At 45.3% G+C, this 144179-nt stretch overlaps 1 protein-coding gene across 1 annotated transcript; it reads right to left on the reverse strand.

Annotated features, from left to right (window-relative positions):
- Positions 1-2083: 2083 nt before the first annotated feature.
- Positions 2084-48036, reverse strand: LOC147718778 (SH3 domain-binding glutamic acid-rich-like protein 3). The gene is made up of 3 exons (XM_086966780.1): positions 47974-48036; positions 47286-47453; positions 2084-2173 (listed from the first exon to the last, which is right to left on the reverse strand). Exons 1-3 carry the CDS (start codon positions 48034-48036, stop codon positions 2084-2086), a joined length of 321 nt encoding a protein of 106 aa, XP_086822906.1.
- Between the last annotated feature and the right edge of the window lie 96143 nt (positions 48037-144179).

Raw genomic sequence — 144179 nt, forward strand, 5'->3', positions numbered from 1 at the left:
TCAAGGTTGATCTGCATCTGAGTGAGTAGAATAGTTTGAAAAGATAGTGCAGGGGCACTTCAGGAGATGGGTTGTAAGCCACCTGAGGTGTCTAATGGTGCTACCTACCAGTGCATGGAAGCAACGGCATAGTCAAACTTGAGGAGGCCCCCCTTCATAGTACATGTAGGCCCCCCCCCACATTACAGGCCCAGTCTGAAGTTCTCAGTCCAGGGGTCTGCCGCTCTCAGTCCAGGAGTCTGCCAGTGCCAGAGGGGCCCCCAGAGCTCAGATCCCACCATGCATCGAAGGGGTGCCGGGGCTTTTGTTATGCCACTGATCCAGTCTAGTGCCTGTAGATATATTTAGAACGTGAAGAGTCTGTGGTTGTGTAGAGTATCCACCAGAAAGAAGGAAAGTTAAATAACGTGTTCTTGACTACATAGAATAGCGCTCTTCTTTGACATGTTTGGGGCAGTTTTTAATCTACAACCAATCAGGCCACAATCGTTTTTCTGGCACAACATTAAGAAATATATATTGCAGCCCACATGTTAACTTCCATGCCACTGGCACATTTCATGTGACATATTGCATTTTTACTGGAAAGTTAAATAAGCAGATTGGGTGTAACAAGATTTTTACGTTATGTTTACAGTGACAGAGCACACACACTATGACACTGAATGGCAGTGTCCCTCTTCAAAGTAGTAATGCTAACAAAACCTAATCCGAAAAGTGTGGAGAGTAGTCAAAAATATATAATTCACTGGTGTAATTAACGTTGTTGTTAATTTCAACTAGTTCAGTAGATCGGTTTTAACTTCACTATGAGACAAGATATAAAAATCACCCCTCGTTCTCTGTTTTTTCTTATCGCCTGCCAGTGCTTACGACAAGCTTATCCAGAAGAACTAGTTTTGGAGCCTTCATTACATTCTAATATCTAGCTTTAAAAGCAGTTCACATCTAGAGATTAACCCTATAAAGGTAACAGCGAACTCTGAATCTAATCTTGAACGTAGATAGCCACTGGTTACGCACCACTATATAGGCAGTCTAAATACCTGGGCCATTGGGGTCACACGCATGGGTGGGCACTATTCTGACATCATTTTCCAGATCACAACTCTTTTAATCTCTAATAAAATCTTTACTTTCTCACTTTTTTACTCTCTTCCCTTTATCCTTGGGTCAATGGGATCATTAAGAATATTAACTAGTATGTATGATGTATAAACTCGAGTAGGACTGACATCATGTAACCCTGACATTTCTCAACCCCCCTTTTTTCAGGTTTCATATCTATCGTACATGGCTACCTGATGAAGGCGTAAAGCTGAAACGCGTGTAGGAGCCCATTCCTAGCCATGGCATATATGAATGCCCCTGTTTATCCTATTTTTTTCAGATATAAAAGAGTAAAGCAATGTTGTGATCAAATTATAGTGTGTGTACAGAGAAAAGAACTGATAAAAGTTATATTTAACACACTGAGCTAATTGTTGTGATCTAACAGATTGATCATGCTTCATTTCTAACAATGTATATATTAAAGAACCACAATCTTTTGATGAAATTAGCGATGTTAGACCGACAAGTATGAGTGCACAAGTATGTCTGACATACATAGATTAGTATCTGTATAAAACACACAAGGTGATGGATATATCAATGAAGGTCTAATTCTGATTTTTTTAGAAATCAACTTGACCCTTTTATTATCTACCGTACATCAAAAGATGACATAAGAATAATCTATATATTTAACTATTAAAAATAATAATAAAAAGTGATTTTTTGATATAAAATATTGTTCGGGTGATTGCATTTGCTTTATTATTAAATTACCCGTCCACTAGTCAGTATGCTTCCTAAGTCTTTTTTCACAAATATTAACGTTGTTGTTTCATTCACTAAAACACAGAGCACAACACATAATATTTGGACTCAACTAAACAAACAACTTAAAGAAATGTGTAAAAATACAAATATTTTTATATGTTTACTTTAAAAAATACATACATTTGTTTCAAATATTTTCCAGAGTTTTCTGGAACCATACGCTTTTTTCTTTTTATTTACCAAATGTGAGATTGACTTGTTAAATGATTTGGTTTTTTATTCTTTCTGGCAACTTCAAGAACTTCAGAAACGTACAATTTTCATTTGCATAATGCATCATCTGATAGTCCTAAAAAATAGAACAAGAAAGAAAACGGACACGTTAAACTACTTTATCGCTCTTGGACTAACAACACATAAAACAAATTTGATCTGAAAATCTTTTGCTGATCATGTGCAGGACTGGGGTTAGTTCACCGCATTTTGCTAGGCGGAACTCTGCGAAGTGAAAAAAAACTCTGCGGAGTTTCGCATGTGCCTGAGTGCCACGTGAGTTACATTTCTGGTTGTCTCTAACACACTAGTTGAAGATATATGGATGTTCCAGTACACTTTTTCTAATAGATTGCATGTGAACTTCACTTTGCTATGTTAGTAACTTCTGTCAATGCTGCCTAAAATGTTGGTAATTGAGGCCTGCTCAAAGTTTCAATTGACTAACTTTTGAAGGTGCAGAATACAAAAAACTAGCTTGTGGTGAGTCAAATGAGAAGAGGGTGATATTGTGTTGAATTAGTTTGCTTTCTACCTAACAGGTGGAAACTTTTTATAGTTTTCTTTCTAGTCACTAAAAGGCTTTTAATAGAATTTGGGGGTGATTCTTGAGGGATGTGTTGGAAGGATGGGTATTCCCTTAAAATTTGTCACTGCACTTGGAAGTCTTTATGATGAACCTACGACCTCTGTTAATATGCACGGTAGAGAATTGGTGGAGCAAAATCGCCTTTTCTGCATGGTCATCCCTGATTTTTGCCTCTTTCTTGACCCTCTTTTTTTGGTATTAGATCTCTATTCCCAGTGTCACACCAAATAGTGCCACTGCGTGTGCTATGGTTATAAGATGGTAGTGATAAAATGGATGTCACCCAATTAGTCTATATAACTGTCCCATCAGACCATTGTAGAAGGTGCAGAAAATGTACTTATGGTGCACTGTATTACATTGTAAATGTATTTATATAGCGTTTACTGTCTCTGACTAGGCATTAAAGTACTTTCTGGTGAGCAGCATGCCTCTCAAAATCCTACGGTTAATGGCAAATCTAGTGGTTATTGATTAATGTTGACTATTAGCATTTCTGCTATGCTCTCAAAGAAATAGTTTCATGTGTTTGCTCCAGTTTGTATGTATTAGGTTAGAATTGTAGAAGTTTGGTGTGATCATTAGTGCAGTATAAGCGACTTAGTTATTGCAAATGGTTGTTATCATGAATAGAAAGGCTAGCAGAAACTAGTGGAAGTTAAAAGTCATATACAGGGAGCTGTGTGCATTCACAATACTGACATGTATGGCAGAAATACATGTCTGCCCGAAGCAAACTATGCTCTGGTTGCACTGCACTTCAGATGCACTACACTGATACATGCTTGGCTGGAAAAGTTACCAACTCATAGACAATAGCTTGCCTCTGAACAAATGTATGTGTACTGGTAATTACTTACCAGAGATTACATTTCTAGAAGTGGAAAGAAAAGCTGGCAGAAAAATGGGTAGCTTTAGCACTACCTCTTTTGAGTGCCGATGCTATGTACACCTTTTCTCATTCATCCTATTGACGGCTAGGCTCCAGTAATAGTATCGGTGGAAGAGACTCAGTTTTTTCTGTGTTAGGTTGAAGGAGAGCTCATCTTAATATATGCTAATGGATGCTAATAGGTGAGTGACTAAGGAGCAGAAGTCAAGCCTGACTGGTGGCAGCTCCATTCTGCCATCCTGAAACCAAGATCCTGGATAATTTTACAGTAAAGCAAAGAGGAGGTGAGGAGAGTGTGAGAAAATAGTGGGTTTTCATTGGCAAAATGTCTCTAATCACTGGACACACAGGATAAATCTGAGACCTCAACCATCCCCAGAACATTATTGAACCTAAGAACACTCCATCTGAAGAAATTCCTGCTGGAAGAAAACAACTCACTCCATTAGAGAGAGGAACACCAGTACATGAAATGATAATAAAACCGGGTTTGACAAGTCTTGGGGGTGGGTCCAGGGGATGATACTGCTGGTGGGGAGTGGTGGGCACTCCCTTCACGGCACATGGGGTGTTTGGCTAGCTGTCTCAGGCCGGCCGAACCCTTCATGTGCCGTGAAGCTCTCTCCGGCCTCAGCTGCATTACTGGGCTGCAGAGAGCAGGCAGAGAGCAGGCACATGCTTCCAATCTTCCTGGAAGCGCACGTTGCCAATTCCTAGGCCTATCCTGAAGCTGCACTCATGCAACAGCAGCTTCAGGTTTGCTGCAGGGCAGGATGGGAGCCTGTGCCCAGCCCAAAAGCAAGAAGCAGGAAAAGCCGATGCACTGGAGGTAGCGGCAGCAGCGTTAAGGTAAATATATTTGTACACAAAGCAAGCCTTCCTGCTGCGCTGCTGTGCGGCAAAATGATAGGGTAAGAATGTGCTGTATGTACAAGATGCGGCGCATCCCTGTTCTTCTACCCAACGTAGGCGCACTAATAGCAGCTGTGTAGCAGCACAGACACCTGGGCGTCATTTTGCCTGAGGTGAGGGGACTATTGTTTTTGTGCAGGAAAGGACACCTTCCTGCACAAAAACAGTCATTAAAGGCATTTTCATCTTTTTATGCCTGCTGCAGATTGCAGCATACATAGAAAGAGGAAAAAACGAGGAGAAATACAAGTATTTCTCCTCTTTGCACCTCCTTATGCCTCCCCTGGGGAGGCTGGAATTCTGACCCATTCCCAGGTTTACAAAATGTTGTAAACCTGGGAATGCCCCCTCACGCAGAGTTATACGTGAATATTTACAAGGCCATGAAAAGTCACACAGGGTGAATTTAAATCGCATTGTAAACATGGGGAATGTGCATCAATAAAAGTGATGCACCGGCGGCCCAATGGGCTTGTAAATACGCCCCTTAATTTATTGAGGCATCCTCCATACAGGTGCTACAACTGGCTGGACCTGTGCACATCTTCTACTGGTCAGGGCAACTGCTTTCCTCACAGGGTAGTCTAACTCCTCTTCTACCACAGGCCACAACACACCAAACTTCAGGAATTAAGGCTGGTCTCCAACCTAATGGACAAAGAGACACTAATCAGTGGTTCTGTCTCTTGCAATGTGTCTGCTTATGGTTGATATACAGACTTCTGGTCAGCGTGCCTGCTCCCCAGGTGCTGCGGAATCGCTCATAGGCAACTTGGACGCTGCCCAAAGTCCTCCAAGTGTATAGTAACTTTTTTTGTTTTACCCCTATTGTATTGTGTTTGTCTTTAACTTTTTTGTTCTGTTTTTGTATTGCTTTTTGCTGCCATTGTATTATTTCTGTTGCGGATGAATTCTCCTATTTTGCGCCGCTCCCACCGTTCTCTCCCGCTTTCCACCTCCTGCCATGCCCTTCCACCTCCCAGGACTACTTATGGAGGCTGCTGCACGGAGCCAGTGACCAGCTCCTCAACCTCTTGTCAGAGAATGTGCTCCCCTGCTGCGGCGAGAAATGCTCATTGGCAACTTGGACTCTGTCCAAAGTCCTCCAAGTGTCTCATAACATTTTTGTTTCACCCCTATTGTATTGTAATTTTCTGTAACTTAGTTATTCTGCTGGTATTGTTTTTTGCTGCCTCTGTATCGTTTATATTGCTGTTGGATAACCCTGGTTTGCTCTGCTCCAGCATTTTTTTTCTCATAGAGCCAATGGACTGCCATCCTCAACATCTCCTGCCCTCACACCTCAACCAACCAAGAATAGGCAGTCAAGAACTTCACCACCTGGATCACAGACTGTGCCAACAGAGTCACACCCAGCAAAACCACCGAGCTCAAGAGGTCCCCCAAGCAAGTTGGTATACTACAGAACTAAGAACCATGGAGCACATCTGCAAATGACTCAAAAGGAAATGGCCCACCAGCACGGAGCTCACAGACCAAGCAACATTCAAAACTGTCCTCACCCAAAACCACCAACGCCTGAAAAAAATGAAAGGAAGGGCCCTTGTTTAGTGCATTGAAGCAAGCTCCAACCACAGCAAGGAATTCTCCATCATCCTCAGAGAGTTCTCCCGCCCCATAGCTACTCAAAACATCAGCAGCACTTCACAGGAACACTGCAAACTCTCTAGTGGGCTTCTTCCACGACAAGTTCTCCTCCATCTATGAAACTTCGAACATCAACCCACTTTTATCCTTAGCCATTTCGCCCCCACAAATGAGGACCATCCACTCAGGAGAACCCACTGACCCCTGCTGCCACCACATCTTCATCTTCTGAAGTAAGACGATTAGCAGTGAGCTCACCACCATCTTCAATGCATCCATTTCCACTACCACCTTCTCTGAAGTAAAAAAGCACACCAAGGTCAAGCCCCTAATCAAGAACCCATCTACTGGCTCAACAAACTTAAGAACTATGGCCTCATTTCCCTGCTCCCCTTTCCTGCCAAAGTTCTTAAGAATGCCACCAACCACCAACCCACAGAACACCTGGAGTGCAACAGTCTTCTGTAGACACTCCCTAGTCTGGATTCTGTACCAACCACAGCAAAGAAATAGCACTGATTTCAGCCACAGACGACATCAGATACCTCCTTGACCAAGGAAAAGTGTCAGCCCTGATCCTCCTCGACCTGTCAGCAGCTGTCGACATTGTATCACATCACACTCAGCTCAAAAGACTTTACAACATAGAAATCCAAGGAGACGCCCTGAAGTGGATTGCCTCCTTCTTCACCGAAAGAACCCAGAGAATCCTCCTTCCTCCCTTCACCTCAGAAGCCAAGAACAACGTCTGCGGCATCCCTCAAGGTTGGTCTCTCAGCCCTACCCTGTTCAACACCAACACGACTTCCTTGGCCAACGTTGTCAGATCTCATGGACTGGACATCATATCCTATGCTGACAATACCCAGCTCATCCTCTCACTCTCAAAAGACCCCTTTGGCACCCTAACCACCTTCCACAGGTGCATGATGAGCATCACTGACTGGATGAAAGACAACTGCCTACAACTCAGCACAGACAGGACAGAAGTGCTTATCTTCAGGAATAACACCTTCCCATGGAACGACACCTGGAGGCCCCCTGAACTAGGACCTTCACCCACCCCGAACGACCATGCCCGCAATCTTGGTATCATTCTGGACAGTAAGCTCACCATGAAAAGACAGATCAACACAATCTCGCCCACCTGCTTCCTCACCCTTTGCATGCTCCTCATCTTCAAGTGGCTCCCCATTGACACTAGATGTACCATCACAAAAACCCCGCTCACCAGCTGACTGGACTACAGCAATACACTCTAAGCAGGAATAACCTTGCACCTTCTCATGAGAATGCAAACAATACTGAACACAGTGCCCAGACACATCACAGACCTTCCTAAATGGACCCACATCACCCCCCAACTCAAGAAGCTTGACTGGCTCCCCATTCAAAAGAGATGCCTATTCAAGATGTTAATCCACACCTTCAAAGCACTCCACAACCAGGGAGAAGCATACATCAAACACCGACTGATCTTCGACCTTCCCTCCAGACACCTGAACTATGCCTCCCTCTGCCTTGCCCATACACACCTCACATCCACCACAGCAACAGTGGAGGACGCTCCTTCTCCTACCTTGCAGCTAAATGATGGAACAACCTCCCACTTAACATACAGACCTTATCATCTCGGCTGGAAATACAGAAAAGGACTCAAGACCTGTCTGTTCAACTGAGTCCCCTGCAGAAGTACTCTCAGTGACTGAATAGCCTCACTGGTGATTAGCCGCACTATACAAATCCAGTTTGATTGATTGAGTGTATCTAAAAGATACACAATTTCCTCCTATGAGGGCCAGTAACTAATATTCTGTGGTGATCAGAATACAAAGCCTTTGCCAATCAAAGACCAGCTATGTTTAAGATTCAAAGTCTTCTCCCAATCAGGAAGAAGTGCATCTTCTTTCTTTGTGCATGATTTTTGTGGGCTTCAGGAGTAGGTTGTTCAAATTCTGACCAGGGTGGACTGGTCAAGGTGCTGACAGATGGAATGCTCCCCTGCTATCTTATAGCCATCAATATAGCAAGAGAGATTTGAAGCAGGTTTTAATCTAGGAGGGGAGACCTACAATGTACCAAGTCAGGGGATTAGAGACCCCTTCCCCACCCAACAGGATTTGGGTTTTGATGAGGCTTTCTGACCAAACACAACCTGCAAGGATAGATAGGTGTTTGATAAATAGAAAGCTAGGGTAAGGGTCTCTCTGTGAGATGCAGGGGACATGTCTACAAAGGGCCTAATATTGTACGTGTTGCTTGTGTGGATTAAGGTGAACATAGAGTATGTCTGATGTGCTTTACGTTTTGGAACAGTAACCCATTTCAGAGCTTTAGTGTGTGGATGGTGCTCAAGATAAAGGATGGCCTGAGCAGAGACATAATTTATTGGGAACATGTTTGGGTCCTTTGAAGGTCGAGGTCCCTAGGAAAGGAAGGGGAGAGAAAAGGGCATCTTGGAAGAGTAGGACCTGTTTCTAGCCCCTTCCAGCTAAATATTTCTGCAGAAGTGTTGTTGCAGACATTTGTTTAACAATTGAGTGGGAAAACATTTCCTTTTTTGTTTTGCCATTGTCCCATATTGCTAAAGGGAACAACCACATTTAAACCTTTTTTTTCTGTGTAACTTTCAGTGCGAGGCTTTACCCTGACCATTGTGTGTCTAATAAACAAATGTCAGGAGCTATTTAAATCAGCTCCACAGATGGAGTTTTCAAATCTGCAAAACTAGATTAAACACTGAGTAGAAACCCTGGGGCATATTACCAACAACTAGCGTTAATTTTTGTCTCTAACTTGTTTAGAGACAAAAATTATCGCCGCACATCGGCGATTTTTATCGCAGATAAACCTTGCTATTAGCAAGGTTTATCGCAAATGCGATAAAAAACGGCCGCAATGCATGAATATCGCTGAAAAGTCAGCGATATTCATGCATTATCGAGCAAATGCTCTTAGCCATGTTATCCACCTCCCATTGGATAACATGGCTAAGAACTGCTCAGGGCAGGTGTTAGCTTTTGGAGATATTCGCGCTTAGCGCGAATATCTCCAAAAGTTGGTAATAGGAGATAGCGATGTTAGCAACTGTTTCCAGTCACTAACATCTTGGCACGCCCACTTTGCATGTCATTAGTGATAAATATCACTGACATGCAAAGCGGGGCCCAAGATGGTCGCTATCTCCTATTAGCTGTCGCTAACTGGTGTTAGCGACAGCTTGGTAATAGGGAGATAATTTTATCTCCGCTTTCTTGGCTTTTAAAGCCAAAAAAGCCGAGATAAACCCCCTTGATAATATGCCCCCCTGTTTCTCAATGTCCAGTAAGCAAACCAACACAGAAGCGTGGAAGGGAATTATTTGTGTCCAGAACCATGATCTGTGATTGACAGTTGGGAATAAGATGATTGCTCATCTGCATTCCTCAGAAGAGCACTGCCTTGTAGGGTCTTCCGCCCAACTGCCCAGTGACTAAGGAGATGTGCTTGGGTTTTTGGCAGATCCCGCCCTTCCATCAGAAGGAGGCCTGATGTAGGAGCTGGATATGCCTACAGGAAAGAGGACAGTTTTCTGTAGAAAGGGTCCTGGAAGTATACCATTGGGAATATACTATCTAGAAAAGGAGAGCACAGCTGTGCAGGAAGGACAAAGAACTGTGACCAACAAGCATAGCACTCAGGATGGCCCAAGGTATTTGGTATTGGTGGCTGAAACCCATCACCAGAAATAACACTGGGAATGAGGTATAGGTGTTTACCACATGTGGTCTAACTCTTGTAAAATCCCTAGTTTGGTTGACCATGCCAGAGGGTACTGGGTCCAAAGGGCTGCTAGGCAACCATGGTAGACAAGGTGGGAGTGCGGACGAGCTGTGGCTCTCATGGTGGAACATTGGGTATAACTAGAGTTTTGCCTCGCTTTTGAGTGACAGTACATAGCAGTAGCATGCATTTGCTCAGCACTGTTCAGGTCTCCAGGTGAAAACCTCATGTTAATGGTTTTACACTGTTTAGGTCTACATGAACCTGTTTGTGGTTTGTTTGTGCAAACACTTGAAGTAAATGACAAAGTCAGTAGACCTTGTTTTAACAAATGTGAATGCATTGTCAAAGACAGTAGGTATTTCTTAGAGATTGTAATTACCATTACAAAGTCAATTGGCCTAACTGGATTGATCATGACGTTTGTATATTGCAGTAGGGCTAATTAAAGGAATTGCAAGCTGTATACCTTGGGGTGTGTGGTTATGCAGATTGTCTCTAGAGACTTGAAAGATAATGTCTGCACGCTTTATTTATCAGGTTAGTTTGCCCATGTGATACATTTTCAGAGTTGATACTTTGCACCATGCCTATTCTGTGAGCGGCCCTATTGGAGGGGCTGTGAATTAGTACTCCAGCTGAGAACTTCTTGAATATTTGCTTTACTGTTTGCCAATTGCATACTTGTTATACATTTATCAGGTTATATATAGCACTGTGCATTAAAGTACTATTCCTTTGCAAAAATAAAAGCACTAACTGGACAATGTTTTATTCAGTGCTATTATGTGCCATATTCGGTTATAATTTTCCAACCCACATCACCTTCATGAAGGAGTCACTTCATACTCTGAGAAGAAGGAGCAGTATCCACCCTCACTCATGATCGGTGTTCACCTTTGGTGGTGCCCTGTTTGGAAGTCAAAGCCCGGTTGAGTAAGAAATGTGGACAACTGTCATGGGCTTGCAGATTGTCAGGGTCCCTGGAGGACCCTGACAAACAAGACGACGTTTCTGACCACCAGAAACAAACAAGGCTGGACAGCACAACCTTTCCAAAACATGAAGAGGATGTTTGTTACAATTACAATAGCAAATATTTAAATTGGGAAGGGGCTTGTTTTATGTAATACCTGTTTTCACAGTGGTCTAAGGCAGCAAAACCATGGAGAATATGACATGGCAATTACAGGCGATCAATGGGTAGCTCATTTTAAACATCTGTATTGTAGATCGACTCCCAACGAAGGTGGAATTATTCCCATAGACGAGGCAATCAGTCCCTTGGCAGGCAAACAGCCCACCCCTTTACCATTATTGATAACCTTCAGTTATGAGGAAGTTATTAAAGGTATAAAGGATAGCTCGTCGGGCAAGGCACCGGACCCGGATGGTGTCCCTATAGATGCCTACAAGGCAGAAATAGCCTTATGGGCCCCAATGATAACTAACGTTTTAAACAAAGCGAATCAACAAGGTTTCATAACAACTTGGTCGATGCTATAGTCATACCCATCTACAAAAAGGGTAGGAGGAACGACCCGACCTGCTACCGGCCAATCTCTTTGTTGGACGCCCTGGCAAAGGTTGCAGGCCGTATCATCCTAAATAGAATACAAACCTGGGGGGAGGAAAAACAAATGTTCTCTAATTTACAGTATGGCTTTAGCTCAGGAAAAGGGACAACGGAACAATGCCTAAATTTGGCCCTTCTCATTGCTAAATACACTCATTCTAAGAGCGGGAACCTTTTTATTTCATTTATAGATTTAAGTTCTGCCTTTGACTGTGTAGATCACGAATTCCTATGGCTGACACCCAGCGACATGGGGATCGACAGTCATATTTTATTATACATTAAGGAACTTTACAGAGAGGCAGGTGCAAGGGTTAGGTATGGCCCCAGGGGGGAATGCTCAGATAAATTCCCCATAGAAAGGGGTGTTAGGCAGGGGTGCATTCTGGCACCCCTGTTATTCACCCTATATGTTAATTCAATCGGAGAATATCTCAGGAACTTTCAACACGACTATCCCACTATTAAAGGAACCCCCATCCCATTACTATTATACGCCGATGATGCGGCATTAATGTCACGGACCAGACTCGGGCTTCAAAGAACTGTAGACAAATGTAATACCTATATGAAGCTTCGCGGCCTGAGAATAAATACATCTAAAACCTTTACAATGGTCTGTGAAAAGGGTAGAAAAAGGGCACCCTGCCCAATTTTCCTGGACAACAAGAGAAATGAAAATACAGATACTTTCTCTTATTTAGGGGTACATTTTCATAGAGGGAGCTCTTGGCAAACAGCAGTTAATGCTAGGAAACTGGCATTTTTGCGCTCTATCGGTGCCTTGAGAAATGTTTCCACTAAATTTGGGGGGGGGACCCAGTTAAAGACTTAATTTATATTTACAAAAGCCAAGTGCGTTTCAACTGCTACCTACGGTGCTGCCATCTGGGGCATCGAACACGCACTGGGAATACAAAGTTGTGAAAACCAGTTCCTAGCCCATTTATTGGGGGGTATCTAAAACTACATCCTCGTACATGCTGCACATAGAAGCGGGCCTTTCCCATATAACAGACTCGATAAGGATTTCCCTGATTCTTCTTTGGCACAAGGTCTGGGTTACCCCAGAAACGTCACTAAATAGGGACTTAATATCTGACTGCCTATCGCTTGACGGGGTGTCCAAAATCAAATGGTTATGCTATGTAAGAAACATGTTTAGGGAGTTAGGCTATCCGGAATATTTTGCAAAACAAGTACGATGGAGAAGGTATCAAGAAGTCTAATCAAAAGGATGGCTCTGCACCACCTTGCTACTTCTAGGTGGAATGTAGAAAAAGAAAAACAAACCATCATTAGATATCTGCAAATCACCTCCCATGATGGGCTACAAAAATATCTAATACTAGTGAACAGTCCTTATGCCCGCTCGCTGCTTACTCGTTTTAGGCTAGGCTTCTTCTTTCGACTTGTTACATTCCCCCAACGTAACACCTGGTCCATGTCAATCTTGAATGTCCCTGCGATGATACTTCGTATCAATCTGATATTCACTGTGTCCTATTTTGTAAATTTTATCAGGCACCACGCAGGGCGTACCTATTACCCATTTTAAGGACATGGGGGATCCGAACCTGTAAGTTAGCTTTTTTAAAATTGCAACGGCTGGAAGAAGATAATGTTATACATGCACTGAACTGCTTCCTAAAACTTGCAGTAAAATTCCGTAATTCAATGAATTGATCCAAACATTTTTTTAACGTATTTTTTCTGGGTAATATTTATCATCTTGTTTTGGATATGCTTATTATATGTACGACGCTTTGTATTAATTGTTTTTAACCTGCGTGCTTTTATGATCTGTATTATTAAATCGAATAAAGCAAGTTTGAATCAAATCAACAGTGATCCTTTCATTGTCAAATGCAGGAAAGTGAATAACCATCCAGCTCTCTCTATGGGAAAGAGAATCATTATTGGACTAGATACAAAAGACTAGAAAGCCATTCTATTCTGTATCTGAAGCTGTTTGGCTTGACCTTTTTCACTCTTTATCTCGACTTTAGGAAGAGGTAATGTGAATGAAAGCATAGTAAGAGGTGATAATCAGAAAGGGAAATAAAGGATTTATGTAGAATGTAAAATTGCAGTATTGAATTATGAAAGCCAAGGGTTTTGTTCACAACGATTTTATGCGAAGTATGCAAGTCTAAACTCCTGGACCTTTAGGAGTAGGTCAGACTTGTTCACACCTATTCTCAGAAAAAAAATGTGAATCTGGCCCTACATGTGCGTTATGCTGTTCTTTAGGCATTGTACATATTACAGATATCTATTTATTCATTGCTCTCTGTCTTTTTCTTTTATTTGTGATACGTTAATGCTGCTGGTGGAATACTGGGCTTTGGGGAAGGTTCTGTGAGGTAATGACATTTAAAATGTGAAGGGGTGGTTGAGCCTTAGGGTTGTTCCCCCCCCAAACATTTGACCTTTACCCTCTACTTTTTGCTGGTATTCGTTTTTATTGGCTCTGGGACTCTGTACACTTTATCACTGCTAACCAGTGCTAATGTGTTTTTGCTCTCCCTTTAAACATTGTAAAATTGAGCTAACACCTGATTGGCATATTTAATTTAATTATTTTGTAGAGTGTTATACCATATACCTAGGCCTGTAAATAAATACTACTAGTGAGCTTGCATCACTTATTGTGCCACATAAATTAGCATCCCCTATCACATGTCCCAGGTCTGCCATTGCAACCTGAATGCAGTTTTAAAATGCCAATTCAACTTGACAATATTACCCTCTTGCAATGCCTTAAACGCCCATTTTATTACATATAAGTCACCCCTAAGGTAGGCCATAGGGTAGTAATTAAAAGGTTGGACATGTACTTTTAGGTTTGACATGTTCTGGTAGTGAAAAACTCTTAATTAGTTTCTCACTACTGTGAGGTTTGTCTCTCCCACGGGATAGCGTCGGGTTGCCTTATTACATTTAACACGAGTTAACTGTTGATTGTGAAGACGTAAGCATTTCACTTTAAGTTACAACTTTGAAAATGCCACTTTTAGAAAGTTGACCTTTTACTGCCCTATTTGGGGTTGGCAGCCTACTACTTGGTCACATGACTGGGTGTAGTTGACAGATGGACAAGTTTATTCCTACCAGACCGTGACACAATGGAGGGATTAAGCTGTGCTTTTATTTCACCAAAAAGACTTGTCAACCCTGCATTGTCCATTCAGATAGCCTGGAGCCAGGGCAAGGGAAGCATGAGATTTCAAGCTCTTGAAAGGGAATTCTCCAGAAACTTCTCAGCCTTCTAAGAAGGCAACATCTACTCTAAAACAACTATCTATACAAATAGACAAACACAGAAACATAATCACACAATTAGCTATTTAGGTAACATAATAGAGCTGAACAGGGAGAGTAAAATATGGATATGGCTACTAACCCCCATATAAGCAGTAAAATCATATCTTGGAATCTTAAGGGAATAGGAAATCGAAGGAAACAGCAGAGGGTTTGTGATTTTTTAAAGAAGTTTGAAGCTAGTATATACTTACTTCAGGAATTCCACATTGAGGAAAATGAGTGTAAGAAGGTCTTTGAGAAAAGGCATTGGGGAAAGGACATTTTATGCTCTAGGCAAAAGGGAACAAATAAAGGAGTAGCAATAATCATTAGAACAAACAGGAATATTAAAGTACAGAGGTGGGATACAGACCAGACAGGGAGATGGTTGGCAGCTGAGCTCTCAGTAGCAGGTACACTTTACAATGTTGCAGTCTAATATGGCCCTAATGAGGATAATGAAACTTTCTTGGTTAAACTCGAGAGGGTTTTAATTTCCAGTAGGGCACCTCTGATTTTAGGGGGAGACTTCAATCTTGTCTTAGACACTCAATTAGATCGTACCTCAAGAGCGAAATATACCTTGCCGAAGAAATCCCTCACTGCTCTTAAAAATATAATGAAAGAACATAATTTGTTGGATGCATGGAGAACCAAAAACGGTGATCTCAGAGAATACTCTTTCTATAGTAAAAAATACAAGCAATTTTCGAGAATTGATTTATTCTTGGTAGATCACCTTTTGGAACCAGTCCTGACCTCGGTTACTCACATCCCAGTAGGCCTTTCTGATCACTCAGTAGTACAACTCAACATTAACCTTTCAAATGCTACCATTGAACGCAGATGGACCCTGGATAGAACAATTCTCTTAGATGTCAATATTAAAGCTAAAATCAGAAATAGCATAAGGGATTATTTCTTATTTAACGTGGGCTCAGCACTAGAACAGACAGTTTGGGAATCATTTAAGGCTTTCCTTAGAGGTGTGTTGGGATCCCACATGAGATTAAAAAGAAAAGAGATTAAAGATACAGAAATTAAAGATCTTGATTCTATTAAAAAGAAAGAGCTGGAGCTTCAACACGCAGCTTTGGATGAAAGGGAGAGGATTCCATAACTAGAAAAAGAACTTTTTGAGCTACAGCTGAGTCTTAAAGCCAGAGCTGACAAACAGATTCACGACAGATGGGCAGTTAGCAAACTAAAAAACTTCGAATACGGAGAAAGATGTGGGGAACTTCTGGCGTGGAAAGCAAGAGCAGACAGGACCAGAAATAACATTGACACCTTGATCCAAAGGGCCTCTAGAAACCAGTTATTTAAGGAAGAAGAAATTAGGGAGGAAGCCAGAGGATTTATGGAAGAGCTATATCAAGAAAACATCAAGGTCGGCATAGAAGACTTAGAGAAGTGGTGGAACCAATGGGCATTACCCCAATTGAACGAAGAAGACAAGAGGTCCCTGTCAAAAGATATCACTGAGGGGGAAATAAGAGCTCAATTAAAGAAAATGAGGAGGAATAAGGCCCCAGGCCCTGATGGTCTGCCAACAGAGATCTATAAAGATTATGAGGATGAGATCACTCCACATTTATTGACTCTTTTTAATAACATCTATCAGCTAAAAGGGGATATCCCACCTTCCTGGTTTGAGGCCACCATCACCCTAATCGCAAAACCAAACAAAGATCCAAAGAATATAGAATCATATAGACCCATATCTCTTTTAAACTCGGACCTTAAAATATTTTCTGGAATTTTGGCCGAAAGACTATCTAAAGTTATTGAAACTGTTATTCACCCTGACCAAAGGGGCTTCATTCCAGGACGACAACTTAATGAGCTGACCTTTCAGGTTATAGGCGCAATAGACTATGCTGTAATTAAGGGATTGCCACTCACCATCGTGGCAATTGATGCCGCGAAGGCTTTTGACCAACTCAACTGGGTATTTCTGTGGGATACCCTAACAAGGTTTGGTTTTCCACCACCTTTTACTCAGGCTGTTAAAAACCTTTACGGACATCCACGAGCGAAGGTTTTAGTTAACGGGGCCTTGTCAGACTGGTTCAAGATATCGAGAGGGACGAGGCAGAGCCTTTTGTTACGGTGATTAGATCTGACCCAACAATTTCTCCTTTTAATATGGGTGGGCTGGAACTTAAAACTGCGTTATACGCTGATGACCTGTTGTTATATACTACCAACCCATTAGAAGCGATCCCAAAGTTATTCACTCTTGCAGAAGAATATGGAGCAGTCTCAGGATACGGCATCAACAAAAATAAAACAGACATAATGAACTGGAATAGTCCTATCCCCATTCCTGATGTTAAGATTAAGATTAGATACTTAGGTATACATATTACTCGAGATCTACTAGACATACCTAAAGTGTCTTGGCAGGTCGTGGTGAAAGATATAACTAAACTCCTTCAAAGATGGTCTAATCTTCCTCTTAGTATTTATGGAAGAGTTAATTTAATTAAAATGGTAGTATTACCAAAAGTGACATTCTTATTTAACAGTATTCCGCTAACATTCCACAATAAAGATATTTCAAACCTTCAGGGGAAAATAAGTTCATTTATTTGGGCATCTAAGTCTCCAAGAATTGCATGGAAGAAGTTAAGGAGAGGGCTAAAAATAGGAGGATTGGCTCTCCCTGATTTGCTTACTTACTGTTATGCTTTTCACTTAAAAAAATTTAGACTCCTGGCCAATAAACTAGACACATCATCTCATGGTCGTTTGTTTCAAGCTCTATTATCTGACTTACCTCAGGGCTTCGAATTTTTCTTGTTTAAATTCGGCGCCCAAAAATTTTACAAAAAAGTCTGCCTCAAAATTTTACTAACAGCCCTAAAAGTTTGGCAAACAGCATGTAAAATATGGAAGATTCCATATTATAATTTTTCGGCACCAATCTGGGACTCCCCCGGAACACCAGAATGTTTATTAGATAGACTCTCATCCCCCCTGAGGGAGGCGGGTTTAAATCGCTGGGGAGATCTCCGGGTGAATCAAGAACTAATAGACTGGGCATCCTTATCCAATATAACAGGAGGATCTCTAGCTAGGTTTAAATACTATCAGTTATCATCATGGTGGGGGAGCCAAAACTGGATGTCAGAAACTGAAGGCTGTGACTTTTTAGACCTAGCAAACAGACAAGTAGGTTGGAAGGGTGAGGTCTCAGCGTGGTATAATGCACTAATTAGGGCAAATGATAGTCAAGAGGCAGAGATTTCGAAACTCTGGGGAGACATATTAGGAGAAGATCCGGAGAAACAATTGGAGGTATGGTTAGATTCATTTGCAATCTCTCAAAAAACAATAAAACCCGCTAATCTTAGACGAAACCATCTTTTCACGGCACACAGGGTATACTGGACCCCCTCCAAGCTCTCAAAAATATCTGGAGCACTACATGTATGCCCCAGATGTAAACATGCAGAGGCAGATGATATACATATTTTTGTAGAATGTAGTGAGATTAAAAACTACTGGTTATCGGTCTGCACTTTCTTGGGGGAGGTACTGGTTAGAACAATTACGGGTAGCCCTAGATTGATTTTTATGGGCCTGTTAGAAGAATATGATTTGACAGATAATATCACTCAGTTTATATTTTATGTGATTGTCATCACCAGAAGAGAGATATGCAAAGAATGGAAATCCCCAACCCCTCCTAGGTTTGCAGACTGTTTAAAGAACATCATGGCTATCAGTAAAACAGATCTCCAATGTGGTGGAGAGGAGGCGGAAAAGATCTGGGCACCGTTGCTTAAATGGTCGGACAGTTAGACACTAAACGTCCAATGATTAAGCCAGGGGTTTGTGGTCTGGTCCTCCCCAGGACAAGGTATAGGAACATCGAACAGGGGAGTTGGACTAGTAGAAAACCCACCTCTGGGAGACTTCTCGAAGGCCATACAAATAACAAAATATTCCAGGGCGCATAGTAAGGTTTTTGTGTTGGCAGAGTTGAGAGTTTCCATCTGGAGTCATTCTATCTGGTGGCAAATATGAGGACAAAAAAAAAAAAGAAAAAAAAAAAAAGAAGGCAACATGTATAAAAACAAGCAGTGGTAAACGCATTAGGTTTCGCCTATGTGATTAATTATAAGCTTTTTTATTGTTGTAAGTTGTAGCTTGGTGAGCAGTAGTCCAATATAAGTTACTGAACTTCTGTTAAAGTGTTATGATTTGCTTATTAAGAAAGGCAATACGTTGTGCTGGACACAATGAGTCTGGAATGGCCAACATGTTGGCAGGGGCAGCTACCACATGGTGATCTGCTGTCCTCAGCAGGCCACCAACTCTGTGATTGTAGCCCATTCCCAATGAGTTGCAATTTCCGCCCTGCCTCATGAATATTGATGAGGCAGGTCATTAGCAACCCTATTGGAAATCTCTAAATGTGTCTGAGATACATTAGGACATTCCACTTTGCGAGTCGCAAATTGCAAGTCGCAAAAAATCACAATCTGTGAACTGCAAAACAGAATGGTCATGCATCTGGCTCCTGATGTAGAAATGGAAATCAGCACTGATCCGTTTACATAGAAATAATTCTGCTTAACTGCCATGTTACGTCCCTGCCGACCCATAACACCACCTACCCCAGACCATTTTTAGCCTTGCTGGGACTCCATGAGGAGGCTATTGAGTCCTACGGCACAGTGAGCTATAGAACCCATGGCTGGTAATGGCAGCAACATGGCTGCATCCAGTCCATCCAGGCAGGAGCACTTCTCTAAGGTGCTTTGACAATCTGTCAGTAGAGAAGGATAGCCAATGCAGAGAAAACCGAACCAAGGTTCAGAGCCCTGAAAATGTTTGCTATGTAAATCATGCAACACATTTCAGGCAAAATAACATAAATTTGCTTAAAATTTAGGAAGTGTGTATTTTTATAACATGTGAAGCTTTGACATTAGAATGTCACATTATAGCACTGCGACATACTTACGAAAAGTAATACTTTTTGAAGAATTAGTGCACTAAAAGTCAAGGCAGTTGTCAACTTACTGTTAACCCTGCAGTTCCTGCTTATTATAAACTAACATTATGTCTATTAATTTAAGCACAAAAGATTTTTGTACACCAAGTATTCTGAACTCGCATATTTGAAAGTGCTTTCATGAATAATGAATTCAAAATTATGGAAATTATGCTACACGAAGTAAAATACTAGCTTTCATAATATGGCCTAACAAAGAGTATTTAAACTGCTGTACTCAAGGGCAGGTGGGCAGTGTCTAAGCATTCCTCTGTGGTAGTTTTGAAATCTCTTTTTCTGCCAATAACACGGGGTAGACAACAGATGCCATGTCATGCCAGATATAAAATGGGAAATTCGCTTTTGATACTGGATCGAAAATATACGTTTTTTTTACTGTTTGTAAAATAGAGGGTCCCCAACTTCCTTATAACATTATATGCGTGGTGTATACAGTTGGTTGTGAGCACACATGACACATATATGACTTGCTTTCATATTGCGGTCAGGAGACCCTGCACACAGAATTGCCTCTACCTCGGAAGCCGACAGACAATGGAATAGGTCAAATTAATTAAATAAATAACACCTATTCCGTCGTCTGTGGACATCCCCTTCTCCCCCATCGCCTCACAGCAACCTGAACTGGCTCTCGCTGAAAACAAATACTGATAAGTGATGCCAGTTGGCCACTTGGCCTGGGGGTGGCCCTGAAGTCAAGTTGTTTGTGAGGCCTGTGCCCCACACTCACTCCTGTGACACTTCCTCAGATGTTTGGTGGCAGCCCATTAAACAGCTGCTGCCTAAGGCTGCAGGCAATGGGAAAGTGCCAGAACCTTCTAGAACTCAGCACACTCTGCCCGTCCTGCAGCACCCCTGTGCAAAAGCTGAAGCAAACCCAGTGTATGATCAGGCGCGCAAAGCCCATTGGGCTGAAAGGGCTTCAGCCCCCGCACCCCCCTCCACTTTGTGTGGCAGCCCGGGCTGGGGCTGCTTCCTGAGCACAAACACAGTCGCACCTGAGTACTTCACAGGTCTTTAAAAGACCGTTTACTTGCTAATGAGGCTTTGTTGTTTTTTCACCCCTTCTTGAGCCCCTGAATCTCCACTCTGGCTATCACTGGAAGAATTAATTCTTCACAATAATACTTCAATTGCAATTGGTAACTAAGCACATAATACAGTGGTGTCCAGGGGGAGACCAAACCATATATTAAGAAAATGGAATCTGAACTGTAGCCAAAGTCCAGACTTGGATTAGGAGACTCAGAGGAGCTGAAGACACAAGGAATGACCCAAAGTAAGTACCCAGGAACTCCATGGAGGCTACGTGCAGAGTGAAAACAGTTGCTTGCTTAATAAAAGTCAACAGAAAAAGTTGCATTGCTGTTTTTTAAAAAAAAGGTCCCTTCCCAGTGGACCCTGAAGAAACCCCATGGAATACAGAAAGTTGGAGAGTCACCCCACCTGAGGATATCCGAGGAACCAGAATACCTACACAAGGGTAGAAGGATGCATAGGTGTGAAGTGAATTCAAAAACTGCCTTAGGCCACAATGGAGGACTTCATGAAAGATGCCGCTGGAGAAGACTGTGCAAGAGTCTGGGGGAATCCAAGGGTGGAGTCTTGAAGTGAAGAACCTGCGCGGCACCGGAAAGGATTGATTGCCTTGCCTGCACTTTACTCGTAAGGTCAGCCACAGCCAGGCCGGTGAAGGATGGCACTATTACCTTTTAAACTGCACCATATTTTGTACCATATTTTAGTCAAACAGATTTTAAACTGCACCGTCTCTTGTTGAATCTGAATTGTTGAACAGTTAAAATCTGCACAGTTGTACCATATTTTAGTTAAACAGATTTTAAATTGCACCATCTCTTGTTGAATCTGAATTGTTGAACAGTTAAAATCTGCACCGTTGTACCATTTTTAGTTAAACAGATTTTAAACTGCACCATCTGTTGTTGAATCTGAATTGTTGAACAGTTAAAATCTGCATCTTTATTATTGTCACTACTTGCATAAACAGTTTAAAAGCACCATATATCTTGTCATAATTTGCTAAAAGTTACCAAAAACGGACAAAATTGTAATCACTTACCCGAAGGGCGAGGAAACAGGACACTAACAAGCACTAACTGAGATAGAGGGACCTCTCACTTGCCTTAAATGCAAATGGATAAGCGATGATGTTCAGCCAACTCCAACTAAGACAGCAACCAAGCGCAAACCTAATAACTAAGCCCTAACTCATATCTATTTTAACTCCATATCACTCCCAAAACACAGTATTGAGGTATGGGTAACCCTAAAGGGGCTAAACCCAGATTTGGCATTCGTTACGGAAACATGGCTCGATGACAACAACACGCCTGACATTGTCACTGCCCTACCACCACATTACAAAATTCTAAAACAGAATAGGAAAGGTAAGAAAGGTGGAAGCACAGCTATTTTATATAAAAAAGACCTCTTCTGCATTACCAACACCACCACTCAAGTAGATACGCTTGAAATCCTAGACTTCTCAGTATTTGACAGGGAACATCAGTACAAACCTAATTTCTCAACTTCTCCCCCTTAGCCTAAAACAGAATCATTTTTTAATCATTGGAGACTTAAATCTACATTACGAAAACATCTCAAACCCTGGGGTCAAACATCTGAATGACAATTTGGCAATATTACAACACACCCAGTTAATCTCTGAACCAACTCATATATCCGGACACACCCTGGACCTATTGTTCACTAACATAAAAGACACTAAAATTATTGAGATAAAACCATTGACCTGGACAGATCATGCTTTGATCTCCTTTTCAATCAGCCTCCCAAACAAGCACTCAAGAATTGAACCACCATATCAGACATGTAAAAGAGCCTGGAATTTAGTCACTCAGGAGTCATTTTCCAACCATTTTACTCATTATGAACACCTTACACAGCACCATAAATCCATATTGCACCTACAACAAGAAATAGAAAAATCATTAAGTCAATGCGCCCACCAAAGGTGTTGGCAACACAGCTAATAAATGCAGCTCAGAAAAATGGCACACACCAGACCTAAAGTCACAAAAAAAGAAATGCAGATCTCTCGAGCATAATTGGAGGCTTTCCAAAAATAGCAATGATAGATAAAACTATCTAGCAATCTAAGAACTTACCATGCAGCAGCAGCACTGAAAAAGGCAAAAACGAACTATTACACAAAAAGAATCGAAGATAATTGCAGTTCCACTAAAGAATTATCCAAGGTCGTACAAGAACTCTCCAATCCCACTAACCGGATGCAAACTATGGAATCCACGACAGAGAACTGTGAATTGATCAATAAATTCTTTACAGATAAAGTGTCAAAAATGTACACGTCCTTCGACAACGCATCTGACTAAATCGACATTGTTTGGTAAAATCTAGCACCCAACCCCCTGGCCCAAGCCCAACAAGACGCTCTAACTCCATTCACAGAAGAAGAGGTAGCTAAAGCAATGTCTGAGGTCAAAGCAGGATCACCATTGGATCCCTGCCCACACTATATATTTTCACAACTAGGGTCTTTTTTATGCCCTTATGTCACCAAAATTTTTAACGAATCCCTAGAATCAGCCTGTTTCCCAGACTTATGGAAGAAAACAGTGGTTTTCCCATTATTAAAAAAATCAGGCCTAAAAATTTATGACCCAGCGAACTACAGTTCCATATCCCAGTTGCCATACCTTTCCAAGGTTTTGGAACGCTTAGTAAACAAACAATTGACTACCTTCCTAGAGACTGATGACTTACTTGACCCTTCACAGATGGGTTTCAGGACTAATACCAGTACTAAAGCCACCCTATTAGCCATATCCGACAACATCAGATCACTTATTGATGAGGGAAAAGCCATAGCTATGATTCTATTAGATCTCAGTGCAGCCTTCGACACTGTCTCCCACTTTCATCTACTTCGAATTCTGCACAAAAAAGGGATCTGTCATAAAGCCCTAGCTTGGTTTACATCATTCTTAAAAGACCAAACACAAAAAATACAAATGGAATCTTGCTCTTCAAATCCAAAAGACGTTAAGTATGAGGTTCCCCACGGAGCCACACTTAGCCCCACCCTCTTTAATGCTTATGTCTCATCTCTTGCAGACATCAGCAGGAAATGGGGATTTGAAATCTCCTCATATGCTGACGACACACAATTGGTGATTCTCCTCACAAAAATCGGCCGACAAATACCAATACTAAGAATAACCTTATAAACTGCCTATCAGAACTCGCAGGTTGGATGTCTAAACACTGCCTAAAATTAAACGCTGATAAATCGGAGGTCTTGATCTTTGGGGGAGTCCGTACAGTCTGGGACAACAGCTGGTAGCCCCAGGCCTTGGGCACCACCCCTGTACCTAAGCAGTTTGAAAGAAATCATGGCATCATCTTCGACGATGCCCTATCCATGCAAAAACAAGTCCACACGTTCTGCAGAAAAGGTTTCGCATCCATAAAACTTCTCAGAAGACTTTTTCCTTGGATTCCCTTAAAATACAGACTTTGGTGACTCAAGCTCTGTTTTTAAGCAGGCTGGACTACGGAAATGCTCTTTATGTGGGCATGGCCGATTATTTGTTCACCCGCCTTCAAATGGTTCAGAACGCCACTGCTGAGTTAATTTGCAATAAAAAGAAATTCAGCTCAGCTACCAGCTGCCTAAAAGAGCTTCACTGGCTACCAGTAAGACAGAGAACTAATTTCAAGATCCTCTGTTTTGCACACAAAACATTGCATAAAACAGGCCCTTACATTCTACGACATAGGCTAGAATTCCATGCTCCTTCACAGAACTTAAGATCAAGCTATCAGGCCCCAGTCAACCGTACATACAAGGCTAGAATGGGTGACATATCTTTCTGTAAAGCAGTAGCGGCCCTATGGAACAATCTCCTACTCGATCTACGCCTTACAGAGGACCACGTAATCTTTAGGAAGAAACTGAAAACCATTCTCTTTCCTAGATACTGATGCTATCAATCAAACTATAGGTCAAGAGTAAGCCGCTCAGCACATGCATTCTTTCCTAGCGCTGTGATGTCCCTCGGGATGATTGATGCGCTTTACAAGTACCATAAATACAAATAAATACAAAGGGCCCCATTAAGATGGTGGGCAGGTTTTGCCCGCCCGCCATCCTATCGGAAATCGGGACCGCCCGCCCTAAGGGCGGGGGTCCTGCACGCACCATTAGGATGTGCCCGCCACTGTGGCGGGCACATCCTGTATTTTTTAGTATTGTGGTGGGCGGAGCTCTGTGCTCCGCCCACCACAATACTAAAAATGTTTTGCAGCCTTTACATAATCAAAGCGGCAGGCACCGCGCGGTGCCTACCGCTTTGATTATGTAAATGTAGGGGGGTACCACAGGTACCCCCCGTGTGCCACCCCCCTTTGGCCTTCACTCTGGGGGCCCACAGGGGGCCCCCAGAGTGAACACCGCATGCCTTTCCGTGGCGGCCACGGAAAGGCATTGAAAAATGCCTATTGTAATATTGCGGGCGGTGTCTGACAGACACCGCCTGCATGTTACTCGTTTTCCGCCCGGCCGCAAGGCGAGTGGGGCGGAAAAGTGGCGGGCGGTGTTGTGCTCTGCCGTGGTCCCCCCCCGCCATTCTAATATGGCGGGGGGGGAATACAGGGAAGGATGGCGGGCGGATTGCCCCCGCCAGGCTGGCGTTGGCTACCGCCAGCCTGGCGGGGGCAATCCGCCCGCCATCCTAATGGGCCCCATAGTGACTATGTCACTTGGAGGTGACTGAGAGGCACGGAAAAGCAATGCCCACCGATGACGGATGGTTCAGAAGAGTTGATGGTGACCTTGATGCTGCAGCTGTGAGGACCAGACAATGCTCCAGAAGACCAGGATCCATGCACTAGCTGTCCTACGTTGAAAAACCAGGGGGTTGGTGTCCAGTGGGAGCACAAACAAGCCACGGCAGCTGCAACAGGCGTAGAAAGCAAAGAAGAAGCAATATTGGGACCAACAAAGTCCAAGGAACTCACCACAAGCCGGAGAGTCAGAGCATGCCCTGAGCAACCAGGGGAGCCCACTGATGCAGGAGAAGACCCTCAAGAGGACCCACAGGCCGAAGGCCAGAAAGTCAGAAGAGGACCTATAGCAGCTCACCAAAAAGGAAGGCACATAGTGTAGAAGATGCAGTGAAGACGCTATACTTGGTAGGAAGAAATACTAGAGGTTGGAGCTTCTTGTAGCCTGAAGATCTGAGGAGTGTAGAGCCAAGAAGCCTTGGCAACGGCAAGTGGATGCAGTGCACAGGAGTTTGGTCCTAGTGGTTCAGAGGAGGCATACTGGCCTCAAAATTGCAGAAAGAACAGGTCATGCCTTGACAGTTGCAGAATAAACACAAGTCCATGGGGTGTCATGAGCAGCAGATCGGTCACCTTTGTTGTGGTGCCTAGAGATGCAGGGGAGTGACTCCTTCACTCCAAGGGAGATTACTTTGGGTGGCCTTGATGCCCACAGGTCTGTTGATGATCGTGGAAGAAGCATAGACAACAAAGAAGACTTGCAGAACAGCGAGGCCAGGAGCAGCAGTTTTCCTTGATGCAATCTCTGTTCCAGGGGAAGTCCAGAGAAGTCCAATAGTTCAGACGGTCAAAGAGTTATGTGGTTTCAGGCTTGAGTCTTGTCTCAAAACAAATCTGAAGAGCTACCCACAGGTAAGCCCTTAAGTACCCTAGGGAAAGGTTTGGAATAAGTCAGGGGTCCCTTCGAGAAGAATAGATGTCCTTTGTCCAGTTTCACGCCACAGCGGGAGCCAAGGACTCCCATAATTGGTCCCAACTGGAGTATGCAAGGAGGGCACCAAATATGCCCTTCAAAGGAGTCTAGTGGTGCTGGCAAGTGACCCCACCCTTGCCCAATACATTAAGTCCAGTCTGGTAGGTGGTCACACCTCCCTGCGAAAGGCAACCAATTGTACTACCTTCCCCTGCTCGAGCTTGTCTCATCCGCAGGAGGTCGTATCTGTGGCCAGCAGCAGCACTGCTTGCTGTCAACCCTGAAAGTCTTTAACTAGGAGTACAGGGGGGTACCCTAAGGGAGCCCCCCCAACACTGGAATTGGTGTTGGGGTATGATTCAAACATATTTGATACCATGCATCTTGACTGGATTCGATGCAGCCACTTTGCAGTTAGACAGTTAGACATCTCGTAATGACTGATGTCCACTATATATATATATATTAAAATGGCAGACCATACTTATAAAGCCTGGGCAATCAACTCAGGGTTTGTAGGGGTGTCCTGCTCATGTAGGGACACCCTCACACTTATAATCAAGACCCTGCCATCAGGACTGAAAGGCCTGCCAGAGGGGTGACTTATAGGTTTTAAGTGCAGTGATCTCAGATATGAGAAAACGTATATCTGTTGTGAGGGGTGCTATCACCATCTCACACCGGCAGTAATGGCAGGCCTGTAGTCGTAGTTTGAGTGGTCTCTCATGGGTGGGACAAATACATGCCGAAGCCCATGGGAGGCCCCTGGTGTACTCATGCCCTTGGCACCTTAGTACCATATACTAGGGACTTACAAGAGTACACCAGTAGTCAAATGTGGATGTACAAAAGTACTTACTATGGTCAATTTAGGGAGGAAGCACATTGACTGGCAGGCTCCCAGTCAGTCAAAAAACCATACTGACACCAGCACAAAGTGGAGGTAACCATACTAGAAGGATCCTACCTTTATATCCTGAAATGCTTCAAGAGAAAATGTGTCTTTTTAAAAAGCTTTATACATAACCAGTTGCATACAAACTTTGCAGGGTGCTAATACCTTTCAGAACAGAGCTCACAAATGACCGAGACAATTTGTGTGAGCAGGAATTTATAAAGCCAATAGAGAGTTCTGATTGTTTTGCCCAAATTGTTTTAGCCTGCAAAGCCAATGGCTCTTTGTGTATGTGTGTGGATTTGCATGATTTAAATTCACAAATTTGGATAGGCAGGCACCCCCTTTCCCATATTACAGAATGTTTGACCACTTTGAAAGAGGGAAAGATTTTCATTCTATTGGACGTAACCCTCGGCTAATCAACAAATTAATCTACATAATGAATCAAGACTTTTAACATCTTTGATCACACCTGATAGGGCTTATCATTTTAAGTGTATGTCTTTTGGCTTAGCTTAAGCCTCATCTGTGTTTCAGAAGGCCGTTGGGAGTATCTTCAAACATATTGCAGGGGTTAATGACTTCCAGGATGATGTGATGATTCATGTGTGTAATTAACATCAACATGATAATTATTGTGCTTGTAAAGTGCACTACCACCCCTATAGGAGCAACCTGACGCTGAGTGGTGACAAGAATGACTTCATAACACAGAAGTGACCAGAAAGGAACTAAATCAGAGAATTACTGAGTAACACTGAGAATTTGGGAAAGCAAAAAGCCAAGTCTTCAACTGCTATCTAAAAGTGACTGGGAAGTTGATCCGAAGCCATAGTGCCCAGAGCAGCAAAGGATTTACCTCTTAAAGTTTTAAGTTTGAAAGTAGGTGGCTTAAGAAGTTTGGCAAAAGAAGACCTTAGAGTTCATTTGGCAGTGTGGTGATTGAATCTGGAAATGAGATATTTTGGACCCATCGATCTATTGACTCTGAAAGTGCATAAGAGAATTTTAAAAAGGACCCTTTTATGCACTGTGCATCATATGCGGTATATTTTGAGGCAAAGGGAGTGATGCTAAGTGTTGAAAAATGCAATTTTGGTACTTCAAGTATTGATTATCTGGGATGAAAATTGTCAGCCATTGGTGACAAGCCCAAATGTAGTCTTGTTAAGGCCATTAAAGATTTTGCTCTTCGGCAGAACAAAGACCAACTAAGATCCTATATGAGGGTGTTAGAAGTTTACACCAGGTTTTTCTTTTAGTCGTGGGGAAAAAAAACTTGAGAAGATGTCTGAAACAAATTAGAGATTTTTGTGGAGTGACACCTGTAGTCTGGAATTTGACTTGGTGAAAAAACCTTTTGATCCCCACGATGAGAGAACTGTCTTGACGAATGCCAGTCAGAGAAGTTTGAGGGTAGTGTTGTTTCAGAAGCGTAATGGAAGAGAGGACGTTGTTGCTCTTTCTTCCAGGAGTCAGATAGGAACTGAACCATCTTATTCTGTAGTGGAACAGGAAGTTTTAGCTTGTTGGTTTGGCATCTCTCACTTCAAGCCGGACTCATGGGGCATATGTTTTACTGTTCGGATAGATCGTAAACCTCTTATAAACATTTTCACCACTAAGGGAGGAAGCAGGGCCACTCTGAGGATTTCCAGGTGGCAATATAGATTACTTGGGTAGAATTATAGAGTGGAATATGTTCCTGAAGCCAAATATTTGTTGGCTGATTTTCTTTTTCGTCTTCCTGGGGACTAACTCCAACAGGTTGGTGAAACCTTACTTAGTGTCTGTGTGTACAGTGGAATATCATACCGAGGGTGCCATGTCACAGGATGAATAGTTGACTACAATTAATCAGGATAAGGATTTGGTGGAGGTTAGGGATTATATTCTTCAAGAAGGCCTTGCTAGGAGCTGTGTGATGGGTCAGATAACAAGTACAAGCATGTGTTTGAAGAAATGTCTACTATTAATAATCTCCTTTTTCCTTCAGATGTGTGTTTTGTGCCTCTTTGGATAAAAGACTAATTTTTGCTTTTGGCTCACGAGGGGCCATAGGGATGTGTGATATGAGAAGAAGGATAAGGGAACATTTTTGGTGGCGAGGTTTGGACAAAAGTATTGAGTATTTTGTGCGTGATTGCATGTCTTGTGCCAAAAGATACAAGTATCAACGTACTGTTCCTAGTCCTGTTGAGGCTATTGCTGTTCCCAAGTTGTTTATTTGGCTCACTAGGGGCCATAGGGATGTGTGCTATGAAAAGAAGGATCAGGGAAAATTTTTGGTGGCCAGGTTTGGACAAAAGTATTGAGTATTTTGTGCGTGATTGTATGTCTTGTGCTAAAAGATACAAGTATCAACTTACTGTTAACTTACTGTTAGCGCTACCACACACCGCTTACCCAAGCTGTACAACATCATGGCCATGACGACTTGACTACCCTCAAGTGCTAATTCGAGGATAACTACATCGGTGATCCGCCCCGGACCCACGAAAGTCCCTCCAATCCGGGACCCAGGACCTAAGCTTGAACCAAACAGGATCTGAAAGCAAATCTCAAGATAGAGATGAGCCCCGGAATGGAACCTCCAGTGCCTGACCATAAGATGGCTGTCCTTGGCCCTGAACCCTCGGGGTGACCAAACAGCATAGATAAGCCACCACCATTCCAAAGAGGGGCAAATGTGCCGCCGCTATTCCTCCGGCTCGACCTTCCAATCGCAGCCAGGTAGTGATGTGGGCCCTGGCAACACAGTGATTGCTGCTCCTACAAGCTCTAGGACCCCATGGCCCGACCCCTAGATGGCAGCAAAAAAGCTAACCCCCAGAATTTAAACCGGGGAGCAGCATTTGACCCACGAGTGCCCCAATAATCCAAGGACCCGGGACAGGACCAAACTATTTAATAAGCAAGCACTGGGAAAGCATTTAAAGCTAACAGCGAGCCACCAACGAGCTCCGCAGCGCACCCCATTCCAAAGCTGTGTGCCCCCTTGGCCTTGATGGCTGCCAAGATCTAACCCCCGGAAACTGCACCAGAGAACTACATTTGACTGGCATGAGTACTGACAACCGTAGACCTTACTTAATCTAACAGAAACCACAAGAACTATAAATAAGCTATCACATTACTACTGACAAGCTCTACAGCGTAACCTCCAATGGCTGCCCAGGGCTAACCTCCGACCTACTTCACTGGCCACCCAGACCCGCCGCTCACTAATTGGGAGCCAGCCCCCATCCAATATAGACAATATGCCTTCTGTCATGCCAAACCACCAAATCCTGACCACTTCAAACTACCTAAAACTGCATGGCCCAAACACCTACGCGATCAGCTTCCCGCCAACCTCTCACCCAAAGCGCCAGAAAACCTCAAACACAAACTGATTAGACAGCACCCAGAATCACTATTCGCGGACATATATCACTGCTCCTCCAAAGTCCAGATTAAAATGGATCTAATTTTTCACACTGAAAGACCCGAAGAGTGGAACTCTATCATCTGATCACAACTACACATTTCCAAAACGAAGAATACACCTCATAGCTGTAAACTAACGATCTCTACCCCCAACCGCTAGAGGAAGAGGGGGAATACTTTTGTGACCATCTGCCCCATCGGCACAGTCTTAATCCAAGCTAACAACGACAACCTAGACTCTGCAGCAGAGCACCCCAACCACTCACACGCCCCCCCATTAAGAACACTAGCCTTCCGGCACGTGACATCACCCTCACAGCTGCCACCAAGAACACGGCTCCCCCCCAACCGACCGTCTCCTCGACCATCCCCACCTACTACCCCCTCAAAGTACTATGATAGACAGCAACATACAGTCCACAACTCCCATCTACTTCCCTAAACCCACACTCATAAGAAGGCGGCAGCCACACCTTGACCCTCAACGCGCTGCCCCCTTAGCCCCGCTAAAGGACCACACGGACAACACAATATCAACTAGGCGTCAAGACAGCAGAGTCAGGACACCCCCCACTCAGGAGGACCCCATTCAGCACCACCCTGCCACCACCCCATAAGAGACGGGTCAGCATCTCACCCTGCTTGAAAGCCAGCTAGCTATTGTAATCTAGGACTTCAACAAAATCCTAACCAACCTCGCCTTGATTCGTAAACCACACCAAAATCCCCACAACACGCCCATCGTCAACAACCCCACTCACCAATCGCTCCCCATCGTAGGGGGCTCCCAACCCCCCTCTCCAATCAAAATCGGAATCTAGAACATACCCGCAGTACTAGAATAGCTTTGTCGCGAGTCAAGCAACAGATCTTGCCTCCTCATACGACACCCCATCAACCGCGACCCCTCTATCCAAAATCCAGGTGATCACCGGACTCCCGTCCTAAACACCCTAGACCCCCAACCTCCCTTACCAACATCCTCAGGGCCCCCTTAAGAAGAACCCCAACAAAGAGGCACAAACCACCAACTGCATGTTCATAAACTGCAGATCAGCCACTAAACATGCAACAGAGCTAGCAGAATCCATCCTCAACCATGACATAGACATAGCCTTCATCACTGAGATGTGGCTAAACGAATGCTCGACACCAATCAAGGACACTCTTGTGCCACCAGGCTTTGTAAACATCAACAAAGATCGACCAGACCAAAAAGGTAGAGGTATAGAAATCATTCACAAGAACACTATATCTGGGACAGAAATTGACACCTTTAACTATAACACCTGTGAATGCCTTTCTGCCAACATCAACACAAGCGACAACAAGACATTCCAGTGGAATCTCCTATACCATCCTCCAGGAAACACCACCGCATTCACAGAACATTTGTCCCACCTCATTGCTCATTGCTCACTCCGAGATGCCAACAACCTAATTCTGGGAGACCTGAACCTACACTGGAATGAAAACAACAACTCGGTAATCCAGAACCTAAATGAGCTGCTACATAGCAACAACCTTACGCAGCACTGTTCAGAAGTTGCCCATAGCAAAGGAGCGATCCCTGCCAGCATCTCCCAACGGGACACTGTCACAGTCAATTATATCCTACTTGTTGACTGGTCTGACCACCACCTTATCCTATTCTACATCACTCAACCAATCACATATGAACCCCCACCCAAGACCCCCCAAATGGATGAGAAATCTTAGACAGATCTCCATGGCTGACTTTGAAAAAAGGGTATTCTCACTCCTGCCTACAGCCACTGATGATCTCTTTACAACCGCACTCACCACTCACTATAACTTTACTATGACTTCCATCATAGATCAATTAGCCCCCGGAAACTAAAAAAAACTAGGAACATTCCATCCAGATCCTGGTTCAACTCAGACATCAACGCTGAAAGAAGACAACTAAGAGCTGCAGAACGACTATGGAGGAACGACCCCTCTACAAGCCTCCACGAGCAGCTCAAAGCAACCCAAAGGAAATACAAAAAATACCTTAACAACGAAAAAACCACCTTCTTCTGCACCACCCTGGCCAACGCGAAAATCAGACCCAAAGAACTATTCAACATCATCAGACAACAAACATCCTAGCCCTCCGTTAACCCAGGTAAGGCAACCAAATACCTGTGCGACAACTTCGCCAAATTCTTTAAAGACAAAGTCACCAAGATTGAGCTCTTTCCAGACATCAACCCCAACCCCTCATGCACAAGCCCACCCCCAGAAACCGAAGCCAGCACACGCAAGCACCCCATGAAAGCCTGGAAATCCTTCAACCCCATAACCGAAACTAAGATTCTCTAAACCTGCATCTCACGCACTAGATCCTATACCCACCATATTGACAAAAAAGCTGAAACTCTTCATAGCTCCATTCTGGTGCAAGATCATAAACAGTTCCTTGAGAACCAGCGTCATATCTAACTGCCTCAAAGTTGGCCATGTTACACCACTCCCGAAAAAAACAGGTATGCCACCAATAATCTGAACAATTTTAGACCCGTCTACAATCTCCCCCTCCTTGCCAAAATCCTTGAAAAGTGCATTCTTCTACAACTGACTCAGCACATGGCCATTATCAACCTTCTAGATCCCAACCCCCCGGGATTCAGAAAAGGCTGTAGCACCGAGACCGCAATCCTTAACATTGTCTCTAGATACTGACAAATGCTGCCTACTCATCCTCCTGGACTTATCGGCAGCCTTTGACACGGTGGATCACAATCTACTCATCAAGGCTTTTCAAAACAGGGTAGGTGTAGACGAGGTGGTCATACAATGGTTCTCCTCCTTCTTACACAACCGCTCCAAAAGGATAAAAATCAAAACCTTCATGTCTGACTCACACCCCGTCAACAGAGGCGTCCCCCAAGGATCAGTGATCTCCCCTCAACTGTTCAACATTTATATGGAACCCCTCACCTCCCCACTCAAAAAAGCTTACATCACCTCCCACCTCTTTGCAGATGACATCCAGATCTATCTGGAAACCTTCTCCTTTGAAGATATTCAGAGACTAAATACCACTCTCAAAGTAGTCCAACATTGGTTATCAATGAACCACCTCAAACTCAACCAAGACGAAACTAAAATCCTCCTCATCTCCAACTAAAAAGAAAACCCCCAATGCATGGAATGACTTAGAGCAATCGATGCTCTCAATGGTAATCTCACTCCGGCCAACTCCATAAAATCATTAGGAATCACCCTAGACCCCAAACTTGCCATAGGCAGACACAGCAAGAACTCCGTGAAGAGTGCCTTCCTCAATCTGAAGTTTCTTCACAAAATAAAACCCTTCATCCAGCCCAAAGACCTCAAACAAGCCACCCAATCCCTGGTGATATGTAAACTCGACTATGGAAATGCTATCCTCACCGGTATAGCAAAATCCCACCTAGCCCCCCTCAAAACAACTCTAAATGCAGCAGCCAGAATGGTCACCTGAGTCAGGAAATTTGAGCACATTGCACCCGCACTCAAAGAACTAAAATGGCTCCCATTAGAGCTGCCTGTCAGCTTCAGAACTGCCTGCCTCACGCACAAAACCCTCCACACAGGGAAACCTGACTACCTGGCCTCCAAACTCAAAAAGGTCGGCCAGACAAGGAACCTCAGGAGCTCTACCTCCCAACTGCTCATCCCGATGAAAACATGCAAACAAAAAAACACTGCACGATCCTTCGCTGGAAACGCACCCAAAATCTGGAACCTCATCCCAGCAGATATTAGGACCATCCCATTGTTTATAAAATTTTAAAAACTCCTAAAAGACCTCTTCCTCAACCGTGCATTCCCGAACAGTTAACCATTGCTAACTGGCACATGCCTGCATTCTGCAGCACCATGACACTGTGTCACCAAAATCTGCTTCCTCCAAGCGCCCCAACGCTCCTCCCCGCTCGCACCCTCCCGGAAAATGATTCCGCCCTAGACAACGCGCACTCTGCGAGGTTCTCAGGATTTCAATGTCTCAATGTTGCACTTCACACGGGGACTTCTGACCCAACATATATACCTATGCCTTAGTTTGGGATTCCTGCATTATAACTGTTTTAAAGTGCGCCGACACCCTCAGGTCTGGCCAGTGCTATATAAAACTCCTAAATAAATAAATAAATAAATAAGTAAATAAATAAATACTGTTGAGGTTATTGCTGTTCCCAATAAAGCTTCGAATAAGTGGGCCATGGACATTATTAAGCCTATTGTGGTATGTTGAAATATTTAAGAGTATGGTATTATAGTCATGGATTTTTTCAGTCGATGGCCAGAAGTTAAATTGTACAAACAGCTACTAGTTTAAAATATTTGTATTTTTCGAGTCAAGAAAAGACAACACACTTTATTCGGCATTTTGTGCCATCAAAGTTCATGCAATAAAATATCCCATACAAATTGCAGTAGTTAAAAATAACATAAAAATATATAAATTCATTAAGACATAACTATATTATTAAAATCATTAAAAAAATAAGTCTCCACCATGAATCTAATTAGTTCCATCTTTGGCAACACTAGGTAATACATTCCTTTTAAATTATTTTGCCTGACCCTCCACATGGTCAATAAGAATCATGAAACCGCAAAGACTACACAGTGGGAAGTGCCACTGTTTAAATTCCTCTGAGCCTCTCTATACATTCTGATTCCAGGATTGCGACATGATGGACAAATGTACTCTCTCCTAGCACCTTGGTACGCTGAACAAAAGAATCGAGCATGCTCTAGTGTTTCATTTGCATCTAAACAAGAAAGACATAACTGAGAATGGGTCCTTGCCTTACATCCCCCCACCGTTCCCCCAATCTGCTTGTGAAAGTGGAGAGAGAGGGCCCATATCTAAACTGCAGGAATAATTTCCTTGCATTTGCCAGCTCAACTCTGTCCAAAACAATCCCTCACTTGTAGCTATCTTTCTGTTGGATAAATGTCAAGGTGATGGATCCAACATTGGTCTGGCTATGCTGTAAACACATGTTGTGTAGCAGGTAAGCATTCTTAACTTGAGCCTTGGAGATTTCACAGGCCTCTAAGGGAGGATCCCAAAGCTGACCTAAACCAATATTACATACTTCAGCCATGAAACATCATCTGCACCTACCCTAAGTATTATCTCCAATAACCCTGCCTGGTAAGCTGCTAACTAGGGAGTAGACCATAGTCTCTTCCAATATAGTAAAAACCTTAGCCCAATATCAATTGTTATTTTTTTTTGCCTCATATCTTGCTTTAATGTGAGCAATGGTGTACTTATAGGAAGGCCAGTTAACACTTGCATAAAATGATTTTCCATCAACCCTAGGATAGACACGTTCATATGTCTCTAAAGCTGATTCGAATGCTTGAAGATTATAGATTTGAATAGCAGAAGAAATAGGGTGAAAGGGTGAGCCCTTATGTAACTTTAAAATGCCCCCTGATGTTTACTCTAACCTTAACCCTCTCCTTATTATATGGGCTTGCCAATTAAAGTGTTCAGTAAAGGTAACTCCCAAGTACCCAAAAGTACAAACGCGTTCCAAGGGAGACCCTATAAGGGTGTTGTTGGGGCGTGAAGTTTTACAAGGGTTGAGAACCATATATTTGGTTTTAGCAACATTAATGTCCAACCTCAAAAGCTACAAAAGGTGTCCAATCTATCCAGGATCTTTTGGAGTTCAATGGGTGAGTTCGAGATAAGGAGTGTGTCATCTGCAAACATCAGGGCCGAAGTCATGATGTTTGCAAGAGTCAGAGCATCAGGTCCATCATGATCTACAAACGTTGCTAAATCATTAATGAAGATTGAGAAAAGGGTTGGCGCAAGGACACATCCTTGTTTAACCCTCTCTTGGCAGGGTAGGACTTAGTTAATTCTCCCATCTAGCTACATCTTACTTGGGTGAAGTTACCTTTGTGCTGTTGCCTAATTATAATAATTTTGTGTGGCATCCCCAGATCATCAAAAACCTGCCATAACTTAGAGCGGGAAATCACATCAAAAGCTGGTCTGAGATCAACGAACACCACATATAACCGTCCCCACCCAAATAAGAAATGTTTCCAATAATGAAGCTGAAACTGAAGGACTTGGTGTCAAGGGATCACTGAAAGAATATAGATGACACAAATATAGGCTTACCTAAATATCGAGTAAAAAATATAGAATGCAAAAATATCGACTCCCTATTTCCAAATAGGTAAGTACAAAAATATTGAATCAAAAATATCGTTGTAAAAATGTAGTTAGTCAAAATATCGAATTTTTTAAATGTCTTAAAAGTAATTGTAAATTAATGAAATAATAAATATAATTAACTTAAACATACTTAAAATACTTAAATAACCTTAAAATTAATAAATAATTAATGTAACTTAAATTTCTTTTTTATTTTTTAATATATATATATATATATATATATATATATATATATATATATATATATATATATATATATCTAAACAACTCCTTCCGCCCGTGAAGAAGCAGAGGCCACAGCGGGGAAACCAGAGGAAACACTTTATTCAAGCTGAATTGGGGCACAATGCATTTCGGCCTGACATAGGCCTTCCTCAGATGCCTTCAGTAATGTTCTGGCGACTTTGCTGCTCGTTTAAATGATTCCTGCCACTGTCCCATTGGTTAAGGGGCGCCACACCTTCAAGTGGAGTGAAGTCACACTGCCTGCTGTTCGTTGGAACTGCAGGCCCCACAATGCATCAGCCAGGTAGGTGCTGCTGTCGGTGTCTCCGAGTGGAAATGCGCGTTGTGTGGCAGAGTGTTGCGAGGAGCAAACAGTCAATGTCCAGTAATACGTTTTTCAGAGTGCTCCCTCCGGACCCCAAATGTTCCAGCCCCCTGGTACCGATGACAAACAGACAGGGACAGAAAAGCCAGTGCTTATTTCCGTCCTCCGTGAAGTCACGGTTCGCTGCTGCAGCCGCCCAGGGATTCATCAGTATTCAGAGGCGAACTCGGGGATGTAGCAATACCTTGCTCCCAAAAAAGACTGCCGAAACCGGATCCAGATGAACCCGGAGCCTCTTAGTGGAACGGCGACCTCTGAAGCGCGTTATCTGGAAATGCGCAAAATATCCAAACAACTCCTTCCGCCTGTGAAGAAGCAGAGGCCACAGCGGGGAAACCAGAGGAAACACTTTATTCCAGCTGAATTGGGGCATAATGCATTTCGGCCTGACATAGGCCTTCCTCAGATGCCTTCAGTAATGTTCTGGCGACTTTGCTGCTCGTTTAAATGATTCCTGCCACTGTCCCATTGGTTAAGGGGCGCCACACCTTCAAGTGGAGTGAAGTCACACTGCCTGCTGTTCTTTGGAACTGCAGGCCCCACAATGCATCAGCCAGGTAGGTGCTGCTGTCGGTGTCTCCGAGTGGAAATGCGCGTTGTGTGGCAGAGTGTTGCGAGGAGCAAACAGTCAATGTCCAGTAATAAGTTTTTCAGAGTGCTCCCTCCGGACCCCAAACGTTCCACCCCCTGGTACCGATGTCAAACAGACAGGGACAGAAAAGCCAGTGCTTATTTCCGTCCTCCGTGAAGTCACGGTCCGCTGCTGCAGCCGCCCAGGGATTCATCAGTATTCAGAGGCGAACTCCGGGATGTAGCAATACCTTGCTCCCAAAAAAGACTGCCGAAACAGGATCCAGATGAACCCGGAGCCTCTTAGTGGAACGGCGACCTCTGAAGCGCGTGATCTGGAAACGCGCAAAATATTCAAACAACTCCTTCCGCCTGTGAAGAAGCAGAGGCCACAGCGGGGAAACCAGAGGAAACACTTTATTCAAGCTGAATTGGGGCATAATGCATTTCGGCCTGACATAGGCCTTCCTCAGATGCCTTCAGTAATGTTCTGGCGACTTTGCTGCTCGTTTAAATGATTCCTGCCACTGTCCCATTGGTTAAGGGGCGCCACACCTTCAAGTGGAGTGAAGTCACACTGCCTGCTGTTCGTTGGAACTGTAGGCCCCACAATGCATCAGCCAGGTAGGTGCTGCTGTCGGTGTCTCCGAGTGGAAATGCGCGTTGTGTGGCAGAGTATTGCGAGGAGCAAACAGTCAATGTCCAGTAATACGTTTTTCAGAGTGCTCCCTCCGGACCCCAAACGTTCCAGCCCCCTGGTACCGATGTCAAACAGACAGGGACAGAAAAGCCAGTGCTTATTTCCGTCCTCCGTGAAGTCACGGTCCACTGCTGCAGCCGCCCAGGGATTCATCAGTATTCAGAGGCGAACTCCGGGATGTAGCAATACCTTGCTCCCAAAAAAGACTGCCGAAACAGGATCCAGATGAACCCGGAGCCTCTTAGTGGAACGGCGACCTCTGAAGCGCGTTATCTGGAAACGCGCAAAATATCCAAACAACTCCTTCCGCCTGTGAAGAAGCAGAGGCCACAGCGGGGAAACCAGAGGAAACACTTTTTTTAAGCTGAATTGGGGCATAATGCATTTCGGCCTGACATAGGCCTTCCTCAGATGCCTTCAGTAATGTTCTGGCGACTTTGCTGCTCGTTTAAATGATTCCTGCCACTGTCCCATTGGTTAAGGGGCGCCACACCTTCAAGTGGAGTGAAGTAACATAGTTATCAATTAATCAATTAATTAAAATAAATTACCAATTATATTTTATTTAATTACCGATGAATTTTTTTTATATCAATTAATTCAAAATAAATACCAATAAATCAATTAAAAAATGTAATTAATTATAATTAAATTACTTCCCACTCTATTCCCATATAAACCCACAACCCACTACAGAAAAGAAATTAATAAAATGAACATAATTATCAATTAATCAATTAATTAAAATTAATTACCAATTATATTTTAATTAATTACCAATTAATAATTGATTAGCAATTAATTCAATATAAGTACCAATAAATAAATTAACATATTTAATTAATTATAATTTAATTACTTCCCACCCTATTGCCCTATAAACCCACAACCCGCTACAGAATTATATAATGCAAAAATTAAATACCATAAAATTAATTAATTAAAATAAATTATAAAATAAATCAACACTTTTCATACATATACTAACATAAAAAACACTTTAAAAAATTGGATTTTATTAAAAATTTTATAATAACTTACCTCAAATTCGATATTGTTGTTGTCTATATTCTGTCCATTCAATATTTTTGTTGTCTATATTCTGTCCATTCGATATTTTGCCCATTCTATATTTTGAATTCAATATTACTGCTATTCTATTCGATATTTTTGTAGTATATATTCTGTCCATTCGATATTGTGTCCATTCTATATTTTTAATTCGATATTAATGTAAATCGATATTAAAAACTCGATATTTTGAGTGTAATGTAAATTGATACTTGTACTTGTATAGCGCACCACTCACCCGCAAGGGTCTCAAAGCGCTTGTACGAATACCGCTGCGGAACCCATCCTGGCTTTCCCTGTGAGGCGTCCTCTCCTGGGCACCCCCAAGGTGGAGGCCAGGCATCCTTAGCGTTGTGGGGGCTGTTGTGGATATTAAGCAAGCTATTGCCCAGAGTTGCAGAGTGGGACTCCATGATTGGCATAGGCACTGAGGCGAAAATTATCAGGTCCATGGAATTTTGAGCCCTAGACCCGCCGAGGCGGGGAATTGAACCCTGGTCCCGGGCTAGACCTCTGCATCAGGGTCTGCCGCTCAAATCATTGAGCCACACTTCTCCAGTGTATACCGTGTGAAGTACTTGTACAGTATGTAAATCCTGCCTGCAGCGGGGGGGGGGGGGGGAGAATCTGTGTAGGTGATACCACTCTTGAAGCCTATTCAGGACGTATCTTGCAAAGAATTTTTGGATACAATCAATTAAACATATATGCCTGTAATTGGCTGGGAAGTCCCGAGCTCCCTTCTTAAAAATAGGAATAATCTAACCCGCAGCCCTCATTATAGCAATAAAGACGAGGGAAAAGTAGGGACCTCACACCACAGGCAAAGGTCTCCTGGGACCTTGGCAATCCTAGGGCCTTATGAGGAACAATCTTACTGATTGCTAGTAAAACTTCCTTGGTAGTGACAACTTGGTAATCAGGAGGGTCACTTAGAATAACATGTGGAATTGTCTCAGTGCTAGTCTCTATAGTGGTTCTGCTATCAAATATAGACGAATCAATGTCAGGGGATACTCTGGGTTCATAAGGAGAATACAAAGTGGAAAAATGCACAGCCCAATCATTCATCGGTACATGGTTTTCAATCGGGGGCACCCCTCCGAGCTACCAGTAGCAACTGTATTCCAAAATGAATAGGAGTCACTTCTTTTTACAGATACCAGCAGGGTTTCCACTTTTAGTTTACCAGTCTCTATAAGCCTCTCACATACTAGATTTGCGTACCTTTCGAGCCTCCTGAACCTTCAATTGTTCTTGCTGCTTGATGGCATATGACAACGCTAACCTAGCTGTTCTGCACAGCTGACGATACCAAGTAGGAGGATTCTGCCTCTTGCCCTAGCGACAAGATTCTACATAAAAGAACTCCTGATAGGAAAACAGCTGCTAATGGGCATTCACAAGTATAGCCCAGTCACACAGCACATGAAGGGACTGCTCTAACAATAGCAGAATGTCATCTATTCCTCCGACAACACAGTTATATATGCTACCAATTAATTCTTCAGACAGGAAAAAAGCACTCCATTTAACCCCACACCTGTTAGTAGATAGGCCAACCTTCTATTGAAGAGATCATCATGGTCGGGTCAAACTACAGGCATTATTGATTTCAGCTCTAGCAATTACGGATTATGGTTGCTATCAGTGCAAGATAACACTGTCATGTCTATAAGGGCAGGCCAGAGCCGGACATCCAGAAGGAAGTAGTCCAAAAGACTAGGGAGCATATTATCAAGGACAGGCGATACATTATCGCCGCTTTTATCGGCAGGAAACTGCTGATAAAGCGGCGATAATGGCCTTGATAATATGCTCTATGAATTCAAATCGAAGCCCATGTTCGATGTGAACACATCTAACATGGGCTTCGATTGGAATTCATAGATCATATTATCAAGGCCATTATCGCCGCTTTATCGGCAGTTTCCTGCCGATAAAAGCAGTGATAATGTATCGCCTGTCCTTGATAATATGCCTCTAGATCCCTGGAGCTGGTTAAATGTTTGGCATCCCTCCCTATCTGAAGCGGTCTTACCGTTACATGCCCTGAGGCTTAAATTTAAGGTGAAAGAATTTAACTAGACTGCCAGGAGGGACCATCTAACTGCTGTAGTGATTGTCAATCGGGGTATGGACCATGCTTGGTCCTCTTAGAAATAATGCATATTAAGATGTGCGTCCAACAGTCCAAACTGACAATTAAAGTCTCCACCTACTATTTTTGTTAATTGAGAGGGAAGTGCAGCTATGTGTGCAGCTAAAAAACTAACCACACTGACTCCGGTTTACCAGTCTTCAGTCTACAATAGATATTATAAACATGACAGGATATGCAATCAAAAGATATTAAGCTGATGTCTACTTTATCTGGAGAAGCCAACTTAACTTTATTAGGAGCATGGAGAGTGTTTTTAACTCATATTGTGACACCCCCTGAGGGTCTGCCTCTTCCTGAAGAAACACCCATCTAGCTATGATATGCGAACCCTAGACGATAAAGCGAAGTGGTGAAGCAGGTCTTTTGGAACAGACATATATCATAAGAGTCAATGAAATTACACCACTCTGGATTAGAAATTTGGATTGCAGACCAGCAATGTTCTAAGAGATCAGTTTAACGGAAGAGGCAAAGGGATCGAAAGTCCAATTCGCAGAATCCTGTACAACTGCAGATCCTAAGCTCTCCTCCCCTGTATCTTCGTGTCAGTCTATATCAACTAGCACATCATAGCGATTATGTACTGGAATGCCAAATGGTGAAAGAGGTGGAGGGTTAAAGACAGCAGCAGGATCACTTTAAAAAACCAAGGTGTGGGCAAATTTAGGGGCATATTATCAAGCAGGGCGTTAAAAATTATTGCTGTTTTAGCGGCAGAAAACTGCTGCTAAAGCGGCGATAATGGGCTTGATAATATGGCATTGTGAATTCCAATAGAAACCCATGTTCTGGTGTGAACATGGGCTTCTATTGGAATTCTCCAGGGCATATTATCAAGCCTATTATTGCCACTTTAGCGGCAGTTTTCTGCCACTAAAACGGCGATAATTTTAACGCCCTGCTTGATAATATTCCCCTTCGTTCATAAAAACGCCCAGGGGAAGTGGAAGAATATTGTTGGCAACCAAACATCTTCCTACTTGCCCAAAAATTAGATACTTAACCAAACGGGGGGTTTGAAATTTACAACCATACAGTCACCTTGCTGATCCACGGCCCGGAGCCAATCAACCCCACTGTTCTAGTCAAAAGAATATTACTTTTCAAGTTAAGGGGGAAGTTTCTATTCCGGATCAACCAGTGCAGAGTCTTATTGAGTAAATTCTCATGAGTCTCCCGCTGCTTCCTTCGTAATTGAGGAACTCCTAATAAAAACTACCACCTAGGAGCAAGCATGTGGAGGAAGATTAATCACAGGCTGCTCGATTGTTTGGACTGGGCTCTCCATAGGTCCTTTCCCCCGCTTGTGGTGGATCTGAAACGCTACTTTTGACATTGTCTACTTAAGTTATAAGTACAACCATCACTCATTATTTGAGAGTCTACAGAATTATTGGTAAGATATGGGACCTTGGCTGTTAAACAAAGTGGTATTAGTGGAAATGAGCAGGGGGCATTATCAACCATCCTTGTGCCCACCACCTTGATGGATTTAAGAGCCGGTACTACAGTAGAGTTCAAGTTATCAAGCACCTCTAAACCACTGGGTGCCAGAAGAATATGTTCTATAGTGTCCAACACTGCAATAACTGGTGAAAATGCCACCTGAATTAAAATTCCTTGATCTTCATTAGGCTGTCCTCCAATGAAAACACCCCCACAGGTAATTTATTCAACAAGTCAATTGAGCCCCCTTCTGCATCGGGGAGATAGGGGTGGTCAGAATAAAAAATTGGTGCATGGATTGGCAGAGGGGATGAAATTCCCTTTCATCCAGTTTTGGCCAACTGTTTGAGGACTGACGTGGAACTTAAGGCAGGCTTCTTCCTAACCACAGGTAGTGTTTGGGCCATGGAATCTAATGGCCCTGCAGCAAGTGGACCCGGGGCTGGAACTCCAGGTGAGTGGCCTGGTGGTGACTCCATATTGATTAAACTAAGGGAGAGCCTTCTCTCCATCAGGTCAATTTTATTGCTGATAACCTTTACCGCCCTCTGTAACATTCTATCAAATGATGTTGAAGTTGGAGAAGGGGTAGGTAGATTCAAAGGACCTCCTACCTTTTTTCCCTATTACATTATAAGGACAAGTGGAAGGGTATCAAAGACAAAAGTGGCTGGGGGCTAGTACAAACCTAGTTACCCCCTCCTCCTCCGCTGTAACCAAAGTCCTGGTTACGAATGAAATGCACAGCAACACAAGAGCAGAAGAGGGTCCATGTCATAAATCACCCCAAAGACTTGTCAGAGGGAAAATTGTAACTACCCAAGGCCCATAGTCCTCACACCGCAGCAGGATGAGTCTGCGGCAGAGCTTCAAAATGCTCAATGCTGCGGGCCTCTCAGACAGAAGCCGGGGCCTGAGATTGTGCCTCCCATGGCCCCAGCCCAGTACCAGTCCCCTTGCTCACCAGGGAAGCAGTGTCGCTGCAAAATGGCCCCGCACACACAGGGGGGCAGGGATGCACACAGTCTCAGACAGTGAGCCACAAGCATGGGTGTCTCACCTCAGGCATGACCATCTCCAACGCCCGGCAACTCAAGCTCCTCCCTTCCACACACCAGTTGGGCGATGTAGCTCTCCGCCAAGGGCTCTCCCGGAATCAGCATACCTCTTGATCCGGGACATTCATCGGGCCCCAGAGATGCGTCACCTCAATCTTCAGTCTCCCGGAAATCTCCACAGACAGTCCACGCATTCTGTCGCAGCATTGGCATGTGGCTCAATCATCATGGGGGAAAATCTCCTGTTAAGTGCGATGTCCTGCTCCTCCTCGATGGTCTTCTCTGCTCGAGGCAGGCAGGCAGGCCAATTTTTGCTGGAGAGAGAAGTCCAGATGCAATTTTCACTGACAATGGTAGTCAGTTCACGTCCTCGCAGTTTACTTTTTTTTAACCATTTAGGTTTGAAGCATTCCAAAAACCTCGTTATACCATCCTAGGAGTAATGGTCTAGTTGAACGGTTTATTAGAGTCCTCAAATACAAACTGCAACTTACTAAGACCAATGGGTTAGGTTGTGTTCTGGAGCTAATACAACTTCTTAGGGCTATAAAAACTACTCCCAAGTATTAACTTTGCGTCACTTAGAGGTAGGGTTCCTTCTTCCAAATTGTTTAGAGCTTGGACAGGAGACTTTTCCGTTCCAAAAACTAACCCGATAAAATGTGGCTGATTCGTGATTGCATGCTCAAGGCAAGTATTATGTTGGCAAAAACAGAAGTGTTAAGGTTTTTGTTGGTGATTACGCGAGGGTAAAAATATCCATCCATCCATTATACCTTTATTTCGGCCACTAGGGCCATGAAAGTGCAAGCATTAATAAAAAAGATAGTAAACACTTGTGACTAAAAAATTTGAGTTGGCTCAATTTCATCTTTTTGTACAGAGACCATCCACTGAGCACACAGGAAATACGAATCACAGCAGGGATATACAAACATAATTAATACTGTCTTAAACCTGTTAAAAAACGAATAAAAGCAGCCCACTAGCGATAGGCTGTGCTCTAAAATATTTTTACACCAAGGGAAAATAAGAATAAAGCCAAGTATGTTGGCAAAAACAGAAGTGTTACGGTGTCTGTTGGTGATTGCTTGAGGTTAAAAGTATCACAAGTTCTACCAAAGGGTAAGTCCAAATTTTCTTCTCTCAAAAGAATGATGGAGGTGAGAAATAAAAGGTCAACTTGGATGATGAGAAATGGAGCAATTATACCATTTCTATTGTTCATGGGATTACTGGTGCGAACAGAGGGGGTCATTAGGATGACGGGAGGTCTTAGTCCGCCCGCCATCCTATCGGAATTCGGGACCGCCCGCCATAATGGCGGGGGTCCCGTGGGGGGTATTAGGATGCACCCGCCACAGTGGCGGGCGCATCCTGCATTTTTAACATTGTGGCGGGCGGTGCTCTCTGCACCGCCCGCCACAATGCGAAAAATGAATGTATGCATTTGCATTCACAAAGCGGCAGGCACCGCGCGGTGCCTGCTGCTTCGTGTATGCAAATGCTGGGGGGTACCACAGGTACCCCCATGTGCACCCCCCACCTCTCTGCATCGCCGCCACGGATAGGCATCTGAAACAGCCCATTGTAATATGGCTGGAGGTGTCTAATAGACACTGCCACCATATTAATCCTTTTCTGCCCCGGTCGCCTTGCGGCCGGGCCGCAAGGCGACCGGGGCAGAAAAGCGGAGGACTGTCTTTCCGTCCGCCGCGGTCCCCTCGCTATACTAATATGGCGGGGGGAATTTAGGTGCGGATGGCGGGCAGATTGCCCCCGCAAGGCTGGCGGTGGCAATCCACCCGCCATCCTATTGGGCCCCAAAGTACCGATGGAGTGAGAGAGAAAGGAAAGGAACAATTGAATAGAGCCAAAGCGTAAAGTATGGATGGAGAGAGAGGGAAATTTAGGAAACAATTGGAGGAGTCAGTGGTGTGCGAGTCTCTCATAGGAAGAACAATTTGCCTGCCAAATGTCAAGATTTGGTTTTGAATGTCAATTATCATTAAGTGGCATTTGTAGTTATGGTCATCCATGGTATTTTGCATTTTATTATGCTATTGCTTTATTATTGGGAATGTGTATAAAGGGGAGGTGGGTTGGGGCTTCTTCTTTTGCATATTTATAGTTAGTTAGTGCTGCTGGTGGAATACATGGCTATGGGGAAGGTTCTGTGAAGCAAATGAAATTAGATTGTGAAGGGCAGGTTGAATAGAACAGCTGGATCTGATGTTGTTGCTGGTTGTTTATTCCTTCTTCTCTTCTTAATATATACAAATAAAGAAGGAATTTACTTACCTAGAACCTCGCTTCTTTTTTGGAGGGGAAATGGAAAAGACAGACATCTGCATCCACTGAATTTTCCCCTCTCCTACCGGAGTGCTGCTGCCAGGCAGGCCTAGTGCAGTTACTGGATATTGCCCCACTTTGACATAGTGCTAGCTGTGATCGGGTTTGTACTGCATGATTTCACTAATGCCTGCATCACTTATTTGTCACAGATTGACATGCATGCTCAACCAGCTAATACACTGTGAAAGGCAAAGCCCCATTGCCAAAAAGGGAAACATTTACCATCACCTGATATTTTCTCTTACCCCACAGTAGTCATCGCCATTGAATATCTGCGGTGGTACGGCACTTGGATTTCCGCTCTTCTGCCGCATCTCTTGAAGAAGGTTTTCACTGATAGATATATCTATTAGCTCATATTCTACTTGATTAGCATCTAGAAGGTGAGTAACTTCGAACTGCCTCTTCTTCACCTGGGTGAATCAAGCAAAAGCCCTTGCGTTAGTCATCATTTGTCATCAAGGATGCACCGCATAAGTCCTGGAGGCGGATCCATTCTGGACCATTAGGGCAACCACTCACCAAGTAACTGAGATCTATTTAGATTAGTGTTTTTTAAATTTCTTGTATGTGGATTTCTGATTATCATGACATGGATCTGTCCAACCTAGGCTATGGATGTGTTAGACAGCTGCCCTAACCTCACGTTCATAAAAACATTTCTGAATGACTGTGTTGAAGATGCTCCATTGAGAGGGCTGGAAAACTCCAGTTTCACATCATCAGAAAATGCGTGTATGACTTTTTACAAACAACTCTAAACCACTTTGCATAAGAACAATTTTTTCAGTTTGCGAACATATACAAAATTGTTAATATAATTTCCCATAGGAACAATATAATCATGACATACTTGAGTCATACATCCTTGCCACACATTTGTTTCAAAAGGTTACACACCTCATGAATTGATTTGATGTAGGTTTTACCTACCTCCCGGGAGCCAGAGACACTGGTATAGTAAACCTTTATGCTCGTGGGATTGTTTGGAGACATGGCAGATGACAGTTCTATTTCGACACTTCCGCTTTACAAGGTGCTTGCTGCTCTTCAGCCTGCCCGGGCCCAGTACAATTATACTAAGTCAAGCTGAAACGAAACCAAAATACAGCAATGGACGAGGAATCCGCTTTGTACTTCCGTTTGTAGGACGCAGGAACATATGCTGGTTGCTAAGCTACGTGTTATGTTCTATGTGTGCAACATTCTTGGCAATCTGCATATGTCATAATATATTCAGAACGCACAGTTTTAAGTGAAGGAACGCAGTCTGAATTAGAAGCCTTTTCCTAAACTCATCGAACTGATGCTCTTTGTTTAGGGAGGGGGGCGGCCTTGAATACTGTTCTAGAGGATGAGGCTTGTACATGTAGGCACATTGTACTAGAGTGTATTTTGCCGCGTCACCTAAAGTGATCTTCTACGTGTACCTAGGCATATAGTGCAAGGACTAGCTGGATTCACTACTTTTGATGCTCGCAGATAGGACGATGGATTTGGGCCCAGATCTTTTGACTGGGGGAATGTGTGACATTGATCCACATTCGGTCCATCACTTGTTGTTTTTGCAATTGCTGCCCTAAGTGCGCTGGGGATGCCCAGACGTGGGTCCCAGGCACTCCACACCACTTGGAGTCAAGCTAGCCGGGCTGATGAGAGGTGTTACCTCGAAACCGGTCCGGTCCTCGGATGCTTGATTCCGTTCTGGGAAGGACATGGCTTTTGTAGTTCGGACTGGACTGTTCCCATGGGGCAACAGGGTCAGAGCTGATTTGCATATCGCCATTGTCTAACCCAGGGTGGTGTGGAGTGCAAAAAAACGATGGATTTGGGCCCAGATCTTTTGACTGGGGGAATGTGTGACATTGATCCACATTCGGTCCATCACTTGTTGTTTTTGCAATAATATATTCAGAACGCACAGTTTTAAGTGAAGGAACGCAGTCTGAATTAGAAGCCTTTTCCTAAACTCATCGAACTGATGCTCTTTGTTTAGGAAGGGGGGCGGCCTTGAATACTGTTCTAGAGGATGAGGCTTGTACATGTAGGCACATTGTACTAGAGTGTATTTTGCCGCGTCACCTAAAGTGATCTTCTACGTGTACCTAGGCATATAGTGCAAGGACTAGCTGGATTCACTACTTTTGATGCTCGCAGATAGGAGTTGGAGGAAAGGATGTAAATGCATTTTGAACATGGACTATAAAAGATGGGACACATTTGGAGCAAATACGTGGCAAGCATAATACGTAATCTAAAATGGGGTTGATCCTTGTTGACTCACACAGAAATGTTTAGATTATACACTTTGAATCTGCACTTTTTAGGCTATAAATGCTATATACTAATATTCCAATTTGTATTTTACCCTGGGCAATCTCAAGTTATACTCGTTCACACTGGGGCACTGTCAGCTTAAATATTAGAAATGAAAAAAATACAATCACATTCTATCTAAAAATGTGAGACGCCCTTCCTTCAAGATTTCATTCCTCTCGACTATGTCCCTCAATCACTTAATCCCCTTAATCAAACCAGCAAGCTCATCTCCACCCAGTGACTAATTCGCTGCTCAAATTAATAAACTTCTGGTTCTCCACTCATGCATTCAAACATTTTTTTGTTACTTAGTATTTTCTGAACCCCGGCATCTTTTCGCCCAAATCAATCTATCTATCTATCTATCTATCTATCTATCTATCTATCTATCTATCTATCTATCTATCTATCTATCTATCTATCTATCTATCTATCTATCTATCTATCTATCTATCTATCTATCTATCTATCTATCTATCTATCTATCTATCTATCTATCTATCTATCTATCTATCTATCTATCTATCTATCTATCTATCTATCTAACCACAAATTTGATGTAAGGTTAACAATGTTTATCACCTAATAATGTGAAGATATTGAGCTCAACATGTACAGGTTCGCAATAATGCATTAATCACAGATCGAGAGAACATTTATCAATGCAAACAGTGTCAAACTCATATCAAAATGAATAAATGCAAATGTGGATGGGCATAGAGACAATGGTTTCAGAGACAAAATACATTTACAAGTTAATCTTCCTCCTTTACAGAGAAAAAGGAAATAATAAACACATCTCAAAAATGAAGCTTAAAGTATGGGAGACAACAACAATAACTCAACTCACAAACTGGAAGATCAATCAATGAATTATTTGTTTCAGCTTGTTCAGCCTGATCAGCTACTATTACTACCTCATTCCTGACACTATTTGTTGGGTCTGTCAACGCATGTACTCTCGATATATTCTGATTACCTCCATACAATGGAAGTATGGGACCAATTGTTACCAGCACTGTCAATGCTTCCGCATTCAGACTCAATTGATTAATTTTCTGAATCAACTCTTCTTTAGCCTTAGTCAACATATCTATTTCACTCTCTTGTACTACCCTAGTAACCACTGGAACTTCTGGAACCTGCGGAATTAGTGGTGTTCCCATTAATGGTGCATTTGAAACATATTCACTTGAGTTTTCCTGAGATGGTGGAGGTCTTTTAGTCAAAATGGCATCTAACAATTCATCATCGGATTCACTCGGGTCAAAATTTAATCCTAATGTCTCTACATTTTTCTTTTTCTCTTTTCATTTGCCTCCAGTTGATTCCTCAGCAACTGAAACTGGGCACAAACCATCCGCTTTTACAGCTCTCCTCCAGCTTTTCATTTGATCATCCCACCTTGCCTGTATTTCTCTCGTTTGTACACTTCATGTTCCCATTCCTCTAACGCTTCATACGGTACGTCTAGGATTTGGTTCTAGGGAATTCATTTGCCCTCTGAAATTCTCCAAAATCCTTACATTAAGGGCCCGATTCCGATCTGGTAAAATTACCGTCCGTATGACTCGCATCCGGAGCCGTCTCTGTACGACTTGTACACATGGCGTACGACCCGACAAGTACAATCCAGACCGGGGTATCAGGACGCGAGTTGTACGGTCCACGTCAGGTAAGGGAGATTCGTACGGAAAAGCGCACAAACACATACACTCCGTATGGCTCGTACCCCCCATGATCGCAGGGTTACGGCACGTACCCCTGCGATCATGGGGGGTACGCGCCGTACCCGGGGTGGGCCGTTCCGTACCTGTTTTGGGGCGAACTCTGCTTTTATGGCTGTTTTCAGCTCCCGTAGAAAAAGGGTTGTACGGTGCATACCCGACATGAATCGTACTTGCTGGGTTGGAAAAAACAGCCGCGAACCGTACAGATGTCGCGTACATCGGGTTCCGAGTGAGACTTGTACGGAGATTAGAGTTGTACGGTCTCTTTACGATTCGTACGGAGTCCAGCTCCTGGTACAAATCGTACTTCGTCGTACGTACGGGGGACATTGCAGGGTACGATTCGTACGGGAAAAACACTCTGAACGGCTATTCGGAGCGCTTTTTACCGGATCGGAATCGGCCCCTAAATGGACCATGCTCTTGGAAAGCCAAAACACCATCATCTTCCGTGTATCCCACCCAATTCTCTAACCATATACACGTATGATAACCACATTCCAACATAATAAAAGAAGCAGGCATCCTCTGAGGTGGATAGGAATTCCTTCTCTAGTTATAATCAGTTTATCTTTTCTGAAGAAACTCTTCACTCTATTAATCATCTTCATTTTCCCGACTCTTCACTCTAAAATATATTTCTGTAAACAACAAACTTTTCGTACTTCTGCTGTTTCTATTTGCTAGCGGTCATCCAATACCAGCGTGACCCACACCAACCAACCAATCAGAGCACTTCTACGTAATCAGTATCTTGACCAATACCAACACAGTTCATGATATTCAACCAATTATGGCTCTCTAAGCACCCTCTATTTCCCCAATGTCAGCGCAACCTTTTAAGACGTAAGTATTACTCCTACTACTGACCCTCCCTTTTAACCATCCTCTGCTACCAAAAACGGATCCAGCGCCAATCAGAGATCGATAATCAATAATAACTCAATCACAAGCCCAAACACATTTACCCAACACAATGCAAACATCCACTGAGTGACGCTGTGTAGTTTAATGAACTATGGACACTTAAAATTCAGTTGTTCATTATACAGACTCTTATCTAACACTCTAAATACATAACTGAGCCTGCATATCAACTCCTTTCCTCTGGTCGATCGACCTAAAGTTGAGAAGTTGATGGTAATAATATGTACTATCTATCTATCTATCTATCTATCTATCTATCTATCTATCTATCTATCTATCTATCTATCTATCTATCTATCTATCTATCTATCTATCTATCTATCTATCTATCTATCTATCTATCTATCTATCTATCTATCTATCTATCTATCTATCTATCTATCTATCTATCTACCTACCTACCTATCTATCTATCTATCTATCTATCTATCTATCTATCTATCTATCTATCTATCTATCTATCTATCCAGCTATCTATATATAACTAAATAACCACAAACCCGATGTAAGGTTCACAATATATATCACCAAATAATGTGAAGATATTGAGCTCGACATGTACAGGTTCACAAGGCAAACAATGGATTAATCAGACATTTATCAATACAAACAGTGTTAAACTCATATCAAAATGAATAAATGCAAATGAAGGAGTGGATAGGCTAAGAGACAATAGTTTCAGAGACAAAATAGATTTGCAAGATATTATGCAAAGTACGGATCATTTAGCTATACTAATCTAAGGAATATCAGAGAAATACCACCCCCTGGCCACAGGGATAGCAGGGGTCCCTTGAGACAGATTCAGGGAACAAAGATTATCAGGGTACTAGATACAGGACAGGAACAGGAAACAGGTAGGCCTCTATCAGCAAACCGACAGACAGCGATGATCTCCCTCTAAGCTTCTCTTCCCAATCGCTCCTAACCGCAACAGCTCTAACCACACCCCCTAGGGCACCTCAATTATACCCTAAAACCAACATGCCCAAACCACATTTGTTGAAACATTTACAGAAATGCAGTCTCTCATTGGCTGATTCAGGGGGTGTTTTATCACATTGATAGTAATAAAAAAATAGTAATAGGGGCATTTATATAGCGCTGGGTTATTACGCGCACCGGCGTGTCCCCGCGCTTCGACCGCTGCGAAACCCTTCCTGGCTTCCCTGAGAGATGGTCCCTTAATGGGTATCTCCAGGGTGAGACCAGGCATCCCCGGCGGTCTGATGGGGCCGTTAGTGAAGATGAGGCAAGCTAGTGCCCAGAGTTGCCGAGTGTGATCGTTGATCAGAGTGGGCACCGAGGCGAGAGAATTATCGAGCCCGCTGACCCTGGTCCAGAAACCTGCCGCGTCGGGAATCGAACCCTGGTCCCAGGCCGTCCTCTGCTCTCGGGTCTGCCACCTCTAACCAGTGAGCCACACTACTTCACTGATGGAGCAAGGATTCGCACGTAAAGCGACTTGCTCACATTCATGAACCTCGTTAACTTGTAATAGTATTAACCAATCCTGTTTGTCATTAATATTACACTTTTACAGTACACGCGGGTGTCCCAGAGACGATTGCCTATGTGTCCATTATTCCTAACCACGCTTGCATACTACAGAATGGCTGCTTCGCAGAAAATCCAGTCTGCGCATGCGTCGGTCATACCCATGTGATATGACACACTTGCAGTTTTGGAGGGATACTTCGCTCATGCGCATTGTAGCTAATATGGAAAGGGGCGACCACTCGGTCCCCCCGAACGTATGGCAGAGTACCTCGATCCCCCCGGGAAGCCATTTTTGGCGGGAGGCGCGTCTCGGCTGGTATGCCCAAAGCGGCGTAGCCGGGGCGCGCTCTTTCCCGCCCTAGAGTGGGCTGGCCTAGACACTGACGCGGCTGGCCACGCCCTCGGGGCAGGCAGGGGCGGGTTTACGCCCGCCCTGAAGACGGATAAAAAGGGACGCAAGACCAGAAGACATCCTCTTGTTCCCGTGCTCTGAAGCTGCACCCCCTCGCTGCACGTGAGCTCGAGACGGAACGAAGAGCCAATTTTGAGCGTTGTAATCTTTCTTTTGTCTTACAGATACTCTGTCGGAGAAATGCCCAAGAAAGGCGGGAAGAGAATGACGACCGAACAGATGGTTCAGGTTCTCATGAAGGAGATGACTGAGCTGAAGAAGCGTGTGGCGGAGAGAGACGGGGAAGGGGGGCCGGAGCGTCCGTCGGCTGGAGCAGCTCCAGGAGGAAGAGCCAAGAGGCCAAGGAGGGGACCAGCTGGGGGAGTCGCCCCGGTTCCCTGTACCCCGCTCGAAGCGCCAACCCCAGTACCGGCGGAGGGGAATCCGATTCCTGTGGTGGTCACCCCGGTGTCCAAGGAGGATATGCCGCCCGAGCTGGCAGCACAACTTGCAGCGTGGTTGGGCGACAGTAGTGAGGGCGCCACAGCTGCCGAGGCCCAGGCGCTGATGAAGCAATTGCGCGAGAAACGGGATGCAGTCAAGGTGTCCGCGCCGGCTGCAGTAGTCGACAAGCCACAAGGGACGATTGCGACCGCAGATGCAGCGTCCGGTGCAGGTAAGCGGCCATTGCCGATTGCGAGGGATGAGTCAGCACCCTCTCGTAGAGAAAGGTTGGGTCAACATGTGCCTTTGGCAATTAAGGAGAAGATTTGGGCGGGGGAATATGTGAACATCTTCTCGTTGCTTGTTGATCATTATGAGGTGGAGCATGTTAAGGGTCAGAAAGATCTTATGCATCCGAGTGTTTGGCGGGCAAAAATGGCCGCCTTTAAGGTAAATGAGACTATCGGCAATTGGGGCAATGCATGGGGAATTTTTACGTCGATCTTGGGGGAACGTAGGCCCGAGTTGCTTTCCGAGTTGCCGACCTATCAGTCACGAATCATGGGGTACTCGACATCAAACCAGGGTAACCATTGGTTCTGCTACGATAATCTTTTTAGAAAGGCAAAAGAGCATAATAAAAGCTTAACCTGGGATTGTTATGATTCTTTGACATGGGATAAAATGAAGGAGACAGGTATGTTAAAAATGCCATTGGTAGGAAGTAATGCTGGCGAATCCTCCCGCCAATATGGGGGGACGCCCTTTCGGTCAGGTACGAGTACCGACGATTACTCGAGACCTGCCGGCAATACAGGAAAAAGGGGGTTCTGCTTCAATTTCAACAGAGGTAAATGTACCAGGCCCCAGGGGTCGTGTAAATTTAAACATGAATGTAGTAGGTGCGGGTCGTCCCATCCTGAGTCCACGTGCAGAGCCAAAACGGGTGATAACGGGGGGAGAGGAGGCGCCAAACAGGTCTAATGTAGTCCGAGGGGCGCCTTTACCTACCCCGATTGATACCTTGGCGATGATTCTCTGGCTCAGTGAATACCCGGATCGTACTTCTGCTGGGGTGCTGCGGAACGGATTTTCGTATGGTTTCCGCATCCCGGTAGGGGACTTTCAGGGTGTGGAGAAGTGTAAAAATCAACTTTCCGTCCTGCAACATACGACCGTGGTTCAGGATAAGATCCGAAAAGAGGTTACTCGAGGTCGGGTCGCCGGCCCGTTTAGTATACCCCCGGTACAGGATTTTGTTTGTTCTCCTTTAGGGGTGGTCCCCAAGAAGGACCCAGGTGAGTTCCGACTGATTCATAATTTGTCAGCTCCACGTGGTCTTTCTGTAAACGATGCAATAGATCCGGAAGTGTGTTCGGTGCGGTACGCATCCTTCGATGAGGCCGTAGCCATTTTGAATCGCCTGGGGCCCGGGGCGCTGATGGCGAAGTCAGATATCGAGTCAGTGTTCCGGTTGCTCCCGGTACACCCAGACGACCAGCGTCTCCTAGGTTTCATGTTTCAGGGTTATTATTACATGGATAGGTGTATGCCGATGGGGTGCTCTATATCTTGTGCCTATTTCGAGAAATTCAGTAGTTTTCTACAATGGGTCTTCACAAAGAAGACGGGTTTCCAACATGTAATGCATTACCTTGATGATTTTCTGTTCCTTGGGGCAGCCGGGGATCTCGAATGTGGCCGGGCCTTGGCCGAATTTTGCGTATTGATGAAGCAGTTTGGTGTGCCATTGGCACCAGGTAAGACGGTGGGTCCTGCGACTTGCCTCGAGTTTCTGGGGATCGAGTTGGACTCCAGAGAGGGTTGTTTTCGTTTGCCAGCTGACAAAGTGTGGAAGTTCAGGGCAGCCCTGCAAGTGTGTCTAAATGGGTCTAAAGTTACGCTGCATCAATTACAGCAGTTGGTGGGACAGTTGAATTTTGCCCTGAGAGTTATACCGATGGCCCGCCCCTTTTCTCGTTCAATTGCCCAAGCTATGGTCGGCCTAAAGGAGGGCCATCATCGCACGAGACTATCGGCTGAGGTCCGCCAGGACGTGCGTATTTGGTTAGCATTTCTGGCAGGACTTTAATGGTCGAGTCATCTGGAACAAACCAGCCGTGTCCTCTGAAGAGCTGGGGCTATGGACAGATTCAGCAGGTAGCATAGGTTTTGGTGCCATCTTCGGCACAAAATGGTCGGCACAAAGGTGGCCGACATGGTGGCATGACAATGGTCTGACAAGTAATATTGCTTTCCTGGAACTTTTCCCCATTTTGGTGGCCCTGAGAACCTGGCCAGAAGGGTTCAAAGATCACTCTGTGATATTTTGGTCTGACAATATGACCGTGGTCGAGTGCATCAATAGTCAGGCAGCACGATGTAAACTGATTTTAAGACTGCTCAAAGAAATTGTTTTACTGTGTATGCAACTGAATGTGCTATTCAGAGCAAAACATGTCCCAGGGGTAATGAATCAGGCGGCTGATGCACTGTCTCGTTTTCATATGCAGGCTTTCTCGGGTTTCCTTCCCTCAGCGGACCCAGAGCCGGCACCCTTTCCCGAAGCTCTCTGGTCTCTCGGTGCCCCGAACTTCGTCACCTCGTGGGAGAGAGTCTAGCACCAAGGACGAGGAAGGCATATGAAGGGGCGTTTCGGTCCTATTTAGCCTTTTTAGGGACTGATAGAGAGAGGCTTTGGGGCCATGAGGAATGGGTAGTGAATTTTCTGATGTCCTTACGTAGGGCTGGGAAATCGGTGGCTACGGCCCAGAGGCATCGTGCTGCTATTTCCTTTGTTGCCAGGGCCCATAGTATCCAGGACCCGACAGCCTCTTTCGTTGTACAGAAAGCGCTGCGTGGGTGGCAACGCCTTGAGGGTCGCAGAGTAGATGAGAGGCGCCCGATAGGTTTGGATAGGTTGGCCCAGTTGTTGGCTACACTCCCTGCGACATGTTCATCTCAGTTCGAGGCGGTATTGTTCCGAGCCGCTTTTACGCTAGCATTTCACGGGGCAATGCGGTTAAGCGAACTGGTAGCAAGGAACAAACAGGATGTGACAGGGGGTTTGTGCCGAGAACACGTTCAGATCAAAGGAGAGGCAATGACAATCTCCTTTGTCAGGTCCAAGACCGATCAAAACGGGATGGGTGACTGCATAATCATACGCAGGATTCCCGGGTCCTCCATGTGTCCGGTAAAGTGTTTAGAAGATTACCTAGCACGAAGGGTGGCACTATGGGGGGGGACCTTGTTGAGACACGCGGACGCCACCCCACTGACGAAATTTCAGTTTCAGCGGGTGCTTGCGATGTCAATTGCCGCTGCGGGCTTGAACCCGGGCGAGTTTGGGACCCATTCCTTTCGGATAGGGGCTGCTACGGAAGCTACAGCCAGGGGTCTTAATGTTGAACAAGTGAAACGAGTGGGGCGTTGGTCCTCCAATTGTTATAAGAGGTATGTGCGGTTGCACATGTTGTAAAGCTGTAATGATGTACTCACGCCTCTTGTTTTTGTTTGGTTTTCAGTTGCGCAAGCCTACGAGGCGGGGCGGACTATGCAGTCGACCCAACACCGGGCCAGCGGTCAGACATCACCGGCTGTGGAAAAGGAGGTGTGGGTCGTGGGCCACTCATACGTGAGGCGTGCCGCGGACGTATTCAAAGCAGGTGACATGATTCACGTAGCTGGGGAATACAGGTACAGGGTGTCCTTCTACGGAAGAGGCGGTCTCTGTATTGACCAGTTTCAAGCATATTTTGAGGATTTGTTAGGGCGGACGAGGTCACCGCCGTCTATAGTCATAGTACATTTAGGGGGCAATGATTTGGTCACCACCGGTAGACGACTTCTCCTGGAGGCAATGCTTTCCACTGTAAGTTGGTTGGCGCGGAGAGTTCCGGGGTGCACAATTGCGTGGTCCCATATGATCCCACGAAAGGTGTGGCGGGGGGCTATTTCTATTCCTGCTTTGAATCAGTCTGTTAGAAAGCTTAATAACAAAGTGAGTAGGTTGTTCCGTTCCGGGACATTGCATTCTATTCCGCATGGCTGTATTAATGATGACAGTATGTATTCGGGGGATGGTGTGCATTTGTCTCGGGTGGGGAATGAGTTACTCATAGGAGACTTCTTAGCATGGTTAAAAAACGTTAAAGCATGACCTTTAGGTAGGAGTTTTTTGGGGGGTCCGGATAGCCGGTCAATTATCCGGCCTGTGGCGGTAAGGTCATGATCGGTGAGCAGTAATTGGAAGATCCCTATGAGTGGGCGTCACCCAACACGGATGGGAGCGCTCGGGAGAGGTGGCCTTTGGCCCCTCAACGGGGAGGCGGTCCCTTCTAAGGATGGGCCGCCGGAAGGAAAGGAAAGGCGGTCAAGGCCCCTTCCTGTGTAGGAGGGGTTACAGCCCCCTCCTGGGGAATTTGCCGGGGCCAGTGACGTCTGCGACGGCAGATGTGGTAAGTTGTGTGGGGTTTGGGGGGAGGTCTACGCTACCTTCTAGATACTCACACGAGTCCTCGAACGACCTTTAAGTGGCGTCGAGTTTATTGGGGCCCCCGTCAAGTCAAGGGAAATTGGTAGTGGCACTTGAGGTACGCCTCAGTGCTGTCGCCCCTCCCAAGTGGGGGGGGGTATTTCTGGTTAGGGATCTTGACACCGGTTACGACCTTGCCGTTGGCCCTTAAACGCTAGGATGTACAATTTCAATATTTCAAGAAAATGTTTTGTAGGTTGTTAGTTCGGCTAGGAGAACCTCTGTATTAGAGAATCTGTTAAGGTTAGCCAAACATCGCAATGTGGTAATGAAATTGTACATTAATATGAAACTGTTTAATGTTTTAATTTTTTGTTTTAATAAATACGGCCGGGGAGGGTCACTCCCTCCCTCTTCCAAAAACTTCAAGAACTGTTTCCGGTTTCCCTCCTTTGGGGATTGTGTTGAGAGGGGGTGGCGGGTATCTCAGCCATATGGAAAGGGGCGACCACTCGGTCCCCCCGAACGTATGGCAGAGTACCTCGATCCCCCCGGGAAGCCATTTTTGGCGGGAGGCGCGTCTCGGCTGGTATGCCCAAAGCGGCGTAGCCGGGGCGCGCTCTTTCCCGCCCTAGAGTGGGCTGGCCTAGACACTGACGCGGCTGGCCACGCCCTCGGGGCAGGCAGGGGCGGGTTTACGCCCGCCCTGAAGACGGATAAAAAGGGACGCAAGACCAGAAGACATCCTCTTGTTCCCGTGCTCTGAAGCTGCACCCCCTCGCTGCACGTGAGCTCGAGACGGAACGAAGAGCCAATTTTGACCCACCCACCAGCCCCTGAAGACAGCCAGTTGTTTGTAATAAAATGGGTCAATAACTCTATTTCGTTTACAGGTTGTGGTATTATCGTGTTGATATTGAGTGTGTAATAAAGTTGGTCGATTTTATGTATGTTTTGTGATTAAAGATATTCTGTTTTTAGTGTCCATTTATAAGCATGCTTATTTTGGTCATAGTGGCCAATGTATTGTTTGTTTAGTCAGCATTGTCGTATTTATTTTGGTCGGGCGGTAAGGTCATGATCGGTGAGCAGTAATTGGAAGATCCCTATGAGTGGGCGTCACCCAACACGGATGGGAGCGCTCGGGAGAGGTGGCCTTTGGCCCCTCAACGGGGAGGCGGTCCCTTCTAAGGATGGGCCGCCGGAAGGAAAGGAAAGGCGGTCAAGGCCCCTTCCTGTGTAGGAGGGGTTACAGCCCCCTCCTGGGGAATTTCCCGGGGCCAGTGACGTCTGCGACGGCAGATGTGGTAAGTTGTGTGGGGTTTGGGGGGAGGTCTACGCTACCTTCTAGATACTCACACGAGTCCTCGAACGACCTTTAAGTGGCGTCGAGTTTATTGGGGCCCCCGTCAAGTCAAGGGAAATTGGTAGTGGCACTTGAGGTACGCCTCAGTGCTGTCGCCCCTCCCAAGTGGGGGGGGGGTATTTCTGGTTAGGGATCTTGACACCGGTTACGACCTTGCCGTTGGCCCTTAAACGCTAGGATGTACAATTTCAATATTTCAAGAAAATGTTTTGTAGGTTGTTAGTTCGGCTAGGAGAACCTCTGTATTAGAGAATCTGTTAAGGTTAGCCAAACATCGCAATGTGGTAATGAAATTGTACATTAATATGAAACTGTTTAATGTTTTAATTTTTTGTTTTAATAAATACGGCCGGGGAGGGTCACTCCCTCCCTCTTCCAAAAACTTCAAGAACTGTTTCCGGTTTCCCTCCTTTGGGGATTGTGTTGAGAGGGGGTGGCGGGTATCTCAGCCATATGGCCGCTTGTCTCTAAACACGCTTTCTGCTTGCCCATGCCGCTTTGCATTTCTATCTATTTCTGCTTAACTCTTAACCGCTATAGTTATTATAAAGTAAGGGGTGCAGTGTAGATTATCATGGTGTACAGTGTATTCATTTTTTCTGTGTTTCTAATTTGTTTTTGCTTACTTTTTATGTACCGCGTATCTGGGGGCCTGGGAGTGGGGAGCCTCTCCATCTTAGAAGTCTATGTGGACCCGATCACGTGACATGAGGACCGGGCCTTGCATCAGTGGAACTCAGCCAGCTGGCTACCGAAGCTGAGACGCTCCTGGGAAACTCACCCTTAACCCAGGGAGAAGATGCTGAATTTCACCTGAAAATGTTACATTTGTTTCTTTCCACTGTGTGCTCTATTGTTCTCTTCTACACGTATGCCTGGGAACAGGAATGTAAGGGGTGGGTACTGACATTTGAATATTAAATATGGGAACCCAGAATTTTAGGTGGTGACAATGACCTAACCACCTCTCCTGACCAATCATAAGTTGGGGACCCTGTCACTTGCAACATTTGTGGGTGGTCTAGGGACCCGAAAAGGGTATAACTAGCCTAAGTTTAGTTAGAGAAATTGTCCGACTTGTCCGAATAGCTGACCTGTCACCGACCCCACGACTCTATAGGTGATTGATACAGAGAGCTGCGAAGCACTCTGTCCGAATTTCCACAAACTCCAAGGGGTGGAAATAGTCTTAAGTGCTGGCGGAGCACTTTGCTGGGAGATTCGAGAACCCAATCGGGGTTACTGGCAGATTCCGTGCAGTGAGGGGGTAGCGCAGGCGTTGCATCCGAAGCTGCAGGTGTTGGTCGTGCCCTTTGGTGAGCCCAGTCCTGACCCAAAGTCCTTAGGGGTATCCTGTCCTGATTTTCCGTGAGCTGTACCTGCTCACCTACTGGCATCCTAAATCCTTGAGGGTCCTTGTCCTCGTTTCCCAAAGCTGACCCGTGGCCAGGGTTAGTCCTCCTTCCTGTCCTAGGTAAATATATCTTGAAGGTGTCCGTTTACTATCCCTTTCCTTCTTGTTCTTTAATAAAGCCTCTATGCCCATGATATTCTCTCTGTTCTCTCTAATGTTGCATATGCAAACTGTTTATTAGTATGTTCCATTTTTCTCCTTCCTATAGGGCATATTGAAACTGTTTTTGCTTGAATAGTGTGATGAACATTATTGATGTTTAGGATCTAAGTTTAGGTTAATAGATAGACTAAGATTAGGGTTTTTTAGGAATTCACTGACTAATGTGTTTTAAACTTACCTTCCCTAGTATAAGCCTGAAACTGAATAGCCTGTTACCCTGTTACCCTTACCCAGTAGAGTTTCCACTCGCACTCAAATGGTGCTTGCCCTTATCCATGGTTATATTATTGTTGTAATCTTGATCATTGATGTTCTGATTTGCATCAGTCTTATTCTCTTGTCACTTTGAATTTTACTTACTATATAAAAATCCTTAAAACCCCCCAGGTGTCTGTGGTCATTGAAGAATTACAAAGTATTATTGAATGAATAGAGTAATTTTTAGGATTAACTTGTCTCTTGTCTATAACTAGCTCCTGATTGATTAGGAGAATATGTACCTGTGGTAAGTCAGGTGCCATGGTAATAGTGTTAAAGAAGACACATACAAAGTACGGATAGTGGTGTGTAAACTCGACCGACTCACAAATTAGTGTCATAATCACATCATGGGCCCAAGTGCGTGAAAATCTGGTCAATTCAGAGCCGGGTGACCTGCGCGCCCTATCAACACCACCATAGTCACCTTCATAATTTCATAGCGTTCTTTGTTTAACACATTTCATATTACGTTAGCCACGTCTCATGAATACGCATTTCCTCCCGCAAGTAACATGTTGCAAGTCTCTACACTTGCATTGTTCATTTCTGCCGCTTCTACGGAAGAAGTTTGTACACTTCCTCTCATTTATATGGCCATCCTTCTGTTACTTGGCAGATAAGCAATTTTCTATGAAGGTTATCAGCCTATGCCATCTCCATTCTCTCTCAGAGCTCGATTTTTAATTTATTTATTCATATTTGTTCATTTAACCCTCAAGTTGCATACAGAAATGTAGGCCCATGTGTGTTTCACTACGATGAAAAACAACACAGAAATGATTAATTTCACGAAACGTACTTCTCACTGTTTACCACCCACCATTGCACTATCCCACGTTAAATTCCTAGCAAGAGCATTAATGTGCAAAAGCAGCATTATTTTTATTTTATTTAAAAAAAGAACACAAATGCGACCTAGTCACTCATGCATTAGTCTTCACATTAGTGCACGGATGCACAAAGCATTTCTCCATAAATTTCGTGTTTGTGCACGTTAATTTCACCAGCACACTGTTAGTAAATGTTATTGAGGAGTTAATCTGAAAAGGTTTTTTTTTCTTAAAGCACTGCTCCAACACTCAAAGCTGCCAGCTCGTCTCCACCCCGTGACTAATTCTCTGCTCAAATTAATAAACTTCAGTTTCTCCACTCATGCATTCAGACATTTCTTTGTTACTGAACCCTGGCATCTACCCGCAATATGCCAAGGCTGCGGTGGTTTAATCTCTCCTGAAAAACAACCACTGGTGACTTCTTCACATCCAACAACTGTCCTTTCTCCCAACTGCCTTTCTACCCGAAAGTCTTTGTTGTTTGATGTTCGTTGGATTATCTATCTATCTATCTCTCTATCTATCTCTCTATCTATCTATCTCTCTATCTATCTATCTATCTATCTATCTATCTATCTATCTATCTATCTATCTATCTATCTATCTATCTATCTATCTATCTATCTATCTATCTATCTCTACCCATTGAGGCATATTTTCATGCTCAATCCAGCAAAAATCCTCTCTCGTGTCTTCAGTTGCATCACTTCAGCATATCACAACTTTCTGTGAACCATACCTATCATCCTTGAACATGTGGGCTAACACAATATTATTATCATGTTATTTATGCTGTCTGAGCCGCTCAATGAGAATTGGGTGGGGCAGGCAGGGCATGCCAGTGAGGAGGAGTAGTGTGCACTTATAAGTGCTCCTGTCGGTTTGGTCCGCTGTCTTAGACCGGCCAAACAGACATGCGTATGTATGTTTCTCCAACCCGCTGTGTTGCATACAAACGCCACAGACTACAATGCACTGTCTGAGTGGCAAACAAGGCTGCTCAGACCAATCCTGGCACTGCTCTCATAGCATGAGAGTAACTTCTGGATTAGGCGTAGAGTGACGGCCCGATGAGAGGAGCAGCGAGGCGGCCTGTAGAGTCAGCAGGAAAAGAGTGACAGGTAAGTCTTTACATGTTTTTTATTATAAATTCATCTAGCCCAACGTCATATTCTTTAACTGCACTGACCTCTTTTCCACCCAATGTATTTGCTCTTTTTCATCCACTATAAATCTTGGTGTGCCGTTTGGCCCAAAAAATCGTCTGGGAGCATATACATTCTAGATGGATTAGTTGCACTATATAAGCATTGTGAACCTGGTTGGTCCAGTTGACTAACTAAGCAGGGGTACTAAAGTTAAGCAGAGGTTTTGTACAGAGCAGATGCCTGAAGTGGTGCAACCTGTGGTGGTGTGCAACCTTCAATTAAAGCTCCTCACCCTCCACATATGCTAGTTGGATCACTGACTGGCCCTCACATTAACAGCGCTCTTTTGCTCTTCAGCCTGCTTTACACAACCTACCTACATACAAGAACAGTAGCCAAAGTTCTGATTTTTATTTCCGGTCTGGCTCAACACTCTTCACCTACACCAAACATCTCAAAGCTCTGATGGTTAGACTTAAATTTCAGTGCTTGTTTTCGATGCTGAAGTTAAATGAGACAAATCATTTTTGGCTCCACCTCTGATCTGAAAGTTGTACATTCCGCAGAGATTATCAGTTTTCATTCTGCCTCAGTTAATACATTCTGCTTCATGTACTGTGTTCAATGTGAATTTAAACCCAATCACGCCTTCTTAATCTGTGTCTGGCTCATCCAAGTGTCTGTGTATTTGACCAACAACACTTTCTATTCCATTTCATTCCAACTGTACAACTTCTGAGCCATGTATATTGTTTCATGTATTCAAAAATTCTTATGTGTGCACTTGTAATACCTTCAAATGCAGACCTCAACAGCCATCAATCTATCAGAATTTGGAGTCACTTCTCCAGGTGGTTACATCTTCCTCCTCTAATGTTTGTTTTAGGCCAAGTTTGAGAAGGTATGTGGCTAGCACGGGTCTACTAGGCCACCGCAGTTTGGGCTACAGTCAACTTCCTCTCATGTGCCATGGTGTCTCCTACTATGGCTCTGCAAAGTGGGGCAACTCCAACCACTTCAGCATTTGACTGTCAGTGTTAGTGATGGCGAGCTGTCACAGGCTTCTCGGTGAGGTCATGGTAGTAGCAGAACATGCTCAACAGTTACCAGAAACCTAACAGTGAAATACCATGATTGTCCAGAATTATGCTTATTTTAGTAAAATGAGACATACTGTAATCAACAGTAAAACTCAATGCTACAAATAGACAAAAGGATCAGGTACTCAGAGTCGGTGTAGGTTTGAGGTCAGATGTAGTGCTCCCTGGTCTGATTGGCACCAGCAAATGCTCAGACTCTCAGTATTTATCTCGCCCACAGTTCAGGTCCATGCTAAGTTTCACTCCAGCCTCCTCTTTTTAAAAAAAAAAAAACATTTGATTGATTTTACAACGAAGATGAGAAATGGAAGAGCATGCACGACATAGGTATAAAGTACAATAAGCAGTGTGACAACAACCCCATTAAATATTTCCAGAACACTACTCAATATTATAATAGGCCTGGACCGATCCTCCTATGTGTGTTGAGATTGCCAGCCCACCAATTAGCCTTCAAGCCCGCAGTCCAAACCTTAATATTACATGTGTGGCAGGTGGTAGGGTCATGGGAACAGAACCATCGTACAGCAAGTGTGGAAGGTCCTGATGTCCCAGCATCCACACCTCCACTGCGTTGCTGCGTTGCTCGATCATCAAACCCCCCAAATCACCATTTGTTTATAATAGTCAGACTGCCCTATAATACAGAAGCATGTTTGGAGTAGCTATCTCACCCTCAACAGCAGGTTTGTAGCATTTCCCCAGAGCGATACAGGCATGGCTCCTCCCTATAGCAACAGTCTGATGTGCGCATTCTCTTTAGTGAAGAAGGTCTTATCTATTGGGAAGGGATGGTTTTGTAGTTGGTAGAGGAGACACAGTAGGGAGATAATTTTAAAGATAGCAGAGCGACCCAAGAGGGACAGAGGGAACACAAACCAGAATTTAACGTTGCGTCCGGGGCCGTCCACCAGGTTCCATTCGTAAGATTGTGCCATATCATCGGTGACAAAGACCCGAGGGGGATAATTGTTATCCCCGACGTCCATGGCATGCCTGTCGAAAGAAGAGAATAAGATCCAGAGATCCTGAGACTGGACATATATCCCAATTACTTTATAGAGGAAAGGTTTGCTCAAGGCTCTGGACCTCCCCAGCCTTTAAAGAAGGAAAAGTGATAACACGTTTGTGAGCATGTGTTCCTCCTTTTCCAAATGTTTCAATTTCCTTCCATCAATAGGTAGTTTATACTTAATTCCATAAGATACAGCAAGACCAATTAGATTGAGTGACCAAGATTCCCTTTATTGATGAATTTCCACTGAGTTTTCTGCATTTTCACTAACTGATTTATTATACAGATGCTTTAGAATCAGAAAGACCGAACAGCCATGTCTGTTGGGCAGCGAGCAATGGGGTAAATAGACGATTTCAGAAATTTCACAATAAGGCCAGAGTAGTAGCCAAAGATGTGCAAGATTTAGAGCTCCCTGGGGCCAGACACATCTGGATCATCAGACAAGAGGACATCATCAGCATAGAGCAAAATTCTATCACTCGTGTCATCAGACCACTGGGAGCCCCTAATAAACTCATAAACACTCACTTAAGCTGCCAGGTGTTCAATCCCTACCGCAATGAGCAAAGATGACAAAGTACAACCCTGGCGGGTGCCCTGAGCCACGTGGAATCATTCAGAGCACGCCCCCAACACACAATATTGGTGTATAAAAGCACACATATCTTACAAAGTTTGGATCAAACCCTACCCGGGGCAGGAGGGCAAACAGGAAAGTCGATGGAAAGAAGGGCTTTGGGCACAGAAGGTTTTGCTTAGGGCAATTGCGTTGTAAACCCGTCATAGATTAAGTTGAGTGGACTGGTGCAGCATAAACCCCGACTGATTGTGGAACCAGGTGCCAAAATTCAGCTGGGAAGCCATTAGGACCAGCGTTTTGCCAGCTTGTGGTTGAGCCACCGCTGTGCGCAGCTCATTGCAGGTAGCGTCTTCCTCCAATGATTCATGTTCATTGGGAGTTAAGTGGCGTATTTGCAAGTCTAATACAAATTGAGGCAGGTCTGCACGGGGGCTTAGAGGGTCTGCACTGTACAGCTTTTGGTAGTATGCTGCGAAGGAGCCTGCAATGGGTTCACTAGCAGTCACCTGGAATCTGTCCTCTGCTAATAAGTGAGCCACAAGGGCTCCTACCTCCCTGGGAGTAAATATCCAGTGCAAAGTCTTACTGGCCTTTTTGCCCCGTTGGTAAATTCTACTGTAAGTGGCTAACCATGCCTCCCTTGCCTCCTGTGTGAGCTCCTGTAGCAGAAAGGTCTGTGTATGTAGTGAGTCTCGCAAGAGGGATTCTTGCTTAGATGCCACATAGCGGCTCTTCAAGTTGAGTACGCGTCCCTCAAGGTCCTTGACCTTCAGCTCATCCTTTTCTTATCGAACTTTGGAATACCCCTGATTGTGGCCTTATGAGCCTTTCCAGAATGTACAGTGGGAAGTCACAGATCCCTTATTTTCTGCAAGGAATTGTTGACATGCATGTTGGCACAACTCTCTAAAGTCCTCCTTTTGAAGCTGCCATCCCGTCGCTGCTGTCTTTGGGCCCCAAGCCAGATCCATCACCATTGGTGAGTGATCTGAGAGTCCCCAGGCCAACAATCTAACATTAAGGACCCAATGGCTCTCGCACCCATGCATGAAAAAGTAATCCAGTCGGGAAAAAGAACGATGTGCACCTAAGTAGAGGGTATACCCCCTCTTCCTGGGTTGGCCTCCATAGTTCGGCATGTTTAAGTTGTGAGCAAAGGTTGCAAGGAGCGTTGGCTTGCGGACAGGTCCCGTTGGTGGTCAAAGAACTGTATGGCTCATGTCACACACTCCATTTAGGTCACTGCCCATTAACCATGGAGCATCCAGTAGCTCCAGTATGAGGTCTCCGAGTTTAAAATTAGAAGTAATGTGAGGCAGGGCATATAGGCAGACTAGCGAGATGGAGTAGCCATGTATCGGACCAGTCCACCATGCTATATCCTGAAAACTGCTTGAAGGATACACCTCCTGCTTAGGATGGCCATGCCCAGAGAGCCTCAGTAAAATCCACAGTGCTATGCCTGGACATAGCCGCTACGGTCCTGAAAGGGGCATTTATTGCCCAAGAGGTGGGTTTCCTGGAGCATCACTATGTCCGCATCTGTCCTTGAGGCCGCCCTAAGAACCTCCCCTCTTTAAATTTGATCTAGCATCACATTTACATTCTAAGACACAATTCTAAGTGTATTCAAGATCACCTGTCCCTGCCCTGAGGCCCTGTAGAGAGTAGGGTCAGTCATGATCAAAGTGTTCCAGTCTGGCTTGTCTGAAGATCACATGTGTAAAACGTGCAGCTAAGCTTGTTGCCAACAAGAAAAACAGGAACAATACACAAATACCTCCCCCCACCCACAACTCCCCCACATACATTGTGAACTGGAAGGATCTGTCGTGGTGTGACTAGAGACCGAAGCTGTGTGATGTATATCACCCCTTTCACCTAATTCCCCCACCGCAACTGAAGCTGTCCCCAACTGAAATTGGGGTTATGAAAAGACCTGCCTAGCAGATTAACGAAACCCTCAAAACATATGTTTAAAGCTCTCACTGTTGCACTACATGAAGCAGCTGGAGGAACTTGCAGCAGTGCACCAGCAGTGGCGGGTGCGGGGTGTCCTTTGTGGTGGGAGAGACCTCCCCTGAATCGGCACGCTCAGGACCCAGAGACCGGGCTCTGCATCGTGACTGTTTCCTCAGAGCAGTGCACCACTCTCTCCGGGGTCCACCATTGCACCCCCTTGAGGGAGGGGTCTGAAGTGCGCTGTGGAGGTCGCTCCTCAATCCAGACTGCATCAGGAGAATGAAAGAAAAGGGATTGCCCTGGAAGATAGTTTTCAGATAGGCTGCAAATAGGAACACATCTTGTTCGAACTATGCAAGTCTCATCCTTATTATTCTCAGTACATCTGCCTGCTTCGCAATGCAGGCCCCTTTTATCATGACATTAAAGGCCTCCCAAAGAGTCTGTGGGAAGCTTACCAAGCCTTGGTTGGTTATGAGATATTCTACAATAAGCGCGCAAATCTCAGCATAGAACATCTGGTCCCAAAGTGTGCCTAGAGGCAAACGCCAAGTAAAGGCATGCGATAGTACCAGTGGAAAAGTGATTTCCAGAAGCACAAGGGCATGATCCGACAATGTGCAGGGGAGTTGCGCCGCGCTAACTGTCCAAGTGAGGGCATTATGGGTAGTCAGCCAATAGTGTATACGTGACCAGGCTCCATGAGCTGATGTAACACACGTCTCCTCCTTGCGATCCCCGTTTGAGTGTCTCCAGACATCATCTAAGTACATTTTTTCATTAAGGTGTGAATTTGCACTGCCACGCTGGGATGGGGGCAGAGGGAGTCACCCAATCTGTATGAACAAGGATCAAGCACAACGTTAAAATCCTTGCCTCAGATGATGGCCCAAGGGCCTAGGTTCGCTATCTGTCGTGACATCTCTGTAAAGAAGTGGGATAGTCAGTATTTGGACCATGTACACAGGCCAAAATGATTGGATGTTGGAGGAGTTGGCCTGCCTGCAAGACATAGCACCCCTCTGAGTCACATTTGACTTGCATGTGTTTTCATGGTATACCTTTTTGTATTAATATAGCGGTGCCTCTGGCATAGTTAAAATACATGGATGAGTGTACTTCTGCGCCCCAACACGCCTTGACGAGGGAGGAAGTGGAGAGGGTAAAATGGAGTTCCTGTAGTAAGCAAATATCTATGTGGTGCCTGGTAAAATAGTTGTGAACCAGGCAAGCTTTCCTTGGGTCATTAAGGCCCTTAATATTCCAAGTCAATAACCTAAGACCTGCCGTCACTTCGGTTGAACCATGACTGTGCACCCCTTAGGGGCAGTGCCAGAGATGCAGTTAATAGTACACTTGGAAGGAGCGGTGGGAATATTACCCAGGCAGAACTAGTGTACAGTGAGGTGCTAAGTGAGGATCCAATGCCTCAACTGTATCGCTGAAGCAATACAGCTACATGGACATATCAAGGGCCTACTCTAAAACGAGGGATTTACTAAATCAGAACAGGGGCGGCTCTAGGCTCATGGCAGCCCTGGGCAGGGAGTGTAGGTAGGGGGCCCCGGAAGAGGGGGTCAGGGCGGAGCCCCCCCGGAGCTCAGGAAGGTGTTTTAATAAAACGTCCAGAAAAGACGTTGGATGACCAGTACCTGCGGCTGTTCCTACCCTTCCGAATTTGTCTCAGAACGATAACTTTTAGGAGGAGGAGGGTATTGTGACACACGACGTGGCCAGCAGTGGGTAGGGAAAAAAGAAGCCAATCAGGAACCAGGAGGAACGCACGCACGGAGGCCAGTGAAGAGGGGGGGGGGGGTCAGAGTGTTTGGAAGTGGAACAGAAGTGGCCGCCAAATCCCTGCCAGGGGCCGCCACGCACATATGTATCCATCCTCAGAGGATTATTATATTAAGGATATATATTGGCGTGGCAGCCCCTGGGGTTTGGCGGCCCAATGCAGGTGCACAGCTTGCACATGCCTAAGGCCGCCCCTGATCAGAAAAACATGATGAGAAAATATAACACCCCCACCAACCACACCAACCCCCAAACATGGTTGCGTATCCTGGACCCTCCCCCAACCCAAAGTCCCCTCCAAAACAATTACTGCAAATGTGGGACTCATCCGGGAGGGCAAAGTAGAGCCGCGCAAACTTCCCAGCCTGTCTCTGGCTGGGTGGCTGAATTGGTGGGTACCACCTTAGGAGTGAACCCATCTCCGTAAATTTAAAGTGCATGAACAGTTAGCAAAACAGTCAGAAACCCAGGTGGCAACCAGCGAAGTAATCATCTATATTGCACAGAAAGGACAGTTTGCATGATGCAGAGAGTCTCTAGTTTTCAAATGTAGTCATTTTCGTCAGGGTGAGCGGTCTCCTGATCCCTCGGGGAGTCCCGGGTAGACCTTTTGGTTATTCCTCTAGCAAATTTAAGGGCAGGTTTGGCATCAGTAAAGTGATGTGCTCTGCCGTCATGCATGATTCGTATCATAGTTTAGCAGGGAGGAGAAGGGCGTATTTAATCTCAGCCTTTGGTTGGAGTGTTTTGATGGACAGAATTCCCTGCAGGTAGCCTGGACAATGATGGTGAAGTCCGGATAGAACAAAGTCACGTTCCCTTGGTATTGTACAGCTCCGCGCTCTCTGGAGAGACGTAGCACTGTGTCTCTGACTTTCTAAATTAATGTGCAATTATAGTGTGTGCCTAGGTGCAAGAGGGCGGTGGGCATGCTTGACGATGAACACTGGTGATAAGGATTCCCTGAACAGCTCCATGAGCATCTTTACTACTTAGTCTTCCATATTGTCAATGGCCATGGACTGTGGGACCCCAATGATCTGCAGGTTGATACGTCTTGAGCGCGCTTCTAAGTCTTCGTTCTTGGCCCTAATTATTGCAAGGACTTTTTCCATCTTGAGTAGGTGTTTGTTGTTTTTTGCCTGTTTGTCATCTATATCAGATAGTCTAGTCTCAAGATTGTCTACCCTTTCTTCCATCCTTTCTAGGTGGCTGACCATGAGGTCTAGTTTGGCATCAATAGTACGTAGGCTGGATTTGACATCCACTAGGATTTCCTAAATCCTCGCATCTTGAGTGGTATCACCCGAGTGGGCAGCATAATGGGCTCGCATTGTTGTTCTAGTTCGGGCTGACTAGAAGTTTTCTTTCTTTCGAAGGGGAGCCTAGACTGCCTAGCATCATGTTTGCCCGTATTCTCAGTATTGCCGACAGTGGCAATACAGACACGTGTGTAGTGAGTCCGGCCGGCCAGCACAGAGTCACTGCCAATTTATGTGTGCACAGTGGGGTCAGGGGTAGGCATAGTATAGGCAGATGTTCCCCGACTCTCCAGTTCTCTAATGTGCCTCAAGGGCTCATACTAGTCCAGCTACAACAGATGCTAGGGCCACTTTTTCACTCTTGGCCCTATTCCAGCAGGGGCGGCCTTAGGCATGTGCAAGCTGTGCACCTGCACAGGGCCACCAAACCCTAGGGGCCACCACACCAATATATATCCTTAATATAATAATCTTCTGAGGATGGATACATATTTATGTGGCGGCCCCTGGCAAGGATTTGGCGGCCTCCGGCTCTGTTCCACTTCCAAACACCCTGACCCCCCCTGTTCACTGGCCTTCGCGCTCCGCCCCCGGACCTCCTCTTCTGGGGCCCCCTACCTACGTTCCCTGCCCAGGGCCACCATGAGCCTAGAGCCGCCCCTGATTCCAGGCCCTCTCAGGATTCAAGACTGGCCGGTGTCTTCACTCCACAGGCATGCCTGGGATTTTGGGAAGGGGGTGCCACCAGCTGGCCTCTTTGTTGGCCCGCCTCTCACTCGGGAGCACAGACGGTACCGGGGGGCCAGTGTGGGCCTAGGGAAGAGTAGTTCAAACAGAGTAGGCTGGGGGCTTCTCAACCATCGCTCCGGCTCCCAGGTGAAGAGGTACACGAGGCGCCCACGTCCCAAAAGGCCGGAAAAGGAAGACCGCCCCGACCACAGCACCACTGGGCTCCCACTCAGCCCCCCAAGCAGGCCTTACCACGTACTGGGCGGGCAATGTACCCAGTCAGCTCCGCAGTATGATTGTGGGAAGCCTCCTCCTACTCGCTTGCATCCCGTAGTGGGCGAAGGGCAGTCCGCCGCTCAGTAATCTCGTGCCTCGCAGGCCAACTGGTGGGGCCGCGGTTGCCGTCTCTTGCAACGCAGATGGACCTCCCACAGTCAACTCCACCACTGTGCCATCTTAGTGTGAAAACATTGTTATGTTAATTATATAATTATGAAAAAATGGCAACAGAAGCGTATAAATAAAAAAAAGTGATCAGTGACTGAAGTGGGCTCACCCACTGTCCTGTGATGTGCTTTGCTGGGTGAAAGTAAAATGTGATTCGCATAATAACTGATCAGCAGCTGAATTGGGCTGGCACATTGCCATACCCTCTAGTCATCAAGTCAAGTCTATAGTGGGCGGAAGCAAACTTTATAAGGTCAAATAAATAATCAGTGGCTGAAGTGGGTCCATCTGTTACCCTCTAAATTGTGAATGGCACAATAACTGATAGATGCTGAAGTGTGCTGATGCATTGCCCTATGCTGTGGTGGGCGGAAGCAAAATGCGAATAGCTGAATAAGTGATCACTAGAAGAAGTGGGGTCACCCATTGCTCACTTCCTGAATAGAAAGGGGAATGAGAACATTTACATGAATCAGCTGTTTGTTGTTTTCATTTTGAGAAAACGGGGCTGGCTTGTTCTTTGTTCCATGATGCTTAAATCACACTTCCTTATTTTACGAAATCAGTCCTTATTACTCAGATTCCTATTTTGAATATCTGGTTTTACAAGCAACACAATTCACATGAAACAGAATTTTCTAGACACCATCATGCACTTTAATTTTACTAATCTAGATGTAGAAGAAAGATAGTGGATAACTTTGGAAATGGAGCACAAGACCAGTATTTTGTGAGCAGTAAATGGAATATATATGGTCCAAAATCACTGCCTTCATTCACTCTTCTTCAGGTGCATTTAACCACTCTGCAGCGGTGAGAGACTGGTTGGCAACCGCCATGGTACCTCTGCAGTGTGGAGGACGTCAAAATGTCCTTCAGAGGGGGAAGCGCAGGAAAAACTCCGGTGTTTGCAGTGGAGGGTTCCCCAAATAGAACTGTCTCAGCGCCAGCCCCTCTACAGCCTCTCCATCAGGGATGTCAGCATGCTATATGGTGCACTGACTTTACAGACCCACCAGATGGTGCCTTGAGTAGCAGGTGAGAGCAGCTTCTCATTCAGTGGTGGGATTTCTCCTCGGAGCGGCCTCCGAGAGAGGCATCACAGCCTTACTGGAAAAGGAAGTCTCCGCTTTCCCCTCTTTCAAACCGGTTCCTGCTCGTGGATTGCAGACACACCAAAATCCATGACCAGGGATCCCATTCGATACCTGAAATGTCTTGTGCTTTTAAAGCAGGGGTTTGACCCCAGAGACTTGGGTTGACCCCAATGTGGGCACAAGGGGACTCATGTATGAGGCCCCTTGCGCTATCGGAACGTCACTTTTTGTGACGTTCCGTGGCGCAGAAGCCTGCGTGATATTTATCAGGCAGCACTAAGCCTCTTTTCTTGGCTTAATGCTGCCTGATGAATATCAGCCCCTTTAACGCAGTGTTCTGCGTTAAAGGGGCGTGCAATGGGTGTTGCTGAGGGCGTTCCCAGCAACATCCATGGCCTTTTGACACTGCCCCAGATTTCCAAGAAATCGTAAATCTAAGGCAGTGCCAAAAGCTTACGCCTCTCCAGGGGAGGCGTAAGGGAAGAGCTACGGGGATAAATATCTTTATTTCTTCTCGTTTTTCCTTTTTCTATGTGTGCTGCGTTCTGCGAGTGAGTAGATAGGTACAATATATATGCCAAATGTCCTTTGGGTGGGAAGTGGGGGGTTGTAATGTAGAGTAAGCTTCAGTTTGCATGTCACAATATGACATGCTGCAGAGCCATGCCTCCTTTGTGGGCGTAGTCAGTTCCCCCATTGTGCTGCAATTTCCCTCTTGGCCAATAAAAGGGCGATAGCTGTGAATCTGCAATAGAAGATCAGCATGCCGGAGACGATACCCAGCAGGGCCAGCTTGGAGTAAAGGGTGAGCGTTGTGGACGTCATGATTGATGGTACCTGAAACATAGACGTCCAGTAAGAGGAAATGACAGGGCAGGCCCAGGTCATATGGGCAAAGTCTGCTGCAAGGGAGTGACATTTGGGGCACTGCGAACATTTGGAAGAGTCAAAATTAGCCCCTACAGTGGAGGTAATATAAAATGGACAAACTTGTACAAGAACTTAATGCCACCATAGCGTCCATTTTTTGACGTTACTGCAGCTTTTCTTTTATCGCGGTATTTACAAGTTGACGCTAACTTCAGTTGGCTGCACTTTTCCAGCATAAACAAGAATTTTTAAGATTGCAATTTCTGTCAGCAGGACTTAAATGAAAATGAGATGCAAGGTGGGCATTCCCGTGCAAAAGCAGCAGCTAACCCCACTTCGCTATATTTGCAATGAAATTCCCATACAGCAACAACCCCCCAAAACTGCCACTAAGTTCAGTTAGAGGCAGTTTTTCAAGACCAGAAAAAAGCTGGTCTTAAAATTGGTGCAAACATGTTGGGCCTCTTTCATAGGTTTTGGTGCTGGACAGCGATGCAAGTAATGTTGTTGCACTGCCCTGCTACAAAATAAATGAGCAGGAATGCACACTATTAATAAGACAGGGGGATTTCCTTGGCCTCATTCATGAAAAGTGTTGAATCGCTGTGACAAAACAGCGTTGCAACATTTTTCACTGCACTCTCCTTGCGACACCATGGGTGTGCTGTATTGAATGTACGGTGCTCCATGTCACAATCAATGACAGATACGTCTGAAATCCTGACTTATCTGGCAGCACTAAAGTCACACATTGCAACAGTTGTGTTGCAAGCATGATGTAACTCCAGCAATGCATGGGGCCAGCCTATCGCTATGGCACTACGTCACCCTTACACCTGCCATGAGGCAGACGTAAAGTTTTGACAGTGGTGTCCTAGAATTGTCGCAGTGAAATCTGAGAGACTTCACTGCGCCAATCCTACAAGGCTTTGTTGCATGGGAACGCCCACCCTGCATACATCATACCAGTTGCAGGTATAATATGGCACAGGGCTTCACAAGGTCACGCATATCCCTAGATGCGTCACTTTGTAAATACGGTGCAATGTAGTGCAAGATTCATGCTGCAAGTACGTCAAGAAAATGGCGTACCGGAGGTGTTAAACTGCCGGAAGGGGCTCAGGATTAAGCCCCCTTCCTTTTTCCCCTACAATGGCGCACAATGGCTGCCATGCTCCAAAGCAGGCACCCTTCCGCAATAGTGCAAGCGTGACTGTGTTGCCGAGTAGATTGATGTTGTGGCTCTATCTCTACTTGAGGCGTCTGCTGGTGCGTCTGAACTAGAGGAGTGCGGGAATTAACCTGCTGGCCTTTTTGGAGTGTTGTTTGCCTGGTCTTTTCTTGTGGGGTGCCAGGGTGTCAGAACAGTTGGAGATCCATCTGTGGAGGTTGCGCGATGTGGTGTTGCCGTATGTAAGCGTTGGCGGAGTGGTGGTGCTGAGGGAGTTGACCAGAAGTTCTGCGGTGGCCTTGATCCAGCGGCGACAAGGGGCTATGATGGCGGTGGTGTGCGATGGGTGTGGTGAAGGTGTGATGTATACATTATTGGTCAGCCCAGGAGAGCTCTGTGTTGTGGTTGTAGATGAGGTTCCTGCTGGCGGATAAGACGGGCTTGAACTTGACTCCAATGTTGGCAAGGTTCCCCAGGAAGGTGGTGGTGTTCTGGTCACTGGGGTTGTCCTGGTGGAACTTGAGCTCTCAGAGTAGGATGTAGTCGGTGAATGGGAGAGCCTGGGGTGCGATGAGGTCGACAATGGCATCAGTGAATGGGGGTTCATGGCTAAGGGGGGCCAGTAGATGAGGGTGCTGTGGAAGGTGGTTTTGGGGTTGGTCCAGATCTGGAAGTGGAGGAGTTCCTTGGTCGCCGTTGGGTCATTAGACTGCATGGTCAGTTGGAGTGTGCTTTTGTAGATGATGGCAAAGCCTCCTCCTTGTCTGGGTGGTCGTTGCTGGTGATTGTGTAGCCGTCGGGGATGGCGATGTCCAGTCCGGAGCAGAGGTTGCTCCAGATTTACTTGAAGGCGATGTCTGAAGAGGTGGCATTAAGGAGGTCCCAAATTTCTGTGAAGTATTTGTGGAGGGACCGCACGTTGAGGATGATGCAGTTGAGCCGGCGGGTGCGCTGTTGGTCCACTGGGCAGAAAGGGATACTGGTGTGCTGATGTGCAGGAGGTGCGTTTGTAGTTTCGGCAAGCGCAGGGTGCAAGGGTATTCTTTGGTGATGCTTGATGGCAGGCGGTGTGGCATCCATGGTTGAGGGTGAGGAGAGTGCTGGTGTCACAGTGGTGGAGTGTCCGAGAGGCATGGTCCTGCTGGAGCTGCTTGTAGTACAGGGGTGGATGGATGCAGACAAGCTTGCCTTTGGTGCATCAGTGGCACGCAACGTCTGCATGGCCACACATCGTCTGCCATTAAGTAGTGCTTCAGGGGGGCTGGACAGCTGGGAGGAGGGAAACGAGGGAAAGGACACTGGAGGGGATGGGGACACGGGGAATCGCAGCAGCAACGAGGAAAGAATAGGGAAAAAAGACCTGTAAAAAAGCACAGGAAAAACAAAGCCAAACAAAGCAAAGATAGTAAAGACAAAGGTAGAAAAGTAATGGAGAAGAGCAGAAAGATGAAAAGGAATAGCAGAAAACAGGGACAGCAGGGCAGTCAAGCTGCAGAGCAGTGACACTCTACAACTGGACCACCTGGGATGAGGTGCAGGCAGGAACCTGCGGTGGAGGAGGGACTCAAACACCTGACTTCCGGGTCAGAGGAACCAGCAGCAGCAGATGGGGACAGGAGCAGCAACCAGATGGCGGAGCGTTGTGGGAAGAGGGAGTCACTAAGGGTTAGTCCCCCATACACACAAAGCAAACTAACAGGGGGCAAGGAAAGGCAGCACCACCGAGTTGCCTCTTCCCATCTAACAGTGGTGACCAGATTCTGTGTTCCCCAGCGAGTAACGGCAGATCAAGCTGCATACCCCAGGGCCTTGGCCAAAACCGGCCCGTGCCCCTAGCACCCACTGCCACCAATGGCCAATCTCAGCGACTTGAGGCAGTGGAGTTCCCTATCAGTCTTGTGTGGTACCCTCAGTGATATAGGTCAGCCGCAGCACAGGGGTTGCTCGGGCCATGGTGTGCGTCACTCACAGGCGTTAGGCCTGGGCCAGACTCACCCCCGTAGCCTGCTCCGCAATGCGTCCCACCTTCTCCTCACCTGAACATTGACACCGGGGCTCAATGCACTGGACTCTCTCCAAATCTGTCACTCAGCCAGCAGGAGCCTCAGTCATGTGGGATTTCACAAGCCTGGGTACAGCACTCGCCGCCAAGACTGCTGGGGAACCTCCTGATGTAGGTGTTGCAACATGGGCCCCTTAGGTGTGAAGTTGCTGCGCTCCCACCACAGAAGTTTGGCACAGCTCAGAAGCCTCACTCTCCACAGCGTCCGGCCAGTGCAACATCCTCTGGACTGTGATGCAGAGAGGCAAGGCCCACCATTGGTAATCTCCTCCGTGCACCCTGGTGTAGTGGTGGGGCCTGGTATGTGATGCAGCCCTCCCTACGTTAGTGCACAGGAGTGCCTTTATCGTTCACAGCTCCAAGGTGCACCAGGCAATCTTCTCACACAGGTCAGCAATATTTCTCCATGCGACCTGCCAGACTTTACCACCAGGTAAGGGCGATCGCCTCAATGCCTACTGCCACGGCACAGCAACTCCACATCACCTCTGCCTCCCACTCCGGGTCAAAGATGCAGGCCCAGCGAGGCCTCCGGGCCCTGGGGACTGTCCATGCTTTCAATGTTTTGGCTTCCATGGTTTTGCAAGGAGGACGCAATGAAAAGTGATGCATCACTGGCTTTTCTCAGTGCTGCACTTTGTTTCATAACTGTAGCTCTGAATCTGCATTTCTTCTTTCCCTGGTACTCTGGCTGGTCATCCTGACTGTTGTGGGGTTTCGGGGGGGTTGTTAACCTGCGGTGCACTTGGCCCTGGCTGCTCCATTCTGCATTCCATTGGTTTTATTTCCTATTTTTCATTGGAGGTGGACTTATAGGCTTTTATTGCCTCTGGAGGCATAAAAGCTCAGCTGGGCTGACTTACAAGAGTCTTTTTGCCTCTAAAGGGCCTTTCATCACTTTTCTCTCGCTAACGTCAATATGGTTATTGCCTTGACGCTAGTGTTAGAGGCAGTTTTTACCTCGGCTAGCTGTTACTATTGCCATGTAGTGACGTATTGTAAATACATTGCTAACAGGCTGAGTTTTTGGTGATAGGCTGCACTAAGAAGACTGCTGCTAACTAATGCTAACGCTAGGTAGCGGCAGTTCTTGTACATATACCCCTTAAAGTGTAGGAGTTTGTGCCAGTGGTCAGGGCAGACAAGCTTTATTTGCGCAAAGCTGCAGACCCAGTCCTTGTCATAAGTGAGAGTCCTAAGCCTTCCTCCCAGTGGCGATGGGCCCCTCTATCGCATACCTGTTTCAGAGTCATACAGGAGTTGTGGAGCTTAGTGTCAGGTGTGAGCCGTCAGTGTCTGTTTTATAAGAAGCATAAGAGGTGGAAATTCCACTGGGGAAAGAGGGAAGGACGGCATCACTGCACGCAGGGCACTGTGTAGTCTGGTGATGAGGAATCTGTTCATGAAGGATAATTCTCTGTCATGGGATAAACCAGACAGTGTTCTAATATGCCCATCTGGAAAAAGATCCCCTAATGTATGAAGACGCAACTTTTGCAGGGTACATAGTACTAATATCTCAGACGTTAATGGGATCCATGGATTGTGGTGCAATGGTAATTTAGCAGAGAACAAAGAGCCAGATCCCAAAGGCCATAAAAGTTTTCACCAGGCCCAACATGTACTGGAAAGTGTTTGAAAGTCAGTGGGGTCTAACTGGATGCACTGTGGAAATATTGCATTGAATGGCAAAGGGTCGGCTAGGTCCTGCTTGGGCTTATTATAAGGTATTCGGCATCAGGGTGGAACCAGTTGTAAGGGAACTGGGCCTGTGCAACCAGATGATATAGGTGGAGGTTTGGGACTACAAATCATTCGTAAGGGAGTGTGAGTGGGTCCCATGCAATCCGCGGCCTCTGGCCGGCTCATATCAGGCAGAGTAGTTGGCCGCGGACCTGCAAGGAGAAGGTTTTCGTCAGAGGGATTGGTATATTTACAAAGAGATATAAGAAGCAGGGAAGGACATTCATCTTGATGAGGGCTATGCAGCCGGCCATAGATAGCGGCAGACGGACCAATTGGTCCACCTGGGTGGCCACCAGCTTATCCATGGTGGGCAGTAGTTCAGATGGATTATCTGATCTTTGTTTCTATGGAGTGTGATTCCTAGGTATCTGTGGTATCAGCCGCTCATCTTAGGGGGCAGTCACCACCCGGAGGAGTTGTCCAATCTGTCAGGGGGAAAAGTTTGGATTTATCCCACTTTATGCGTAGGCAGGACATATGTCAGACACAAATGATCTTGTTCATAAGAGGATTCGGATTTTCAGAAGGTTACCCGATAAACAGCAGAATGTCATCGAATACATGTATATTAATAGAGGGCCAGAACGGAAGCGCAGGCCGATGTGCATATTCTTTTCCTGTAAATGCCTAATCAAGGGATCCATGTCTATAATAAAGAGTAGTGGTGATAATGGGCACACCTACCGTGTGCCCCTTGACACAAGGAAGGGATCCGAATGGGAGCCTATCTTTGGGAGAAGAGTACAAGAGTGAGACTAGCAAGATAAAGTAGTTGGGTATGCTTAATTTATGAAGAGTTGAGTTGAGGAAGGGCCATTAGCGCAAATCAAATGCCTACTCAGCATCCAGGAGTACCCTGTTTAATACCCTGTTTAATACCAAGACGGCAGTTCTGTGATTAAGTGCGGTTGACTTGTGTGGTATGAAACCGACCTGCACCGGTTAGAGAATCTAATCTAACAGTAGGGATATCCTGTTAGCCAGTATCTTGAGCGGGCAGAGTAAAGGATCCCCAGAAGCGCCGGTGGGACTCGGCAACAGGGGTTTAAAACAGAACGAGCCTCTGGTGGACACGTGATCTTGTGACGCGTGGTCCAACAGTCTACATGGTTGCTGGTATGCGGTGACCAGGCAACCTTAAGGTCTTGGAATTGAATGAGTGTGAAGATAAAGGAAAGTGATCCCCATTTTGCCCTGACGAAGTTGCTGGAACTTTTGAGCAACAAAACATGTTGGCATTAAGAAAATGATTATGGTGCAGTATTAACCATTTTTAGCCGGGGAGGCTTGCAGCTATGGAATAAAGTTGGATAGCCAGTAAGCCTCACCAGTTTTTAACATTGAGAACCGTATGCACTGGTTCTCCTTGGGGTTCGTGGTGCACATACACATTTACAGTCTTTGAATAGTGTATATTTTGGACACATTCACCATTGCTGCACTGCACGATTATTATTTAGGAATTCAACACATTTTTGTTTTCTTTTTCACACACTACAAAGAGAGAGGGCAGATGATGAGAAGCCGGTAAACTGGTAACTGTTAGCCAGGAACCCCCTCCGGTGGTGCTACCGTGAGGTACTCTCTCTTTGCTCACTTTTTCTGTTGTTTGAGTGAGATTTTACCTGTAGTAACGTTTTTAATTGAAAATACACCTGGACCTCAGGGCATGGTGTTAGTTTACACACCCTTGGGATTTAGAAGAGTTATTGGATATCAAATTCTTATTGTGGGTCCTTCTATGTAGGTGTCTCTATTTGGCAAGGCTCTGTTGTGTTGTTACTTGGTTGAGTGGGGGGCGGCCTAGCCTTGATTCCTCCTGAAGCACCTATTGATTAACTAGCCAGTATCTTGACCAATAACTTGACCAATAACTTGTGTCAAAGTTTAATAAGGAAAATAGTCAATAAGATGCGCATCATGATGGTAGGGTCCTTTGAACCGTTGAAAGAGTCTTTGCCTGACAGAGCTCTTCAGCAGTGAAGGGTTTGCTGAGGAATTGGGTCTGTCCGGTGGTTAGCCAGACCATTCCCACTTCCTCGAGATTGACCAAGTATGAAGTGGAATTTACGGGGAGCTTGGAGAGATACAGGGTCAGTACGTTACTAATTCACTTATTATGTCTGTGTTGTCTGAGACGGTGCTGCCATCTTCCCGGTACAAGGAATGGATGTGTCCCACCCATGGGGGGGGGGGGGCGCAGAAGGCAGGAGAATATCCTCCCAGGTTGTTCTCCCTCCCAATATCTGCACGCCACCTGGAATTTGCCTAGTAACGTGGCCCCCCTGTCTGTGAGTTTGTTGAATTCTAATGAAAAGGATTCCCGTTTAAGGGATGGGCTTGCAGCATCAGTGGAGCTATTCATGGCCGCCAACTCGTTCTTCAGATGGCTCGGACTGCGGCGTAGTGCCCGCAGTACCCCTGACTGTTTGGCAATGCAGATGCCGTGGATATACACCTTGAAGGCGTCCCATAGCACGGATTGTTGTGTCACAAGCCTGTATTAAGAGTGAAGTACTCAAGGATAACGTTGTGTAGTTCCAACCGGAACACTTCATCCAACAACGCTGTTGTTGGAAACACCCATCTACACTCCCAGCCTGTGGAATAGGGGATCGCGACGTGGAGGAGCACAGATGCATGAGTGAGGTGCTTGATGGAATGTATAGCTCGGGCTCCCTGGATGATGTGTATGCCATGTATCACGGAGCGCAAGCGAGTCCAGGAGATTGCAGAAGGTCAGAGGGGCCTGAGGTTTGTTACCCTGACCTGTTCCGATTGTGTCTAGGCTGGGATCTATATTGCAAAGAGAGAGGCCCCCTGCTGGAAGGGTACTGTTCCTTAAGGCAGGGACTAATCAATCTAGTGTACAGTCTTAAGGCAGCAAAATTATAGACATAACTGAAATTTCAACAATTAATAACAAACCAGTATGGATGAAAGGAGAACCAACTAGATCTGGATATCTTTTACAAAATAGACATCATTTTTATTGATGATAATGTAAGAAAATTAATTTCTTTAAAAAGACATGGTCCCATACAAACTCAATCATTCATCTTCATTCATACTTGAAAAAAACTAATGTGCATTAAAAATTGCGACCATTCCCCATTTCAGATGAATGCAATAATAACAATTTAAATATTAATGAAGAGAAAACAATGTGGCACACAAGTAGTGATCTCTTGCGTTCAACGCGCATTTCGGCACTGAGCTGGGAACTAGCCATAGGGTCAGGTCGCCGCCTATAAATAAGATGTCTGGTTTGTGTCAGTCAATAAGCGTGAGGATTCCAATGACGAAGGAGGGGTCATCTGTGTTCAGGGCATACATGTTTAGGAACAGGGTTTTTCTGCCCAGAAGTGTCCCAATTACTAGTGCGTACCACCAGTGGTGGTGTGGTGCGTGAAAGGGAGGCTATGATGTATGAGAATACACACTTCCCATGGGTATGTGCTGTACCTAGCAAAAAATCTGTGTGGCCCCTATTGTAAGGGAATGGAGGGAAGGACTGCGGGGACAGGTGCATTTCTTGTAAAAAAGCTGTCTTGATATGATATCTATGCAAGTAGGATAATACTAGATTGCATTTCCGTTGATTATTGAGGCCGCAGACATTCAAGGTCAGAAACTGTTTCTCAGTATGTTTTACTGGGGGTTCCCACTGTTTAGGTGTCTGAAAAAAGTTGGCAGGAAAATTATTGCTGAGCAAGTTGTATGTCTGAGGGGGTAGGTGCTTACAAGGGGGAAGGAAGAGGAGAAATAGGAAATAAAAACAGAGAAAAATCTAAGCACATCCCAATTAGACCACCCACCACTCATACCAGGAGGGAAAACCCTGGTGAATTCCCATTGCTCATTACCCAAAAACCAAAACCCCCAACATCATAACAAACTGAATCATTCTTGGGGGCAAGCAACTCCTCGGGGGCCCTAACCCTGGTCTCTGAAGATCTTCATGAGCAAGGGTATTAAAGGAGAGTAGCATGTATGCAGCAGATCTGAACATAGGATCGATTTTGAGTTCTGTCAGTGTTCATAGCAATTCTGGTCTAGGATCATGTGACCATAATATGTTAAACTCAGTGAAGTGGGGAGAAATCAACACTAGTCAGCGGGGAGAGCTCTGTTCTGGCCATTAACTGTCTATCCGGTGATGGGTGCTCAGATGGGGCTCCGGCAGTTGTTATCCCTCTGTGTTTTGTTATAGAAGGTCATAGCGTCTGTGGGTGAGGAGGTTTATCGTCCACAATCACTCGTATTCGTGCCGGGTATAGCATGGCATATTTTAGGCCTAGTTTACAAAGCTGTGCCTTTACTTTGGTGAATATCCACCATACTTTGCACTGCGACAGTGTGATCAGGCTATATGGAAAGTGTGGAGCCCTGGTAGTGGAACAGAGAGTTCTCTCTAGTCGAAGGACAGTGTCACAGTCCCTGTAGTTCAAGAGCCGAGCTATGATGGGACGTGGAGGGGCTCCTGGGGTGGGGCAAGGGCTCAGGGATCTGTTGCCCTCTCAACAAGGAATGCCTTGGAGAAATGTTGTGTCCCAAACAGGTCGGCGAGGAGGGACTCTACAAATAGCTCTGGGCGCCCCATTTTTGTTCATTCAGCTAGCTCAAGGCTGTATGTTGTTTTTCTAAGATCTGGCCTCTAAGTCCTCATTTTTGACTGCAACCTCCTTAAGTAGCCGTTCTGTCTTTTCCAACCATTATGCCATGTTCATGGTCTGGTCTTTGTGTGGCGATTTTCGCTCTGCCACCGCATCCAAGGTATCAAATCATTAGTCGGTCGCCCAGAATCCTATTCTTAGTTCAGCCATGATGGCCGCCCACACCCTCGAGCGGGAGGGGTGTACCTCTGACCACATCTAGCCATCCACTTCCAGGTCCTGTCCCGGCCGGGCCGGCATGCCAGACCGGCAAGTCATTGACAAACTGAGGCCCAATGCCAGAGGAGGCAACCAACAAACAATACTAAATCGCCTGGAATGCAAATGGATTTTCCACTGTAAAACAATTGAGAGAGGACTCAACTCACTTGATGAATGGAACATGTGCACCTGAAACACACCAAGTGTAGTTTTTCTGGAATCCATTAAGAGATGTATTATATTTATCAACTGACCTAATTGTGATGGTACTATTGTGCATATGATGAGTGAAATGTTTGTTCCAAAGCAGGTACTGAGTATTATCCAATTAATATTGTGGGAATTGTAGCACATTATAGAGTACCTCCTTAAACCCTCTTTTTAAGACAATTGTTATTAGGACGCTTCATAATTAATTAAGCATCCCCTCATATTTAATTCAGTATCCTTTAATTTAATTTAAACACCTCCACAAACTCTCATTCGAATTCTCTTTAAGGAAATTGTAATTAGGGCGCTTCATATTCAATTCAGTATCCCTTCGTATTTAAGTCAGTATTCCTCTCACGCAGGTGACCAAACGCGCATGCTCCTTGCAGGTTATTAAGGCTATTACTCTTTCCCAGCGCATTCTCCATTGCGCATGCTATTTGCAGATGACTTATAACTAACTCCCGGCGCATGCTCCAGATTAATCTCCAGTGCGCACGCTCCGCTAGTAACACTACAGCGGGTGCGCGCGCACTAGTCCCCACACGCTATTAATGGCGGACCGGGCTTTCACAAAGATGTGAGCAGCCACGGAAGCGGTACTCGGACCCCCTTCTCCTGCCGATATCCTGCATGAATTCGGTAAGTGAACCACCAACCACGGGAACACCCTTGGCGTTTTGAATCATTTAACTCGAGCCACGTTATTACCAGATTGTTTCTTGTAGTTTCAGGCATCTCTATGCTTTTAAAGCAATAGCGACGAACGCGCTAAACGGACCCCTTCTAACTAACTCGGAATCCTTTGCAAAAATCCTTTAAGTAAGTACCTTTACTAAAATTAGCCCAATAGAGCCCTACCAGTAGCAATCTATAGGTCCTAACCAAGTGTTTTTTTCCACTGTACAAGCTAAAGTAGGACCCTTGTCCCAGTAGCAGTGACTGAGCGCTACTTGTTTTTCCATTGTTAGAAGACCATCTAAAACAATGTAAGTCTAAGTCCTTGGCTTTCTAGCCCTTCTCTCTGGCCCCTTACTTACTGGCCCCAGTTTTACTCACCTGACCAACCTAAACCAAGGATTCCTCAAACTTGTTAAGAATGTTAACTAGGTTATCCCACTTTTGATTTATGATTTCATTATCTGCAGATCCCATTGAGAATAACGGCAGCTAAGCAGCTGCACCACCAAACAATCTTCCTTGCCTATACAGGCAAAGGCAAGGTATACCATTTTAATTAATTTTGTTAAAAATAATTGTGCCAAATAATGCATGCGCTTATAGTTGATCCTTGGCTATAATAAGCGCTACACACCAGGGTGAGGTCAACTATATACCTCCCCATTGCACCTTAAATCAAAACTTCTCACTGAAATGCACATGTGATAATTGAACATGTGTGTGTATATATATATATATTATATATTTTATTAAGGAAGGGAGCACAAAACCTTTTTTTAACAAAAAACAAGGCACGCATGTAGGTATGCAAACATACATGTAAGAATCAGATTATAATTGAAATTCTTATAGTTTCAGGAGGCTCATCTGTCCTGATGAAGATCTAAAAGCTAAATAGATCGAAACGCCGTCGACCTACCCAAGGAATTTCACTAGTTCTATTTGTATATAATTGTTGTGTTTTTATCCTTGTTGTTGTTGTGTGACAGTCCGTTCACTTTGATCACTTATGTCACTTCCTGCACCACACTATTCACTTGAGCACCTGAAAAAGAGTATGACTATTTATGTATATCCTTGAGAAAAGAGTAAAATAAAATACTCCTACTTGTACCTACTACCTCTGCTCCCAAGCGATTTATTAAGTATTCGCTTCCTGTTCTATTTTCTACCAAGGACCCCTTGAGGCCTACCCTGAACCATTGTTCTTCCAAAGCATCTTGTTACCCCAGGTTCTATTGTATGGGGTCCCCTTGTTTCTAACAAACACCCTGGGGTGTTGTCACCAACTGACACACAGGCACATGGGAGCAGGGTTCTGTTCTAGGGCAGGTGAGGGATGAGAGGGTGCTGATGCCATTGCAGATCATCTGTAAAGGTGTCTGAGATGTAAAGTGTTCCAGGCACACACTTCGCAAACGGTCAGGGGTGCAAATCCCCAACCCAGCGACAGCGGCGAGAGTGGTTCGCACATGCTAGCAACAACACAGTAAGGCTGGCAAGGAGTATAGTTCTGCCCCCAGAGCCTGGGGTCTGCCTGTGATGATCACTGCGACTGGTTCGCGTCAATGGAAAGGGGCTAGGTGCTGGGGGGAGTCGGACGAGCAGTGCAGCCCTGGGCCTGGGCACAGGTGCGATCCTTGCTTCTGAGGGCACAGCAGCAGAGCCACTTCAACAGAGGAAGGCTAGATAGTGGGGGCCAGTCTTCACCTGTACGTCGGATGTAGGGTGCGAGATGGCAGTGCAGGCCGGAGGTTCCTTCCCTTATGGAAGTGTTCCGGGGCATCCTTGTCATGTTTTTACACTGTCCAAATGCCAATGGTGATTAATTAAGAAGACAGGGGAGAGGGGCCTAGCAGGGCTCTGCTGCCCCGGCCTTAGGCTCACCCTGTGAGTTAACACAGCCAATTTGCACCCATCTCTTTCATGAACAGTACACATTATTTGTTGTAGTGCTGCATTCCAAGAGGGGGTGAACTACACAGCAGATTTTTGAGTTCTTAGAAGCCTCCCATACATTGGTCACCCTTTGGCATCAGGTCATTGACATTAGTGTGCATGAGCCACTTTAAGGGTTTCTCCACAAGGGAGACAATGGGAATCCATTGTCAACAGTATCCAGCCATTCCCTAGAACATTCTCACCCCTCTCTATGTGTTTGTAAAGTTCATTTTCAGAATAGTTTTAATTCGCTCTGAGACACTCTACTTGCTCTCTTTTCCATCCGATGTCTTTCTGGCAGTATTGCAATTTCTCTGGAGAAACCTTATGCCCATTCTCGACAAAATGGTTGATCAGGGCAATGGTAGCTTGTCTGCAGGTTTCTCTTGCCATTGACACCACAAGCCTGTTGTCAATATATTGTATTAGAGGGGAGCTACTTGGCAACTGCAATTTCTCTAAACTTTTCTTCAAAATCTGATTGAAGTATGGAAGACTTTCTGTATACCTCTAAGGAGCGCAACACCACACAAGAGTTTTCTCTTGGAATATGAATGTGAAGAGGCATTGAAGGGAATGGTAAAGAATGCCTGACACAAGTCAATTTCCATGAACCACCCAGCTAGTGAAGGAATTTGGGGCCCGATGTAGGTAGGCCGTTACCGATCGGTAACGGCCGAAAATACCGATGTACGGCCCTTACCGATCGTTATACAGCCATTGAGATGTAGGGCAAAGAAAATCGTCCAAATCGGTATATATACCGATTCGGAATGACTACCGAATCGGAAATAATCCAAATCGGAAATACCCCGAATCGGAAAGATAACGAATCGGTAACATACCGAATCGGAAAAAAATACCGATTCGGTACATGTACCGAATCGGTAGTGACACCGATTCGGAAAAAAACGATTCGGTCCATGTACCGAATCGGTAGTGACACCGAATCGGAAAAAATACCGATTCGGTCCATGTATCGAATCGGTAGAGACAGCGAATCGGAAAAATGCCGAATCGGATAACCTACCGATTCGGTAGAGTTACCGAATCGGGAAATCTCCGATTCGGACAGATAGAGAGATGTAGGGAAGCACAGAAATACCGATTTTGGCTCAAAATTGGTATTTCAAAATCGGTATTTACCATGGATTCCAATCAGGTGGTAACCAACTCCAGCGCATAAAAATAGACCCAAAATGCATTGCAACTTGCAGGATGGCTGCTTTTTATGTCATTGCAAGGCGGCTACGGCTACAGCAGGAAGGAGAGAGGGAATGGCAAAGAGAGGAACAGGTCTACAGACAGAGGATCACCCTGTTCATGCTCACAGAGGCAGAGATCCTACAGAGGTACAGGCTGGACTCAGACACCATTATGGAGCTCATCAGGGACCTCAAACCACTGTTGGACCACCCCACCCCAAGGGCACACGCCATCCCAGCGCACGTCCAGGTGCTATGCAGCCTACACCTGCTTGCGTCTGGCAGCTATCAAAGTGGAGTAGCAGCGGTAGGAGGGGTGACCCAGAGCAGCCTGTCAAGGTTTTTCCACAAATTCCTTGATGCCATGATACACAGGATGGACCAATACATCTCTTTCCCTGCAATCCACGCAGAACTGGTACAAACAAAAGCTGACTTTTACCAGATGGCACAATTTCCCCAAATCATTGGTTGCATAGATGGCACGCACATTCCGATTTGCCCCCCAGCTGACACAGAATACATATACCGCAATAGGAAGTCTACGCACACCATCAATGTTCAGGTGATCTGCAATGCGAAGTGCACCATCACAGACCTGGTTGCAAAATTCCCAGGGAGTACCCACGACTCCTACATTTTTCAACAGAGCGGCATCTATGCACGGCTGATGGCTGGCGAATTTGGTGAAGGATACCTCCTAGGTGAGACACATCATCAGACCCCCATAACACAAAGTAGCTAAGTGAAATACATGTATGCATGTGAGTAATGTTACCCCTTTTCCTTCTAGGCGACAGTGCATATAACCTCCGCTCATTCATACTCACCCCCTACCTCAACCCCTCTACACCCAGCCAAAGGAGGTATAACCGGGCCCACAAAAGCACAAGGAATGTAGTTGAACGGACCTTTGGCATCTGGAAAAGCAGATTCAGATGCCTGCACAAGAGTGGAGGTGCAAGGCAGTATACCCCCATCACCTGCTGCAAGATCATAGCTGTCTGTGCAATGTTGCACAACCTTGCGGTGAAGAAGGGCACTGAGGTGGAGTTGTCAGACTACGAGGACCATGACAACGACGTTGCTGTGCCACAAACACAACCTGCTGGGGTGTCTATGCCAAGTGATGGCAGATACAGACGTGAGGAGATTACAGAAAACTATTTCTGAGTGAGTACAGATGCACAGACAGGCAAATGGTTGTGAGGAAAAGACATTTTTAATAATGTTGCAACACCGGTACTGCACTAATGTGCAACAAAAGAAAATGTTAACGAAAAGTAGTTCAATGTCAATGGTCCGGGTTGCCTCACCCGCCCTGGCAAGCTTATTTTTTGCTGTGCTTAGCAGCCCCACTGGGGTGTGCCTCTCCCCCTTCCGCATGTCCAGCAGCTTCAGCAGAGCGCCTGGTGCTCCGGCGCGGCTCCGACACTGCGCTGGCCGGGCTGCTGCAGCTGCTGCTGTCCCCAGCCTCGCCCAGGTCCAGGGCTGGATTGCCCACAGTGTTTGAAATAATAAGTGCCTCCATGGCGGTCGTTATGCGGGCCATGCCCCTGGTGACCTCTGCGGTGTTCTGGGTCAGGCTGGCCTCCATATTTGCCCCACGTTGGCATAGTTGTGCGGTAGCAGCAGCAAGGCGGCTTATTGATCTATTGTGCATGCGGGCATCCCGACGGCGAGAGTGCTTGTGCTCGTAAAGTTTGGTACATAGCTGCGTGATGGCTGTGGTCACACGGCCAAGACCTGTAGCAATTTCCTTATTGCTTTCTACGAAAGTCTTAAACCCCTGCGCCATCTCTCCCATTTGCAGGTTATGCTGCCGCAGCTGGCGCTGGCAGGCCATGATGGATTTCGCCTGCATGCGCTGTATCTTCACCATGCTGCCCTCCAGCACTTGAAAGATGCTGCCCTCCCGTGCTGGAAGTGCAGTGCTGGAAGTTGTACGCCTCCGGGGATTGCTGCTGCCCTGCTGTGTGGGCTGGGGTGCCACTGGTGTTACTGTGTTGGTAGCTGGGGCCTGACCCGCTGCTCCCTCGCTGGGGTTCAATGGAGCCACAACAATACTCCTGGCAGGAGATGTGGCAGGTGCAGGGTGGCCCGTTGTTGGTGAGTTCTCTGGGGAGAATAGCAATGGGGGTGTGCCAGATATTTGGGGGGAGTGAAGAAATGTGAAGGAAAGTCCTAGGTCTTCCTCATTTCCCTGGGCAATGGTGTTGTCTTCCTCCTCCTCCTCCAGGGCTGCTTGACTAGTGCTTGGCCCTGCCACCGCACTGGAAGATGTTGCTGGTGCTGGTGCCTCAGTTGCTCCTGCTCCTCCGCCTGATGGTGCCCCTAGGTATAAAGAAGCATTTGTGAATTGAGTGCCGATTTATTACAGTCACTACAATTAAAGCATTGCACATGTCCTTTCATATACTTTGATTCTGTTCCACTGTTTTTTTAATTATGCTTCTGCACTGCCATTTTTGCCTACTTCTGCTGACTACATTTACCCTGATGCATTTCTCTTGTCTATTGGTAGCAGTACTGGGCTGGGGTTTGGCTGTGCATTGTGTCTAAAGGGGAGGTGTCTGGTAGGGTGTGTCATGATGCGCATGCTTCTTACCTTTAGCTGTAGCTCTGGCTGAGCTATCCAGGTTCCCGATTCCAGACACACTCTCCCTCTCGATGGTGGTCGCCACTAGTTCCTCCAGCTCAGTGAGGGGTGGTGCCGGGTTCCTGCCTCCACCAGTCAGTCCAGCTTGCCTCTGCAGCTCTGCCAATTTGCGCTTTGTTAGGCTGCGGATGCCATAGAACCTTTTTTTAGGTCATCAAGGCTCCTGGGGGTAACACCAACTGAGTTAACTTTCTCCCCAATCTCTGTCCACAGCCTCCTCTTTGTGCTCTCAGGTACAGTGAGGGACAGCCTCCCAAACAGCTGCCTGTGTACCCTCACCACCTCCTCCACCAACACTTGCAGCTCCATGGTACTGAATTTAGGTTTTCTCTTGTGCCCAGCCTTCTGGCTCTCACTGCTGCTAGCCATCTTTCTCTCAGAGTGCTCTGGATCCTGCTTCCACTGCTGCTCACTGTGAATGTTCAGCTCAGGCTGCCTCTCCAGAAAGTTCTTATGAGCTGCACCTGCCTGGGTAGCCACTCCCTGCTTGGGTGGGGGAGGGTGGATCCACCTCATTGGCTGTTGTCTCTGGTTTCAGTTTGACTGGCTTGCCGAATCGGCATTCACCGATTCGGATTTTACCGATTCGGATTTTACCGAATCGGATTTTACCGATTCGGAATATTCAATGCATTCCTATGGGCCTTTTGGCCATGGGGGTGTATTACGATCACCGAATCGGTATTTGTACATTCCGATTCGGTGGATGCCGATTCGGTACGTATCGAATCACAATACCGATTACGACCGAATCAGTATTTTTCCGATTTTTTTTTCCTACATCTCGTTTTCCGATTTCAAAATACCGATTCAGTGCGATTCGGTATTTTCAAATCGGAAAATGCGTTTTACCTACATCGGGCCCTTGGAGTAGATCACGCTGGGTTTGGTACCACAGGGTTGACAGAGTGACCATTTTCTTTACTTTATGAAGGTTTTCCACTATTCTCCACTTCTTGTTAGCTTGAACAGTTTATTATACATGTAATACCGGGGCAATGGATGCCATAAGGCACAAACCCCCACTGATATATAATCCCTTCTTTGCTGCCTCCTGCCTAGCGGGTTTTCCTTCAGGTGGAAAGCTTTTCCTATTTACTTGGAGGCTTCTACAAGGAAATATTCCCCATTTTTGGTCTCAAATGTCAACAATCTTCCCACATGCGATTTTCTTTCACTCATTGACTTCATACAAGCAGACAGCTTTACAAACCTTAAATATTCTCTCAAGATTACAACTTCCACAAGTTCCATCAACAGAACTGCTACTTTCTATGCCAAGGGTTTTACAAAAGCAATTATACAGCACTGTTATCAAAATTCAGAGAAGAGCATCAAGTAAACAATGATCATAGGGCCGGATGTATCAAAGGGTTTTGCCCATTCTGTGTCTATGGGGAAATGGGTTGATTCATATGGCCCTAAGTCCCTAAAAGCCCAACAATCAAAGCAAAGTAATACGTAAATTCAAAATCCGACCACTGCATTCCATTGCTCTCTCTTGATTACAAATCCCAGTATGCGTCCCTTTTGCCTTTTGCTCGCTTTCACCCTCTCGCACTCTTTGATCCCTACTGATACTTCCTTTGTCGTCTTCAGGCAGCAAGATCAGCTGCCTCACTTCTCCGCAGTCCTCAAGAATCAGGATTGGGACGTGAACTCTGCCAATTTGAATCTTGGGGCTCAACTGCTTGTACCATGAATGCACAGTTCCCAGTCCCTAAAGCCAATTTACCACTGCAAATTCAATCAGTACTTGACGGATCCAGTGGGAACCATTCTCTGATATCAGATCTGCCAGTTCACAAACCCACACTTTTTTTGCTCACTTCCCCAGGAAAGCGATAGTTTTCTTGGAGCGGGAATGGTGCAGTCCAATATGGACTTTGCTGATACGTGATTGACTTGTCTCTCTTGTATTGGAAGTTCAGTGGTACCTTGTCATTCAGTCAAAAGGGAGTCTCAAGAACGACAGATATGAAAGTCCAACATTTAGGGTTTTACTTCGAAAATATTCAAAGAACAAGACACAATTTGCAGGTAGTCAAATAGAAATGTATTCAAAATGCCTAACCCAGTATACAGAGAATCATAAACTCAGGATAGTTCAGACACAATACGGATAGAGATTCGTCTTCTAAGAAAAGGGGAAAGAACTTTCAAAATTCCGCTCTTATATAGGATTTTAGACAGAGGTTTATACATTCACTACATTAGTACATTTTTCTCATACTCCTAACAACTTGAAATCAAGCAAAATAAACATTTGCAACAGAATACATTGGAGGATTTTCACACTACATGGGATTCTGTATTCACATTGCCTACTACATGGGGACACAATGGTTACGCAGTACGGTATTCAGTTTGGGACAGCTAAACTCAGCCCTATGAAAATTACATTTCGGTCAGAGCTTTCATCAAAGTCTTATCTTTCTCCGTGGGTTGGAGCCCAGTTTTTTTTAAATTTTAGCACAGAATGAAACAGCACAGTTAATTATGTGGTGTAGTACAACATCACATTAAAGATGGGCAACAGACTTTAAATTAGCCTGATTCACTTAAAGCATGATTTCTGCAGTTGTCAACACATCTTTTTTTTGGAACTCGTGTTTATTGATTTTATTCCCACATAACATGGCATGCAGTGTAGTCAGATTACATCACAGTTACGCAGTAGAGCTCCCCCCTCCTTTCTATATGCTCCCACTGTCTCACCTGTAGGCTAGTTTCCCATCTTCCATCCTGATTACACCCAGATCTCTTAACACATCTGCGAGAAATTATATTGGCTATTCTTCTCCTGAAATCTTCTGCAACGCATCAATCTGAAAATATTCTCTCCATGGTCCCCACACTTTCCCAGATTTCTAAGAGTATCTCCTGCTTTGAAACACACCCTTTTCATTTCCATGCACATATTCATTCCCTCTTTCCATCAGGTGGCAGTTGAGATCTGTGCCCCTCCTCACAGTTTGGCCACAACTCTCTTCGCAACCATAAACCCCAATATGCAAAATCCCACAGGTCTGTGTGGCACATCCACGTCATTAGGGATCCCTAGTATTACCAGTTGGGTATTCCCTGGTATCTCCAGGCCCAGCACTGCCTTCAGCACACTGATGACTTCCATCCAGTAGCTGCCAAGTTTGGGGCATCCCCATACTGTTTGTCTGAAAGTCCCCTCCTCTGTCACACATCTTACACGACTGGGGCTACTTGCCTTTCCCATCTTAAAAAGAGTTTCCTTCGATTATAACATATATCCTGTGTAATATTTTAAGTTGCACTAATCGTAACCTTAGCTTGATGTCCACTTTCCTGAGATGCAATAAAGCTGCCTTCCAATCTATGTCTTCCATCTCCCCAATATCTTTCCCCCATCTGGCTCTCAAATTCAGGACACCATATCTAAGTGTGCGCTAGAGCTGTGACACTGGCCTGTAGTCTATCTCTCTGTAGCAACCAGGTCTCTATGGGTGAATGCTCTGGGATGTCTGACCCAATTATCCGTTCATTCCGGAGGGTATGCTGTCATTGTATACATTTGTACCTTTAGGAGGGGGCTAACTTGAATTCTCCTTGCAATTCTTCAAAGGATTTCAGCTCTCCCTTCTACTGGACATCTCCCAGGGTTTCTATGCCCACCAATTCCTACTTCTTTTTGAATTCTGCTAGTTTTCTGACCTCCCTCAGAGCCGTCCCCTTCCACAACGGCGTGACTAACATGAGTTTCTTATGTTACCCGGTCACCCTGTAGACGTCATCCAACGCTTTCAGAGTTGCTTAAATCTGCCTGGGAAGGTGCTTTCTTTCCAGTTGATTATATCAGTAACAGATGTAAGTGGCTAGTACCATCTGCACCCTCTAAACTCAGGTCACCGGATCGCTATGGGATTTAAACCCCTATTCATTAATGACTTCCATTTGTGTTGCCCTAAAGTACGTTCTAATGTTGGGGATGGCAATAACACCATTGGGGAGAGGATGTAGCCTTACTGCTAGAACAGTCAACCGCGACCTGGAAGCTGGTTAACCGGGTTTGATCTCGGCAACGACGCTCAACATCCTGTGATTCTGGGCAAATCACTTAATCTTCCCGTGCATAACAAAAATGAATGTCCTTCTGTAACGAAACTGGTGCTATGTAAAGAGCTCTGATACCCGATGTCTCGGGTCTAGTTCGCGCTATATAAAACTCTGAAAAAAATATATATTTATAACAGGATCTCTATAGTGTCCTCAGGGCTATTCTTGAGGCTCCCTCGTTCCATAGAAGTCGTCAAAGTAAATGTAAATGTAAATGTACAGGAATTTATATAGCGCAAATCACCAACCGGTTTCTAAGCGCTTGCTTAGGGAACCCGTCCTGGTATTCCCCTGTGAGATAACCCCGGCAGGGTATCCGCAAGGTGAAAGCCAGGCATCCCGCCGTGAGGGGCCGTTGTGGAGATTAAGCAAGCTATTGCCCAGAGTCGCAGAGTGTGAACCCGTGAATCGAGTAGGCACCGGAGCAAGAATTGTCGAGTACATGGACATTTTAGGACTCAAGACCCCACCGAGCCGGGAATTGAACCCTGGTCCCGGGCTGACCTCTGCTTCCAGGTCTGCCTCCTCTAACCAGTGAGCCACACTTCTCCACTGCCTCCTCTAACCAGTGAGCCACACTTCTCCAAAGGGGCTTGTTGACCTTATTAGAATATCTTTCCGGTATCTCAAGGGGGTATTTTGTAGGACATACAGCCGCTGGTACAATGAAGCCCTACCCATAAGTTTTAAGGGCAGTCTACCCCATCGGTCCGCGTCTACCCTGAACTCTTTTATCATTCTACCCAAGTTTTCTTCTAAGAATCACCCTTCATCTGTGGTTACCTCTATTCTCAAAAAATTGAACCCTAGTCTCAAGGTTCGAAATCCCTTTGTTACCCCTTCCAGACCCTCACAGTCCCCTACCCAATTAATACAGTGTGCTGAGTAGCCTTCAAATACATAGAAGTTTGTGAAGACCACTGGGATAGCCATCCCTGGAACAGTAAGGTACTGCAGACCATCATCTGCATACCGAGAGATTTATTCGGGCTCCCCGCCACCCTCCGGAACCCAATAACATCGGCTCCGCACGGCACCCAGCTTGCCAGTGGCCCCAGGCACAACGCAAATAGTAATGGGGAGAAAGGACACCACTGTTGTGTTCCTCATCCCTTGCTTGAATATAGTAGATGTTACCCCATTCACCCTTACTGCTGCCGTGGGGCATTTGTAAAGCAGGCTACCTACTCTTGAAACTTGGGTCCAAGCCCAAACCTCCTCAGAGTCACTTGGAGATAGTTACAATCTATTAAATCAAGTGCCTTTTCGGCATCTAGGGAGAGAATCACTTTGCGTATGTACACCCTGTCATCTTGTCTAGCCATATCTGCAACCTTCAGAGGTTGAGGTGGGTAGCACGTTTGAGTACAAATCCCGTCTGTTCTTTAGGATCACCGTAAAACAGTGATTCATGCTCTTGTGACATCCCACCTGGATTTTGCCAACAGCTTCTATGTGTTTCTTCCTGCTTATTTGATCCATAGACTGCAGATCAGAATGCATCTGATAGGCTCATCCGGTGGGTCCCTCTCTGTCAACGCATTTCACCCCACCTAAAGCAGCTACATTGGCTCCCTGTGCCAAAAAGGATTGAATTACTTCAGAAACAGAGTTGGCAGATACCAACAAGAGAGATCCTTCAGATCCAACCACCTCCGACTTATGCATATCCTTAGGTTTGCTAAAGTCCATAGAAGAGTTAGGTCATTTTCGGTACTAGCAGCAAAACTTTGGAATTCCCTGGCAATCAATGTTCGCTTGTCTACAAACGAGCAATGCTTCAGGAAAGATTTAAAAACCTGGCTCTTTGTTAGAAATGTTACTCTGGCTTTGCTATCAGGCTCTGCTTTTGAATGCTGGGACACGTCTGTTGAAGCTTTTCAAATGTCTGTAATTGATTGATTGATGCATCAAAGATGCAATTACCTTGTGGTCCACGTTCAAGAGGGATATCAGCCTATAGGAGACACATCAGTCCCTGGATTTCCCAGATTTGGGTATCACCACTATGATTATGTGTTTCAGATCTGGCAGAAGTTGCCCCTCTCCCTGGGCATGATGAATAATTTATGTATGTCCGGCCTAAGAAGTGGTACCAGTCATTTGAAGAATTCCACTGGAGTTCAGGGCCCCCAAGGCAGCTCCAATCTCCTCCTCTGACAAATCAGGCTCCAAGTTCTCCCTTTCCACTTTCCTCAGCACTGTCAATGGTACCTCTTACAGGAACCCCTCTATGTTGACGGTGGTTCTTGTGTGGGTTGCAGTGAGTAAGTGTGTACAGTATTGTTTAAATGCCTCCACTATAATTTTATCTGTCTGGGTCAGCCCCCCTCCTCTGTTGTCACCTCCACCACCCAGTTCACTTCTACTTCCCTCCCAAGCATGCCCGCAATCTGCCTGCCTTGTTGCTGGTTTCATGCAGTTTCCTTCGTGTAATTTCGGGCTGAGTCATGTCATAGGTTGCAGTACTGTTCTCTCACTGCGACTCTCTGCAAGTGCCTGGGGTCCCCTGTGTGCATCCAGCCAATTTCTAGCACTAGGAGCTTCTCCTCAAAGCTTTGTACCTCTCTCTCTCTCTTTACCCTCCATTTTTGGGCGACTACATTCTGAGCCTTATTCCGCAGCACCGTTTAATAAGCATCTAAGAGCATAGCTGGGGAGTCCACCTGCCCTTCGTTGACAGCTAAATATTGCTGTGCCATCCCCCATAAAGCTTGGGAGGTGTCTCTATCCTTTAGGGCCCATGCTGGTAATGTCCACCCTTGAGCCTCCCCATGGTCTTGTGCGTCAATGTGTAACCTGTCAAGGCGAGTGGTCCAATATGCCGCTTGCCAGGTAAGTCACCTCTCTTACCCACTGAAGCTGATCCAATGGGAGAAACACGATGTCCAAACAAGACAACAACCCATGCGCTCCTGACAGAAGTGAATATTGCCTCTCTGAAGGGTCTTTCACAAGTCCCATAGTTTTAACAAAGTTAACCGGTTCCATCGGTGCATGTTGCAAAGGGTGTGGGAACGTGCTTATGTCCCTGTGCCTACTCATCGCCTCATTAAGCCCCCTCCAGGATATGGAGATCTGCTCCCTGGGCTAGCAGGAGAGGGCCTATCTCATCCAGGACTCTGCGTTGCAGCCTAGGTGGTGCGTACACTATAGCCACCAATAGTGTCTGCTTATTCCTTTGCCCCATACAACCAGGTATCTCCTGTTCAGGTCTTCCCCTTTCCTCTCCACAAGAAAATGGGGACTATTTTTTATCAGAATCACCACCCCTCTTGACCCTCCTGTGTAGCCTGGATGCGCCAAGAAAGCGTTCCTTCTTCACTGAAGACAGTGGCAATTATTTCCCAGTAGATGGGTGTTGGACAATGAGGCAGTATCTGTGAGGCCTGCACAAATACCATGTCTACATTTGATTGATTGATGGATTGATTTATTTAGGATTTATAAAGCGCCTGATTCACCCCCAAGGGCTATCTCCATGCTCGCGAACTGATTAGTCGGTCAGAAAAAGGGGATTAGATTAAAACAATATAGTGTATAGAAGCCTACGGAACTGCAGGTGATCAGAGCACTTCCGCAAAGTTGGTTCTAGAAGGTAGGGGCTAAGTGAAAGAAAGCTTTCCCACCTAGCCGAGCTTTTTGCAGCGTAGGACCACAAGTAGAGATTTGGTCCCTGAGCATAGTCTCCTGGGAGGCTGATATTTTTTTAATATATCTGGCAAGTAACTGGGGCCTTTGCCATTTAGAGCTTTATGCACAAGGCAGTAGATCTTAAAGCGGATCCGCTTCCGCACTGGCAGCCAATGCAGTCTCTGCAAGAGGGGAAGGGAGGGAGTAAGGGAAGGAGCATTGCAGACCATTCGGGCAGCGGTGTTTTGGACCACTTGTAATTTGTTCAGAGATGCTTCACTGGCTGGGATCAGAAACGCATTGCAGTAGTCTAGGTGACTTAGTACTAGTGCCTGGATCAGGGTTTTCCGAGTGGACAAGGGAAAAAGGGGAAATGCTCTTTTCAAGAGACCCAGAGCATGGAAGCAGGGGCCAATGGTGGTAGAAGCCTACTCCTTCATAAATAATTTCTGGTCCAGGCGGACCCCTACATTTTTTACCACAGTCTTGAGCTATGGTGCAGGTCCCAATACCATTGGCCACCACCTCGGAGACCATCTCAAAAGAGCATCACCAAACAGCATAATTTCCGTTTTTCCCACGTTGAGCTGGAGAAAATGTTGCCTCATCCAGCTGGCAATGGCTTTCATACCTTCTGAGAAGATGGACTGAGCATAGGGGTAATGTTTATCAAATTATAGCAGGAGCTGAGTATCATCAGCATAGGAGATGGGTATACAACTCAACTTCCTAAGTAAACCTGCCAAAGGAGCAACATAGATGTTAAATAAAGTGGGACTGAGACAGGATCCCTGGGGTACTCCTTTGGTCAGTTCCGTGGTCTCAGAATGGAAGGGGCCTGGATTGATGGTCTGAGTTCTGTGCATGAGGAAACTCAACATCCATTGTAAGGCTATTCCTTGTATCCCAATCTCACTGAGTCTCCTGAGCAGGATTTGGTGTGAGACAGTGTCAAAAGCCTCCAGCAAATCGAGCAGCACAAGTAGAACTGCCTTTCCAGAGCCTGTCTGATGTTATCAGTGACAGAAATCAAGGCTGACTCTGTGCTGTGTCTGGGTCTGAAACCAGATTGAGATGGATCAAGACAGCCGGATTCCTCGACAAAGTCGGAAAGATGTTTATTAATATGAATTTCTAACAACTTACTCAGGAGAGATAACAGTGAGATAGGACGATATTTGGTCAAATCATCCATAGGAGCCATTAGATTCTTCCCTAGTGACACATAACCCTGATTGAGCATCTTATGCTGACCTTACAGTATACAGCCCTGAATCACAGTGGCTAACAATCTGGTTGAATCAATGAAAGGACCACAGCACTCCTAAGTAATATGAATGATATATGATCAATGGATTGTTGAAGGTTAATCCAGTATGGGGATGTCGAGATGTTCGCCTCCTGACACTAAGGCGCTTCAATGAACGAAAACTCAGCAAGTCTCACGCAGTGTGAGATAAATCTCGAATCCTTCCAAAACGCAAGAGCGTGAAGAATAATGTAAAAAACAAGTGGTTTGCAATGTTTTTCAAAAGTCAATGGTTTAATTTGAACCAATCTGCAAAAGCTTGAGAAAGCTTAAATAAACGTTGAATAAATTCAAAGTAAAGTTACTGCATCATTGTAAGTTTTTGAACAGTTCAATATGTCCACGTCATTCATAAATGCATCCCCTATGCCTTTCGAGCGGTGCTCTTCATCAGGGGAAATATCTGTGAAAAAATTAGAAGAATACAGAGGATGTAGCGCTGGGTAGGAGCTAGCGATGTCAAAGCGAATAAATGAGAATTGCATGCTGCTCTAAAATATAGGAAAACTGAACTAAAATCATAATGCTGCTACCTTAATAGGTTAATTACGTGCATCTGATGGTGCAGTGAAAAATGCTCGATACTTGGACTGTGTGCCAGGAAACAGTGAGTGCTCGCAAAGAAAGATAGATAGTCGGTGAACTCACAAAATGAGTTGGAATCGCCGGAAGTGATCAAGACTGAAACGTGGAAACGACGTAATTGTGAAACGATTTAAAAAGCGTGTCACCAAAGCGTGCGTAAAGTGGAAAAAAGAAGAAACGCTACCAAACGATACCAAAAAGCCCAAATGGCTGAGTGCAACAAGTAACCCCAGATACATCCAGCATAAAGCTGAACGCTTACCGCAAGTATGAAAGAGTAAAGCAATGGAGTCTGCCGTGCGCGGTTGCGGCGTTAGTGGGGTAATAAACATGGATAAGGGTTTAAAGCAAATGGCATAGAGAACATAGAGAGCGGACTGAGCAAGGTGAATGCTCAGTCCGACGCAAAGTGGATAAAGTTTTAAGAAAGAAAAAAAGGCAAAACATAAGCGTTTAGAAAAAGATGCAGGGAAACGAAAAGTAATAAAAGGAAAAAAATCAACAACAATATAAAGAACCACTGGTGGCTATAAAACACCGGACGTCACATGGGTAAAACAAAGAATACATAGGAACAACAAAAAAGCATAACCAAATAAGTAAAATGAGACGTGAAGGCTGTACTATGACAATAAATATGTGTGAGTAAAAACAGGTATAAAAGAAAAGGCAGAAATCAAGGAGATCTCAATCGAATGTGACATGAAATAAAACAGCAAAACGTGTTAAGAAAACGTGGGAGGGGGAAAAAAGGAAAACCAGGATAATAAGTGTACATACAAGTAACCATGGCCAAAAAGGGGGGAGAACAAATAGCTAAAAGATGACTAAGCAGGTATGTAAAGGAAATTAGAAACATGGATGTCAACACTAATGAGAGTGCAAAAGGTAGAAGTGAACTAAAACATAAATCAGACCAACGTATGAAATGAACATGCAAAGTTAAGCAATAGGTAGCATAGGGGTCAAAACACAGTGGTCTCAACAAGTACAAGATAGCATCTTATAAGTAACAGCTGTATTCGAGTCTTTCATTAAGACCCTTCGGGTGAATGTAATTTAATTTGGGCATACAAAAGAGTTCTCTTTGTAGGAGAAATTTCTTATTGTCTCTGCCTGCGACTTTGTTCACGACTTCCAGGATCAGGAAATGTAACTGACTGACATTATGGGAATGGTTGATGAAGTGTGCTGCTACGTAGGACTCAACATTCTTAGTCCAGATATTGCTGCGATGTTCAGTGAGTCTAGTCTTGATTTTCCTCTCGGTTTTCCCTACATACGGTAAGCCACACGGGCATTTAAGGAGGTATACCACATTGGTGGTATCACATGAGGCGTTAACTTTAAGTTGAATGGGAGTGCCCTGTGTATGGTGTTGTAAGACCGTTCTTTTTATGATGCTGGTGCAGTTTCCACAATTATGACAAGGTGTAGTACCTTTGTAGTTAACAACTGTAGCTGGTTTCTTCACTTTCAATAGTTGCTGAATGTTCTTGGTGCGTTGGTACGCAAAGATAGGCTGAGAATGGAAAATGTTATTAAGATCAGGTTCCAGTTATAATAACTGCCAATGTTTCTTAATGGAAGCTTTAATTTGGGTACTAGTGGTGGAAAACTTTGACACAAAACAAGGTTGACTCTCTTTGTTTTCTGTACGTTGTTTATCAGTCAGGAGTTCTATTCTAGTTTTCTTTGATACGCGTAGTTCAGCGGATTTAACAATGTTCTCTGGATATCCACTTTGATAGAAATGATTGACTATGGTCAAACTGTCAGCCTTGAGTGAGTCCATGGTGGATGCTATGCGTTTAGCTCTGAGGAGTTGTGAATCGGGTAAGTGTCTTTTCAGACTCATTTGGTGGAAACTGGTGAAATGTAAATAGTTATTCCGGTCTGTGGGCTTCGTATAGATGGATGTGAGCAACTGGTTGTTCTCTATCTGAATGTTAACGTCCAAAAATTTAATTTGGGTGCGGATGATTGTGTAAGTGAACTGCAAGCGGGTGTCTATTTGGTTGAGGTGTTTGATGGCTGTTATCAATTGGAGTTCTGAACCTTTCCACATCAAGAAAATATCATCGATGCATCGATAGTAACAAGTTAGATGGTTGCTCCATTCTTGATTGGTTGTGATATGTTCTGATTCAAATTGGTGCATGAACACATTTACATATGAAGGTTCAGCGCAATTGCCCATGGCTACACCGGAAAGTTGCATGAAGAATTTCTCAAGGCAGGTGAAGTAGCTGTGATGCAAGGTGAACTGAATGAGTTCTATATGAAACACTTGGAGGTCCAGAGGCTTGTCTGTGGCTAGTAGCGCAGCTTCCATGGCTTGTAGTCCACGGTCGTGAGGAATGGAAGTGTATAAAGAACACACATCAATGGTGCATAGGTAAATAGGTTCTTCTGAGTTTAGAGTGATATTGTTAAGTTTCTTTAGAAAATCTGTGGTATCCTGGATGTAGCTAGGCATTTTTCTCACACTCAGTTGAAGGTGTCTGTCTATGTACCCTCCGATGGGTTCATGTATAGAGTTACGTGTACTGACTATCGGCCGGAACAGAGGTCTTGTGGCATGTTTATGAACCTTAGGTACCATGTACAGGTATGGCACTTGAGGATGATCCTTCCTCAAAAAATGTTTGTCTCTTTCTGTGATTGTCCCTGTGATTGTCCCTGCCATGACGGCATTGTTAATGATGTTTTCTAACACCCGGTTGAATTCAGGGGTAGGATCTAACTGGATTTCCATGTAAATGTTGTTATCACTCAGATGTTGTGTGATATTCTCAAGGTAAAAGCTGGTGTCTAGAATAACCAGAGCACCGCTCTTATCTGCTTTGCAAATTGTGATGTTTGGATTGTTCGCCAATTGTGTGATGACAAGACGTTCATGTTTGGTGGGACCTTGATAGATAGTGTGAAGATCCTGTTGTACAAGCAGTTCAAAAGTGTCTAATATCTTGTGGCTCACGGGTACCTGAAAGTTTCTCTTAGGACGGAGGTCCAACAATGTTCCTGTGTTCTCTGATGGCTGGAAAAAGTGTTTAAGCCATAGAGTTCTCATGAATCTGTAAAAGCACACAAGGGTGTCTAGTTCATTCGAATGGTAAGTAGGAACAAATGAAATTCCCTTCTTCAAGACTTGGGTTTGAGCCGCTGTAATCTGTGTGCTTCAGATGTTAATGACTAAGTTCGATGGCTTCTCGTTCCTTTCGCCACTGGTTGCTGGACGTTTTGTGTGGCGGGACCTCCTGGTCGCCGATTGCATCTGGGCCTGATACTAAAAAAGAAGAAGATGAAGAGGTGGAGGTGGAAACTGGTTGTTTGGAAGTGGAGGCAGTTTGTTTCTGTGGTACTGGTGCTTGCTGTTGATGCTGTCTCGGGCCAGGTCTTTATGATGAATCATCTGAAGAAGATGTATCGGCATCAGTTGATCTGATTCCACAAGGACGTTGCTGTCTCCGGGCTGCATAGATTTCGCCCCAATTATAAACCTCACCGAGCTTATAATCCACTGTATCCCTCTTGAAATTTCGTAATTTCCTTTCGTTAATTTCTTTTGTATATTTTTCAAGTTGTGAGGTTCCGTGACAATTGTAAGTGATGTTTTTGACTCGCACGAATATGGTCGAGTCTGGTATCTATGAACCGCAAATGACGAGTTTAGTAAGTGTGTGCAGTTTCGCTGTGCTAACTTAAACCGTTCGTTTGTTATGTGGGTTTTTCATCTGTACCCACGGGTTCCATCTTAGATACGGCATCCATTTTGTCTCTTGCCCTCAAGTAGCCAGCGAACGGACGCTGTCCGCTTCGCGACCCTGGGACTCCCAAGATATTTGCGGAAGACACATGTTCCTTGTAAGTGTCTTTATGGCGAGGGGGATGATACTGTAAGGCAGATGGCCCCGCTCGAGGCTCATCTCGCCGTGCCGGTTTATTGTCTCAGCTGTGCATCTCATTAGGCACGTCCCTTTGATGCCTGTATCTCGTGTTTCTCGATACCTCCCCTTTTACACCCTTTCCGATCTCCCCACTGTCTCCGTCTTCCTCTGCACCTGTCTTTGTTCCTATTTCGATCTGTTTTACTGCCGATTGGAATGCACTAATGTTGGGAAGATGGGTTTTTACAGTTGGGAACCGCCAAATGTTTCCGCACTTATGTTCCGGACCTTATGTGTATCAAAGTGACCAAAGCGACCCCTCTGGGGGATAATTATGGGAACCGGGTTGTAAACTTTTGTGTACCATGTTGTCTTATGGGTAAAATCTGTATAAAAGGAGCGATCCACAGAACCAATTTGAAGCAGTCTCCCCAAGTTGCACGTGTTGTACTTGTCGTGACTTCTGTGTTCCCTGCAGTAAATAAACCTTGAATCTTTGACGCCGAAGGAAGTGTCCCGTGTCTCTGTCATTCGTACGCCGGAGCAGGTTACCCACGAAGGTTTCAGGTGTTGTGCCCTGGCACCGCTGGGTCTTAAAGAACCCAGTCCTTCAGTTGGCGCCCAACGTAGGGCTGCATCAGTGGTACCGGTCCAAGCCCGACGATCGTGAGGAACTTCGTGTGAAATCTCCGAGGGAAGGTGCACTCCGCTTCATCGATCCTGTTGTCGAAACAAGTGGCCCGAAGACTTTTCCCGCGAAGATTCCCGCCTCCTGACGGCTGCGACGGACTGCTGCCCTGACTGTAGACCTGTTTTGGCGCCTGGCGTAGACCTTGGTATAGCGAGACGATTGACGGGCCTTCCTGGAGACGCCATCGATCTTTGAGTTAAGTATTTGTGGGTCGCTCCCAGAGTTCTTGGTTGTTGACACTTTAGCGAGTGTTTTTGTTGTTGACGCTGTGTGAGTGTTTTTGTCGGTGACACTTTCCTAGCGTACTTTGTTGTGCTATTTGACGACTGCAGCCGCCAAAAACCGAGGGTTTTTGTTCTTTGCTGGGACTTGGTAAATCCCGTAACCCTTGAAGTTTGTGAAACTCGGCTAGTGTGCAAGATGCCTGGTCGTAGTACTTTGTTCAGTTGTTTCAGACCTTGTGGTGTGGATTCCCGACTGGAGGACTCGTGTCCGATACCTCCGGTTGGAACTCCGACTTATGAACTGTACAGTAAACATGGGCTAGGCCCGATTACTTTTAATGAATACTGGATCAAATACACGAAGAAGGACGGTGACCTTCGCTGGCGACCACATGGTAGCTTCGAGGCCCCGATCTTAGATAATCTAGAGGTTAAATTGTTCGAAAGAAAGTCAAGGCCGGCCATGTTTGATGCCTTTCGGTTGTGGCGCAAAGAAGCCCGACAGAAAGAAATCAGACAGACTAAACGAAATCAGAGAGATAATGTCGCTACCATTGTAAAGAAAGCAGAGCAGTTTCAGCATGATAAGGAGGTTAAGGAAAAGGAAGTGTTTGACAGATTACAGCGTATGACTATAGATAAGTGCTATCCTGCTTTGCCTACGGAGTCGGAAAAGAAGGATGAGTCAGTTGAGGATCCTTTAATGTCCTATCTTATGAAATCGCCACCTCCGTATGTACAGGGTACCACAGCCCCTGTGATTCCCCCTGTACCTGTTCCTGCACCTATTCTTCCTTTGCCTGTTCCTCAACCTGCACCCGTTCTTCCGACTGTTCCTGCTCCTTTGGCTGTTGCTATTCCGACTGCTCCTCCACTTCCACATACTCCTGCTCACGCTACTGCTCCTGCTCTGTTAACTCCTGCTGTTGTTTCTGTCTCTACTCCTTCACTTGTTAGTCCTGTGTCCTATACTTCTCCCTCTACTCGTAGTCGTAATTCTCCTCTTGCGGCTAGCTTCTTTCATTCGCTCGGACCTGTTCTTGGGTCCGCTGGTTCCGATGGTCCTCAGAGACGTAGTCAGCTTCCTGGTAACAGGGAACGTGCTTCGCTATATAATATGGCGATGGGTTGGATGACGCACCCCCTTAGAAATCCACCACGTATTGTACTCGACACGTTTTGTCAGTTCAATATACCGACCCAAAGATTTGTGTTCGAGGAAATGTGTAAGGTCCTTCGCGATCAGATATTGGCCGACGCACCTGACGAGGTGCTGACCGCTTTGTCTGATCTACAGCTTCAGTTCTCGGCTGGATTGATAGTGGATACCAATGTTCGACGTGCTGTTGAACGGTTGCTATCTTTTCGTCCCACTCCTATACCTCAAGCCTTGTTTGTTGAGGATGTCAAAAGACAGCCAGATGAGTCTGGTCAATTTCCTATGCGCGAAGTTCCTCCGGTTTGGATGCCACCAAATCCTAATGCTGCTCCTCCGACACTGGGGCATTTCCAGAGAGTATGGATACATCTCCCATGGAAACGCTCGGAAGTGTTACAGGTGAAGCAATCTTTGCCTGACCCTCGCAAAAATCCTACAGGGTATTACAAAGAATTATCGCAGCTCGTAGACGCTACGATAATGAATCTTGCCGATATTGACATGCTGTTCGGCAATGTCGTACCCCAACCGGTATGGGCTAAGATTCGTCAGGAAAACCATCCGAATGAATTAGGTGGTGCTTGGGCTGCCATTGTAGCGGCAGATGCCGGACAAACTGGTGGTGCTAAACCCGACCAGCTGATTGTTGATCTTCCTCAAAGGATAATCACGTTAATGAAAACTCTTATGCCAGCTATGAGGGTAAATTGGGACAAATTGTCAGCTTGTAAACAGAAAAAGGACGAGGGTGTCTCCGACTTCTTTACGAGGTTCGAGGAGGCATTCATCGACCATAGTGGTCAGGATATGAGCACTGAGGGTGGTCAAAGGTTGTTCGTGGATAAATTTGTTTCGAACTTATTGCCCGATTTGAGCAATAAATTAAAGAATTCGGAAAGTGCATGGGCCGTTTCTACTTCAGCTCAGATATTGGCTACAGCGCAATATTATGAGAACAGAGAGAAAGAAGAGAGCGACCGTGCTGATAAAAAGACGAAAGAGCTAAAAACTAAAGTGCTGCTGCAGCAAGCGTATCCTCCACGTTCGAATCAGAATACTTCGCAACAAAATAGATCACAGCCGCAATCGAACAGATCACAATCTCGTAATGACTCCTCTTCCCAAAGATCTTCATTGGATACAATCAATGTGCCTATTGTAGACTGCAGGGTCATATCAAATTCAATTGTCCTGTTCTAAACGAACGTAATAGTGGTAACTCATCTAGAGGAGGTCGTGGTGGTTCGCAGCAGGCACCACGTGGTAGAGGTCGTGGTGCTCAGAACGATCGCTCAGATAACTCATCAAATTCCGATAATTGTTTTGATCAACGTGGATCGTCGCAAGGACGATCTGCACAGTACAATGTAGACGATTATTACGTCGATCAGGGAACTGACGACAGTAATTACTAGGACAGCCATAGACAAGGAGAGGGAGTGGTATCAGTTCCGGTTGATCAGAGAGGGCCTTACGTCGCAGTTGCTACATCGGGCGTCGTTGAGCCTTTTCTGTTGGACACTGGTGCAGCGAAAAGTTCCATTAAGCATTCAAAACTCCCTGGCGCACCTTTGTCTGGCTTAACAAATGTTTCCGTTTGATTCTCTGGCGCCCCGGTTAGCAATCCAGTTTCGCGCCCTTTGCCCCTTACAATTGGGCCTCGTGAGCTAGAAGCTCCGTTGATTTTAACCACGGGTTGTGGTGAAAATCTTTTGGGCCTGGATTTGCTAAAACGTTTGTATGCAACTTTGTATTGTTCTCCTGCGGGTGTAAAGCTTACGTTGGGAGAGAGGGTTGTCTCTCCCATGTACTTGTCTCTCGATAAGCTTCCACCGGAATTGAGTTCTCTTCCTGCGTCTTTGTGGGCAACAGGTCCCAACGATGTGGGCCTACTTGATATCTCACCTTATGTTGTTCAGTTGAAATCTAGTGTGCGATTGCCACGTATTCCCCAATATCGTATCTCTCTTGATGGTGAACGAGCATTGTTAGCAATCATCTATGATTTGATCGAGAAAGACGTTATTGAGGAAACACAGGGAAACGTGTGCAACAGCCCTGTACTGCCCATTCTAAAACGTACAGATCCTTCGAAACCACCTGTTTATCGTTTTGTTATCGATTTACGGGAGGTGAATAAAATTGTGATTCCTCAGTTCCCCGTTGTGCCTGACATCACGGCATTACTGACTCTGATTCCAGCTTCTGCATCGTGGTTTTCGGTGATTGACTTGAAGAATGCGCTCTTCAGCATCCCGATTGCAGAAGAGAGCAGAGACCTTTTCGGTTTCTCTCTTGGTGGACGCAGCTTCCGGTTCAAACGCGCTCCTCAGGGCTACTGTGAAAGTCCATCGATTTACAGTCAAGCCTTGAAGGGTCAACTGGATGTGTTTAGGTTGCCGGCTGGTGCGGCTTTAATCCAATACGTCGATGACCTATTGGTAGCTGCAGATACTCAGGACATTTGCAAAATTGCTACGGTGTCACTGCTGCAACATCTCTGCGAGTTAAATCACAAGGTGTCACCTTCTAAACTCCAATATTGTTGTCAAGAAGTAACCTATCTAGGTCACTTATTGTCAAAGGAGGGAAGGCGGTTGACCCCAGAGAGAATTGCAGCGATTGCGCGAATGGCTGTGCCAACAACCCAAAGAGATGTGCGTGCCTTTTTAGGTATTACGTCGTACTGCAGGCAATGGATTCCTAATTTTTCATTGCTAGCGAAACCATTGGTGGCTCTTACGTGCAAGGATGTTTCGACTCCTTTACCATGGACGGAAGAATGTCAGAAAAGTTTTTCTGAATTACGTGATTCATTGTGTTCGGCTCCTGTGTTAGGTACTCCTGACTATAGCAAGCCGTTTACATTATATGTTCACGAGAGAGAAGGTTGTGCTTTGAGCGTCTTAACGCAACCTTTTGGTGGTAAGCAACGTCCATGTGCATATTTTTCCTCGACCTTGGACCCGGTAGCTAGAGCATTGCCGAGTTGTTTGAGAGCAACAGCGGCAGCCGCGGTCTCCATCCGACAATCAGCAGGATTGGTCATGGATAATATGCTTACGGTGATGGTTCCGCATGCAGTCGATACTCTTTTGAATCGTACGAAAACTCAGCACTTGACGAGTGCGAGGTTGTCTGGGTACGAGTTGACGCTGTTGGCAAGCCACATTCAAATAAAACGTTGTAATGTTCTGAACCCGGCAACTTTGTTACCAATTAGCTCAGAGTCAGATGAAATAACAGAACACGATTGTTATTTGAGGACAGAGGAGGAAACGAAAGGTCGAGTGGACCTTAAAAACACCCCATTGGAAGATCCAGATGGTACACTGTATGTGGACGGTTCATGTTTCAAGTTGCCGAATGGTGATGTGACTACTGCTTATGCTGTTGTAACGTTGAATACTGTTGTTGAGACTGCGAGATTAAATCAGAATTCTGCCCAAGCTGCAGAGCTGATCGCTCTTACTAGAGCGTGTGTGTTAGCAAAAGGGAAACGTGTGAATGTGTTTACCGACAGCCAATATGCATTTGGCGTCGCACATAGTTTTGGACGTTTGTGGAGAGGGAGAGGTTTTCTAACATCGCATGGTACGAAGATCCAGCATGGCCAGCTTGTGAATGATCTTTTGGATGCACTTACGTTGCCTAAGCAAGTGGCGATTGTTAAATGTAGTGCGCATCGTAAGGTGACGGATGATGTGGGTCGTGGTAATGCGTTTGCGGATGAGACTGCTAAGGAGACTGCCCGGAACCTTAGCACTCGAATGTATGTGACGAGTTCGGTTAGGTGGCCTACAGAATCGAGCATGTGTGAGGACACTATCGAGAGTGTAAAGGCAATTCAGAATGAGGCTACCGAGACTGAAAAGATGAAGTGGAAAGAGAGCACGGGAAAGTTGGATGCGAATGGTTGTTGGATTGATTTGTCGGAACAGAAAAGATGGATGTTACCGGATGCGTATGTACTGGCCGTTGTGACAATGGCGCATGGGTTAGCACATATTAGCGCAAAAGGTATTTGCAAGTTGCTGTCCCCTGTGTGGAAGAATGATGGTATTACGAAATGTGCTGAACGCCTGGTTAAGAACTGTATGGTGTGTATGATGTACAATCCTGGCAAGGGAACCCCAACTCCTCCTGGCAGTTTTGCTCCCCCTTCATGTCCCTTTGAGGTGATTCAATTGGACTTCATCCATATGGAGCGATGCAATAACCTGAAATACGTTTTAGTTGTGGTTTGCGCATTCTCCCGAATATACTTGATTTACATCATAAGTTTCAGTGTGAGAGGCGTAACAGCTGAGAGAAGACAAGATAACAGTATACACGTGGTACCAATACATCATCAAGAGGCGTAAACTAGGCGTGAACTAGAGGTGTGTGCTAGAAACGTCACTGATAGGTGACGAAAGTGGGTGGCACCAAGGGGTGGTGCTAACAGAATGTTGCAATGTCAGCAGAAATCGGAAGCTTGGATGCGCACGCAGCTGCATGACGTGTGATTGACGGGGTGCAGGGGTCTTGACATTTACACTGACGGAAAGAGACAGAAGTCTGGCATGTCAGATCAACTTGTACTTCTATCATATCTGATATCTGATGTTTTAGGAACTATACTATCTGGGCGGAAAGGTCTCTAGGGTAGAGGCTATTCTATGCTAACTGTGGATGCGTGTATGAGCGCCTGAGTGTCTACATGTGGAGCGTGGGGGCACGGGGCCTTCCATGGCAGCATGGCAACGGAGGCTATGAATTACTTGCATTGAGACAGGTCGGCCCTTTTGGCTCTGCAGCTGGAGAGGATGTTTACAGGATCTAGTAGGCAGGAATGTATTCTCGGGGAACGGAACAGATAACTCGAAGGTTATAGTCAGTCTTGGCAGAAAGCAGGCTTGAGCTGAGCGCGAGGGGCCGCGCTGAAAGTAGGACAGAGTTCACGAGTAGAGAGGTAGCCTGGGCAGAGTCAGGAGCCACAAAAGAGGTTCAGATGGCAGGAATTCAGGGCCTACTCTGACTAGAGCAGGAAAAAGTGAAAAGTGTACTACAAAAAGACGTTGGCATAGCATACTTAGGAACGGACCATATAGTCCATTCATGGTGCATCTGAAAGAGGACAAGTCAACGGTGGACGCAAATGTATTTGCGTCTTCATAGCTGGCACAGGAGGGAAGTCACATGCACTTTAAGCTGATACATGGAGTCGGTGGGGTACGCGCTAGGGAACACATCATGGCCAAAGTTTAATTTTCCTCATTCCCTCCTTGTTCCCTACGGACCCTTCATGAAATATCGATCCTCATGAATCGATCAGTCTGTTCTTGTAACATCATTTGTTCTTCTTTCTTTTGGTTACGTTTTGAGTGGAAACTGGAATGTTCAATACAAGAAGTGGCACACAGTCCACAGATCGCTGGCCCACACTGCAGGCATAGGCAGCAACTGAATACTAGGACTAGGCCAATGCCTAGGAAGGATAGGATTTTCCATCCCCAAGCTGTTAACGTTGTCCAGAACCAACCGGACCAAGTCCAGGTGCCTGGATTCTGATGTATCTGATTTGCAATTTTATGAAGACGGGTGATAGCTTGATATACAGATGGTGCATTCTGTGGAATGAAAACACAGCAGCTTGACCCGATGACCTTACAGGCTCCACCTCTATCTGCCAAGATGACGTCAATTACGAGACGATTCTGAAGGACAACAACCCGCATAGCGGACTGCTCTTCTGTTAAGTTACCTAAGGCGGAGGTAGTTTCATTTACTACTGCTTCAAGTGTTCTAGTTAATCTGCGTATTAATTTACTATTCTGAACAGGGCCTAAAAAGAAAAAGAATCCTTTATTAAAGTCAGTGTACTGTTCCCATGCCGTTTCTGTGTAGTCGACAAGGGGGGCATCTCTTCTGGGTCTATTCTTTACTAGATTGCTATTTCTATGGTAATCAGAAGGAGCTAGGAAAACGGGTGGCAGAAGGAATGCAATGTAACAGGTACCATCCCAATCTGGAGGTAGACGGATGTATGCGGTATGACCACACACAAAGTAAGAATGACTGATAGCTTTGAAAGATGATTTTCCATCATCACTGAATTCGACTACAGTAGTGCATTTACTATGACCTAAGTGTACGGAACCTTTCTTCTTGATACATAATTCACCAGTGACTGGCAGTACTGACATAATAGGTAGAACTGGTGCGGCTTTGGATTCGACAGTAAGAATCATAAGGCTAATTGTATAATTACCTAATCCATATACTTCATTTTCTAGATCAGTTCCTATTCTAATGGGGAGTCCCTCCTTATCCGGGTAACAGACGTCTAGTAGGACCAAGTTCAGGTTTCCCCAAACCCAACCCCCATCGAAAACAGCAATGTCGCGATCTTAAATAATTAATTATTTTGAACCATGCTCCGCAGGAGCCATTGTTAGTGAACGGGTACGGAAAGAGAGGCAGGGCTCCCTTGTAATTCTGGTAGGGAGGGAGTCGGCCACATATCCAGCAATTTGTACCATTGTTAGTTTGATGAGAATGATGTAACATACTAATGAATGTATTGTTGCGCAGCGCAAGTCTGTAGGAAAGCTCATGAGGAGGTAATTCACTAAAAGTGTGTTCAGCAGAGACATTGTAAGCAGATTGTTCACGCTTGAAGATAGGAAAGTATATCGGTAATAAGATGCTAGCAACAATTATTAATATACTTAGAATAAACATAATTATTAGTGTCACTATGCAGTGACTACGAAGTGATTTGCAATATGTTCTTTTCTTTTCCTCTCTCTCTCTAACTCGATCTAGGGGATACATGTCAGAAACTATTTAACCGATTCACCTAGGGGAGGACTTAAACAATTAAACTGTCTGACTTGCTAGATCGCAATTTCATACGATATTGTTCTTGAGGAGTTTTTTCTCGTTTGGGTTCGGAAAAGTCTTTGATATCAGAGTCTTTGGTGGGGGTGGGTGTGTCTTGTTCTGGTTTCAGTCCTGGGAATGCTTTGATATGGCTTAGGTGGACCCACCCCTTTCTTCCTTCCAACTTGACGGCGGTCCTTGTTGTTAGTAGAACGGTTTTCGGAGACTTCCAGCGGGGCTCCAACGGACTTTTCCTGTCGAAGTTCCGGACTAAAACAACGTCACCGGGGCGGACATCATGCTCCTTCACATCGGTGTTGTCAGGGAAGGCAGCGGCAACCTGTGAACGACATGATTGGAGTGCAGACATCAAGGAGGCAAGGTAATCTGTCAACATATTAGAATCAACATCGGTTATCTTTTTAGGAATGGGCGTCCCCCACATATTCGGTGGTCTGCCAAAGACCACTTCGTACGGAGATAGCCCTGATCTCGAATGGGCGACCATTCTCATATAGAATAGTGCCACCGGCAGGGCGACTATCCAGTCGACCCCTTTGTCCTGACATATTTTGGCAAGGCGAATCTTTAATGTCTGATTATGCCTTTCAACAAGGCCTGCGGCTTCTGGATGTCGGACACAATGGAACTTCCACTGGTATCCCAATAACAAGGAAACTTCTTTCATTAGGGCAGATGAGAATGGCTGACCGTTATCTGAGTACACGACACGAGGCAAGCCGTACCGTGGGAAAAATTCACGAACCAACTGTTTGGCAGTGGTCGGAGCAGTGTAATCGGGGACTGGGTATGCTTCGGTCCAGCGGGACAGAGCACAGACAACTACGAGAACATATTTGAATCCTCGACAACGGTCCATCTGGATATAATCCATCTGGAGGACTTCAAAAGGGTGATCGGGAGGATGAAATCCACCTTGCTCTACAGGGACGCTTTTACCTGGATTGAACTGACAACAGATCATGCAAGTACGCACTTTCTGTTTTGCGGCTGCTCGTAAGTGTTTATTGTACCAGAGATTTTGCAAACTGTCTAACATGGCTTTCTCTCCCAGGTGGGCAGGACTATGTGCTGTATTTATCATGACTTGAACCATAGAGTCAGGGAGAAACCATGTAGATTTTCCCGTCATCCAACCTTGATCTGTCTGGATCCCTCCTAGTTCGGTCCATTTCTTTATTTCGTCTGCAGTAGCATGTGTCTGAATGTCAATAACGTCTAGTGTGGGATCCCTGACTGTCATGCAGTTTGTCGGATCTGTTATCTTTGTCGTGTCAGTTGTCTGAGTGTGAGTCAGTGCTGTATGTTTTGCAGTTTGATCTGCCAGGTCGTTACCCTGGGAAACAGAATCTGTGACTTTAGTATGTGCTTTACACTTCATGACTGATATGGCTGAAGGCAGATGTATTGCTTCTAACAGTGCTTGAATGAGAGGACCATGCTGTATTTTGGTACCATGAGAGGTCAGGAAACCTCGTTCCTGCCAGAGCATGCCGAAGTCGTGTACGACTCCAAACGCATAACGGGAATCTGTGTATATGTTAACGTTTCTGTTCTTTGCTAGAATACAGGCTTGGGTCAGAGCGATGAGCTCTGCCGCTTGAGCAGACAGTGTATCAATACGATGTGTTTCTTTAACTTCAGTTTCAGTGGTCACGGCATATGCGGCCACTAACTCTCCTGTACTTGTTCTCATGCATGAACCATCCACATAAAGTGTCAGGTCTGGATTTGTCAGTGGAACATCCGTTAAATCTCGTCTGGGCTTTGTTACTGTATTAATAATCTCTATACAATCATGTGGGGCTGGATCTGTCATAACTGTAGGTAACAATGTTGCTGGATTCAAGATACTGCAGCGTCTGATTTCTATGTGTGGCTGGAATAATGTCAATTCGTAACCTGTCAGTCGTGCTATAGTTAAGTGTTGAGTCTGGGTTCTGTTTAACAGAACCTCTACAGAATGTGGAACTTGTACTGTTAACTGATGACCTAAAACAATTGAATCGCTTTGTCTTATTGCTAACGCTGTTGCTGCTACTGACTTTAAGCATGCAGGGAGTGCCTGTGCTACTGAATCCAATGTGCTTGAAAAATAAGCGCAAGGCTTATGTGAACCTGCTTGATCTTGAGTGAGGACAGACAATGCTGTACCGTCACGTTCTGTAACAAAAAGTGTAAACGGTTTGCTGTAACATGGTGTCGCTAAAACTGGTGCTTGGCATAAAGCTTTCTTTAATTCCTCAAAGGCTTGTGTGTGTTCCTGAGTCCAAGGGAGGACAGTCGAAGTTGCTGCCTCCTGTGTCGTTAACTGGATGAGTGGTTTAGCTAGAAATGCATATTGAGGAATCCATTGTCTGCAGTACGAGGTGAGGCCTATGAAGGCCCGCACTTCTTTTTGTGTCTGGGGTCGGGGCATGTTTACTATTAACTGAATGCGATCGGGAGTGAGCTGTCTCCCCACTTTGGACAGCAAGTGACCCAAGTACACAACTTGCTGAACACAGAATTGTAGCTTCGAAGGAGACACCTTGTGTCCCTTGTCGGCCAGAAAATGTAAAACTATCAGAGATGCTTGTTCACATTCGGGCTCGCTTCGTGCGGTGATCAGTAGATCATCGACGTACTGTAGTAAAGCGGTATTAACTGGCATTTGGATACAATCTAGTTGTCTTTTCAGTGCTTGACTATAGATGCTGGGGCTTTCTGTAAATCCTTGAGGTGCGCGGGAAAATTTGAAACTTCGTCCATTTAAACTGAATCCGAAGAGATATTGGCTCTCCGGGTCTATGGGTACACTGAAGAAAGCGTTCTTGAGATCGATTACAGTAAAGAACGTTGCTTCTGAATCAATGGCAGTCAACAGGGAGGAGATATCGGGGACCACAGGATACTGTGGTACAATGCATTTGTTCAGTTCTCGAAGATCAATCACCAACCGGTATACAGGCGGTGCATTGCGGTCTGTACGTTTAAGAATTGGAATGATAGGCGAATTACAGATATTGGAGTCGGTCTCTACAACCACTCCTTGGGCAATAAGCTCTTCAATGATTTTCAGTAAAGCCACTACAGCATCGGGTGGTAACTTGTATTGTCTGATTCTGGGTAGAACAACACCTGTCTTGAGTGTAACACGATATGGTGTGATATGCATACAACCTACATCAGCTGGGCCTTTTGCCCACAAGTGATCTGGTACATTTTTCAATCTGACATCAAAGTCACGTAGAACATAATGACCCTTGAAATCTCGTAGAAAGAGTCTAACTCCCTCCGGGGAACAGCAAATTATAGCTCCTAGAGCCTTCAGTGTTTTAATTCCTAACAGATTTTCGGGACATGATTTCGTAAGTAACAAGTCTGTAACTCGAGATAATGGACCCACAGCTAGTGGTACTGGTTCTGATACTTCATTTACAATAGGCTGTCCTGAAAAACCAAGGGAAACATTCTGTGAGCCTGAGAGGGGTGCCCCTGGAACTTCATTATGACTTATAGTAGTGCGACTTGCCCCTGTGTCAATTAAAAACTTTCTGTCTTTTCCTAATACGTGACTATGTACATAAGGACCTTCTTGATCTACAGGAATTTCAATAAGAGGCAAATCACTTTCCCTCCCTAGGCTGTTTCATGTGTAACGCTGATAGTCCGGATATGCCGACTGGGCATACTGGTACATCTGTTGTGAGACTTCTCTAGTTGCAGCAGCGGGCTGTGTCTGAGCATGCTGTGGCTGCGGTACTGCTACTGTCTGTACTGTATGGGACTGATCATGCATAGGCTGTGTATTCTGCATTGGCTGTTCGTTCTGTGGGGTCTGTTGATGACCCTGTTCATGTCTAGGCGGACGCGGTCTTTCTTTAGTTTTACCTGTCTCGATGTTATGTTTCAGGACTGGACATTCATGTACGTAGTGACCTGGCTGCTTGCAATAATTACATGTCCCTTTAACGGGAGCGGCAGAATGATTTGTCTGAGCCCCACCTTTTCTATGACCCTCGGCTGGAATTGTCTGAGCCACTAACATTTTCATTTTCGTGTCTTTCATACGTTTCTGTTCCTGGTCCTGTTCTTCCCTGATTCTATTCTGGTGATATTGTAACATTTGTAACATCTGTGATGGCGTATTTGCCTGCCAAGTACTTTCAACCTTGTACACTCTATTTTTAACCAGTGGTAGGGCGTTCTCTACTAATTTCGTTACAAAAAGGTGTGGATATGACTCGCTACTTGTTTTTAGACCACTATTGATAATGAAACATTTCTCGAATCTTGAATAAAAGTCACTAGTATCTTCATCTTGTTTCTGTTTGCAGGACGAGATTGCGTCCCAATCTTCCTTTCTAGTTGTCAATAATCTTGGCAGAACCTGTACTATTAAACCTGGTAATGCTTTAGTCAGATCCCCAAGGCCTAACCCTGGGACTCGTTTCTTTTCTTCGTCTTCTATCTCCGCCCATGCTATCTTTGACTCTCCCACTTCCCAATCCTTCTCCTTTAATTTCTCGTAAATGCCCGTGGGCAACAGTACTTTTAACATTTTCATAATATCATCATACGTGTAATCTCCCATCAGTAACATGTCTTTAAGCTCTCTGTGAAAACCTGCAGGGTCTTTATCATGGCACGGAACTAATTTCTTCATTTCTAACAGTTCTAACTTAGTCAGTGGTGTGTGAACATACACACGTTTCAGACGTTGGTCCGCACCCATAACCGGATGTACTTCTCGTAAGGGATTCTGACTTTCAATGCCACTACCGCATTGCATGTGGTACATTTTTCTTTCTGGAGGTGGGGCGGGAACATATTCAGAGCTCAGGAAAGTGTTATACTTACGTCGTTGTTCTAGAATTATTTGTATTAATTTGGTACTAAAACCTCTCCATCTATCCATAATTAGTGCTTCTAATGTTTCGTGTAAGGGACCTGGATCAGAATGATGATTTCTGAACTTGATGAGGAGGTGCTGAATCATGTATACACCTGCTATTTTCTGCTCTTCCGGGGAAAGGTTCAAGAATGTCTGCACTAACGTGTCATCATTATATATGTCTGCGTTTTCGGCCCACAACACGGCGGACCGGGCTAGTTCCTGTTCATCCATAGAATTGAGTATATGATACCCTACTCGATCTCGAAGCCTTTTATCAGTTTCCTGGAACTGATGTTCTGAAGAATTCGGATTTGTTAAAGCGGAGAAAAGAACTCTCTTGCTCTCCGGACGGACACCTTTCCTAAGGTAGTTTCCCCTACCTACATACGCTATTATATCTGTAGACTTTTCTGATGTTTCATCTTCATCTTCCTCCTCAGAGGAAGTTTTATCATTTTCTTCCTGATGTGCAGTTAATACTGCCTTTCTAATTTTCTGGGACATAGTCGCTATACATGATAGCTTGTCATGTTTCGCGTCTGCTATATTTTGGCCCCACTTGTTTAATGCGTCTAACTCACTCTGATCTGTCCCGGGCCTGTCTCGTTCTCTTATCACACAATTTATGAAGAATCTTAAAATCTGTTTTTGAACGTCAACTTTCTGTTTATACATGGCAGCTTTAACACTATCGGGGTCTTTCCCCGTCTGTATGAATTTGTATAGTCTGTCGAGAGCTTCCTGCATTCCTACATAGCATAGCAAGCTATCGGTGGCAGATCTTAAGCGTAGTGATGCTAAGACCATCAGATCGTCTGTTCCGGGTACTGGATCATATCTGCAGAATGACATCCTATCTTTGAATGCGTCTAGCCGGGCTGAATAGGGAGACTGGGAAGGATTCTGTGTGTCCTTTAAATGTAATCTGTGTGTCGGTGGCGGGGTCTGTAGACCCGCTGTCGCACCTCCTGAGGCGGATGCTTGGGCATTATCTCTCCGCGGAGTCTGTATCTGGACTTGAGTCTGTCTTTTAGTAAGATCAGGTAATACTGGTTTCGGTAGGTCTGTCTTAAGTACGGGGGGTGGCGGAGCTGGCGGAGCGGGAGAGGTCTGTTGCGGTACCGGCGGAACTGGATCTGGGGGCGTAGTGCCACCCCCATCCCTGTCAGTAGGCAGGGCACGAACCGGCAGATTGGTGTAAGCTGGCGCTACATCCTCTAGATACGAATTCAGGAATATGTCTTTAGTAGTCTTGTGCATTACTTTAGTTGGAACTAATGGTGTCGGTAAGTTTTTCGGTATCTCTGATTCAATTTCGGATGGGCCATCTGCTGCGAGGTACATACCGTTTACAAGATTATTTCGGGCACGGTCTATTTGTTCTGTTTTTACTCGGATCCCTTCAGTAACTAATTCGTTTTCTCGCTCTTTATCTGATTCTTTAAGTCTGTCTTCTCTACGGAGTGCTTTGTCAGCACGCTTACGTGATTCCTTACACCAAAATTCTATGGCGTCCTTCTGAGATTGCCTAGCTTTCTTTTTCCATAATGCTTCTTCTACCCTCATGATGCACTCGGCATCCCACGTTCCGGTAACAGGCCATCTGTGTCTTTCGTCTAGGTGCTTGGTGTAATCGGCCCATAAATCTAGATATAATATGGCATCTATGCCGTGCTTCTGATACATAAAATTGCCTGGAGTGTCCCTAGGGGGGATAGGAATTTCTTCCTCTAGTAACCCTTTCCTAGTTCCTATCTGTTTTAACTTGCTGAGGAACGGCATCTTGTTTGCTTATTACTTGAACGCTAGATCTTTATTCCTTGATACGAGTTGCTAGTTGATACGAGAAATACAATGATACACAATAAACAGTCACATTCATACCACGACATTAATCACATGAAAACATGAAAACATTGGAGACATAGCTAACTACCCCCTACACTGAATGTACCGCTCAACGGTACGGATACACTGGTGTAACAGTGCAAAAATTCGGAATACTTTATATACTGCTAAACAGTACAGATACACTGCCTAAAAACAGTGCAGACCGGACTTGCGTACCCAAACCCGTCTAGATACGACCCAGCAATGGTACTCACCGGGAAGCACGGAAACAGAAGGCCTCGGAAAACTCGACTGGACTCGACTCGGAACTTCGGAAAACTTCGGAAAACTTCGGAAAACTTCGGAAAACTGGTGGGCCTCTTCACACCTCGGACCTTGCTTCTTTCGGCTGGGCTCTGGTCGGGATCCTCCGCACTCCTCACCGCCTCGTCTGGGCACTGATCGCAGTCTTCGTCACCTCCGTGTGTCAGAGGGGGATGCAGGAAATCCTGCCAGTACACGTGTTGTCCGTCTAACTGATGGCAGGGGACACGGATTGCAACGCACCTTCCGGCGCGTGAGGTGGGGGAGGGGTCCCTATTCGGGCGCCAAAATGACGTAAATAATTAATTTACTCTCTTAATTTCTATGCAGGTAAGTACTTAATCAATAATAACTCAATCAGAAGGAAAGAAAACAGAGTCCGTGGTGTTAGAGTTTCTAAGGGTTTTATTCCTCATAAAGGAATCAGGATATCATGTTCTGACCACCACAGGGGTGTCAGAAGGGATAGATGAGCGCGCTCACGTTTATTGACATTACATAGCTTATATACTTGATTTACATCATAAGTTTCAGTGTGAGAGGCGTAACAGCTGAGAGAAGACAAGATAACAGTATACACGTGGTACCAATACATCATCAAGAGGCGTAAACTAGGCGTGAACTAGAGGTGTGTGCTAGAAACGTCACTGATAGGTGACGAAAGTGGGTGGCACCAAGGGGTGGTGCTAACAGAATGTTGCAATGTCAGCAGAAATCGGAAGCTTGGATGCGCACGCAGCTGCATGACGTGTGATTGACGGGGTGCAGGGGTCTTGACATTTACACTGACGGAAAGAGACAGAAGTCTGGCATGTCAGATCAACTTGTACTTCTATCATATCTGATATCTGATGTTTTAGGAACTATACTATCTGGGCGGAAAGGTCTCTAGGGTAGAGGCTATTCTATGCTAACTGTGGATGCGTGTATGAGCGCCTGAGTGTCTACATGTGGAGCGTGGGGGCACGGGGCCTTCCATGGCAGCATGGCAACGGAGGCTATGAATTACTTGCATTGAGACAGGTCGGCCCTTTTGGCTCTGCAGCTGGAGAGGATGTTTACAGGATCTAGTAGGCAGGAATGTATTCTCGGGGAACGGAACAGATAACTCGAAGGTTATAGTCAGTCTTGGCAGAAAGCAGGCTTGAGCTGAGCGCGAGGGGCCGCGCTGAAAGTAGGACAGAGTTCACGAGTAGAGAGGTAGCCTGGGCAGAGTCAGGAGCCACAAAAGAGGTTCAGATGGCAGGAATTCAGGGCCTACTCTGACTAGAGCAGGAAAAAGTGAAAAGTGTACTACAAAAAGACGTTGGCATAGCATACTTAGGAACGGACCATATAGTCCATTCATGGTGCATCTGAAAGAGGACAAGTTAACGGTGGACGCAAATGTATTTGCGTCTTCATAGCTGGCACAGGAGGGAAGTTACATGCACTTTAAGCTGATACATGGAGTCGGTGGGGTACGCGCTAGGGAACACATCATGGCCAAAGTTTAATTTTCCTCATTCCCTCCTTGTTCCCTACGGACCCTTCATGAAATATCGATCCTCATGAATCGATCAGTCTGTTCTTGTAACATCATTTGTTCTTCTTTCTTTTGGTTACGTTTTGAGTGGAAACTGGAATGTTCAATACAAGAAGTGGCACACAGTCCACAGATCGCTGGCCCACACTGCAGGCATAGGCAGCAACTGAATACTAGGACTAGGCCAATGCCTAGGAAGGATAGGATTTTCCATCCCCAAGCTGTTAACGTTGTCCAGAACCAACCGGACCAAGTCCAGGTGCCTGGATTCTGATGTATCTGATTTGCAATTTTATGAAGACGGGTGATAGCTTGATATACAGATGGTGCATTCTGTGGAATGAAAACACAGCAGCTTGACCCGATGACCTTACAGGCTCCACCTCTATCTGCCAAGATGACGTCAATTACGAGACGATTCTGAAGGACAACAACCCGCATAGCGGACTGCTCTTCTGTTAAGTTACCTAAGGCGGAGGTAGTTTCATTTACTACTGCTTCAAGTGTTCTAGTTAATCTGCGTATTAATTTACTATTCTGAACAGGGCCTAAAAAGAAAAAGAATCCTTTATTAAAGTCAGTGTACTGTTCCCATGCCGTTTCTGTGTAGTCGACAAGGGGGGCATCTCTTCTGGGTCTATTCTTTACTAGATTGCTATTTCTATGGTAATCAGAAGGAGCTAGGAAAACGGGTGGCAGAAGGAATGCAATGTAACAGGTACCATCCCAATCTGGAGGTAGACGGATGTATGCGGTATGACCACACACAAAGTAAGAATGACTGATAGCTTTGAAAGATGATTTTCCATCATCACTGAATTCGACTACAGTAGTGCATTTACTATGACCTAAGTGTACGGAACCTTTCTTCTTGATACATAATTCACCAGTGACTGGCAGTACTGACATAATAGGTAGAACTGGTGCGGCTTTGGATTCGACAGTAAGAATCATAAGGCTAATTGTATAATTACCTAATCCATATACTTCATTTTCTAGATCAGTTCCTATTCTAATGGGGAGTCCCTCCTTATCCGGGTAACAGACGTCTAGTAGGACCAAGTTCAGGTTTCCCCAAACCCAACCCCCATCGAAAACAGCAATGTCGGGATCTAAAGAATTAATTATTTTGAACCATGCTCCGCAGGAGCCATTGTGAGTGAACGGGTACGGAAAGAGAGGCAGGGCTCCCTTGTAATTCTGGTAGGGAGGGAGTCGGCCACATATCCAGCAATTTGTAGCATTGTTAGTTTGATGAGAATGATGTAACATACTAATGAATGTATTGTTGCGCAGCGCAAGTCTGTAGGAAAGCTCATGAGGAGGTAATTCACTAAAAGTGTGTTCAGCAGAGACATTGTAAGCAGATTGTTCACGCTTGAAGATAGGAAAGTATATCGGTAATAAGATGCTAGCAACAATTATTAATATACTTAGAATAAACATAATTATTAGTGTCACTATGCAGTGACTACGAAGTGATTTGCAATATGTTCTTTTCTTTTCCTCTCTCTCTCTAACTCGATCTAGGGGATACATGTCAGAAACTATTTAACCGATTCACCTAGGGGAGGACTTAAACAATTAAACTGTCTGACTTGCTAGATCGCAATTTCATACGATATTGTTCTTGAGGAGTTTTTTCTCGTTTGGGTTCGGAAAAGTCTTTGATATCAGAGTCTTTGGTGGGGGTGGGTGTGTCTTGTTCTGGTTTCAGTCCTGGGAATGTTTTGATATGGCTTAGGTGGACCCACCCCTTTCTTCCTTCCAACTTGACGGCGGTCCTTGTTGTTAGTAGAACGGTTTTCGGAGACTTCCAGCGGGGCTCCAACGGACTTTTCCTGTCGAAGTTCCGGACTAAAAAAACAACGTCACCGGGGCGGACATCATGCTCCTTCACATCGGTGTTGTCAGGGAAGGCAGCGGCAACCTGTGAACGACATGATTGGAGTGCAGACATCAAGGAGGCAAGGTAATCTGTCAACATATTAGAATCAACATCGGTTATCTTTTTAGGAATGGGCGTCCCCCACATATTCGGTGGTCTGCCAAAGACCACTTCGTACGGAGATAGCCCTGATCTCGAATGGGCGACCATTCTCATATAGAATAGTGCCACCGGCAGGGCGACTATCCAGTCGACCCCTTTGTCCTGACATATTTTGGCAAGGCGAATCTTTAATGTCTGATTATGCCTTTCAACAAGGCCTGCGGCTTCTGGATGTCGGACACAATGGAACTTCCACTGGTATCCCAATAACAAGGAAACTTCTTTCATTAGGGCAGATGAGAATGGCTGACCGTTATCTGAGTACACGACACGAGGCAAGCCGTACCGTGGGAAAAATTCACGAACCAACTGTTTGGCAGTGGTCGGAGCAGTGTAATCGGGGACTGGGTATGCTTCGGTCCAGCGGGACAGAGCACAGACAACTACGAGAACATATTTGAATCCTCGACAACGGTCCATCTGGATATAATCCATCTGGAGGACTTCAAAAGGGTGATCGGGAGGATGAAATCCACCTTGCTCTACAGGGACGCTTTTACCTGGATTGAACTGACAACAGATCATGCAAGTACGCACTTTCTGTTTTGCGGCTGCTCGTAAGTGTTTATTGTACCAGAGATTTTGCAAACTGTCTAACATGGCTTTCTCTCCCAGGTGGGCAGGACTATGTGCTGTATTTATCATGACTTGAACCATAGAGTCAGGGAGAAACCATGTAGATTTTCCCGTCATCCAACCTTGATCTGTCTGGATCCCTCCTAGTTCGGTCCATTTCTTTATTTCGTCTGCAGTAGCATGTGTCTGAATGTCAATAACGTCTAGTGTGGGATCCCTGACTGTCATGCAGTTTGTCGGATCTGTTATCTTTGTCGTGTCAGTTGTCTGAGTGTGAGTCAGTGCTGTATGTTTTGCAGTTTGATCTGCCAGGTCGTTACCCTGGGAAACAGAATCTGTGACTTTAGTATGTGCTTTACACTTCATGACTGATATGGCTGAAGGCAGATGTATTGCTTCTAACAGTGCTTGAATGAGAGGACCATGCTGTATTTTGGTACCATGAGAGGTCAGGAAACCTCGTTCCTGCCAGAGCATGCCGAAGTCGTGTACGACTCCAAACGCATAACGGGAATCTGTGTATATGTTAACGTTTCTGTTCTTTGCTAGAATACAGGCTTGGGTCAGAGCGATGAGCTCTGCCGCTTGAGCAGACAGTGTATCAATACGATGTGTTTCTTTAACTTCAGTTTCAGTGGTCACGGCATATGCGGCCACTAACTCTCCTGTACTTGTTCTCATGCATGAACCATCCACATAAAGTGTCAGGTCTGGATTTGTCAGTGGAACATCCGTTAAATCTCGTCTGGGCTTTGTTACTGTATTAATAATCTCTATACAATCATGTGGGGCTGGATCTGTCATAACTGTAGGTAACAATGTTGCTGGATTCAAGATACTGCAGCGTCTGATTTCTATGTGTGGCTGGAATAATGTCAATTCGTAACCTGTCAGTCGTGCTATAGTTAAGTGTTGAGTCTGGGTTCTGTTTAACAGAACCTCTACAGAATGTGGAACTTGTACTGTTAACTGATGACCTAAAACAATTGAATCGCTTTGTCTTATTGCTAACGCTGTTGCTGCTACTGACTTTAAGCATGCAGGGAGTGCCTGTGCTACTGAATCCAATGTGCTTGAAAAATAAGCGCAAGGCTTATGTGAACCTGCTTGATCTTGAGTGAGGACAGACAATGCTGTACCGTCACGTTCTGTAACAAAAAGTGTAAACGGTTTGCTGTAACATGGTGTCGCTAAAACTGGTGCTTGGCATAAAGCTTTCTTTAATTCCTCAAAGGCTTGTGTGTGTTCCTGAGTCCAAGGGAGGACAGTCGAAGTTGCTGCCTCCTGTGTCGTTAACTGGATGAGTGGTTTAGCTAGAAATGCATATTGAGGAATCCATTGTCTGCAGTACGAGGTGAGGCCTATGAAGGCCCGCACTTCTTTTTGTGTCTGGGGTCGGGGCATGTTTACTATTAACTGAATGCGATCGGGAGTGAGCTGTCTCCCCACTTTGGACAGCAAGTGACCCAAGTACACAACTTGCTGAACACAGAATTGTAGCTTCGAAGGAGACACCTTGTGTCCCTTGTCGGCCAGAAAATGTAAAACTATCAGAGATGCTTGTTCACATTCGGGCTCGCTTCGTGCGGTGATCAGTAGATCATCGACGTACTGTAGTAAAGCGGTATTAACTGGCATTTGGATACAATCTAGTTGTCTTTTCAGTGCTTGACTATAGATGCTGGGGCTTTCTGTAAATCCTTGAGGTGCGCGGGAAAATTTGAAACTTCGTCCATTTAAACTGAATCCGAAGAGATATTGGCTCTCCGGGTCTATGGGTACACTGAAGAAAGCGTTCTTGAGATCGATTACAGTAAAGAACGTTGCTTCTGAATCAATGGCAGTCAACAGGGAGGAGATATCGGGGACCACAGGATACTGTGGTACAATGCATTTGTTCAGTTCTCGAAGATCAATCACCAACCGGTATACAGGCGGTGCATTGCGGTCTGTACGTTTAAGAATTGGAATGATAGGCGAATTACAGATATTGGAGTCGGTCTCTACAACCACTCCTTGGGCAATAAGCTCTTCAATGATTTTCAGTAAAGCCACTACAGCATCGGGTGGTAACTTGTATTGTCTGATTCTGGGTAGAACAACACCTGTCTTGAGTGTAACACGATATGGTGTGATATGCATACAACCTACATCAGCTGGGCCTTTTGCCCACAAGTGATCTGGTACATTTTTCAATCTGACATCAAAGTCACGTAGAACATAATGACCCTTGAAATCTCGTAGAAAGAGTCTAACTCCCTCCGGGGAACAGCAAATTATAGCTCCTAGAGCCTTCAGTGTTTTAATTCCTAACAGATTTTCGGGACATGATTTCGTAAGTAACAAGTCTGTAACTCGAGATAATGGACCCACAGCTAGTGGTACTGGTTCTGATACTTCATTTACAATAGGCTGTCCTGAAAAACCAAGGGAAACATTCTGTGAGCCTGAGAGGGGTGCCCCTGGAACTTCATTATGACTTATAGTAGTGCGACTTGCCCCTGTGTCAATTAAAAACTTTCTGTCTTTTCCTAATACGTGACTATGTACATAAGGACCTTCTTGATCTACAGGAATTTCAATAAGAGGCAAATCACTTTCCCTCCCTAGGCTGTTTCATGTGTAACGCTGATAGTCCGGATATGCCGACTGGGCATACTGGTACATCTGTTGTGAGACTTCTCTAGTTGCAGCAGCGGGCTGTGTCTGAGCATGCTGTGGCTGCGGTACTGCTACTGTCTGTACTGTATGGGACTGATCATGCATAGGCTGTGTATTCTGCATTGGCTGTTCGTTCTGTGGGGTCTGTTGATGACCCTGTTCATGTCTAGGCGGACGCGGTCTTTCTTTAGTTTTACCTGTCTCGATGTTATGTTTCAGGACTGGACATTCATGTACGTAGTGACCTGGCTGCTTGCAATAATTACATGTCCCTTTAACGGGAGCGGCAGAATGATTTGTCTGAGCCCCACCTTTTCTATGACCCTCGGCTGGAATTGTCTGAGCCACTAACATTTTCATTTTCGTGTCTTTCATACGTTTCTGTTCCTGGTCCTGTTCTTCCCTGATTCTATTCTGGTGATATTGTAACATTTGTAACATCTGTGATGGCGTATTTGCCTGCCAAGTACTTTCAACCTTGTACACTCTATTTTTAACCAGTGGTAGGGCGTTCTCTACTAATTTCGTTACAAAAAGGTGTGCATATGACTCGCTACTTGTTTTTAGACCACTATTGATAATGAAACATTTCTCGAATCTTGAATAAAAGTCACTAGTATCTTCATCTTGTTTCTGTTTGCAGGACGAGATTGCGTCCCAATCTTCCTTTCTAGTTGTCAATAATCTTGGCAGAACCTGTACTATTAAACCTGGTAATGCTTTAGTCAGATCCCCAAGGCCTAACCCTGGGACTCGTTTCTTTTCTTCGTCTTCTATCTCCGCCCATGCTATCTTTGACTCTCCCACTTCCCAATCCTTCTCCTTTAATTTCTCGTAAATGCCCGTGGGCAACAGTACTTTTAACATTTTCATAATATCATCATACGTGTAATCTCCCATCAGTAACATGTCTTTAAGCTCTCTGTGAAAACCTGCAGGGTCTTTATCATGGCACGGAACTAATTTCTTCATTTCTAACAGTTCTAACTTAGTCAGTGGTGTGTGAACATACACACGTTTCAGACGTTGGTCCGCACCCATAACCGGATGTACTTCTCGTAAGGGATTCTGACTTTCAATGCCACTACCGCATTGCATGTGGTACATTTTTCTTTCTGGAGGTGGGGCGGGAACATATTCAGAGCTCAGGAAAGTGTTATACTTACGTCGTTGTTCTAGAATTATTTGTATTAATTTGGTACTAAAACCTCTCCATCTATCCATAATTAGTGCTTCTAATGTTTCGTGTAAGGGACCTGGATCAGAATGATGATTTCTGAACTTGATGAGGAGGTGCTGAATCATGTATACACCTGCTATTTTCTGCTCTTCCGGGGAAAGGTTCAAGAATGTCTGCACTAACGTGTCATCATTATATATGTCTGCGTTTTCGGCCCACAACACGGCGGACCGGGCTAGTTCCTGTTCATCCATAGAATTGAGTATATGATACCCTACTCGATCTCGAAGCCTTTTATCAGTTTCCTGGAACTGATGTTCTGAAGAATTCGGATTTGTTAAAGCGGAGAAAAGAACTCTCTTGCTCTCCGGACGGACACCTTTCCTAAGGTAGTTTCCCCTACCTACATACGCTATTATATCTGTAGACTTTTCTGATGTTTCATCTTCATCTTCCTCCTCAGAGGAAGTTTTATCATTTTCTTCCTGATGTGCAGTTAATACTGCCTTTCTAATTTTCTGGGACATAGTCGCTATACATGATAGCTTGTCATGTTTCGCGTCTGCTATATTTTGGCCCCACTTGTTTAATGCGTCTAACTCACTCTGATCTGTCCCGGGCCTGTCTCGTTCTCTTATCACACAATTTATGAAGAATCTTAAAATCTGTTTTTGAACGTCAACTTTCTGTTTATACATGGCAGCTTTAACACTATCGGGGTCTTTCCCCGTCTGTATGAATTTGTATAGTCTGTCGAGAGCTTCCTGCATTCCTACATAGCATAGCAAGCTATCGGTGGCAGATCTTAAGCGTAGTGATGCTAAGACCATCAGATCGTCTGTTCCGGGTACTGGATCATATCTGCAGAATGACATCCTATCTTTGAATGCGTCTAGCCGGGCTGAATAGGGAGACTGGGAAGGATTCTGTGTGTCCTTTAAATGTAATCTGTGTGTCGGTGGCGGGGTCTGTAGACCCGCTGTCGCACCTCCTGAGGCGGATGCTTGGGCATTATCTCTCCGCGGAGTCTGTATCTGGACTTGAGTCTGTCTTTTAGTAAGATCAGGTAATACTGGTTTCGGTAGGTCTGTCTTAAGTACGGGGGGTGGCGGAGCTGGCGGAGCGGGAGAGGTCTGTTGCGGTACCGGCGGAACTGGATCTGGGGGCGTAGTGCCACCCCCATCCCTGTCAGTAGGCAGGGCACGAACCGGCAGATTGGTGTAAGCTGGCGCTACATCCTCTAGATACGAATTCAGGAATATGTCTTTAGTAGTCTTGTGCATTACTTTAGTTGGAACTAATGGTGTCGGTAAGTTTTTCGGTATCTCTGATTCAATTTCGGATGGGCCATCTGCTGCGAGGTACATACCGTTTACAAGATTATTTCGGGCACGGTCTATTTGTTCTGTTTTTACTCGGATCCCTTCAGTAACTAATTCGTTTTCTCGCTCTTTATCTGATTCTTTAAGTCTGTCTTCTCTACGGAGTGCTTTGTCAGCACGCTTACGTGATTCCTTACGCCAAAATTCTATGGCGTCCTTCTGAGATTGCCTAGCTTTCTTTTTCCATAATGCTTCTTCTACCCTCATGATGCACTCGGCATCCCACGTTCCGGTAACAGGCCATCTGTGTCTTTCGTCTAGGTGCTTGGTGTAATCGGCCCATAAATCTAGATATAATATGGCATCTATGCCGTGCTTCTGATACATAAAATTGCCTGGAGTGTCCCTAGGGGGGATAGGAATTTCTTCCTCTAGTAACCCTTTCCTAGTTCCTATCTGTTTTAACTTGCTGAGGAACGGCATCTTGTTTGCTTATTACTTGAACGCTAGATCTTTATTCCTTGATACGAGTTGCTAGTTGATACGAGAAATACAATGATACACAATAAACAGTCACATTCATACCACGACATTAATCACATGAAAACATGAAAACATTGGAGACATAGCTAACTACCCCCTACACTGAATGTACCGCTCAACGGTACGGATACACTGGTGTAACAGTGCAAAAATTCGGAATACTTTATATACTGCTAAACAGTACAGATACACTGCCTAAAAACAGTGCAGACCGGACTTGCGTACCCAAACCCGTCTAGATACGACCCAGCAATGGTACTCACCGGGAAGCACGGAAACAGAAGGCCTCGGAAAACTCGACTGGACTCGACTCGGAACTTCGGAAAACTTCGGAAAACTTCGGAAAACTTCGGAAAACTGGTGGGCCTCTTCACACCTCGGACCTTGCTTCTTTCGGCTGGGCTCTGGTCGGGATCCTCCGCACTCCTCACCGCCTCGTCTGGGCACTGATCGCAGTCTTCGTCACCTCCGTGTGTCAGAGGGGGATGCAGGAAATCCTGCCAGTACACGTGTTGTCCGTCTAACTGATGGCAGGGGACACGGATTGCAACGCACCTTCCGGCGCGTGAGGTGGGGGAGGGGTCCCTATTCGGGCGCCAAAATGACGTAAATAATTAATTTACTCTCTTAATTTCTATGCAGGTAAGTACTTAATCAATAATAACTCAATCAGAAGGAAAGAAAACAGAGTCCGTGGTGTTAGAGTTTCTAAGGGTTTTATTCCTCATAAAGGAATCAGGATATCATGTTCTGACCACCACAGGGGTGTCAGAAGGGATAGATGAGCGCGCTCACGTTTATTGACATTACATAGCTTATATACTTGATTTACATCATAAGTTTCAGTGTGAGAGGCGTAACAGCTGAGAGAAGACAAGATAACAGTATACACGTGGTACCAATACATCATCAAGAGGCGTAAACTAGGCGTGAACTAGAGGTGTGTGCTAGAAACGTCACTGATAGGTGACGAAAGTGGGTGGCACCAAGGGGTGGTGCTAACAGAATGTTGCAATGTCAGCAGAAATCGGAAGCTTGGATGCGCACGCAGCTGCATGACGTGTGATTGACGGGGTGCAGGGGTCTTGACATTTACACTGACGGAAAGAGACAGAAGTCTGGCATGTCAGATCAACTTGTACTTCTATCATATCTGATATCTGATGTTTTAGGAACTATACTATCTGGGCGGAAAGGTCTCTAGGGTAGAGGCTATTCTATGCTAACTGTGGATGCGTGTATGAGCGCCTGAGTGTCTACATGTGGAGCGTGGGGGCACGGGGCCTTCCATGGCAGCATGGCAACGGAGGCTATGAATTACTTGCATTGAGACAGGTCGGCCCTTTTGGCTCTGCAGCTGGAGAGGATGTTTACAGGATCTAGTAGGCAGGAATGTATTCTCGGGGAACGGAACAGATAACTCGAAGGTTATAGTCAGTCTTGGCAGAAAGCAGGCTTGAGCTGAGCGCGAGGGGCCGCGCTGAAAGTAGGACAGAGTTCACGAGTAGAGAGGTAGCCTGGGCAGAGTCAGGAGCCACAAAAGAGGTTCAGATGGCAGGAATTCAGGGCCTACTCTGACTAGAGCAGGAAAAAGTGAAAAGTGTACTACAAAAAGACGTTGGCATAGCATACTTAGGAACGGACCATATAGTCCATTCATGGTGCATCTGAAAGAGGACAAGTTAACGGTGGACGCAAATGTATTTGCGTCTTCATAGCTGGCACAGGAGGGAAGTTACATGCACTTTAAGCTGATACATGGAGTCGGTGGGGTACGCGCTAGGGAACACATCATGGCCAAAGTTTAATTTTCCTCAGATGGATCGAGGCCTATCCTCTCAAAGACAATACTGCTTTGTCTACTGCGAAAATCCTACTGAAGGAATACTTTCCTCGGTATGGAATGCCTAGAATCGTATGGTCAGATAACGGAAGTGAGTTTGTGGGGAGTGTGATGAAGAGTGTATCCAAGGGCCTTGGAATTAATCAGAAATTCCATAGTGCCAACCATCCCCAGTCAGCTGGTTTGGTTGAAGGGTATAACGGCACTCTTAAACTAAAGCTAGCGAAGATTCAGGCTACGACTGGTCTCTCGTGGCCTGACGCTTTACCCTTAGCATTACTGTCAACAAGGGCAACTGTACACTCCCGAGTAGGGCTTAGTCCCTATGAAATAGTGTTCGGTCGTCCTGCGAATGTTTGGGGGGTTCCTAGGCCAGGTATTTTTTGTGATCTTGAGTATCCAATGTTGATCGATTATCTTCATGACTTGACTGCTAAACTGAGGTTAATTCACCAACAGGTTCACGAAGCATTGCCGACGCAGACGGAGGGTCCAGGCCACCAGCTCCAGCCCGGAGATTGGGTGGTGACGCGGAACTTTTCGCGCAAGACCAACTTGGACCCGAGGTTTACTGGACCCTACCAGGTCCTCCTTGCCACGAGAACTGCAGTTCGTCTTGAGGGGCGGAAGAATTGGGTGCACGCCACCCATACAAAGAAAGTCCCTATCCCGTTGCCAGCAGACTCGTGGGTGAGGAAAGGCATTGCATCAACTGAAACCGAAGGTTTGCCGGCGTTTGTACCTTTCAGCGACGCACAACCTGTCGGAGAATCCTCAGTGCAGCAGAAAGACACTGTTGAACATTTGTCAGCAAAAGACTCAAGACCAGAATATTCAGCTGATCAACAGGACGTGGTCCCTTCAACGGATCCTTTGTTTGACGAACAGACGCGTCCTGGGAAAACCCGATACTTTTTGCGATCCAGTACTAAAGACTAATAAAAGATCCTGTTCTGTCCCTTGATAATTGCATTATCCCGTTTTCCACGATCAGTTTGAACATTCGTACCATTGTAATTATTTTGTACATATTCATTGAGCTTCGTTCCTTACACTTTTTGCTTCCACAGCTGAGAAACATTGTTTTCGCATATATATATATATTTGTGAAATAAAGGCCGTAGGGCCGCGCGCGTACTTCCTTCTGGTTAGTAGGTCTTGACGCTAGGTTAAAGACCGTCGGTTCCTGGGAACTCCTAGGGATTGACTGTTGCTACACAGAACGAAGTGCGTCAAGAAACGTTGCGGACGGTCATAGGGAATGGCATTTTCGAAGCTGACGGATTTGGAAGGAGCTCAGGCTCATAGATTCAAGCTGCAGCAACTCAGTCGTACCAAATGTTTTATATTCCAAATATTCGTATTGTTTCTGACTGTTTCTGCATTATTGGCGGGTGGGGTGTATTACACGATGTCTTACTTCTTACCTTCTGCTATACCTACTCCTACCCCTGACCCTAAACTTACCTCCACTGCTTCTCCTCATTCTTTTCATATCTTACCTGAACACGAGCAGGCTAGACGTGCAGAATTCCGCAACAATTCCTTTATTCAGCTCCTCCATCAGCATCAGTTAGTGGTTAACACTACTAATTGTTGGGTGTGTGGGTTGATGCCACATACTACGGATAAGGGAATTCCATATCTGGTGTTACCGTATAGTTCCCAAGGGTCTGCTCGAGCATTTCAGACAATGTTTCGAAGCGCACTGGGTTTCCACCCCATTCGAGAACCACGTTCCCCCTACTCTGGTCCTACCTCGTATCAAAAACCTTTGTCTATAGCAATAGAGGATTTAGATAGCGATATCTATGATCCCTCGCTTATTCCTGAAGAAGAGGTACAAGCCTATAGGGTCCTAAGTAGAGGTGAATATAGTGTGTTCACTAGTGAAAAGCAGCTTAAAAGCTCGCCTCCGATATGGGTCGTACCCCACATTGGTAATTTTTGTCTCATAGGTCGTGGCCGAAGATCGAAAGCCCGACTTGGAGAGAGTGCTTGCACTGAAAATTACATTCTGCCGATGGTCTCGTCCCCTGTGTTCCTGGCCGCCAAGGGTACATACTTTATCTGTCATGATCGTGCATATGCATGGTTGCCCTCTGACTTCATGGGCTCATGCTTCATCGCAAACTTGTTGCCTCCGACGTTCACTGTAGATGCAGATTATCACAAGACTAGAGTTGTGAGAGGCGTAATTAGCGAAGAGGATACTGCCGGTCAAGAGGCAGGAGACTTTTTCAAGGGTTTCCTCCCGTTTTGGGGACCTATGGTTAATAGTAGGAACCTGAGACAGTTGACTCGAGTGGTAGAATCGACAGCTAATATTACTGCCAGTGCCCTTGGTAATATCACCACTGAACTTCAGGCGGATAGACTTATGACGTTACAAAACCGTATGGTTTTAGACGTGATCTTAGCAGATCGAGGTGGGGTATGTAAGGTGATCCATTCGAGCTGCTGTATTTTCATTCCTGATAACGCTCCGACTGTCTATCAAGCCATCTCGAAGTTGCATAAGATCTCCGAATCCATACACGTGGATTTAGGGAATTGGACGCTACTTGGGTGGTTTTGGGGCTTGATGTCGACTTGGGGTTGGAAGATTCTGATGATCATCGGAGTCGTTGTAGCGTTCCTGTTCACGTGTTGCCTTTGTGTGCAGTGCGGTCCTGCCTTATGTGGCCTCTGTGCTACGACGTGTATGAGACAGCCACCTGTTACCAAGGGGACTCGGTTGGACAGAGCTATGCTACAACAACATCTGGATGGTCTGATGAATATCGAATATGATTCCGACTAGTGCTTGCCTACATGAGGGCAAAAGGAGCGTCTGAGGTTCCGTGACAATTGTAAGTGATGTTTTTGACTCGCACGAATATGGTCGAGTCTGGTATCTATGAACCGCAAATGACGAGTTTAGTAAGTGTGTGCAGTTTCGCTGTGCTAACTTAAACCGTTCGTTTGTTATGTGGGTTTTTCATCTGTACCCACGGGTTCCATCTTAGATACGGCATCCATTTTGTCTCTTGCCCTCAAGTAGCCAGCGAACGGACGCTGTCCGCTTCGCGACCCTGGGACTCCCAAGATATTTGCGGAAGACACATGTTCCTTGTAAGTGTCTTTATGGCGAGGGGGATGATACTGTAAGGCAGATGGCCCGCTCGAGGCTCATCTCGCCGTGCCGGTTTATTGTCTCAGCCGTGCATCTCATTAGGCACGTCCCTTTGATGCCTGTATCTCGTGTTTCTCGATACCTCCCCTTTTACACCCTTTCCGATCTCCCCACTGTCTCCGTCTTCCTCTGCACCTGTCTTTGTTCCTATTTCGATCTGTTTTACTGCCGATTGGAATGCACTAATGTTGGGAAGATGGGTTTTTACAGTTGGGAACCGCCAAATGTTTCCGCACTTATGTTCCGGACCTTATGTGTATCAAAGTGACCAAAGCGACCCCTCTGGGGGATAATTATGGGAACCGGGTTGTAAACTTTTGTGTACCATGTTGTCTTATGGGTAAAATCTGTATAAAAGGAGCGATCCACAGAACCAATTTGAAGCAGTCTCCCCAAGTTGCACATGTTGTACTTGTCGTGACTTCTGTGTTCCCTGCAGTAAATAAACCTTGAATCTTTGACGCCGAAGGAAGTGTCCCGTGTCTCTGTCATTCGTACGCCGGAGCAGGTTACCCACGAAGGTTTCAGGTGTTGTGCCCTGGCACCGCTGGGTCTTAAAGAACCCAGTCCTTCAGTTGGGTGTTAATATCCTCTAATGTTTTGGCCAATTCATCTGTGGTGAGTTTGCTACTTAGTTCTTGTTTAAGTTGGATTACTTCTCTGTCAAGTTCTTCCAGAAGTTTAGAGAGTTCCTCTACTATGAGAAGGATCAAGTCAAGTGAACACTTATTTAAAATCCCGTACAATTTTTCAGTGAATTGCGGATTGTTCTTACAGAAAGTAGATTTCAATGGGATGCGCAGGCCTCTAGGTATACGCTGGACTTTATGGTATCTGATTAATGTACTTGCGTGCAACCGCTGGTTAATTTCCCTCTTTGCTGCATACAATAGTTGTCGAATATTTGATTGCACTGATCCAGTGCTTGATGAAATGCATTCAGGCTCCTGCACTAATGCATATATCCTGTCTGTATCTTCTGTTGAAAATGCAAACGTGTCTGCTTTATTTGCTGTCACAATCTGGGTGTTCATTACTTAATTCAGTAGCAAGAATACATGTCTAAGCATCCCTTTAGAATAGCAGGTGCTCATCACTCCTGATTAGTGGAGTGGTGTGGCTCACTGGTTAGAGGCGGCAGACGAACGGCCCGGGACCAGGGTTCAATTCCCGACGCGGCAGGGTCATGGACCAGGGTCAGCGGACTCGATAATTCTCGCCTCGGTGCCTACTCTAACCAGGGATCACACTCGGCAACTCTGGACATTAGCTTGCCTCATCTCTACAAGGGCCCCCCACATTCGCCGGGAATGCCTGGTTTCACCTTGGAGATACCCAGTAGGGACCATCTCACAGGGATAGCCAGGACGGGTTCCCCAGCGGTCTACAGCGCCACGACGCCTCAGGGCAGCAGTGTGCTTTACAAGACACATACATTTACATTTACATAACAGTTATAATGCATTGCAATTAAAGCCCCCAAAAGGGCATCACATTTATAATCACAGGATTAAGCATGCACAGTCAGATACCCTAGCAGGAATGTCCAGTAACATAACCCCACTCTGCTTATGATTTCACAATCCACATGTGACTTCCAATCCCTCAAAAGAAACATCATGTAAATGCACCTCTTGTGCAATTGCACCTCTTCACCTCTAGGGGATGCCCTTCTCAAGAGATCCCCAGTTCAGCCCTTCACACCTTAGTGCAGTCTCAAACACCCACATTCAGCTGCAAAACAAAAGCTCCAACCAAAGGTTTATTTTGAAGTATGGCTGAATCCTGGAGGAGTTGTTTTCTGCAAGTCCACCAGAGACTTAGGGAGGGATTTTCCTCTGTTGTGCTGGGGGAGTTTACATTGCTCCTGTATCCCCCCCCTGTACTTTCACACACCAACTGTGATGGCTCCATCCTCCTGGGGCCACCACATGCGGAAAACCAACAGGCTTCCCTACAGGCTTCCGTATGCCTGGCAAGGCATTATAGGACGCTCTCTGCAATTTACGTGCAAAGCAGAATAGTGGCTCCCCAGCTCCTCCGGGGAGAGCCGTACTGACTTCTCTGGCCGCCTCACGCCATGTTCTGACTTCTCGGGGGCCCAGTCCCACCCGGGCACCCCGTGACCGGGTAAGGGTGGAGAGCCGGCCGGGGAGCCCACCCCCAGTGGCTCCCGCCGGCTCCCCGACTGGCCAGCACCCTTGTGTACTGCCGCGGGAGTCAGCCTTTCATTCTAGTCTGCCCTCTCCTGCGGGCAGACTGACGTATCTGTCATTCCTTGTGACATAATGCATCATACAGTTAATATGACTCATCAATCATGTCGCAAGTAGAGTGCAGTGAAAACTGTTGCATCGCTGTTTTCAAGCAGCAATACAACAGTTTTCATAAATAAGCCCCTCAGTTTGGAAGAGCCAATCTTTAGTATACACAGTACTGGATAACAGCTGGTACACGTTTTGTGACAAAGTGACTTTTTCAAGGCTAACACTAGATGAAGTCGGTATGTTAACATGAATGCTCAAATGAAGGTAGACGCATGGTAAGGTAGCATATATTGAAGATAAATCAAGAAGAAATTTGCTTGTTGAAATATCCATCTTAATATATAAATAGAAAATAACTTTCATATGAGGTCTTTAGTTCTGTGAGCCAAAATATGCCAGATGCTGGTGGTTAGGTTGAGTCCATACTCATATTGGAAGAGATCCAAAAGTAAGCAAATATATCATAAGGACCGTGTAGGCAGCTCCTACAGTCTAGGATATACTATGTCTGGTGAACCAGGTGGGACCTATGTATGGTTCCTACCCAAAAGACTATATGCCGATATGCCGGTCAAAGTATCAAATGAAGTGCTTAGGCAGAGACCAAAATAATCTCCTTCCTCATGCACAAGGTGTCAGCACATCTACACGGTGTCTCAAAAATCGCAAGGGGTTGCCATTTTGGAAGCCGGCTGGCTCATTTCACTTTCCCTTCTCAGAGGCCCCTTTCCTTCTGGGGGCACTGCTCTTGCGTCAGACGTCCCCTCCTCTTCATGGATATTGGTCTTGCTGCGTCCCAGGCTCGGGCTCTCATTGCCCCACAGAATGATGTCCGATTCTTGGTGCCAGAGCAGGAGCGCTAAAGATCAGTGGCCGACATCTGACACATCCAAACCATGCCCGACAATAAACATATGCAATGTAGCATCCCCACCACCATTACTAACTCAGTCCTGCTACTTCTAGTATAAATAGGAGAAAGACCTTTATAACGCGGTCGTTACACAGCGGTATGTTTACTTTGCGGGAAAACGTGAAAATAGCGGGTTCTTTTCGGCGGGTATGCCATGAAATCACAAGTCCCTATGGGCGGATATGCCATGTGGGAAGCCTAAAGGACGGATGCGTCCAAGGCCCACGATCTGAAGATTGTGTCTTACGAAGATATGTTGCGGTAGCAGTGGTCTCAGTGTTTAGGCTTCCCTCACGGCATATCCGCCCATAAGGACTCGTGATTTCACGCATACCCGCCCAAAAGGACCCGCTATTTTCACGTTTTCCCGCTTCAGCCATACAACACAGCCCAGTCGCTAGCCTGCTGGACCTGCGCCCTGAAGAGTCATATCTTCACATGATGTGATGAAGCACGTGTTGGCTTATTTTATTTCGAATGTACTGATCAAGACTGAACTATAAATCACTCTTCATGCACCGCTGGATCTCGACTCTTTTATTATACTCTTCCAATGAAGTGTATCTAACTGTGGGGTTTTGACATAAAAACCCTTTACCCTTAACGTGTGCACAGGACCTTGGTTTATATTGTCGGGGTAGGGGACTTGTGCCCTTGCCCATACAGGGGCTGTTTTGTTCTGGGTTTGTTCCCCTGACCTGTTCTGCACCGTCATACCTTTGTATTTACCAATCTAACCTACAATCGCACATGCCTGGGCGCCAAGTCTTCCTGTCCTCCATCCAAACCTAATCTCTCCTTACTACATATCTCTTGCATGAGAAAGAAGACTGTTCAAAAAACCCTTTTTACAGAAACGCCTTCTCTCTATTTCTATGCAACTCTGTATAAACGACGCATGCACGAATGACTGAGTGAAATGGTTATCTATTGTTTCCACGTCTCTGAAGATATTGTTCCGACTCTATGGGAAACAAAGTTGTCATGTTTATGCGGTTGTCAGAAACTAATACCTTCTTGTTCATTCGAGAAAGTTTCTAGTGACCTCTGAGTTAGCTGTCACACACACAATTAAGTTTAATGTACTCAATAGAGACATACTGACCTCAGTCCTATGTCAAAACTATAATGTATATTATTGCAATGCACAGAGCCTATTAGGGATATAGGAACTACACTACATGGCGCCCAACGGTTTGGTAAGGCACTAATTTAACTCTAGATACTGAAGTAACTCAGTCGTGCTTTTCTCAGAGACCCTCTACTCATAATACTCCAATAGACGTCTGGAGTGGGTACGGATAATATCCGCCATAACTGAGTAGGACAAAAATCCTATGTATTAGCTTTTTGGTTTGTTCAACATTGAGGATGCAGTGTTCCAAAACATTGTGCACCTTATCTTTGTTCCTTGAAACTTGCTCTGCAAATTTTCATTAAACAAAATGTCCCTAAACGGGGATAATAACACCGAAACCGGTGGAGCTACTGGCGACAACGCCGGAGCAGCTTTTAACTATACAGGTTTCCAAGAAACCGATGAGAATGCTGTAATAATTCCTCCCAGTTTAAGGAAAGCCATCAAACTTATAAAAGATGGCCTATCATCAAGAGGTGGTAGAGCAGTTTTTGTGATAGAGGCACATGAATATCACCAGACAGAGGTATTGTATTCATGGATAGTCTTCCCAGAAGCAAATCCAGTAACACGTATGTTTCACTTCTACAAAGAAGATGATCCACCAAATGAATATATTCCTTTCAAGGATATTGAAATTCCACTCACATACCAGGAGCATGACCTCTGGTTTAAAGACACCCTAAAATATTTAAATCACATTACCAGGCTCGGTCCACTAGGAAGACCAGGAGCAACATGGCCGGTTTTAGCAGGTTACACACCTCATCCTGAAATCGAAGACATGACAGATGTAGATTTACTTACTCAACTCAAAGAGCTAATCAAGATCTACAGACAATTGGTCCAAAATGTCATGAGGACTCTCTCAGTCCAATCTCCAGTGGTTATTCCACAACAAACTTCTCACCAGGGGAATACACTAAAAATTACACCACAGACTTTACACGCAGTCAAGGGTAAATTACCCGCAAAACGTGAACAAATTCCTTTCTGGATAGCTCAGAAAATTACTCAAATGGAAGCAGTATTTACTAATACTAGCCCTCATGAGAAACACAGAATTGTAACAATCTGTTTACCAATGGGGATCACACCACATCTGGAGGACTGCACCACTTGGGGTACAGTCTTCGCTGCAATCTACACTAAAATACATAGTATTCCATCTATGGCGTTAATACCTGATGTCCTGAAACAGATTCAAAATGAATACTGGGCAGAGCCTGCTCTAAATTTAGGTATGAAACTACTGAAGGATTTTAAACAGGTCTCTACAATAATATCAGCTAATATTAAAGGAGAAGCAGCATCAGTGGCAATCTGCCAGAAGTTGAGGGAATTTGATGTAACAGAACAACCACAAGAGCTAGCCAGAATAATTGAAAAATCCTATGAAAAGTTAGGCAGAGACAGTTTGGGTCGGAAACCAGTTAAACACAAATTCTCCGAAAGTCCTGAAAAGGTCTTACTAAAAACACTCCTATGCCTTCTAAAAAAGAAGTGGGAAAATAGCAAACAAACTTCCAAAGAGAAGCGTTCTCATTCCCGAGGTAAGACTCCTCAAAAGGAGCCATCTGAAAGGAGGTATAACCTCAGGAATAGAGATAATTTGAGAAAAAATGACAGGTTTCAAGATACTGATACACATTCCTCTCGTACCTGTCAGATATCGTAACAGACATCCAAAAGAAGAGGACAGTCAGAGAACAAAGAAGAACATGTGCAAAGACGATTAACACGTTCAGAAAAGCAAGCCAAAACCTCAATTCACCAAAAGAAGGTATCAGGTCTAAAAATCAGACATGCTGAGGATCTTGAGGACAAAACTCAAGAACGGAGAATGGGCTCAGATAATGTTGGACACCGCAGCAGAAGTAACAATAGCTCGCCAGAACCTGAAGGGACTTCTGGAGACAGTGGACTTTAATGAAGACATTGAAGTTGAAACTGCAGATACCAGAGTTAGTTCTCCACCTAGGTTATATGAAATAACACTCCGGATGGAGGGAGACATACCAAGAAAAGTGAAGGCACTCTTTTGGGAGCGACTTTCTAAGAGCTATGATATACTTCTAGCAGAACAAGTTTGGCCACCAGAATTTGTCAGAGAGTGCCCACATGGCGAAGACATCATTATGCTAGCCTTCTCTAACCATATTCCAATACATTTAAAATATACTTATGCCAGGGAGTGGGCAGTTGCCCAAGCACCAGCATTATACAAAAATCATGTAGGATGGGATAAGTATTCTCCTCACCAAAAAATCCAATTAAAAAAATCAACCAACTGCACAAAGGTAGTACCCAGGTAAGCAAGAAGCTAACAAACAGGTCAGGGAGATCTTAGATCAACTTGAATACCAAGGGGTGATTGAAACACGCACCTCATCAATGAACAATCCTTTGTTTCCTGGCTCTAAACCAGACAATACATATCGTCTAGTTTAGGATTACAGACATCTAAACTCTTGTTGCAAAACATTTGCTGTGCAAAATGCACACAGCCCAGTACAGCTTTACACTCATTCCTCCAATGCCTCATTTTTCCGCACCCATGAAATTAAATTAAATGAAATATGCATTTATAAAGCGCGGTTGCTGCCCTGGGGCGTCCAAGCGCTGATAGAAGGTGTATTTGCTGAACAGAAGAGGTTCTGCTAGGAGAATTAATGGTGGGCATTGAACAGGAGGGTTTTCAGCTGTTTCCGGAACGAGAGGAGGTTGGGGTTGGACCTGAGTTGGAGGGGAAGGGAGATCCATTGTTTGGCGGCATTGCGGGAGAACATCCTGCCACCAGCTCTTGCTCTTTTTATTCTGGGCACTGAGGCCAGAAAAAATGACTTGATCTAAGATTTCTGGTGGGGTGGTACTGGGTTATTAGTTGGCGGCAAATTGCTGGACCTGTGCGCCAAAATGCCTGGTGGGAGATGCACATTGCCTTGAAGGCGATTCTTTGTCGTACGGGTAACCAGTGCAGCTTGTTCAGCCCAGGTTTGGCTGATTGTCTGCGGGGCAGCTGGAGCAGTGTTCGGGCACTGCAGTTCTGCACTATCTGCAGCTTTCGTAATGTGTATTCCGGAGCACCGAGATACAAGGCATTATTGAAGTCCAGCTGAGATTGAATCAGGCCCTGGGCGGCTACCTGTTTGGCCTCCATAGGCAGGAGAGGGAGGACTTTCCTCAACATCCGGAGAAGACCAAAACAGGTTGCGGACAGTTTCGTGGCCTGGGTGTTGAAGAAGAGAGCCTTATCCAGCCAGACCCCCAGGCTCTTTATGTTGTCTTTGGGGGCTGGGGAGTTGCCTAGGCAGGGAGGCCAGAGAGAGTTGAAGTGTACCGGAGATGTGGGTCCCAGGAGCATCAGCTCCGTTTTATCCCCATTGAGTTTAAGGGAGGATGATGTCATCCATCCCTTAACAACCTCAGCCAGTGGTTTCATAAAAAGCGCAGGGCTTAGGGAGGAGCCCTGCGGGACTCCACAGTTCAATGGCCTGCTTGTTGAGACAGTATCTCCATCAAAAATCTGGAAAGACCTAGAGCTCAAGAATAATTCGAGCCACTGCAGTGCCCCGCCTACTATTCCTACGTCCGATAAGGGGCTCAGCAAGATGACATGGCTGACCGTGTCGAAAGCAGCGCTCAGGTCAACGAGGACCACTGCCACTGATCCCCCTTGGTCTAAGATCTTTCGAGTTTCCTCAGTGACTGCTAGCAGAGCGGTTTCTGTTCCGTGCTTAGGTCGGAAGCCTGTTTGAGTGGCGCCTAACAGCTGGTTATTCCAGAGAAAGTCAGTTAGGTGGATGTTGACATGTTTCTCGAGAATTTTGCTCAACCATGGGAGCAGGGAGATCGGACGGTAGCTGCCGGGATCCTCAGGATCGAGGTTAGGTTTTTGAGCAGAGCCCGGACCTTGGCCTATTTCCATGCAGGCGGGACAGTGCAGGAGGTGATGGAGGCATTTAAGAGGTTCATTATGGTGGGAAGCACGACTTGGCTAGCTAAAAACATTATCTCTGGCGGGGCTGGATCGCATGGTAATCCTGATTTTACTTGACG

The sequence above is a fragment of the Lissotriton vulgaris genome, chromosome 4_1 (assembly GCF_964263255.1).
Source record: "Lissotriton vulgaris chromosome 4_1, aLisVul1.2, whole genome shotgun sequence".
Classification (NCBI taxonomy): domain Eukaryota; kingdom Metazoa; phylum Chordata; class Amphibia; order Caudata; family Salamandridae; genus Lissotriton; species Lissotriton vulgaris.

Bases quoted from the DNA above. Each gene is read 5' to 3' on its own strand.
- LOC147718778 (XM_086966780.1), bottom strand. From the start codon at position 48,036: ATGTCTCCAAACAATCCCACGAGCATAAAGGTTTACTATACCAGTGTC. The intron at 47,454-47,973 runs GTAGGTAAAACC...TGATTCACCCAG, and splicing joins GTGTCTCTGGCTCCCGGGAG to GTGAAGAAGAGGCAGTTCGA. The intron at 2,174-47,285 runs GTAAGAGAAAAT...TCTATTTTTTAG, and splicing joins ATGGCGATGACTACTGTGGG to GACTATCAGATGATGCATTA.